Here is a 135,800-nt window from a genome sequence, read left to right as displayed (position 1 = left end):
GCTGCCAGCTCCCAACAGGGCCCAGGGCAGGGGGCTGGGACCTCCCCAAACCAGAGCAGCTCCTCCATGTGCCCCATGCTCCCCAGGAAACCAGTCTCTCCCTCCCACTTCTCCCGACCATCTGGGTGCACGGTGACCAGGGCAGCCCTAAGCCAGAATGCCGCCCCAAAATAAGGGGCCACACGAGGTAGCGGGCATGGCATCGTCAGCCAGCCTGGTGTGCAACCTTCTTACTCACTAGGCCACCGTTGCATGGTGAACGGTTTCCCCCTTGCCCCAACATTCACGTCCACTTGGAAGCCCAGAGCATGGCCTTATTGGGAAATAGGGTGTTAGCAGACGTAACCAAGTATGGATGAGGTCATCCTGGATTAGGGAGGCCCTAAGTCCAGTGACGGGTGTCCTTATAAAAGACAGAAAAGTAGAGGACACAGACACAGAGAAATTCAGGAGACCCTGGAGGCTGAGAGGGAGGGTATGGCCGCAAGCAAGGAAAGTGGGGCCACCAGGAGCTAGCTGAGGCGGGAAGGACGCCCCTCCCCCAACATCCCCGGAGGGAGTGCAGCCCTGCCTGCCCTGGGTTCGGCCCTCTGGCCTCCAGAACTGGGAGAGAACAAATTTCCATCGCTTGAGCCCCCAGAGCACGGTGCTCTGTCTAGTAGCCTCCGCACATGACCGCAGGGACACTCCATCCATCAGGGCCTGCTCCGTGTCCAGCGTGCAGAGGGCACCAGGGGAGTTGTGGAGGGACGAGCTCTGCCCGGGTCAGACAGAAGGACACTGGGACCTCTCCCATCCTCTGGTTCCCCATTGGGTGTCCTCCACGTGTGCCATATAGAGGTCCCAGGGGACAGCATCCATGCCCCTGAAAGCCCAACCCCCACAGCTCTAAGTGACAATGGTGTCCCCTCCTGATGACCACCGGGCACTCTGGGTCCCGTCTTATTCCCACTTCCCAGATGAGGAAGCTGAGGCTGGAGAGCACACCCAGGTAGGGCCTGGAAGTCTCAGCTGCCCCTGACCCTGCCCAGCCCCTCACCCACCTGCCAGGCAGCTGGGCCCTGGTGTCCCCGAGCCTGGGAAGGGCCTTCCGGAGGCAGCTGAGCGCCTGCTCCCTGCTGCTGTCCCCAGAAGCCACATCTGCTGGAGCTGGGGCCCTGCCCACCAGGCCAGGGCTGGGGGTGGCCCCAGGAGTCTGAAAGAATCTCTCACGGGCCTGCTGCATCTTGGAAGCTGATGGGGTGCCATCTGGGGTGTCTGCTGGGACTGGAGACGCTGGGCCCACACTGATCTTGGTCTGGGGGGCTGCCACATGGGGGGTCCCCGGGCCCTGCGGGGTGGCCAGGTGAGAGTCCGCAGCACTCGTCATCAGGGCAGGACGGGGGCTGACAGCTGCTGTGTCCTGGACCAGCAGTGACGAACCCGCTGGGGAGCTGTTGGCCACACGCATGCTGGCTTTGCCACCCTGGAGGCCCGCCGAGAAACTGGGCCGGGCTGAGCTACCCGCGTGGATGTGGGAGGAGGTGGCGGCCGGAGGCTCAGCTGGAGTGGGGACACCCTTGGCCGCTGAGTTGCCCACCACCGGCTCCGGGGCCGCTGGCCTGGCTTTTGGCCTTGTGTCTCGGAGCCCATTTGCCTCCTGGGCCTTCCACGGGGCACTGCGTGGCTGGGAGTCCGAGGGCACAGCCCTTGGCTGTCGGGGGCCCGGGGCCCGCAACGTGGGGCTTGCGGACGTGGCTTCGGGGTGGTGGCTGGAACACACGAAGACGCCGGGCTCGCCGGTGGGCCTGTAGGCCCCAGAGTGCAGCATGTTGGAACACTGCTTACACCTGAGGCGGGGCAGAGGCAGGCCTGTGAGGACACCCCAGGCGGGCATGCGTGCCCCACTCACGCACACGCCTGGGCACAGGCTCGTGCAGCCCCACGTCCATGTGTGTGGCGGGGACTCACTCAACATCCAGCCCTCCTCGCGGTCATTAGTGTCTGTGCCTATCAGCGCGGCACACGCACACACACGAGCACACACACGTGCCGAGGCCCCCGCGCCGACCCCACCTGAAGCAACTCCGGTGGTAGAGTTTCCCGTCGGCCAGGTGTCGCTGTACAAGGTGCACGTGTTTGCCACAGACCCCACAGGTGCTGCTGACTGAGCTGCTTGGCGAGGCCTGGCCCATGGGAAGGGTGCCAGCTGTCATTTCTGAGGGCCCCCCACCCCAGGCCTCCCTCCTGACCGCTGCCCCATCAGTGGGGGAGAAGATCCCACTTTACAGACCAGAGAACTGAGGCCCCAAGGGGAGCAGCAGCCTGCCAGACGCTGCCAGGAGGGCCCATGCCCCAGCCGGCCAGACTTCAACTTCAGGGTCTGCAGCCCAACCCCAGCATAGGGGGTCTGGGGGCACAGAGGACAGGTTCACGAGCTCCTGCAGCCACGGGAGGGGCAGCAGTCCTAACAGCAGGCTCGAACAGCAGGGGGCGCCCAACCACCGCATATCCCCTGCCTCGTCCCCGCCTCTGAAAGTGGGGATACCCTAATACCCTGGGCAGGCTGGGAGGACACACCCAGGATTCTTTCCTGGCCCACCCACAAGGGAGGGGCAGAAGGTCACAAAGGTCGGGACTCAGGGTCCCAGCTGTGCTCAGCCTGCACCACCTCCCTGGGCCTCAGTGACCTAAGGGTACAATGGGGATCCTATCCCGACTGCGGGATAGGACCCCACTCCCAGGTGGTGTCAGGTCACACTCAGTGCCAGGAGCCAGAGGGAAGGCGGGGCTGGGGTGCTTACGGTCTTTGGCAGGAGGCCCCCTGAGCTGCCGTCCTTCCACTGGATGGTGGGGTTTCTATTGGCTGGAGACAGTGGCTGCTCCCGGGCTGCAGTGGGTGAGGGCCTGGCCGGCTGGGATGTGGCCTTCTTCCCAGACGGCTCCTCGCTGGACTCCGATGAGGGTCTCTTGATACCAGCCATGCCCCCAACTGCCATGACACAAGCAGGCTCAGGCTCTGAAAGCATCTGGGGCCACCCCTGGTCCAGGTCCCCTGTGGGAGCCCGGGGCTGCTGGGAAGGGCAGCTCCCGCGCTGTCCAGGGGGCGCGGGAGGGGTGGCCGAGGTCAACTGGGCGCACATTCCCAGCGGGGGCCTGGCCTCCCCCATGGCCCTCCCCTCTGGCTCTGAAAGCCCCGATCTGGGGTCTGGGAAGTGGAACTTTTCTGTTTCTACACAAAGTGGAAAGATCAAGGCGGGGCTGGTCCTGTGCCCAGAGTGATTCCGGGGATTTCTGAGGCCTGGATGAGGAATGTGGGGGGAGGGGAAGTGGCTGAGCTTTGGGGTGCACAAAGCAGCCAGAATAAAGTTCCTCGGGCCTGTCCCTCACCCATGCGCCCTGCCTGGAGGCCCTGGCTTGCCAGGGCCAGCCTGGTGTCTATAAGGCCAAATGTCAGAACCAAATGGGCTGGTAGGGGGTGCGACCTCTGGAGCCAGGCCTGGGAGCCCACACAGGGTCTGCCAAGCTGCCTGAGGCAAGAGTTGTGGGCACAGTTTCCAGGCATGTAGATGGGCAAGCTGAGAACAAGAGGGTGAGGATCTGGGCGCATCCATTTGGTGGACAGATGTGGGGGGGCCTACAGGGTTTGAACCCGTGCTCATTACTTCCAGAGCATGGGGGGGCCTTGCTCCCCCGGGGAGGAGACCACAGCTCAGGGAGCCCCATACATGTGGCACCAGAAGGGCCTCCCTGCCCGCTTTCTGCCCCACCGGGAAGCGCTGGGGGCCGAGAGGGCGGGTGGGCCTGGCCGTTCGGGCTGTGCAGAGGCGAGGTGGGAGAGGGCCTCCTGACTCACTGGGGGAGCGTCCGTGGAAGTAGTTGTAGTACTGGGACACGTAGGTCAGGATGCTCAGCCGGTCAGGCACCTTCAGGGCCACCATGTCCTCAGCATCCAGCAGGGCTGGGATGCCCAGCTCCTCCTCGGCCACACGGAAGGCCTGGTAGGGGGTGGTCAGCATGGGTGGGCTGGGGGACAACACTTCCTCCTTCCCTGCCAGCCCACCAGCTCCTCCAGGAAGGAGGCCAGAAACCCGCTCAAGCCCAGATAGCTCTGGGTTCAAGGTTCACGCTCTGCTCAGGCTGCATGACCTCCCTGAGCCTCAGTTTACCAGTCCGTACAACAGGAACCATATCCTGGCCACTCATGAGCCAGTCCCTGCCATGGCCAGCCTGCCGTCTCCTGCCTGCAAACGCCCATCCCTCACCTGATGGTCCTCGAGTCCCACATGCACCCTTCCCCTAACAGCTGACACAGCCGCACCACACCTGAGGACAACACCTCAGTCTCCAGGTATCCGAAATACGGCTCCAGGGGTGACCTTCCTGCCATGCTCAGGCCAAAAGCCTCAAATCTCCTTTGACTCCCTTTCAAAACACATTCAGAATCTGACTCCTCCTGCGGCCATCATCATCCCCTTGCCACCCACCCCGCTGTCAACACAGTTCCTGTGGACCCCGAGCACTCCCACAAAGCACTCCCACTCTCCCCCGGGAAAGGAGGCCAAGCACTTCCCATGCTCCGTCAGCCCCACTCTCTCCAAGTCCGTTCCCACCGCGCCCCCACTCGCTGTCTCTCCTACTACCCAGGTCCCTGCCTGCCCAGCGCCCTTGCCTGGGGAGCACCCCCCACCGGGTACGCCCCTCCCAGAAGTGCCCAGGGGGCTCCATCTTTCCGGGGCGGGACCTGCCCTGTCCCCTCATGAGGCCGCACACAGCTCTGCCGCACTGTCTCTGCACGTTCATCCTGCTGGCGCGCGCTACAGTGTCGCTACAGGACTTCCTGCCACGACGGACGAGCTCCCGTCCAAGCTGTCCATCCTGAGGACGACACGTGGAGAGCGCGGCTGAGGAACTGCATCTGCCCTTTATTTAATCTAAATTAAGTCAAATTGAAAGGCAAACCATCCGCGAGCTGGGCAGGGCCGGCCGCGGACACCTGGGTTTGCCCCCCCCCCAGAGCCCAGTCTGACACCCCGCTGGAGAGCCAGCTCTGGGAGGAAGGGTGTGAGTCTGGCTCTCTAGGCAACGGCCTCCAACGACAATGGGGCGTGTTCTGCAGTGAGGAAACTGAGGCAGGGAAGGGTCGGGCGTCAGTGCAGCAGGCAGTGTGCTCAGGACCTGGCAGCCAGGTGGCTGGCGGGCACGCACAGCAGGTCTCCACAGGGCCAGGACCCACCCCAGGGCTGGTCCTCCCAGAGCCACCTCTGGCCCCCGTCTGCCTTGGGTGGGAACTGAGTCCCAGCCACTCCCGACCCCTGCCTTCCCCCACAGGAAGAAGGAGACCAGGAGGTCCGGGGTACCAGACAAGAGGCTGTATTTCTGGGGTAGGGTGACCTGGCTCAGGACAGGCTGCGGAGCTCAGCGGTGCGTCTCCGGCCACCAGGTGCTCACCTGCTAGGCCGGCAGCTCCCACAGCTGCCCTGGGGGCGCCCGAGGGGATCTGGGACCTGGGAGACGGTGCAGGGAAGACTGGAGAAACAGGGGCACTCACCAGTTTGTTGTTCTCATAAATGTTTTCCTTCCTGAGAGCATTGAAGTCTCTGGAAGAGAGAAAGACAGGTGTCCGAAGTAGCTCAGGGAGGGAGACCGAGGCACGAGGTCACCACCCGGCACCCCAAGCAGGCAGAGCTGGCCCTGCTCCGGGCTCAGCAATGCTGGTCGGCACCTAGGCAACCAGACTGACCAGCATGCTCCAAGCAGCGGGTCCCCACAGGGTGGGGAAGGGCCACAGCCAAGGCAGGACCCACCGCAGGGCCCCGTCCTCTCAGAGCCACCCCTGGTCAAGACAAAGGCACCAGCCTGGGCAGCACAGCCAAGCACACGTCCGAGTGGGCTGCTTCCAAACTCCCAGAAGCCTGTGGGCCTCATGGGTCACCGGAGGCCCGTGTCCCAGGGGTGAGAGCAGGGGGTGGACATAAGAGGCAGTGGGGGACGGAGCTCCACGCTGCCCACTAGTCAGGGCACCACCAAAACCTGACCTCGGGGGTGCTGAATGTCTGAGGTGCCAGGCCCAGCCTGGACGGGACTCTGTGCCCCCACCCAACACGGGTACACCTCAGCTCACTGCCCCCCTGCAAGGGGGCTCCAAGCAGGAAATATGGCCAGCCTGGCAGCCACCCGTCCTGACACAGGCCACTCAGATACCCACCGGCAGGGCCTCTGCCACAGCGCAGCCCCTTCAGTATGTGCTGGACGGTTCTGGAAGCCCCGCAGCCTGGGGAAGGGCTCAGGCTGGGAGCTGCGTCCTGACCCAGGGGGAAGCCCTCTCCTCTCTCTCTAAGGCCTTAGTGTCCCCGTCTGGGAGGAGGATGGCAGCTTCTGACCAGAACTGGGGGGTCTGGCTGCAGCGGGTGCAGCAGGGAGGGGACGGGGCTGCCGTGTGCCCAGCTTCCTCCAAGGAGGCCCCCGCCAGCCTCCAGCCCTGCGTCCATCACCCTGCCCGGCTTCAGGGAGAACTCGCCATCCGCTCGGACCACCCCCAGGTAACGTGTTCCAGATGCTAAGACCACCCCACGAGCACAGACGGTGCTTTTGTGCATGGGACAAGATGGAGGCAGCTCTGTCTCCAGGAGGACAAAGGGCCAGAGGGGCGGGCGCGGCGCCCTCCTGTTCTTCAGTGCGGCCACAGGCAGCTCACCCGGGCTCTGTCCCAGCAGTGTCCACAGCACACGGAGGGGCCCGTCTCTATCCGTCGCCCAGGGGGCTCTCGGTAGCCGGGGCCTCCGTCCACCGCCCCCCTCCCTCTGCCACCCCATCCCTTTGAAAGTTCGATCTCTTTTCCAGACCTGCCCCGGGTCACTGACCCACACGGCCATGTCCTCAGCAAGATGCCCCGGTAGTGGGAGGGCAGGATAACAAGGTCTGTTTTGTCTGCAAACACGCGGGGGGAGGGAGGCCCCGGCCCCTCCATCTGCTGTGGGGAGGGGGCGCAGCGGCTCGCCTGGCGGAATGCAGGGAGGGGGCCCCGCTTCACCCAGACCCCAAGGGAGCACCTCACCGCGGTGGTGCCGACCCCACTGAGCAGGCGCCAAGGTGGGCAGGTCGGAGCCTGCCCCGTGGCCCTTTCACTCAAGGTCAAGGACCACCCTGCCCCCAGGACCCTGGGCCCTCAAGGCCTCCACAGTGGGCCCAGACTCCCTGGGCCAGTCTCACGGCCACCGCACCCTTCCTGAAGCAAGCTCTCTGCCCAGGGTCTGGCCCTCCCAGCCTCTTGAGCTCGGCCCACGCTGCCCCCTCCGTGGGGCACACACTGGCCCTGCCTGACGCACCCGCCACGGCCCCTCCCCAGAGGCACCCCGCAGGGCCCCAGCGGACGCTTCTCTGCCTCTGGCTGGTGGCCGTGTGAGCTCACACCCCCACAGCAGGGGCCTCGGTCGGTGTCGCCTTTGTCCCTGAGGGCCACGTGGCCCAGCGCTCTGGCAGAAATCTCTGGACTGAGTTGCCCAGCAAACCCTTCAGAGACTGCCAAGGAGAGACCACGCCGGTCCCTGCCAGGAAGTCCAACAGGGCCCGCTCTCCACCATCAGGGAGAGGTGGGTCCCCTCTTGCGGGGACTGGCGGAACTGGGCCCCCCACAATGATCTGTTGGAGAGTAACCCCTGCCCCGGGACCTCAAAACGTGACCTTTGGAAACAGGATCTTCGTTACTGACAGAATCCCGTTCAAATGAGGTCATGACAGTGGGCCCTAAACCAGAACGACCGGCGTCCTTATAAAAAGGGAAATCAGGACCCGGACGCACACAGAGGGGAGCCGGCCCTCCACCAGCCCAGGGGGGAGGCCCAGAGCCTCCGGAGGGGCCCACCTGCTGGCTCCTGACTCAGAGGACACACGTCTCTTCCAGCCGCCCTATGGGTGGTGCCTCGTGGAGCAGGCCTGACAGACAGACAGCCCGGCTTCAGCCAACCCTCCGAGAGGTGGGAAGGTGGCATATGAGGCCTTGCTGCACCCTCATGGGCTGTGCTGGCTGACCCTCGGCGAGGCGGCTGCGGCTCAGAGCACCCCCACCCCTTCTACCCCGGTTAGATCATGTTTTAGTCGAATTCCTGTCATTTAAATTCAGTTCCGTTCTGGTACTACTCCCAGGTGCCTGGGGCTCTGCACACACTGGCTGATGAATTAGTTCCCAGGCTCCCCGAGCGAGGGGACTTCTGGGGCGTCCATCTATCCTTTTGACATCGGCCAGCAAACGGACTCGTTGGGTCTCTTCGTGTGTCCTGTAGCCGCTGACTGGTCTGCCGTCAGCCGGGTGCCGGCGTGGGCCCAGCTCTGACCTGGCCACGAGAGCCAGGGCACGGCCCCCCACCGCTGGCCACAGCTGACCACGACTGTTGACCTCACAATGTTGCACCAGCCCGCCTCCTGCCCCCACGCTTTCGGGGCTCTTAGGACCGCGTACCCCCTTCCGAATTCCTGGAGAGCTGACCTCACGCTGTTTATTTCCTGGAACAAAACACAGCCACGCAGGGGGTGGGCGCTGGGCTGGGAGGGGCTGACCGAAGGGAAGGCGCCTTTTCCAGGCACCCCCAGTACATCTGGAGTTAATCCCACAGGGAAGGGGAGCGGAGAGGAAGGGGAGACACAGAGACAGACACACAGAGATGGAGAGGGACAGAGACAAGACCGAGGCCGCACGGCAGAAGGGGAGGGAGGCACCGGGCAGACTCTAGCACAGACCTCGGCAGGGTGGACGGCACAGGGAAAAATGGGACATGACAGGCGCCGGAGGCTCCAGGCAGGGAGAAGGGTCTCGGTTGGTGCAGGGCCCAGGGCCCCACCTCCTTGCACCCGGTGGACAAGTGAGACCCCTCAGCCTCACTGCCCAGCCGCAGGCCTCCCCCAGGTGGGAGCAGACCCTGACCCCGACCCTGGCCCGGGGCAGGGCCCAGCCAAGAGTCAGCCCTGGGGCTTCCGTGGTGGCCTGAGGCGGGTATCACAGGTCACTGGCCCCAGGTGGCCCTAAGGAGGTGGGCTGGCAGCGCCTCCTGGGTACATCCTGGAGAGTCTGGCCGGAAGGAGGCTGCGGGGGCCTGGGCAGCAGGCCCTCGGGCCGGGGAACAGAAGGCCTCTGTCCCCAGGCAGCTTCCCGCTGGCCAAGAGGCTGGTGTGGGAGGGGACGCCAGCCCGGCTGCCTGGGCCCAGGAAGGGAAACAGTGCTCTCTGCTCTGGCCCAGGAAGGGAAACAGTCTGTCTCCAAGCATCTGGGTGGGGGGCTCTCTGGACTCCGGACTACATGCGAGTCTCAATGTACGTCTCAGGGAGCTCCGCCGTGGCCGGGGAGTCACTGTCCCCCCCCACCTGCTCTGCCCCAGCCCTGACGTCGGCCTCCCGAGCCAGAGGGACCTGGAGAAAGATCAGGTCCCCCCACCTCAGGACTGAGGGGCTGGGAAGGCCTCCTGCCCCCTCTTCCTGGTGGCAGCTGCCACCCCTACCTCCTGCATCTCCCCTGAAAACCTCAGCCACCCCTGGTCAGCCCAGAAGGGGAAGGAGCCTAGCTGCCCGCTCCAGCCCTGACAGGTCTACCGCCTGAGGCAGGAAGGGGCTGTTTGTTCTGGGTGGCTCCGGCATTTACTGGGCTACTTGGCTGAGGTGAGGTTCCTGGGGACATGGACCGCAGGCGGGCACCCTGGAGGCCCACCCGAGAAAGCCTTGCACTCTGGGGCAAGCTGACCAGAGAGGGGTCCTGGCTGCTGCTGCCCGGACAGCTCCGGTGGGGTATCTCGGGTATGCCTGCCTCCAGGGGTCCCCACGGGCCACCAGCATGTCCCAGAGCCAAGCCGCAGGAGCAGAGCTGTAGCGTCAGGCAGCTGACCACCACCTGTCCAGCTCAGCGCCCAGGCTCCTTCACAGATGTTCCCCAGGAAACCGCAGGAGGAAACGGCTCTGGTGTAGCAGGAAGGCTGGAGATGGGGCACAGGGAAGGACTTCCTGGTGGCCAAGTCAGAGGACACAGAGCCGGATGTCCACTCTCCTGTGACCAGAAGGCTTCTGAAGGACGGGGAGCCTGGCGGGGGGGAGGGTCTCGTCCAGTCTGGCCTTGGAGGCGTCCTCCTGGAGACGGCATCCTGGACTACTCCTTACTTGGTACTTCCTCCCCTCCCCGCACCCCTCGGCGGGGGGCGGGGGGAGGGGTGCGTAAGGCACAACAAAGGACACATGTGTACCCACAGTCAGCATGTACACAGCACCAAGTACATGTACAGCGTTCCACCAGCCCTCCAGCGCCCGCCATGTATCAAAAACCACTAACATTCTACCAGTGACCACAAATAGAAACCCACTCCCTCCCAGTTCCGGAGGCCAGAAGTCCAGCATCAAGGCACCGGCAGGGCCGTGCTCCTTCCGGAGGCTCTCGGAGAACATCTGTTCCTTGTACCTCCCCATGGGCTCCAGGCGTTCCTTGGCTTGCGGTCCCATCACTGGGTCTCGGCCTCCATGGTCACGTGGCCTCTTTCCCCTCCCCCCTGCACACAGGCACCTGCAGAGCCCCAACCTTGCAACGACACTTCCCAAACCCCTACTGTCCCTGTGGAGCCCCAAGTGCACGCCCTTATCTATAGCCCTCCAGCTATATGCTCCTATCCACCGGGCACCTGGCAGGTGCCAGACACAGTTCCAGGCACTGAGGGCAGGCAGTGACCAAAAAAGACATCCCACCCTTTTGGAGCTAAAGGGCAGTGGGGGCAGATGGACAAAAACCAAGTCAGCAGTAAATGAGATAACTGATGCCCTCGATGTCACTCCCGGAGGCAGGGGCCAAGTCCACCTTCTTCAGTTTGCAGTGCTGAGTACACAGCAGGCACTCATTAACAGTTAAAGGACCAGTTGCTTGACGCCTGCTTGTGCCAGCACGGTACACACCCACTTGGGCAGTGCCCGCTGGGACAGGCTCAGGCGCCACATACATACCCACACACCCACAAGGGGGCCCCTACTCCAGCAGAGCAAGGAGCAGACAGAAGGCCCAGGGCTTGGAAAAGCCCTAAGTCTCCAGTGACACCCACAGTGTTGTCCTGAGGCTGCCAGAGACGGCCATACCCCATTTGCCTGTAACCGTGGATTTCTCCTGGGGCTCGGTCCCAGCTGCCTGGGCTCAGGCCCCAGCCAGCCTCACCTTGTACCCTCCATGCTCCCCAGGGGGCTCTGCCTGTCTGGGTCCCACCCTTAGCCCTCCTCCCCATCAAAGCTCAGCTTAGGGTTTTCATTGTGGAAGCCCACTCTGCCCAACACCTCTGCCTGCAGGCGTGACTGAGGTGCACCCCTGGGCAAGGGGCAGAAGCTGCTGCCTAAATGCCACATGGGGCGTCCCCAGGAGGCTCCAGTAATGCATTTCACAACCTGGGGCAGGAGCAGGAAGTAAGTGCAGGCCTTTGTCAAGACGAGCTTCCCTGTAGAGTGCCTGGGAGTACAGAGTACCTCTGAGTGCAAGGGAGGGGCCCCGAGGGCCAGCCCCGGCTCTGCGGACGTGCTCTGTGCCCTCAGCAGGCTGTGTGGCCTCTAGGCCTCAGTTCCCCAGTCTGGGCAGACAGGGGCCTTGCGGACGTACTGTCTCTGGCCTCTCCCAGCCCCAAGACCACCCTGGCAAACACACACCCCAGCCTACCCCTGGATCCAGCCACAGCTTCTCAGAGTGCTTTTTGAACATCATGCCTCTTCCGGAAGGCAGGTGGCCTTCTGAGGACCCCCTTCCTAAGCCCTGGTGCCCCTAGTCCAGGCACCCTCCCCTGGAGCTTTACCCATCTCTAGTTCACATGAGTCGGGGGCCAGGCCATCAACACACAGACCTCTGCCCCAGCAAGCCGGGTCCCAGTCACTCAGCCGAACAGCATTTGCTGTTCGTGACGGACGTGGGGACAAGATCCAGCCTGCGAGGCACCAACTCCAAGAGCCTCCTGGGGCAGTCGCCCTAGTCCCTTCCCCTGCCCACGTTCCTTGTCTCCCAGGGATAGGGGCTCAGCCTCCACCTCATACCTGTCACTCTAGGGTGCCCAGGCAGGCCTGTGGGACAAGAGCTAGGAAGTCTGGGGCTTTCAGCTCTGTGCCCGGCCCTCTCCCACACTGTCCCTGGGCTGCATTCTTAAAGGTGCCTGGACCCCCTGGGGCAGAGACACAGCTCCTTCCATCTGGGGGGAAGTCCCTGGGAGCAAGGCGCTGGGGTTGGGGGTCAGGCAGAAAGAAGGGCAGCCCTGCCAGCGCTCTCCCAGGGAAGCCGCGGGGTGGGCCGAGTGGCTGTGTCCGGAGCCCAGCCTGACTCACGGACTGACTAAGCCAGTGGGGGCGGCCGGCCGGCAGGCCTGGCTCCAGCCCAGCTCCACTCGGTGGACGGGCAAACTGAGGCCACCGGGCGGGTCGTGACCGCAGGGACCCCGCTCCGCGCCGCCCATCGCGCGGTTCCGCACACACGCCCCGCCCGGCGGCGCCACAGGCCCCAGCCTCAGTTTCCCCGCCTGCGGTGCACTCACAGGAGGTCGGGCCGGTGGCGGTGCAGGATGGCGCAGAAGGCCAGGCCGTCGCGGAACGACGTGGTCATGTTGGTGATGTTCACGTCCCGGTAGCCCTCGCACTGCTGCCGGCACCACTGCTGCAGCGCCTTGGTGGCGGCCATGCGGGCAGCGGTGAGCGCCCCGGCGGCGGCGGGGCTCCGACTGCGCCTCCCGGAGCTGCGGGCCGCTGCCCACGCCGACCGCCGACTCCCCGCGCCGGCCCCAGGCGCCGACTGCCGCCCGAGCCCAGCCGGAGCCCTGCCGGAACCCTGCCGGAGCCCTGCCGGAACCCTGCCAGAGCCCTGCGGGAGCCCCGCAACGACAGCGAGCCTCAGCCGCGCCGCCGGCGGGAGTGCGGCCCGAGCCCGCCCCTGAGAGACCCCGCCCCCAGAGGGGCCCGCCCCCATGTAGGGCCCGCCCCCATGTAGGGCCCGCCCCCGAGTGGCCCCGCCTCCAGGGCAGGGCCACGGCCCCTAGGCTCCGCTCCCTCCGGCTCCGCTTAGACCGGCCACGCCCCCCCGGGCCCGCCCCCGCCCGGAGCCACGCCCACCCCACCTGCCCTCGGAGCCCCTCGCACCTCCACTGCTCTTGGGCTGCTTCGGGACTTTCTTTTCTTTCTTTCTTTTTTTTTTTTTAAGATTTTTTTTTTTTTTTTTAATTTGACAGAGATTACAAGTAGGCAGAGAGGCAGGCAGAGAGAGAAGGAGGGGAAGCAGGCTCCCTGCTGAGCAGAGAGCCCGATATGGGGCTTGATTCCAGGATCCTGGGATCATGACCTGAGCCGAAGGCAGAGGCTTTAACCCATTGAGCCACCCAGGCGCCCCCGGGACTTTCTTTTAAACGCCCTCCCATCAACTGTCGTGGAGAAGTCAGGGACAAAGCCGCTCTACAGACGGGGAAACAGGCTAGGAAGTGTTGGAGCGCCCCGGCCTGCCTTTGACCTTGGGCACTCTTGACCCCAGGGAGACCTCCCCTGAGCCCCCCAGCGCGGGAACGCCCCTCACGTTCCTGGGCTTTCAGGGGCTTTTCCTCCCGGGTGCTCACGCTGGCGGGGGGGGGGGGCCAGGCTAGGCGGTGATCTCGCCTCGCCTCTCGGGTTACAGCCCAGGGCGCTGAGGCTGGGAAGGGGGCGCGGTCCTCGCGTGGCCCCGCCAGTGTGGGGGAGAGGTCAAGCCCTCCAGGAGTCTTCCCCCGTGGGCCTGTCCACGGGGCTGTTCCAGGGGCTCTGCGACCCTGGCAGGTCGTGCTGATACGTTGTGTCCTGCTTTTCCACCCAGAGTATCTGTGACAGAAGTCATGGGGGAGACGCACCTCCTGTGGGACTCCCAGTTACCCAGGCGGCTTCCTCATTCTCATTCCTCATTCTCATGGAGCCCTGGCTGAGGCCAGGCCGCTGGACAGCCAGAAACACTGATACCAGAAATGGAAGACGACCTCACCTTCCCGGCCCCCCAGCTCCAAGGCTTGTCCAGACAAGGCCCACAGGAAGGAAGGTGTTTCCCCATGATTGGTCCCTGGCAGGGCTAAGGGGTAGCTTCTCTGTGCCCACCTGAAGGAGCAAAAACCATGGTCTTTCAGGCCAGAGCCAGGACATGGCATTCCAGCTCTTTACTGCAGCTGGGCCCTGACGGGTGGACATCCAGCTGCCCAGCAGTTCGAGTGAGGCCTGTGTGTGGGTGGTGAGCTCCCCATCACAGGGGACATGCAAGCGGGTGCTAGACAGGGAGCCCCCAGACATGGGATCAAGGCTGACAATGACCACTGCCCTGACCTGCTGGGGGTTTCCCAGTAGGAGGACAAAGGACAGTGTCATGCCAGTTTAGCCAGGCTGGTAGCTGGTCCTGGAACGAGGAAACAACTGGGTTTTCCTGCCCCCCAGGGCAGCAGTTAGGAGAACTGGAAAAGCCAGGGAGGAAGGGAGAGGCCTGGGGGGAGAGCAGGGGGCGAACACAGGAACTCACAAGAGACACACAGGGCTGGAGGCCCACCTCCCTCAGAAGGAAGAGTAGGGAATGGCTGGAGCTCTGGTCCCAGGGGTTTAAGCTACATTCTTGCCCCTGCTGGTCACACGCAGCTTCCTCTAGGGACAGTGACTTAGCAGCATTTGTGGTGGGGTCCCCATAAGCATGTCATGTCCTTCCATTGGCCCTGCTCCCTTCCAGGACCTCCAAGCCAGGGCACCCCAAGTCCACCCAATTCTCCCTACTGCCCCCTCCAGCCACCATAGCCCACTCCTCCCCCAGCAGCCAAGGGAGATTTCTAGAAAGCCAACTGGACAAGCAGTTTCCTGCTTGGCCTCTGCAGCCCTCCGAATAAAGTTCAGGCCCCGTCATATCTCCTGGTCCTTATCACGCCTGCCCTCCCTGGCGTCACCCTCCCCTTCTGGCCTCAGAGGCTCTTCCCTGCTGATCCCCTGAACTCAGTCCCTCCTCCAGGACCCCAACCAGGCCCTACCCACAGCTGGCCACACAGTGGTTAATGGCTCCTTCTTGTCTGCTCCATGCCCAAATGCAGTCCAGCAGAAAACCAACCATGGCCACCCCCTCCACCGCCACCACCTGGTATGAGCCTGGATTCCCACTGGAAACTTCTGACCCTGCCTCTGCATCAGCTTTGCTACCTACAGTGTCTTCTCGATCCAAACTCCAGAACAGTGGGAGTGAGAGCATGCTCAAAGTCTCCTCAGCTCTCCTGGAAGGACATGTCCCTCTAGCCATCAGAGCGGCCATCCTCCCCTCTTTCCTGACAGGGCTTCTCTGCCTCTCTTCCCATGGCTGCGCTCCGCCCCCGCCCCAAGCTCACTGTCCTGCCTCTGGACCTCCACATTCACGCTTTCCTCTGCTGAGCTCAATCTTCTAGCATCTCCTGCAGGACAGTGGGGCCGCGGGGCTGAGTTCTGGCTAACAGAGGGGACAGGCACACCTGCAGACTCGACTCCCCATCTTGCCTGGTTTGCCGGCCAGGTGCACAGGACACACAGGTGAAGGCTGAGGCCTCACTGACCAGAGACGGCTATGTGGGCCTCTGGGCAAGTGAGACATGGACAACGCACTGGGCTCAGTTGGGGGCATTTTGCTGGCACAGCCAGCTGGCTTTCCCCTCCCATGACACATTCACAAGCAAAGGTAAAAGTGCCCCTAGCGGGGCACCTGGGTGGCTCAGTGGGTTAGAGCCTCTGCCTTCGGCTCAGGTCATGATCCCAGGGTCCTGGGATCGAGCCCCATGTCTCTGCTAAGCAGGGAGCCTCCTTCCCTTCCTCTCTCGCTGCCTGCCTCTCTGCCTACTTGTGATCTCTCTCTGTCAAATAAATAAAATCGTAAAAAAAAAAAAAAAGTGCCCCTGGTATGGCACCCCAAGGGCACACAGGGTGCCACTCACTCAATGGTAGAAGAAGGACCCTTGGTTCAGAAGGTGGCAAGGGGGTATCCCTGATGAGGGAGCACAGGAACTGAGACCTGAAGGATCCACAGATAGAGGGCAGGAAACACTTTCCCAGGCAGAAGGAAGGGTGTGTGCAAAGGCCCTGAGGCAGGAATGATGGGTCCAAGGAATACAGAAAGTGAGGGCAGCTCCCACAAAGGAACTGGGGAGAAGGGGGCAGGGCCACCAGGCCCCCTACTCCAGTCTGTCAGTTTCACACCCATTTCCCCTTTTAACACAGCCATCCTTTAAAAGTGGGTTGATCAGGGCACCTGGGTGGCTCAGGCGGTTAAAGGCCTTTTTTTTTTCCCTTTTTTAAGATTTTTATCTTTAAGTGCTCCTCAACTCAGGGTTGAGTTCAAGCCCTGCTTTTAAGCAAAAAAAAAAGAAGAAGAAGAAGAAGAATAAGTGGGTTGATCATCCCTTTCCTGTAGCCCAAGAAACTGAGGTCCCAAGAAGAGAAGGGACTACCTGACTAGCAGGGAGGACCCAGCCCGGAGAAGCCCCAGTCCCAGTGTGGGGGGAGGACCCGAGGAGCCTGGATCAGCACAGGCCGGTGTCCTGGCGTCCTGCCTGCGTGGTCACCCTGGTGTTGGGGGCAGGACTTCCAGGCCAGACAGCATCAGTTCCCCTACCTCTTGCTTCCAGAACATTCTGCCCCTCTTAGTGATGATGGGGCCTATTCTGGGAGGAAGAGGAGGGACAGGGACAGAGGCATTCTTAATCTCCATCCAAAAGCTAACCGCAGCTGGTGTGTCAGTTTGGTTTCTGGAGGAGGCATTGGCCACTGGGCCCAAGGAAGAGTCCCAGTGGTGGGGTGGGACCCACAGACTTGTCAACTGGATTCCACCCCAAGTAACTAATTTGACCCAGGACTGATGGGCCAAGTGGGAACAGCAGCACTTTAAGCCTCTGAGGCAGAGAGGAGAAACCAGGAGAGAAGCAAAGGCTGGGGGTACCAAGGGGGGTTTGAGATCAAAGGGAGGTGTCCTGGCCCTGCAGCTTTCTCTGCAGGGCTTCTCAGAGCCTTTATGTCCCACGGTACACCAGGTTGTCCATGGAAGCAGCCACACTGCACAGGGGTGCCCACAGAGCTCCACAGAACAGAAGTGGGGGCCCTGGGCTCCCTCCGAAGATATGGCTTGGTATCAGATGTGTGGGCCAAGTTGGCGCTCTTGCTCAGACACCAGTTTGCCCTGGGACCTTGTGAAAGGCTCCCCACTCTGGGGCTTCCACATCTTCCTGGTAAGACACAGCCTCTCATCCTTGGGCGTTTAGGGACGATGGCACCACGGGTGACGGCTGGAGATATGCTTTCCTGCCCGGGGCCACGGGCCACAACAGTCATGGTTGTAGGAGATGGACACTTGGCGGGGCGAGCTGGGCAGAGTGTCCCCGGAGTGGACCACAGCCCGCTTGTGCGTGGCCTGCACAGGAAGGACATTTGGGGGGTCATACTGGCCTCACTGCAGAACCCCAGGGATGTCCTTCGTCCCCCAATTCCCAAGGCCACAGTCAGGTCGACCGCAGCTTCACCCAGATTGCAGGGGATGCCAATGCCGTGCCTGCGGCCCAGGCAGGGGAGGGAGCTGGAAGCTGTGACACCCCATTTTCAGGGGCCACCCATTAATTAATTAGGCCCAATGAATAATGCATGCCGCCTGGGGTATATTAATAGCATATTTATATGGCGTGCTATGGGTGGTACACACTTGCGTCGGAACACCTCACAAATAATTCATGACCCCGCTCCTTTCCTGGGCTCCGGGAGAGCCTGGCCAGTGCTTCGGCGAGGGCTCGTGGGTTGCTTCCGACAGCCAAATTTTACATTTCATTATAAATGGCTTTGCTGGGCATGTCGGTAACTTCTCCATTTCCATCCACTTTATTATTAATGGCTTTCCTGAACTGTAGCAGCCCAACGTCGCACACAATGCGTTATAAATATTTGATCCAGCATCCATAGTCTGCCATTTATCATTTATAACGGGTTACAAAAACATTATAAAACATTTACCGCACATTTATAGATCATTTTCGGCTACCGCGACGATGTGTTATAAATACATTATTAATCCTCCTCACACCGTTTTTAGGAGCCCCTTGTAATGAGGCCTGGCCTGCCCAGCCCCTGGTAAACAGAGCGTGCAAGGGCTGGTGGGGGTGGCCAGGCGGCAGGCCCAGGGCCCACGGAAGCCCGGCCCTGCTTCTCATGGCTGTGTGTCCTTGGGCGGCTCACTGCATGTCTCTGTTCACAGAGCAGATCATTTACTGAGCACTTCCTGTCAGACGCCGCTCACGGCCACCCTGAGCCTTGGCTTCAGGTCCATTTCACACATGTGCATGCAGGCTCTAGGAGGAGAAGAGGTGCCTGAGGCACAGCTGGGCTGGTGTGAGAGCCGGGGGCAGCCCCAGGGCTGGGGATGAGAGGTCAGGCGAGGTGGCCCTGGCCTTATGAGAGCAGGACTGAAGAACTCGGAAATTTAGGGTTGGGGGACACCCCTCCCACTGGCCTCTGACCAGGCAGCCCCTTGGCTCTTGCAGTCACATGCTTTGCCATCCCAAAGGCTCTCGGGGCTGCAAGTCTGGCCCATGGGCTCCTGGGATGCGGGTTGTAATGCTGACCAAGGAGGAGAGGGTCTGAGGAGACTTTGGGACCCAGCTGCCCCTCCACGGTACCCCAGCTCCAAGTCCGCATCCTCGGGAGGCCTCCAGGGAGGCTGAGGTCAGGGACAGCAGGCTGGGTGTGGAGCTAGATGGAGGTCAGCCCTCATACGGTCACAGGGACCCTGGGCCCTGCAGCTTAAGTCCCATGCTCACCCAGATCCTCTCTGCCTGTGGCTGTGTGACCTCCCCACGAAGCCTCCTCTCCCCATTGGGAACAGCAGGACCAGACCACTTGCCAGACAAGTGACCACCCAGGCCCACTACATGTAGGCCCAGCTTCTTGTTCCCCACTCAGCCCCACCATCCCCCACAGGCCTGGAGGGCACAGGCAGAGAACCAGCACCGTGCGCTCACCACTCACACCCAAAGAGAGACCAGAGCCCAGCGGCTCCAACTGTAGGCTGATAGGCGGAGTCCTCGCCTGAAAACTCCTATTCATCCTTCAAGACCCACTTGGCAGTCTACTTTTCGTGAAGAACTCTTCCTGACTCCCCAGGAGTAGGCTTTATTGGTTCCCTGGGGGCCAAGCTGGGCCGGGCACTGGCACTGGGGTCTGGACAGGTGAGTGGGCTCTGGGGTAAGGGAACTGGACAGTCCTTCCAGAGTCCTTCCAGTCCTGGGGAGGCCTCGAGCCACACTCTCCCTTTCGACACCTGAAATAACCCCACCTCAGCCTGGCTGGGCCTAAATGGGTCAGTCCTCGGTAGCTCTAAGGAGACAAAGAGGAAGGTCCTGACCCAGGACCTAAGCAGATCTGCTCTGTGAGCCCTCGCTGCCCTCATCTGTGAAACCGGGGTGTCAGCCAGCCCTCCCAGGGTGAATGTGGGGGCACGAGGCCTGGGGAGCCTGGTGGGGAGAGCGCCAGGCCGGTCAGGGTCCACCCCGTCCCAGGACTAAAAATGAAACCAGGTGTTTATTCTGAAGCTGTTGGGAAGTGGTGCCCAGTCACTATGGCAACGCCTCACCCGGCCCCACCCCTTCCCACCTGCTGAAGGAAGCCCAGTGACTAGCTGCCCTTGCGGTGGGGCTGGCCTTGGCGCAGTGTCCTCCCCGGGGCCTCCCCTCTCTCCTACATTTAAAGGGGCCACGAGTCTGGCGCTGGACTGCTTCGGAGCCCCAGAGCGGAGTGGTCCTGACCACACTGGCCCCTGCCACAGGGAGTTCCCTACCCGGCTTACCACTGGGCTTTGCTGTTGGAGAACAGACGAGTGGGGGCCCATCCTCGGGGGTCCTGTTAATGTTCCCTCCCCACAGCTGGGCCTTGGGGACCCTGGGCTCTGAAAGGGGTGGCCACCATTGAGGGGCGTTGGGGATCAGAGAGACAGAGGCCAAGGTCACGGGTGGGCTCTGACAGCCTGTCCCACCAGTGGGAGCCCCCGGGGAGAGGCCGTGTGTAAGAGCTGAGCAGGAGCATACACACCACGGCTCCCCCAGCCCCCACTGCCAACCCAGAGTCTGGAGCCAAGCCTCCCAGACCGGACCTCCTCCTCTCTCTTGGCTGCTCGGCACGGCAGCCCCACCAGGAACAAGCAGCCCCACAGCCAGGACCCCACCTCCAGCCTGCCGTGGAGCGACGGGCATCATGACAGCACTGAGCCCAGGGTGCTGACCTGGTGAGAAGATGATCAGGACCCGGAAGGTCCTGACTGGGCTGAGCTCCAGGTACCTGCTAAGCCTGTGGGGGCAAAGACCCCATGCTCAGGCCAGGGGCCGAGTGGGCAGGGCAGTTCATGACCCTCTGGGAGGTGAGATGACCCCAAGTGGGGGACTCAGCTGGCCTCCAACACCCTCACTCCTGTGCGCTCCCTCACCCACAAAGCTGGAACCTGGGGGCGTGCACACCCCTGCCGGGCCCCTTCTCCCACACTTGGCCCGGCCTGTGCACCCGGTGGCTGGGATCTCTGTCCATCTCCCCACATGAGGAGTGGCGCTGGTGGTGGTCACGGGCACAGACTTTGGCCCCACAGCCCCCAGCACTCGCATCTCAGCCATCCAAGTCCTGGCCAGAGACCCAGAGCCTGCACCTCTCGCCTGGACTGCAGCGCCGGGACTGCCGGTGACCAGGAGCGGACGTCCGGCCGGACCGCCTGCAGTGAGGTAACAGCCAGCGTCTCAGGAGCGCCCTGCCCGCAACAGCCAGAGCCTGCACACCTGCGTTGAGCTCCGCCATCCCTCTGCGTGTCTCACCCTTGTGCCCAGCTCCTTGCGGGCCCACGGGCGACCGCCACTCCTGCCACCACGGCCAACGCCGCAGCGAGCGGCCTGCCCACCTACCCCCATGCCAGGACGCCTTGGTCTTCCCCGTGCTGACGGGGGCAGGCGGCATCTTGGGGCCACTGGGGCTCCCGCATTCCCCACGGCAGAACTGAGCCCCTGCCTGTCGCCCTTCTCTGCCGGGCAGCCGTCATGCAGTGAGGGGAGTAGCAGGGCTGGCCAGGCCAAGGTGGACAGGGGCCTAGGCTGCGTCTGGCCCTGAGCTCCCCTGGACCTTGGCCTTAGGCCCAGAGGTGGGTGAGCTGCCTCCCTGCCCGCTGGGACCCTTCCCACACGCCAGTGCTAGAGGCTCTGTGCATCAGCTGGCGGGCCGCCCGCCACCCACCTACTGGAAATCCTGGGGCCCCCTCGGTGAGGCGCCGCCACTCTGAGGCACTGCGTCTGTGATGCGATCCCAGCAGCCCGGCTTGGCAGCCCCTCAGAGCCCACCCTTCTCAGGGTCTCTGGGCTGTAGTTGGGGGGTGGGTCAGGCCAGGGTCACGTGCCCCGGACGAGGCACTGTGAGCCACGAGGGATGGGGACAGCATGTGAGAAGCGACAGGATCTGGACCCAGGGGGCCGTCGTGGGGTCAGGGGCGTGGGGGCTGACCTGCGGAGAGCTCGGGACCAGCAAGCAAGGGTACCTGGGAAGGGGCTCGGGAGAAGGAACGCGGCACCAGCCAGCTGCACACAGGGAGGGACACGGCAGCCGTCCCTGTGCTGAGGCCAGGCCAGGGTGCAGGGGCCCGTGGAGCAAGGGGCAAGGAGCACGGAGCAGCTGGGCACACGCCAGCTCTCACCACGCTTGAGGGCCAGTCCTCCCCTGAGGCTGAGGTTCGGCCCCGACCGTCCTGCCTCCCCACCAAGGCCCAGCAGCTCTGGGCCACTTCAGCCCCAGCACCCCCTGGTGGTCCCGCTGAGCAGGAGCAGGAGACCTGTGGGGGTGGGGGGGGTGCAGCCACTAGCCGGTAGGAGGGCAACGCGGGGGTGACATGGATGCTGCTGGGAACCTGCCGGGGTGCGGGGGCTCCCCTGTCCCACGCCAAACTGGTGAGATGCTAATGTAGCCAGGGACTGGGGCTTCATGTGAGGGGCTGACTTCATGGGGCACCGGCCCACCCCCGATGCCTCCAGGTCAAGTTCTGGGGCAGGGCCCCCACGCCAGCACCTGCAGCTTGACTGGGGGATACTCGCACCCCCATGATCCTTCAGGGCTGCCCCCCCAACTCCTCTCGTGAATGGGATCATCCGGGGACCCCAGCCAGTGCTTGGGGGTGGTTTAACTGGCTTCTGTACAGGTGCCCACGGCCAAGGGTCCTGGCCTGTGACCCCTTCCGGGGCGGGACGGGAGTCAGGTCCACAGGTGCCACCAGCAAGCCCCGCCCAACCCAGGCGCCCAGGAGCTGACACCTCCTTCTCCTGACTGCCCGAAAGCAGGTGCAGAGAAGGGACTGGTGTGACAGTAGGGACCAGAGGGAGTGAGCTCCCCATCTGGGGCCCCGCTCAACCCCCAGACGACTCGAGGGAGGTGAACACAGGCAACTAGCACTTGGAGAATTCACAATGTTTCATTTCAGACCAACCCCTTGCTGTGGTTCGCCAGGACATCAGCATCTGTTCCTGTCACCGCAGGCATGGAGCCACAGGCCATGGACGCTATTGCAGTGGCTCGATGTTCTCCCCGCCCTAGAGGAGACCAGCAGGCGGCTGGCGGAGGGATGCAGGGGCGGCGTGCGGTCAGACTGCCACGCCGGCTCACATCACCGCCTCCATGTGCAGGATCCTCAGGGCCTCGGAGATCTGGACGCTGGTGTCCATCTGCCCATACATGCCCACCAGGAAGGCCCGGTGCAACAATACGGCCGCGTGCTCTGTGCGGGAGACAGGACAGGACACGTCTGGCCCCGATGAGCTTGTGGCTCTTGGAAGCAGGGCGTCTCGGCCCCCCTGAGAGCCAGGCGTCGGGGAGCAAAGGCCTTGGGGGCACTAGGCGCCCTGGGTGGGCCAGGCCGGGCTCACCTTGGCAGAGGAGGGTGTACTCGGGCAGGTTCCTGAGGGCCGTCTGCACCACCTCGAAGTCCCGGCTGCCCAGGCAGCACATGAACGTGGGCAAGAAGTCCGCTGCAAAGCTGAGAAGGTGCGCACTCAGGTGGGCACCTCTCCCACGCCCGAGGTCGCCCTGGAGAGCCTCGGCCAGGACCTGAGCTGAGGGGGCCCAGACAGGGCTGGGGCCCGGGGTGCTGGGGATGCTGGGCTCACCTGGGGTTGTTCTGGATGGAGCGCAGGGCCAGGCCGAAGGCCAGGTTGCGGCAGGGCTCCTCCGCAGAGCTCATCAGCCGCTGCAGGTTGGTCTGCGGGGGGCGGGGGTGTTACTGGGGATCCCCTCCTGGCAGGAGCTCAGCCCCTCAGCCCCCAGGCCGCTGACAGTAACCACAGACCCTGCTCCCCACACCCCCACCCCCACCGCTATGGCCTCAGGACCCAGGGTGGGAAGCACTGTAGTCTGCAGGCTCCAGCCCAGGTCAGGGGTGGGCTCCCGCCTCAACTGTGAGCAATTAGGGCAGGGCCAGGTTCAGACGTGTGGTACCCCATCCCCCAGCCTGGCACGCTTCCTACCAGAAGACTGATGGTCTCCCCTGGCCCCCAGCTCACTCACCGAGAAAAAACCCAGGATCTCCGGTCTCCGCCGAGACATCTCGTCTATGTCGCTCAGAACTTCCAGCACGTCTGAGACAGCCAGAGAGGCACGTGAGGGCCACGTCGTGGCTGCTGGACTCAAGGCCGGACCTGTGTCCCCACGCAGCCCAGAGGCAGGAGGGGGCAAGCCCCGGGACCAGAGCCTACGGTGTGGCAGGACCCCAGGCCATGCTGGCCCTCACCCCGCATGTCAGGCAGGGGCAGAGTGGAGGCTCCATAGGGACCCTGGCCCGTCCCTGGTCCAGCCTCAGCACAGGTTCCAGCAGAGGGACCCTGTGTTCCGGCTGCAGTACGGCCCCTCAGAACGCTGGTGCCAGGACCTCCAGAACCTTCCATGCCACCTGAGTGCTGGATAAGCCCAGGAGTCCCCAGTGCCTCCAGATAAAAAGCACCAGGACTTAGGCTAGCTTCCCAGTCCCACCAGGCCAGCGACCCCAAAGTGTAGGTGCTGGTTGACTGGGAGGGTTTTGGAGGTGCAGGCTCCCCAAACCCTTGTCTGGCAGGTCTGAGGCACCCAGTGGTCTGCGCTGGAACCCCCTGCCCAGTTGCCTGACCCTGGCTGCCCAGAGCCACTCCCACTGAGAGGTAGCACCCAGCTCCCAGAGTTCCTTTCTGCACAGGGATACCGACCCCCAGATGCACGGCCATTTCTGGGGGTCACCAGCACCACGGTGCACCCAACAGCCCAAATTTGTGCAGCTGCCCTGCCCTCTGTTCCCCTCCCCTGCACGCTGTTGACCCTCGCCCTACCAGCCATAGTCAGGCCTCCCTTCTGCAGGTGCCCCTCTGCCCCGGGAGTCCCTGATCTCCTGCCGTCTGCAGACTGCTGCCCCGTAAGACCACCAGCCAAGCTGCCTGTCCCTGCCTCGAGGCCCTGCGTCTTCCCTATAGGCCCTCTCTGGCCCCTGACCATGAGGAGACAGCCCTGCTCCTCCTGAAGCCTGGCAGGGACCCTGCGGTCTTCTCCGATGGGAGCCCACCACCCACCAGGGGCCGACCTGGCCTGCAGGAGCCCAGCTCCCAAACTCACCCTCAACAGTCTGGCCCCGGGAAAGCCTCTTCATGTAGGGGGCCATCTCTGCCGCTGTCAGGGGGGTGAACAGGGAGACGCTGACCAGGGGCAGGGAGCCGGCCGAGCTCTCATCTGGAAGCCAGGAAGTCAATGCCGTCAGGCCGGAGGTAGAGACAGCCCACCCCGGGAGCACAGTCCGGCCAGGGCCTGCAGGGAGGTCTGTCCGGGGGAACGGCCTGCCAGCACTCAACACCCAAACTCCAGAACCCGCCTATAAGCAAGGGCTGTCCCTGCCAAACAGCCCCTGGGGTCCCACACAAGTCCAGAAGATGTGGCCACTGCCCCAAGACTGAGCACAACGCCCAGGACACAGTGGGCGCCCAATAAGGGTGTGGGAACCATGAGCCCACTGGGACCTGCCCCTCAAGCCTCTTAGCCACCGCATGGAGCGCGACCTCACGGCAGGTGCAGCGATGGCCCAGCTGAGGCCCGGGCACGCCCACAGACACCGGATGGTCCCGAGGGCTGCCAGGCCCGCAGAACCCCCATGGGCCCTACTCACCCTCGCCCTCCTCGTCCAGGCCCCGGTCGGCTCTGCCATCTCTGCTGGGAAGGCTCAGCCCCGCAAGGAGGGACTTGAGCATCACCAGGTCGCTGCTGTCGAAGGACAGGTCGCTGGGGAGAGCACAGGTGCTCTGTGAGGAAGACGCCGCAGACGGCAGACAGGGCGGGGAGGAGGGCGGGCATGGGAGGCCAGAGCTTTGGGAAGCGGGTTCAGAGCTGCGCGGCCCCAGCCCCCACCACCCTGGGCTCTGGCACTGCAGGCCCCCCCGAGCCCGTGGCTCGGGAGGCCCTCACCCCTGCAGCCCGGCAGTGGGACCCTTGCCAGACGGAGCCTGAGTGCCCGAGCAGGCCAGGCCGGACGCGCACACACACTCACTGCAGTGCGTCCGCATGTTTCTGCAGGAAGGCCACGGCCGCTGGGGCGTTGCAGGTCACGTACTTGTGGGTGAAGTGCACAAACTTGTGGATGAAGGGCGCCAGGTGGCGGGAAGACTTCCTGTAGCTCTGCAAAGCAGCAGCCTTGTGTTCACAGCCGGAGCACCCCCGCCCTGCCCCGCGCTTGCCCAGAAGGTCTCAGGACGGACCATGGATGCCAGCAATGCCTGTGCTAAAGATGGCCTTGCCGTTTGCGAGCCACCGATGCAGCCAGACAGGTGTCTAACGGGCACCGACAGCAGCCGGCCACAGAGAAGGCAGCACTGAGCGTGACCACGGCTGCTGGTCGGCCCTCTGCAGAACACGGGCCTCCCCCGGGCATGCCACCAGTGAGGCGCTGGTCCCCAGGGCGGGCAGCAGAAGCTGCTAGAGAGGCCTGCCCTCGATCAGAGCCCATGTCCTGTGTCCGCCCTCACCCGACAGCCTCGGGCAGAAACGTCAGGCCAGGCCGGGCAGCGGAGGGGGCCGCAGGAGGGGACAGCGGGCAGAGGAGGGATGGGACACGTGGGCGGGGCGGGGCGAAGCAGACGCAGGACGCACCAGAAGCAGGCGGACGAAGGAGCGCATACAGTCCCACAGCGCCCCCTGGTGCTCGTTCTGGAACACCTGTGGCTGCAGAAGCTCCAGGACCCCCAGCACGTGCAGGAAGAAGGTCAGGTGGTTCTGCTGGCGGAACTCCTGGAAGTTGAGGTGGGTGCGGCCGTGAAGGAGCGCAGCAATCATGGGCAAGTGTCTGGGGACGACCAAGAGCGCTCACTGGTCCGTGCCCCCAGGAATCCAGCACCCCTGCCTGGCCCCGCGGGAAACCCCCACGAGGGGACACGACAGGCAGGCACACCCCAGCTTCCCCATGGGGTCTGGGGCTTGCAGACATGTCCCCTTGCAACCTGGCCACCCTGCCTGTCCCACCTGATTCTGTCTATAAGGCGCGGTCTCTCCCAACCCCCGCCCCAGGGCTCTCCCGGCCAGGCTCTGCTTAGTCAGAAAGCAGCCGTCACTGCCCTGCACTGTGCACGGCAGCTTGCAGACGCAGACCCCACTCCTGCACAAGACCCCGAGTGCAGGAAGAGCCCCCAGAGGGCCTGCCGGGCCTGGAGTGGGAGGGGCCCGCTGGGGCGCCCGTACCTGAGCAGCAGGATGGGGTGTGCCACAGCCAGCTTCCGGCAGGCCATGTTAGCGTCGGCCACTCTGTTCTCTGAAGACCGGGAGTCGCTGGTGTCCGCGAGGAGAGTGATGAAGCGGTGGATGAGGCCATCCAGCTGAGGGGATGGGGGAGGTGAGCCCCAGGGGCCGCCCGCAACTCTGGTGTCTCACATGCCCGCCCCCCCACGGGGCCTGAGTCCACCATGGAAGGGCCCAAGACGGGGCTCACTGGGGGCAGGGCGCCCCGGGTCCCCCAAAGGCCTGGCATGGCCGCGCAGTGACCAGAGAAGCTACTCACCCCTGGGACCCCTGCTTTCTGGGTGCATGAGGGGCATGTGCCCAAACTCCAGGGGGGGTTGCCTGGGAGGGGCTGGGGCGGGGCGCAGGGATGCCCGGGTGGGGGATATCCGAGGGACGGGCCCCTCCGGCGCACACAGCCGCCACTGGGCCGCAGGCTGTGTGTCTCCGGCGCCTTGGGAAGGAGACACAGGGGTGCTGGCGGACGGCCCCTCTGCTCGCCCCACAGCCTGAGGGGCTGCTTGAAGGAGAAGAGACGGCTTCTGGCCCTCTGAGAGACGCACCAGGCCAGGGGCGCGAGGTGGGCTCTGCCCTCAGGCGCCGACGGGGGCAAGGACAGCTGCCCGGACGCGCCAGCACCGCCTGCATGTCGTTGTCTTCCTCGAACCCGAGGAAGCACACTTCTCTGCGACCCGCCTCGGGTCTCTACACCAGCAGTAAAGTATGCAGGTGGTCCCGAGCACCCCCTCATCAGGGCCACCCCGCGCCCCCCCCTGCTCACCTTGCAGGTGCTGCCACTGGTGGCCCCTCCGCTGTGCGGCAGGACCTCGGGCACGGGCACCCGCAGCTCTGGCCACTGCAGGTAGAGCTGCACCAGCAGGTCCCGGCAGCGCCTGCCCAGCACACTGCAAGACATGGGATGGGGCTGCTGGGCGGGCGGGGCTGGCGGGGCTGGCGGGGCACCAGCCCAGGGCGCCTGTGGGCAAGGGGGCCCGAGCCCTCACCTGTCGCCCCACTGCTGGATGCAGCCCGTCAGGTGCGCCGTCACCTTCCGGACGCTCTCGTCGTGCCCCCAGCAGCAGCTGAGCAGCAAGGGCAGCCGGGCCTGGAGGAGGCTGCAGGCAGCGGCGTCCCCATCCTGGCTCCTGGCCTCCGCCTCCGCCAGGATCAGCTCCACCAGGCCGATGAGCTCGGCCGCCTGCACCCGCAGCACCAGCTCCTCCCGCCGCTTCTGCAAGCAGCACCGCGGTCAGCGCCGGGGTGGACAGGCTGGGCCCGCGCTCGCCTCTCCCCACCCTGCAGGGCAACGCGCCCCAACACCTGCCTGGGGCGTGCGCTGGTCCCTCCCCTGCCAGATTCGTGGAACGTGGATGCAGGCCCAGAGGAAGTCCAGAGAGGCTGAAGGGTCAAACCTGCAAGCACGTGGGAGCTTTGCCTCAGTGTCCCCGCGGGAGAGGAGAACAAGCGGTAGGATGAGGCACGGAAGTTCACAGGAAGTTCAGGCCACACCACCACCTCCTAATCAGCAAACTAGACGGGCCCAGGTCAGCTGTTCGAGGACGTGCACCCCCCAACCCCCAACCAGCAAAACCAACACCGGACCTGCCCATCATCAGGGCTGCTGGCCACGCAGAGGGGACATCTGAGTCCCCTGCATACGGCGTGGACAACAGCCACGAACACCATCTGGGGAGCAGACCGTCTGCCCTGGTGGTTGCCCGGAGCAGGCACACCTGGACCAGGTGGGCTCTGTATCCCCAGGGTTGTGACAGCCACTGCAGGAACCCCTTCCGGGGTGCCAGTGGGGAAACGCCAGGCCAGATGCCCAGAGGGCCCCTGGGTGCTGCCGTCATACCACCTGGCCCGCCGGGCAGGGGTGTGGGGAGGGGGTACTCACCTCTGCTCCCGGTTCTTGCCCAGCAGGATGTGGACACACTGGTGCAGTGTGGACCAGCTGGACTGGTGAGTGAGCAGGGCCAGCAGGTAGGGTCGGAAGGACGGCACCTGGGGGCCGGGATGACCTTTGCCCTGGGGAAGAAAGATACCGGCGACGGTCCCTGTGGGGCTGACTGGCCACCTGGCCCTGAGGCACTGGAAAGCAGAGGGAGAAGGCTGTTTCCAGAAAGACCCAGAGTTCCTGCCTGGAAGGCAGCCTCGGCAGTCTGTGCAGCATGTGGGGCCCGGCTGGGGCGTGCCGGGAAGGCCACGTGTGCTGACCTGAACCAGCTCCTCAGACATAGCGAGTGCCCGTGAACAAAGACAACCAATCAACCCAAATCCCCAACTCCTGCCTCCAGAACCCCCCCGAGTCTTGTCCGAGGCCCCCCGCTGCAGGAGCACCTTGAGAGATTCACGGACACAGGAGGGTGATGGGGGGGGTCTCTGAGACCGCCAGCAGCCCCCACAGGGTCCTCAGGGGACCCATCCCGGTGGTGCGCTGGGCTCCACGCTCCACTCCGCTCAGTGCGGTGTCTCCCATTCCGGCAGGAGGCCCTGGGCCACAAAGCTCTGGTCCTCCTCCCCCCACCCCCCCGGAGCAGCCAGATCCGGCCGCTGCAGCGACTGGTCACCGGGCACAGGACACCCGTCCAGACCAGTGAGAGTCAGCCCGGGCTTCTGCTGGAACCGACACAAAGAGACTGTCCGGGCAGGGGCTGCCGCGGGAGCCCAGCCCCACCACACCCAGGGTCGCGCCGGTCCTCGGTCCTGGGCGCGGGGCGCGGCCCACCTTGCCCCGGGAGAACAGCAGCCTCTGCTGCAGCTCGGGGCAGCTGCTGATCACCTCGGGGTCCAGCATCTCCAGCCAGTCGACGAGGAGCCCGGAGCAGGGACCCAGCTGCACGGCCTCCAGGCTGAGGGAAAGCAGGGAAGGCTCAGCAACGGCCAGCCAGGGGCGCCCAGACCGGCCGCAGCCCCACCGGCTCACCTGCAGCCGTCGGCTTCCGGATCCCCCGGGGCCGGGGGCTCCTTCTCCTGCAGCAGCAGGGAGCTCACCACGGCGACGGGCCGCAGGGTCGGGGATGCAGGGGCGGTGGCGAAGAGCGCGGCCAGCAGCTCCTCCAGGTGAGGCGACCCCCCCTCAATCAGGCCCCGGAGGACTGTGGGGACAAGGGTGCTCCAGGTCGCTCCAGCTTGGTGGACAGACAGGCTCCAGGCCACCCGACTCCAGGACGGACAACCCCTGGCCCCCCTAAGGCCACCGAGGCCCCTGCGTGCCCAGGCCAGGGTGGCTGGTGGTGAGCACTGGTTCTGGGGGTGGGCTCCCCTCGTGCACACGATGCCAACGGCAGAGCCGGGCATGGCTACTGTGCTGGGGGTGTGCCCTTCCTGCCAGACCGCCACTCCTCTCTACGGCTCCCATTTCTGGGAAACCCGGGAGAAGAACCTCTGCGCTGGCTGCCAAGCCGGGGGTCCTCCCAGTTCCCGGGCCCGAGGTACCTTTGCCGACAAGCTCGGGCTCCACACTACACTTCTCCCCTGACTTGAGGGTGGTGACCACAGCCCGGACGGTGGAGCTGACCACCTCCGAGTCCTCTCGAAACGCCAGGGCCTCGGCTAGGCGCAGGAATCCACTCCGCACTGCCGGAAAGCGTGGGTGTGAGCCAGGGGATAAGCCCTTGAACCGCCGCTCTGGCCCACCCTGTCCCGGGAGCCCCCGGGGCCTCATGTGCGTTTCCAGCCAAGGATCCTACCTCACTCCCCAAAGCCCTTGCTTTCCAACCATCAACCCTGTCCGCACGGACGCCCCTCTGGGGCCCACGGAGCCCGAGGGCTGACACCCCCGTATCAACGAAGCTATTACCCCCTCCCTGCTGCCCCTGGGGGAGGGGCAACAAGCCCAGGGCCCCCACCCCAGGACGCGGCCGGCCCCCTCACCGTCGCTGATCCTGTGGCGTGCGGAGTACTGGACGGCAAAGAGCTTGAGCTGTGCCCGCAGGGGCCCCCCCTCCCCCGTGGGGCCGTCCAGCCACTGCAGCATCTGCATGAGTACTTTGAGGAAGAGTGACGAGAAGCCGGTGTCCTGGGGCACACAGCGCTGTGGGGACAAGCGGCAGCTCAGCGTGGGCGCGTGGCCAGAATGGTCCCCGGCTGTCACTCTGCCCCTCCGTTTCACACACAGCCTCTCCGAGCCCCCCGCAGACTGGGCACCCCACTGTTTGTGAGTCACTTCTGTGCAGCTTGGAGAAGAGACGCCCCTGCACCCGCAAAGGCACGTCGACACACTCACACGCTTGCGCAGACAGAGCAGTAGCTACGGTAGAATTACCACACCCGGGCGCACGTGGGCTAGAACGACCCCCGCGCCTCCTATTTCCCGGAAAGCTTCCGTCAGCAGAAGCGGGGGCTCCACGCCTGGCTCTGCAGGAGCCTGTCTCCTCCGTCCACTGAGAGCCAACCCCCAGGCCGTGGAGGCACAGAGCTAGGGTGCTTCACGGGCAGATCTGGGCAGCCGTGGGCAGATGCGCAGCTCCGGGGGATACACCATGGACAGTTGCAGGCCCCCGTGGACCCAGGCTCTGCGGCGCCCGCACCCACCTGGTACTGGCAGAGCTGGCGCATCAGGGGGCAGGCGAGGAAGTGGCTCCGGTGCATGGACATCACCAGGGCCCCGCTGTGCGGCGAGTTGAGCAGGGTGGCGATGGCCTGCAGCAGGCGCACGGCGACACCCGTCACCTCGGGGCTCCCCTGACGGACGCGGGCTAGCTCCTGGCCCAGGGCCTGCTGCAGCGCAAGGGCAGCGGGGCGGGCGCTGGAGCTCTGCCACCGGGGGCCTGGGCTCAGCGGGAAGATCTGTGCCAGAGCAAAGGGCAGCATGAGGAGGACACGCTCGGCCCCGGTGGGCCCGCTGTGCCCTGCATTCATGATGGGACCGCTCACGCCCAGTGGGCCAGACCCTGCCTGGGCACTGCTGGCAGCTCCCCGTCCCTGCCAGATGCCCCTAAGAGGCGCAGGGAGGAGACGCAGGACTCCTCATGGGCCTGCATGGGGAGCCCCACTAGGGCTGAGACCACAGGCAATCCCACCACCTGGCAAACACTGCCTCTTCCATTCACAGAACCGGGCACCGACCCCAGAGGGTACGCGGACTGCAGCCGGCGGGTAAGGGGCCCCCCAGGCACAGCCCGAACTCCAGAGAAACCACTGGAGATAAAGAGCGCATGCGGGCACGTGAGCAGAAGACGCACGCTCGGCAGCGACCGTCAGCATGTGAGCCGGCGAGCTCCCACTTGGAGGACCCCGGGTGGCAGGCGGCGCATGTGCAGCATGTGGGGCAGAGGCACAGCCACAGAGCAGGGTGACGGCCGGGGCGGGAGCGCTCACACGGCTGTTCTACACGCATAGCTCCCAGCAGGCTGAGGGCTGGGCACCGGCCGCTGCAGCGGGAGCAGCGCAGGAACAACGCCCACGTGGGCACAGCACGTCTGTCCCCAGGACGCCGCTCGGGCCGAGCACTTGTGCCAGCCGCCTCTCCAGTCCCCGCCCCCCGAGCGGACACAGCCCAGCGAGGGGACCTTCCCGGCCGCAGCTCTGGATGAGCACGCTAAGGCCTGCGGCAGGTGAGCAGCCAGGCTGTGGTCCCCCCGGCTCCCGCCCAGCGACAGGCTCCCCATGGATGTGGAGTTCTGGGGTGAAGCCCCTACCCCTCTCTGGGCCCAGGGCAACCCCTTCTGCAGAGCTTGTCCCAGGTAGCGGCAGCGGTACCTGCAGGAGCATGCTGGCCAGGTCGTCCTCGGGGCCAAGCACCCGCACCTGGGTCACAGCCCGGGTCCGCCCCGGCCCCGAGGGCTGCTCGGGGCTGCTTTTGGGTTTGGGTGCCTCTGCACCGTCTGCAGAGAAATGGGGAGACGCTTCAGCCAATGACACTTCCCGGCCGGCCTCCAGCAGGGGACGTTCCCCCAAGCACCCCAGCCTCCCTCGGGCCTGCTGAGGCCTAAAAAGAGTGCTGAGCTGTGAGGAAGGGGGACGGGACGGTACCTCGCCGCGGAGGCAGGGAGGCCGTGAGCAGAGAGTGGAAGGTCTGGCCTCCGGACGCTCCTCTCTCGTGCTGAACTTCAACCAGGTGAGCCATGTAATCTGCGAGCCAGCAGCCAACAGTTAAACACCCGAGCCCCGAAGCAGCGATGGCCTCCCTCTACCCCAGAAATCTGTGCTGGAAACACCACCCTGCCACCCAAACACCCCAGCACACAGTGTCACAAGCTGCGCTATGGGATCTTTTAGCCAAGGACCTGGTCGCACAGAGCCCGCCCCTGTGGCTCCTATCTCCTCAAAGCCCAGAGCACACACGGACGCCGGGGGCGCAGGGCAGCCCAGCCTCTCTTAGCGTGTCCGCCCCCGGTGCCTCCCACCCCAGACCGCCCATCCCTCATGCTGGGCCCGAGCCGCTCAGCTGGGGTCTGCAGCACGCGCGAGGCCCCCGGCTCTCACTCTTGTCCATGATGTTCTGCTCCAGGGTCTGGGGGTCGTGGGCCACCGCCTGGTCCAGGTGCCGCAGCAGTTTGCTCATGCTGGACACGGGGATGCCGAAGGACTGCACAAACAGCAGGAGCTGCTGCGGCTCCAGGTCCTGCAGGGCTGAGAGAGGCACTGGCTCGTGGAGCCCCCACCCGGCACCCGGCCCCTCCCCGCCCGGCTCACGGTGGGCTCGCCTACCCTGCTCCCTGCTGCTCCTTCCCTCTGGCCCCTGAGCTCCCCTGGAGTCGTCGCTGGCTCCCCCTACAGCGTGCCCTCCCCACACTTCCCACACTCAGCCCACCGTGCACCAAACTGCCTCCCAGGCTGCCCCCCACCTGCCCAGGAGCCACCCGACCAGACACCCACTGGCCGCTGTAGGACCAGTGCTGCTCCTCAGGCGGGACACCCCACAGCCACTCATCCTCCAGCAGCGGCGCGGAGGACCCTTCCCTCTCCCCTCGAACCCTGTCCTGTGGCACCATGTGCCCCTGCCTGCCTGCCTATGAGGGGCCGGCGGGCAGGGGCTGGGCAATGTGGCGCTTGCCCCGAAGCCCAGGGTGGCCCCGGGCACAGCGGGAACCCCAGGCGCGCCTGCGGGATGACAGACGCCTGATGCCAATGAGGCTGCGGAGCTGTCCTCTTGCACATGCGGTGGTGGTAGCGCCCAGCCTGGCAGGTGGCGAGAGGCCGGGCAGCCCCGTACCGGCGTCCACCAGGCGGGGGACCTCTGAGCGGATCATGCGCAGCTTTAGCCAGTCGGGCAGCAGCAGCGCCTCCTCTGATGTGTCCACCAGGAAGGCCGTAGGCAGAGGCTGCTTCTCTGGGAACCAGATGTCCAGCAGGGCCTGGAACTCGCCGTCACCGGCTTTGAGAGAGATGATGGGGTGAGCGGCAGGACAGCTCAGCCTCCGCAGCAAAGGCACGCCGGGCCCCGAGGGACTCGAGGCGAGGCTGGGAGAGCCTCCTCTCCCTGCCATGTCTGGGGGAACAGAGGCTTCACGGCATGGAGAGCTGAAGTGAGCCGCACCTGCTCCTGGTCTAACCCACGAGTCCCGCTGAGGGCACGCAGGGACTCAGAAGCTGGCCAGTCCACCTTGGGGGGCTGTGACATGGACAGGCACCGTCCCGGGCTCCCGGGTCTGGCTGAACCAGCTCCCTTCCCACTCCCAAGCTCCAAAGACTCCCCAGGGCTGACAGGAGGCCAGTCCCCCTAGTCGCCCAGGGCCCGTGAACTCCTGTCCTTCTGAGGGGACACATCCTCTTCACCGGCCCCCAACAGGGACCACCTTCCCAGCAGAGCCAATACCCCTGCCCTCCCCTCCAGGACATGAGCATGCGGCAGACTGGTCCACGGCAGCCGGCAAGGAAGGGACAGAGGGAAGACTGCCAGGCCAGCAAGGGTGCAGTCACCTGGAGGGACACAGGCCACGGCCACCGAGGGGCAGGCCTGTGCAGAGGAGCTGGACCCCCCAGCTCTGCACTCAGCAGACACAGCAAGGCATCGCCTCCCACGGCCACTCCGCTATAGGCCAGGGTGGCGAGGCCGGAGATCACAGGCTTGTTAACCTGCGGACCCTGCTGCCACCCAACGGGGACCTGCCCGAATCCGTGGTGGGTGAAGGCACTCTGCCCGCGCCGCAGGGTGGGGCTGGCGCTCATGTGCCTCATGGAGGAGAAAGCCCGTTGGCCCGGACCTCGGGACTGGCCCTCACGCACCCGCTGGCCACTCACCGCGGGGTGGCCCCAACGTCAGGAGAATGACCATGGCGTGGACCACCAGAATGTGCATGGTGGCCGTCTCCCCGCTGGTCCAGCGAAGGAAGACCTGGTCCTGGGACTCAGACTGCAGGAGAAGCGGGAGGGTGGCTGGGCTGCGCCACGGTGCCCCCGGACAGGGGAGGGGCCCGACCCGGGGAGCAGCCGCTGGCCTTACCCAGCTGTACACCTCCTCCCCCTCCTTGCTCTTGCGCATGCGCCGCACGTAGCGGGAGAAGATGGAGAGCAGGGCGACGAGCACGGCGTCCGACTCCGCGCTGCAGGAGCGCTTAGAGAACAGGTGGGACATGATGGTGGAACGCTCCACGACCAGCCGGGCCACGTCCTGGGGGCAGCAGCACGGCCGTCAGAGGGCCTCCCCCGCCGGCCCTCATCTCCACACCAGGCCCACAGGCAGCGGCGGCCTGCCATGGCCAGGGCCACCAAGACCCAGCTGCATGCAGTGGGTGGGCCGTCGGCGGAGGGAAGGGCCCTTCTGGACACACTCCGAGTCAGACCACCAGGCAGCTGGGCGTGGCAGAGCGAGAAGTGACACACATGCCCTGAAGGCAGGGGATGTCCACCTGGCCCCCAAGAGGGACACTGGCATCTGTCCCCGCCCGAAAGCAACAGTGGCACACCTTTCTCAAGACCCAAAATGAAAAGCCAACAGCCACAAGAGTGTTAATGTGAAACCCATAGCAACAGTGCCGGCACACGGGCCACCAGAGCAGACTCGGGCCAAGGTGTCAGGGCCTGGGCTGCTGTTCCCACCCAGCCCTCAGCAAGGAACCCACACTTGGAAAGAAGCCCCCCTCCAAGGACCTCTAGCTGACAGCATGCCTTCATCCCACAAAGCCCGGGGTCCACAGGAGCCGCGTGAGGGCCAGAGCAGGCGGATGGGACAGCAAGGTCCCAAGAAAGCTGACCAGGGCAGCGGGCAAGGAGGAAACGGCCAAGCCCTGGGCCCCAATGCCCACCCTGGAGGGAACTGTCCCACGGAGAGCTGCCAGAACACCCCGGGTTTGGCCCAGCTCCCTGTCCTGCCTGCCCCAAGCCAGTGTGCCTGGGTGAGGGGTGCACAACCCACCTCAGAGCCCAGGCACCATCGCCCCGGAGGCAAAGATAGTGTCAAAGCCAGCCGGTGACCCCGACGGCTATGCTGGCACCAAGCATGCCAGGAGCCTCACACCCCTGATGCCGAGTCTGGGCAGAAAATCAAGGGGAAGTGAGTGGGGCACATGCAGGCCCGGCCCCCCCCCCAGGGGCTGCTCTACCACTCTCCTCCACAAGGGCCCGGGGCTGCCCCCACCCCCTCACCAGTGCCAGGTCACTGTGCTGGCCCTGCTCCTCCACAGGCGTGTGCTGGGACAGGTAGACCAGGTAGGCGCTGATAGTCTGCGGGTCGGTCTCCATGTGGATGGCCTGGGGACGGAGGGCCATGTGAGCTTCGGCTGCAGGCCGTGCCCCCCCGCCCATCCTGGCACCGCCCCCACCTGCTGCAGCGCCAGGGCGGTGGTGGGCCTGACGCTGTCAAACAGAGGCAGCCGGGGCAGGTCCCGCAGAAGCCACTGGTAGCCGCGCAGCGCCTCCGGATCCCCGGGGTCGTCCTCCATTGGAGGCTCCTTCTCCTCGCCATCCCGCACACTGCCCTCCGACAGCACCAAGGACAGGCCCTGCAGGCAGACGTTCCCATGCCACGCCTCGGCCCCAACCCGCATGTGGGTCTCTGGGGACGGACACGTTCTCTCAAAGCCCCGGGAAGACGGGGGCCACCCAACGAACGAGGACACCGCGTCTGGTCACAAACACTTGAGCCGACGTGACAAGAGCAGTGCAAGCCGGTTTCCTTGGACAGTCGCCCAGCCCCTCAGAAGACAGGGCAAGGATGGTTATGAGGTTGCCCAGTCTCTCTCGGGGTCCAACTCCCCCTGACGGCACCCCATCCCCCCTCCAGTGTGCAGAACCCGCTGGACAGAGCCCAGGAGCATACAGGCTTGCCCATGCCATGGAGCAAGGGGGCAGGGGGCCAAACCTCACCTTCATGGCCAGCACCCTGGAGGCCACCTGGGAGGAGCCGAGGCGCCGCAGGAAATAGTCCAGCACCTCACATGTGGTCTGCTCGTCGGCCTTGGGGCCCAGCAGCAGGTCCTGCAGGCGCCCCAGCAGCTGCCGCTGCTTCTGCTGCCTCTGCAGAGGCAAAGGAGACCCCCGGTGGGCCTGTGGGGCCAGAGGCAAGAGCTGGCGCCCTGGGGGGCCTGGAGGCTAGGGGAGGGCACCGACCTGCCGCTTCTTGGCCTTTTGCTCTCTGCTCTCGCCCTCCTCCTCCTCCTCCCCAGAGGTGGCGTCGTCGGCCGCATCGTGCAGCAGGAACTCACACAGGCACTGCACAGGCAGTACGTCCAGGGAGCCCTCGCTTGACTGTACCAGGTCAGCCAGCCATGGCATGGACTGCGAGGAGGCCTGGGCGGGCGACATACACATTTAGCCTGCCCAGCACAAATGAGCCTGGTGCTTCCCCCACTGTGGCCCGTCTGCCTGCCTCCCTGCGTGGCCCGGCCACAGGGCACGGACTCTGCTTGTATGCGGGCAGCTGTGTATACAGCCACGGAGCCCATCCTCCTCGGCCTGGAGTCCTGGGCTGCCCTCTTCTGGCTACAGTCTCACTTAATGCCAAAGCCTGGGGCGCCTCTGCCAGGCCCCAGCCCCGCACCCCAGAGCCGCCTGGAACTCGCCTGCCTCTGGATGATGTTGAGGAGGAAATCCGGGTTTCGGCTCCGACACAGCAGGTGCCCGAGACGCAGGGACTGGTTGAGGCCTTTCACTTGGTCCAGGATGTGGGGCGGAGGCCTCCGAGGGGGTCCTCTGAAGGTCCCAGAGGACACGAGTGTTAGGGAGCCACGTGTGCACAGAGTCCCCAGAGCAATGGCCACATGTAAGGGCAGGGGGACGGCCTATGTCCCACCTAAGGCCGCCCCCCAGAGGCTCGGCAGTCCCTCCGTCCGCTCCTCCAACCATGCCCTCCCCCACAGCCCCGCCACCGCCCGATCCAGCTTGGCCCCAGGGCGTGGGCTCCACATACTGAGGGTCCAGGCTGGTGAGCTGCGACAGCAGAAGGCTGCTGCTCTCAGTGATGGTCTGCTTGGTGGAAGCCGCCGCCAGATGGCCCTCGAACGCCAGGATCTCCTGCTTTTCACGCTGGGAGGTCTGCAGCTCCCGATTAATCATCTCCGTCCGGGTCTCCTCGTCCGTCAGGGTGCACGGGGGGTATGAGTAGTTGCTAGGGACCGAACAGAAGGAACACGCTTCTGTGCCCGTCTGAGGCGTGTGGCCACCAGACAGCAGCCCACGGGGTCAAGGATGGCACAACCGATATCGGCTGCCAAGTGCTCCAGAGAGGCTGGCTGGGCCATCAGCAGTGCTGCTGGGTCGGGGCCGTGGGAGGGAGCCCCGTGCCCGGCCAGCTGCTCGCCCTCCGCAAGGCAGCCCGTGAGGCACCCCCAGAATCAAGCCCGGTAGGCGTCAGGATCCTGGATGCCCGCTCAGTCCTCCCCAGGCCAGAACCCCCTTCCACACGGCATCTGCAGGCCGACCAACTGCTCCCAGAGGCAAACACAGCTCCGCCAAGCAACCCAGCTGTCACGGGTTCTGAGATGGAACCCACCGCCTGTGACAGCATGCACCCGGCCACCGGCTCGGCTCGGCAGGAACACAGCAGACAGCAGGGTGCAGTCGCCCAGCCCAGGTGTCGAGCACCCATGCCCACGGTGTAGCTTGGCGGCTGTGGACCCCAGGCACCCAGTCCTCCTAGGTGGACTCACTTGGTCATCACCATCTCCATAAGCATCTTCAGCGTGGGGTACTCCTCCCAGGCAGCCAGGCCTAGGGAGCAAAGAGACAGCGGCTGGCGGCCAGCACACAGCACTCCTGCCCATCTGGGGTCCCGGCCCACCGCCCAATCCCCGGGCAGGCTCTACCCCGGATTCCAACAAGCAGGAAGTCCCGACAGGATGTTAAGAGCAGCACCCGGGGTGGGGGGGGGTGGGGGAGTGACCATGAGCTGGCCAGAGGGAGGCTCACCGATGTTCTCAGGGTTGAACGCCGCGACCACCAGCAGGAGGGGCCACGCCTTCCAGTAGAGGGTGGAGATGGCCAGGTTCGGTGGCTGGTACCTGAAATGCAAGGACACCCTGGCATGGCTTGGCCTAGGCAGTGCGAGGCAGTGATGGGACTCGGTCCTGACCAGGGTGGAATGGCCCAGAGACGATGTGGTGACGGACCAGCGAGGGGACTACTTCAGAGATCAAAATGTCGACACCTGTGACTCCACAACCCCTGGAACTGGTCGTTCAGAAACACCGGCGTCCCAGGAAGGGCACAGTGGCCACCATGACGCTACCCAGAACCCAGCTCCGGGACTCACCGCCCAGGTCCCCGCGTCGGCTGAGCCCTGGCATGCTGGCTGCTAAGTGTGAGCAAGGGCGGTCACAACCGAGATCTTAGTGTTCCCTATGGGTCTTATTCTCTCCGTTGGAGAGCCAGAAGCAGCCCTCTATCCACCCACACAAACTTTAACACTGCCTCCGTGACTTAAAAATCATGTTTACAACACACTTCTGATTAACGTGCAGCTCTTTCGGGTGATAGAACATTCTAGAGAGTGAAGCAGAATGTCACTGCTGCTGAGTACAAAGAAGATCCAAAAAGCCAACTTGGAGAGATAAGTGAACGGGCTGCCACGTGAGAGCGAGCAGGTCGGGAAGCAGAGCACGCACCAGCAGCCTGAAAAGGCAACAAAGAAATGAATGCCGGGCATGACAAACAGCATCGGGAAGAAAAAAAATCCTCAGGTACAAACAACGGAAGACGCGTGAGACTAACCCATTAGAAGCGGCAGGCCGATGCTGACAGGAGGAAGAGATCCAAACGAACGGAGACCAGAGCTTCGACACCGTGAACCTGGCCACACCCCCCAAACCCATCTGTACCCACAGTGATACCGTCAAAACCCCGCTGCGCTTTTTTCTAGAAATTAACAAGCTGACCCAAAAATTCATGGGGAAACACAAGGACCCAAAGAGCCAAAACAGCCTTGCAAAACAAAACTGGAGGACTCCCACCTCCCAATTTCGGAACTCAGCCTCGCCCACAGGTGTGAAGAGAGTGGCGCGGACACGGCACAGACACACGCACCAAAAGAACAGAACCATGAGCCCAGAAGAAAACACATGTCATCGTCACCTGATCGCCGACCAGGGTGACAAAACCTTCAGTGGGACGGGGAAAGGAGAACAGCCTTCAGTGCACGGTGCCGGCACCACAGGCTGTCCACGGAGGGAGAATGAAGTCAGACCTGATGAGCTAAAACTCTCTAGGTCTTGGGAGGACATGCTCTCAGAGCTCCGTGAGCCTGGGTAGGCCACGACAGCCAAGCAGCAGTACAGCAGCACATGGGGCCATGTCGTCAGTGGGTTCCTGCGCACAGCAGAGTGGGGGCGCCTGGACAAGCCACGCGAGCGCGGCCAGCAAACAGTGCTGGGGCAATGCCTCGTCCGCCGTGGCAGAGCGAACCTGGACCTGGCCTTTCGGTCCACATAACTAACTCGGGGGATCAGAGGCCTAAATTCCAGAGCTGAAGCCATAAAACACAGATGCAAATTTTCACGATCCCACACAAGGCAACAGTTCCTTAGAAATGACACAGGAGAACAAGAAATGGGAGAGAACCAGCAGGATGGGACTTTCCCACAACTAAAGCATTTGTCTCTCAGAGGCTCAAAGGGCACGATCAGGAGCTCGGACGACAACCCACAGGACGGGAAGACGTGTGCAGATTACAGACCTGTTTGCGGTCTACATGCAAAATAGAGAGCTTCCAGCAACAAAAATCCAAACCCCTCAACTTAAAAATGGACAAAGGACCCAGACAGACATCTCTCCAGACAAGATGGACACATAGCCAAACAGCACATGAAGGAAGTTCAGCGCCGTCACCGCTCGGAGACGCACCCGTGGGAGCCACAGCAGGACACCTCCGCACACCCGCTGGGACAGTGAGCGCAGGAGACACAGGCGCTGGCGGGGCGAGGACACAGCGGGACTGGAGCCCCGGGCGCTGCTGCGGAGAAGTCGGCAGCCCCTCAGCTAACCACGTGACCCCTGCCCCCCCAGGAGGAGCCCTGGAAACACAGGTCTGCACGGCATGGCAGAACGTCCTCGGCAGTGTTCTCGGGGCACCGGGAGCTTAAACAGAGCGTGGTATCCGCACGGAGCAATGCTACGCGGCCAGAAGGGAGTGCGGCCGTCTTACACCCCGGCTGAACCCCAGCGAGCCCAGTGAGGGGGGCCAGACGCAGGCCATGGGTCGCCGGCTTCTGTCACTGTGAGGTGTCCAACGACGTCCCAGCCACAGGGACAGAGCGCAGGTCAGAGGCTGCCCAGGGCTGTGTGCAGCAGGGCAGGGACGGCTCCCAGTGCGGGCATCTTGAGGAGGACAGACACGCTCTAAACCAGGACTGCGGCGGCGGCACCACAGCCCCTTGCATTTGCTGGAACCAGAGCACCAGCGACTCTGAGTGAGTGAGGCCTATGCGGACCTCAGCTCGATAAAGCGGATGGGGGACTCCACATGAACCCCTGCTGTGCGCCTGGGAACGTACGTGTGTGTGTGTGTGTGTGTGTGTGTGTGTGTGCGCGCGCGCGCGCCCGTAAACAGGAGAGAGAGACAGCTGGGCCGCGAGTCCCTGAGATGCGGGTGCGGGCAGGACAGCAGGCCTGGGGCCCCCGCAAGCTGTCCAGCCCCACGTCCAGCCTTGAGGGCCTTGCAGAGCATCTGTGCCTGGCACGCCCAACATGGGAGGAGGGGTGGAGGAAGGGAAAGACTGCCTTACCCGGGGGGGGAGCTGGATGTTCTCGGGGTGGTGGTAAGTGCACAGGTTCAGGACCGCGTCGATCAGCTGGATCCTCTCCACCTTCAGCACTTCCACGTCTGAAACCGAGAGCCACATGCAGCTGCCGGAAGCCCGCTCACACGCACCGGGGGGGCCCGGGGCACAGGTTCGGGCAGTGGGAGGACAGCAGGCAGATGGGGCCTCGCTCTCCAGCAGCTGAGGCATGGGCAGGGACAGGGATGGACACGGGCGGCCCAAGCAGGTGGGCCAAGGGCATAGACGCGGGCCCCGCGGCAGCCGGAGGAGGCAAGTGGCTCTCGTGGCATGGGTGCCATCCTCAGGACTGCTGGTGCGGCCCTTTCTGGGGGCAGACGCTGCACCTGCCGCCATGCATCCCATAGACAGCAAGCACAGACCCAGACACAGCGCCCTGAGTCATTGCCAGATGAATGCCCGCTGCCCTATCCCCGATTCCAGGGACCAGTCCAGCGGGCACGGGGCTGTGGGACGGAGCAGACGCCCAGCTAGACGCCAGGACGCGGGCCCACCCCAGCAGCCCGGGAGTATGCACATAGTTGCCCAAGGGGCATCTGCAGGGATGCGAGCAGCAGAGGCCCACTGGGGGAGGCCGTCACTGGGAGGGTGCCGGACCATGAGAAGGGACCCTCACCATCGGCCTGCACGGCCGCGGCTCGCTTCACCAGGTGGTCGGCAAGCTCCATGGCGTCTGCGGGGCCCAGTGGGAGCTCCCGGGACAGCCCGATGACCAGGATGCGCATCAGTGTGTCCTCCAGGATGGGCACCTCCGAGCAGAGGCGGAGGAAGAAGCTGTTGGCAGAGCAGGTAGGGCTGGCTCGGGAGGTGGCTGCACACGCCCCCCGCCCCATGCAGGAGAGGCCCCGGCTCCGAGTCTCGACCGGTCAGGGAGGGGGACACCATCCCGCTCCTGTGCTCACTCGCTCCCGAGGCCTCCGTGGACAAGGCCTGGCCACGCCGAGAAAGCGAGAAGGTGCCCGACCCCCAGGGGCACAGATAAACCAGCCACCACCCACAGCCGCCCACAGCACAACACAAGGAGGGGCAAGGAGCACGGGGGTGGGAGGCACGCAAGCTGGACGGGGCAGCAGGGACCCAAAAGTAAAGATGGCCGGGAGCCATTCAAGAATGCTCGAGAGATGGGGCCACGACACCGACCCGGGGAGGAAGGGCACGTGTACGTGGTGGCTGCTTGGAGGCGCAGAGGGAGCAGTGAGTTTGAGGGTCCCGCGGACATGGGCCAGCTGGAGCCCTGGGAATGGACGGCACTGCAGAGGCATGGCAGGTGTAGCACACGGGGACGGGGGAGGGGACAGGGATGGCGATCCGGGAGAACAGACAGAGGGAGCCCTGGCGTCCAGTGCTCATGGGAGCAGAGCCCCCCCCACACTGCCCCTGTGCACGCGGGGGGGCACGCTTACTTGCGGTCGCTCTCCGGGGGCCAGTTGTCCCACTTGTAGTAGGTCTCCGGCTGCTCCGTGAAGAGCACCTTGTGCAGGCTGTGGGGACAGAGGGGCTGTCGGTGCAGGTGCCCGGGGCTCTCCCCAGCCCACTGGGCTCTGCAGGGTGGAAACTGCAAGCTCTAGGCAGGGACTCCGGGGCATCTCTCAGAGCCTAGGCAGACCAGACCCTGCAGCTGAGCCCATGTCCCCTGCTCAGGGCACATCTCTGGCTGAGAGGCCAGCGCCAGCGCATGGCCACATCCAGCGTGGCAGGCTCCTGTGGGCTGGGCCCAGGGAAGGGGCCACCGTGGAAGCAGAGCGAGCCGGCCCATACCAGTGCACGTAGTCCTTGGGGGCGAGCTTGCTGATGGAGGGGACGACGGTGTGCAGCCACCACACGGCATCCCGCTGGATCGCGGCGATCTGGTTCTGGAAGGAGCGCAGTACCTCGAGGTCTGAAAAGGACATGCAGGGTCACGGTGTGCCTGCACCGCAGCCTCCCAGGGTCGGGGGTGAGAAGGGGCAGGGATGGGGTCTCCGAGCATCCATCCTCGCGCCTCCTACGGGCGACAGGAGGGATACACTGATGGACACCAACGCAGCTGGAGGAACACTCAGGGAACACCGCGTAAGCCTCCTGTGGGCCGGGGAAATTCCAGATAAAGAAAATCCCCAAATTCCCAAGGGTTTCATTCCCCACATTTTTCATGACTTCAAGACACTTGGGCAGCCTCTGCCGCCAGGCTCCCAGCAGGCTTCGTGATGAGACCAAGCAGCAGGACCACCCACCCCGGCCTCCTGCTCTCGGAAGTGGGACTGCAAGCCCGAAATGGCCCCCAGTGAGCAGATGACCTGAGCAGACAGCAGGCCCTGGGCCCAGAGAACAGGCAACAGCAACTTCCAGAAGCTCCCTGCGTGTCCGGGATGGTGGGTGGGTCCCCCGGGGGACAGCCTGCAGCCTTGGGAATGGCCCCCAGCCCTGCTCTCAAGCTGGGTGGCACCCGGTCTGTCCTGGGTCCTTACTTTTCTTCTCTCCTTTGTCCCAGGCGGTGCCAGCCTCCTTCACCTGCGCTGTGATGCCCAGCATCATGGCCACAGCCAGGACGTCTGTGACGTGTACCACAAATCGCTCCTGTAAGCACAGCCCCGCACAGCCAGGTTCGCGTGGGGCAGAAGCCCGCAGCCCAGAGGCCCTGCAGCCCACAGTCAGCCAGCGCAGGATGACGCCCAGGGAGCACTATGCCTGGAGACAACATGCGTGAGGAGGTACAGGGACCAGGAGCAGGTCAGCGAAAGGCTCAGACCATGGAAGAAAGTTCAGCTGACAAAGCCAGGCAAGGCCCACCATCTGGGGCGTGGGGCCATCTGCCAACTCACCCCTGTGGCTCTCAAAACCCTCCACAACCCTGCTCCTGTCCTCCTCCTCTCCCTCCGCACCTCAAAGTCCAACACCTCCCTAGGGCACACCTGTGGCTCCAGCAGCTCCAACTCTGTCCCCAAGTCCATCCCCACCTCCATGCCTCGCCAGAAGGTCACCCACATGCGCCCAGTCCTTCCTCAGATCCCACAGAGAATAGAACCCAGGCCACCCTCTGAGACCAGCCGCTGGCCACAAGGGGCGCCACCCATGGATGGCAGAAGAGGCCACGGAGCACGGGGCGGCGGGGGGGAGTGCACCTTGAACTCCATGTCCAGGTACTGGGGCTCCTTGCGCTCCTGCATGAGCCCAAGGCAGAAGGCCTGGAAGTTGACCTCGTGCTTGGTTTGCTTGATGATCTCCCGCAGCAGCGCCCGCGAGGCCCGCAGGTAGTCGTCCTTGTTGGTCAGCAGGTCCTGGAACACCATGGCCAGGAACTGGGAGGAGAGAGAACACCCAGGCAGGTCACTCCCCACCGCCACCAGCTCCCCTACCATCACAGGCCTTCCGTCGGGGCCTCCCTTGGCCCTGCGCGAGGCTTCCCACAGCCCTGCCGGGAAGACGGCCCTGTCTGTCTCCCTGGAGCACACTGGGCCTGAGCAAGCAGGAACGCTTCCACACTGGCCGCTCCCAGACAGCATGGCACAGTGGAGGACACGGCTTTCACTCTCAGGGCAGCTGGTTCGTGGGGGACCAGGCCTCGTTAAACCACTGCCTGGGGGTGAGGCGTGTCAGGCTCCCGGGCTGCGGGGATGAGCGAAGAGGGGATGGCAGAGTGGCGGCGAGAAGCGGCACCCCGCGCAGACGCCGTTTACAGCCCTAGCTCGCTCCAGCAACGATCCTAGAGCTGCTCTCGGCTCTCCCTTCACAAGCACCTGCAGTGCAGAGGACTCTCATACTGGGGACCCGAAGGCCAATGCCACAGATGCCGGTCCCGTTTGGGAAAGACCAGCCCTCAGAAGGGTGGGATGGGCCTTGGCTTGGAAACAGGGGCCTTTTTGGGGGGGCTCAGTGCTGCCTCCTCCCGAACAAGCTGAGCCCGGGCTTCTGAGGAAGATGCCCCATGGCAGGGCTGTACCCGCTCCGGACCCAACCTGAAGTCAGGCCACCGGGTGCTGCTACCTGGGCCCTCTATGCCCTCCTGGGCTTTCTCCCACGCAGCTCGGCCCATACCACCCACTGCATCCCAGCGCCCGGGGCTGCAGCTGCCACCGAGCACTCCTCTCCTCTCCCCATGTCCACAGGGGCTCCCGGGCTTGTGGCTGGCCCCCCGTGCTGCAGAGCACCCCACCTTTGGCGCCAGCTCCGAGCTGTGCTGCAGCACAGTGTAGAGGATCTGCATGTTGTTGGGGTTCCGGGCATTGGAGAGCTCGTTGAAGACCACAAACTTGATGGTGGTGCCCAGGTTGTCCTTGTGCGCGCTCAGCAGCTCCCTGGACACAGGGCAAATCAAGGGGCGCTGGTGCAGACTGAGGCCGCCCACCCTGCCACCCTCCTGCCCGCTGGCTCCCGCCTGGCTCCCCTCCCACTCCCCTGCCCGCCCTCCGGCTCCCCACCTCTGTCCCTGCCGCCCTCCCACCAGCTCCCGTCCGGGCCGCACCTGACACACAGCATGTAATGGTTCAGGAGGACCTTGGGCTTGAGGCGGATCTTGATCAGGTGCGAGATGACGTCCATGTCCTCCACACCGTGCGTGTTGCAGTTCATGCACACGGACATCAGCAGGTCCTGGGCAGGCCTGGTCAGCTACAGGGGGTGGGGCAGCGCCCCATCAGCCTCGCGCACAGCCCAGCCCCCACAGCGCCCCGGAGGAGGAGGCCCAGCCCCCGCCCTCACCTTGGGGTTCTGCAGCCACATCTCCAGCCTCTGCACGGCCATCAGCCGCACCTCCTTGTAGCCGCAGGTGGAGGTGAGCAGCCGCAAGAGGTTCCGCGACACGTTGTCAATGGGCTGCCGCCGGTTCAGCTGGTCACGGAGCATGTCCAGGACGTACTCCTCCACGCTCTCTGCCAGGTCGTCGTACCTAGGCCAGAGGGGCGGGGGGACAAAGGAAGGAGAGCTGGCTCCCCTCACGGGCCCACCCCGCCGGCCTCCCAGCCACACGCAGGGCCCCACGGGCGGGGGGCCGCTCGGCACGCCTACCTGGGCATGAGCTGGCCCTCCTGCTCGGGGCTGAGCTTTTCCTCAGCGATCAGGAGCTCCGTCTGGCTGTCCTCCTCCTCCGTGAGGGAAGGGTGAGGGCTGCTCCCTGTGGACCCAGGCACTTGTGGGCACATCTGCCAGCCACCCTGCGAGCACCCATCCCCGCCAAAAGCGGACCCCGTGGAGGGCGGTGACCTAACCCCCACCCCGGATGCTCCCTAGCCCGGCCACCCAGCGTGTCTTACCAGCACTGAGATCCCCGCCACTGCGTGCCACCTCCCCCTGCAGAAGCATGCTCTTGGGGGGCATCTTGGTGTTAAACGCCGTCTGGATGTTGTCCACAAAAGTCTTGCAGTGCGGGCTGTCCACCCAGATCCGCTCACCCAGGGAGTCTTCGATGTATACCTGCATGGGACAGATATCCACACTCCTGGCCCCTGCTGGGCAGTTCTCTTCTGCCCGCGCTCTGTGGGTCCCAAGACAGGTGCTTCCCCAAGCACCTCCAGTTGCCTGGGGTGGGAGGGGGCTCCCAGAACTACCTCCCCAGCGACCAGCACAGGAGACAGATGCCCCGGGCTGCCAGATAAGCAGCCTCCTGAGAGGACACACTCAGGTTGGCCTCTTTTTCCTACCGGGGTCCTGTGCTCTGGCCCCATCACCCCAAGCAGGGTGGAGGTCCCAGGGAGCTGCCCAGGAGAGGCGAACCCACCTTGACGAAGATCTCAGGCCAGTTCTCATCCTCTTCGTATGCAGCCATGAGCAGGTTACAGGCCAACACGGACACTAGACTGTTCCCCTTGGCCTTGAAGTTGATGGAGGCGTCCCGCCGCAGAAGGCTGCACAGAGCCTATGAAAGACAGCATGTCATCAGGGAAGCAGTGCCCTGCACACAGGGCAGAGCTGGCAAGCTTCTGGAGAAGCGGATTGGGGTGGGAGGGGACGGGACATGAGGCCAGAGTGAGGGCCTGTCTCACTCAGCCTGGCCCTCACCTCAATGACCCCCTCTGTGGCAAAGATGTTGGGCTTGATCTTGGCTAGATACATGAGGCTCAGGTACAGTGCGCCATCAGGCTTGGCCCGCGTGGCCTTCAGCTGCTTCACAGCCCCACAGAGCACGCCCTCGATCCGGCCGTCATTGCCCTCCAGCTCGGCAGCCTCGATCTCGTCCAGCAGCACGGACGGCGGCACTGGCAGGTACAAGAAGGGCATCATTAGAGTGGGCAGCCAGGAGCAGAACCCGCCTTCAGGGTCCCTCCCAAAGCCAGGGGACAAGAGGGTAAACCCACAGAAGCCCAGTGAGTGAGGGTCTCAGGGCTGTGCCACGGGTCCCCCACCTCCAAGGACAACAGCTGGGAAGGGAGCAGGGTGCCTGCTGCCCGCCTCACGGGGCCCGACCCAGCCAACGACAGGCCACCACAGGAACAGCGCCCTCCAGACTCCGAGCACCGGCCCAGCCACCTCCAGACCTCTCCCTACGTCCCTCATGGCTACTCTGGGTTTAACTGTTCCTGCACTACGTTTTTCTACAAATAGGTCAACTTTTTCTAAGTTTTCAAATTAACCAGCCCAATGCCATTCATTGCCTTTCCTCTTAACAGCGGCCGCTTCTCTGCTGGTCTCCCCGCCTGGCGCTGCTGGCCCTCTCAACTCAGATCCGCCCCGCAGGGTTTTGCTTCAATGGTCTCTGCTCCTTGGGTTTTGACCTTCTCTCCCGTGTTCACTTCCACCATTTCTTCATGCTTCCTTGCCCCCTCCTTTGCCGTTGTGCATCCGTGGCACGCGGAGCTCACCGACCTCCCTGTGCGGTCAGCCCCTGGAGCACGCCACAGGTCCACCGCGCCCCTTCCTGGAGTGACAACCCGTGTCGCTCCGACGCAGAGAGTGCAATCCCCACCGTAGCATCTTCTCTGACCCAAGAGAGTGTTCTGGTGGTTTTTAAAGATGCAAACACGCAGAGGGAGGTGTTGCCGTTGGTATGAGTTAACCGTTTGAGGGCAGAGGACTCAGTGATACCCACTGGACGCTTTCCAGGTGCCTGGGACACGAGGCAAGCAGGCCGCGCAGACGCACTGGATGCCATGAAGACGTCGACCTTCCACATGCCCGGGGCTATGCACGGCTGTGCTGTGTTCTGCCTTCTGTTTGCTTAACACGTTTGTAAAGTGCTTCATCACTCAGCGCACATTTTCCGTAACTGCATTTCATTTCATCTCCAGAAGCACCTCGTACAGGAGATGCCAGCTGGGGCCTCAGCCCTCGGTGCCAGGAGTGGGTGCCATGGGGCTGGCGGGGCGGTGGCCCGGGGAGGGTTGGGCTGGATGAGAGGTCTGATTCACCCCTGAAGCCCAGCAAGCCCCAGCCGCGTCTCCTGCTCCTCCTGCCCCGGGGCTCCCCGCTGCTGACTTCCTCTTCCCTGCCTGCCAACTTCGGTTCTTGCCCCCGAGAGCTGCCCAGACCTCACTTCTTCCCCAGGCACGGTTCCATTCTCCAGGACACATGCCTCGCTCAGCGGCTTATTTTCTAATGTCCTCAACCACCTGTCAAAACCCTGTCCAGACTTCAAGGCTCAACGTCACTGATCCCTCATGGGTCTTCCCTGTGCCAAAGCTGTCATGTGAATCCCTGTGCTCAAAACCTGGGGCTAGCTTGATATTTCACGGATCTGATCTATAAGGGTATCGTGGAGCAGCCAGAAATAACCAATGGGAAGATGACACAGAAAAGCAGGGCCAACCTGATGTGCACATAGATTAAAAGCTCTTCTATAAATAACAGAATTATAAGTGATTTTTAAAAAACTCTCCCTGGACGTCACTGGTGTTGTAGCACCACGTCCTGAAGTGAAGAAACGGAGACAGACGAGCCCTTCACTGTCCGTGGAGATCACTGAAGTCCAAATGCCCACGCAGCAGGCAGAGAGGAAAACGCATAAGAACACAGAGCCCACAAAACAAGGCTCTGGTCTCCGTTTCTGCTGATGTCCAATGCGCAGACCAGACACAGAGGATGCGCGCAGCGAGCACATAAGAGGAATCACCAGGCAAAGAAAGGATTCTGCTCCCCGAAGAACAGCTGCTGTCAGCGCAGCAGGGGCACCCCCTCATGACGTGGGAGCAGCTGAAGAGTCACCAACCATCTGTCTCCCAGCTGACAGAACACCAGCACAGGCTGCTGAGCTCACTCGCCAGCACGAGCTCCCGCAGCTCGTCGGGGCCTGAGACCCGCCTGTGCCACGCTGCCCTGGGTCCCATTAACACTTCCCATCTCCATCCCAGTTTGGAAGCACATGGCAGTAAAGGCACCTGCGTGAGGAGTGCTTTGCAGAACAGACTCCCTGATGACTCCTCTCCCTCATTCTCCAGAGAACCTGTGTTCCACTCTGGTGCTAAGCCTGGAAGCTGCCTTCAGCGCATCATCTGGGAGGCGGCCGCAGGGTGGGATGTGCTTTCTGGGAAGGGAAGCCCAGAAACCAACTTTACCTTCAATTGGGACCACAGATGGCTCTTTAATGGATGGAGAGATGGCGCGCTTTTCCGCCACTGCAGCCTCAGCCAGGCGCCCCAGGGCACTCAGGGGGGGTGTGGACGAGAGTTTGGGGCGCTTGGTGAGGCCGGTCAGGGCTGAGGCGCCCGCCAAAGCGGCTGCAGCATCCCGCTTGCGCTCAGAAGGCAGGCCAGAAGGGGCAGGCTTCAGCAGGGTGGACGCTGTTTTGGATTCATTGGCCTGACCCTTTGAGCCCAGAGCAATGAAGTCTCCTGGTGGAGGGTGCCCTGCAGAGAAGAGGGGTGAGCAAACACGCACTTTAGGTGGTGGCGGTGGAAAGGGTGTTGGAGATGGACCAAAACCTCCCACGGTCTCCAAGGGGATTAAACAAGGGTCAGGGCAGGCAAGGGACAAGTGGCCAGCAAGCCCAGGGCGCAGCTGTGTCTGGAGCACTCAGGGACAACAGGGGCTGACAGTCACGCCGTGCTCACCACAGAGCAGGCCTGGGCAGGACCGTGAGCCAGGCCGCGACCTCCACGTTGCAGAGGAAAACAAGGGACAGACTGAGCTCTCGGTGGCAGAGGCCGATCTGATGCCAAGCAAGCCCCCCCCGCCCTGGGCTCCCAGCGCCGGCCCGCCCTCGGCTCCCCCGCCCGGGATGTGGTGCGCACAGGGAGCCCGCCACCCGGAGCCCCGCCGCTGCCGCAGCCCAAGCCCACACCTGACGGCTTGGCCGCCGCGCTGGGCCTGCGCACCGTCGCGGGCTTGGCGCGGTTCATCCCGTCCCCCGCCCCGCGCTGGCCGCCGAGGTGTCAGCCGCGGAGAAAGCCGGCGCCGGGTCCGCCGTCCCCGCTCATTCATTCATTCGCCCCGGGGCCGTCGGGCCTGCGGCCTGCGGGCGCACGGGCAGAGACCGCCGCGCGGGGCGACTCCGGGAGGCCGCGGATGCCCGCCTCCGATCGGCCGGGCGGGGAGCGGAGTCGCCGGCAGCCGCGGCCCACGAACCACCGTCCGCCAGAACCGGCCCGGCGCAGCCTTCAGGACCGCCCCGGAACCGGAAGTCGCCGCCGCCGCCCTCAGCGGCCCACTTCCGGAGCTACCGGAAGCAAAACTCCGCCGCAGGGGCGCGCGGGCGGCGACGGGCCGGGGACCGCTGCGTGCTGCCTGCGGCGCTCTCTGGCGGCGGGAGGCCGGCCGGGCGCCGAGCCGTCTAGCACCTGCTGATGCAGGTGAGGGTGACGTCACTGAGCCATGCTCCCGTGGACGCGCAATGTGGGATGGGGTACGGGATTCTGACCCCGCCGCGCTGCACCTCCAGGGTCCTGCTGTCCTGTTTAATTGTCCAAGGGCAGGGTCTGGGGTGCCCAGCGTGGAGTGAGGAGGGGACTAGGTAGGGCTGGGAGTGGGCACAACTCACATTAAAACCGGGATTGTGGGTGGGGCGCCTGGGTGGTTCAGTGGGTTAAGCCTCTGCCTTGGGCTCAGGTCATGATCCCAGGGTGCTGGGATCGAGCCCCAAATCGGGCTTTCTGCAGGGAGCCTGCTTCCCGTCTCTCTCTGCCTGCTTCTCTGCCTACTTGTGATCTCTCTCTGTCAAATAAATAAATAAAATCTTTAAAAAATAAAAAATAAAAAATAAAACCGGGGTTGGGGGGAGGAGAGGCATCTGTCCCAGCCTCAGTTTCCCTGCTTGCACAGTGGGTCTCTGCAACCTCTCCCAGTCCCTTTGTTGGCAGAGGAGGAGTCCAGCCTCCTAGAGTGAGGGCTCCATGGCAGCAGAGAACCCCTGGCCCTACTCCTCCCAGAGGTCTGGGTGTGTCCAAGGGGTGTCTGGCTGCAACCCCACCTGGCAGCAGGAACCAGGCCCGGAGCAACTACCAGGCCCACAGCCCCGCACTCACAAGCTAAGTGCCTTTCTTTATGGAGTGGACAGCCTGGCCTGAAGGGACAAGCCATGTGCACAGACACTGAGCTCCATGCTCCTACCAGAGCACGTGCTTCAGCAAGGCAGAGGCTAAGAGACCTTAGTCCATCGGGGCTGCGGGCAGGAAGGGCTAGCTTCAGGGGAGAAGGAGGGTGTGGAGCCCAGGTGAAGACTGGCAAAGGGCACGCACCGTGGAGGCACCGCTAACTGGGTCCACGGGTGGGCAGTGGCCAGAGAGGGGAGATGGGGCCCAGCCTCCTGATGGTCCCATCCACAGAGATGGCAGTGGGTCCCTGTGTGTATCCCAGAGGGATTCAGGAAAGCTCACCATTACAAGCCTGTGTTGGCCCTGCCTGGAGTCCCTCCATCTGTGGGCACTGGTAGAACCGGTGGCCTCGGCAGGCAGGAGGGAGGCTCCTTTGTCCCAGGGAGAGGGTATCACTCAGAGCCCAGAACCGCACTCTGGTGTGCCTGGTGGGGCCCTTCTGTCCTCCACAGAGGAAGGGAGGTGGTATTGGGGCCATGTTGCTGGGGGCAGTGTAGGGTGTAAATTGGAAAGCCTGTGGGAGATACCCGGTGGCCAGTAGTACTCCCACAAACAGCGCCCACTCTCCCTGCTGTGGTTGTTGTCATAACTCAGACCCTCGGGCTCCAGGAAGCAGGCCAGGAGGTGAGCAGGGGAAGAACTAAGGCCCAGGGTCTGTGCTACCCCAGGGCTAGAGGGTGGGACCCCTGTGATGGGATTAGTGTCCTTTTGAGAAGAGACGGGTGAGTCCTCTCCCACTGCTTGCCCCAATAGTACCCCCCCCCCCACACACACAGAAGCACCTGTGGCTAGGTGCTGTCTGCAGGCTGGAAAGCCTGCTCTCACCAGACGCCAAGGCTGTGGGCAGCTGGATCTCTGACTCCCAGCCTCCAGAACCTGGAGAAGGAAGTGTCTGTGCTTTGGGCCCCTTGTGGTACCATGCTGTAGCAGCTGGAACCAAAGCCTTCCTCCTGCTTTTGTGGCCTTGGGAGAGGGAGACGAGGGCGCTAGTTCCAGCAGGCGTGTGTGGCACTCACAGGGCAGAGGCAACCAGAGGCCTCCTGAGGTTCCAGCCACACCTGCCGGCAGCGCCCCCCCCCCACCGACTGCCTTCCTTGTCTCCCCCACCCACAGCCCCCGCCCCTGCGGGAACGCGAGGACCCACGTGCATGAGCTCGGAGGACAGGATGGGCACTGCATAGGAGCTCAGGGTGGGAGGATGACCGCTGCACCCCATCACCCCGGCGAGGACAGATGCTAACAAGTGCGGGTAAGGACGCGGTGCTGGTGGAACATGGGCTGTTGGTCATGTGTGAACGGAGCTGCCACAGAACCCCACAGGTACACTCCTGAGCGCAGACCCCAGAGAACCGAGAGATGGCGCTCAGATGCACACCCGCTCACGGTGTTCATGGCAGCACCACGCACAGATGCCAAGAGGTGGGGCCAACGTCCGTCAACGGGTGAAGGGACACAGAAATGTGGTCTGTCTGCACCGTGGAGTATTATTCAGCCGTGAGAAAGAAGGAAGCACAGATCTACGCCACGACACGATGAACCCCAAAAATATGCTGGGAGAAGCCAGACGCGAAAGACCCTGTGTTGTCCACCTCCAGGGATACGAGATGTCTGGAACAAGCCCACAGAGGCGGAAAGCAGCCTTGGGTGGTGTGTGTGTGTGTGTGTGTGTGTGTGCGCGCGCGCGCGCGCTGTGAGTGGGGGAGGGGCACTGCTCCACAGGCCCCGGGTTTCTTTGGGGGCGATAAACTCATCTGGGATTTGATGCTGGCGCTGGAGGCAGGACGCGTGAATGCACTACCAGCTGCTGAATCATGTGCTTCGGGATGGAAAACATTACAGTCTGTGTCCCCGAAGTTACTGAGAAAGGAGCAGGTGCGATGATAAGTAGTGGGGATTTTTTCCTGTAGCGAGAAAAAAAAATGGGTTTTTCCGAACTTCATGGATGTATAATTGACAACAATTATAAGCGTATAAGGTAGAGAACGTGACGTTTGACATATGTGCTGTTTGTGAGATGATTCCTGCGATCCTGTGGATTCCTGGTTCCTTGGTGTCACCTGGTCACTGCTTGGATAGCATATAGTGGTTTTGACACAAAGCTGTGTGAGCCCCCTGATGGCCAGAGGTGGGGTCCCCCTGCATCCCTCTGGAGCTGGCACCCCTGAGTGCTTGGCACCCAGAACTCAGCAGCTGGGACACCGTGCCCGCCGCCGTGCTCTGTTCCTGGGATGGCGGCTCCTGGAACCCAGCCACATCTCAGAGTCTGTGACATGTGACACTAGGGAGCGGGTGGCAGAGGTCCAGAGCACAGACCCATGAGCAAGGTGGTGACCATTGTTACTTTAACTCACTAAGGTGTTTTTTTTTAAAGATGTATTTATTTATATGAGGGAGGCATCGGTGGGAGGGGCAGAAGGAGGCAGACTTCATGCCCAGCAGAATGGGACTCAATCCCAGGACCCTGAGATCTCGATCTGGGCTGAAACTAAGAGTCAGATGCTGAATGGACTGAGCCCTCCAGATGCCCCTTAAATCACTAAGGTTTTAAAAAAACGGTGAACGTGATTTCAGACACAAAGAGTCTGTAAGAACGGAGCCCAGCATTACTGAATAGTCTTATCCCAAATCCCTCCATGTTAACCGTGTGCTGTCTTCATTTTATTCTCTTCTATTTCCCCATAATTTTTCCTGAACCATTTAAGAATAAAGAGAAGATGGGGCGCCTGGGTGGCTCAATGGGTTAAAGCCTCTGCCTTCAGGTCAAGTCATGATCTCAGGGTCCTGGGATCAAGCCCCGCATCGGGCTCTCTGCTCAGTGGGGAGCCTGCTTCTTCCTCTCTCTCTGCCTGCTTCTCTGCCTACTTGTGACTTCTCTCTGTCAAATTAAAAAAAAGAATAAGGAGAAGATTCCCTTAACCCCCAGACATTGAGCATGTCTTTCCTGAAAACAAGGAACTCTTATGTGAGGACATCGCTGTTACCAGCATCAAAGAAACAACATCAGAGTGACACTCTTGTCCACCTAAGGCCTTGGGAGACACTGTCCATTGTCCTAGCAATATCTTTGTGGCAGAGATGATCCGAGATCCTGCACTGCATTCCCTGGCCCCATCCCCTGCAGCCCCCCAGCCTTTCTTCTAGAACAGTCTCCCAGCCGTCCTTGGTCATTCAGGACACTGACGTTTTTGAAGTGTCTGGCTTGCTCTTTTGTCGAATTCCCGTCCAAGTTCGCACACGGGCTCACGATTAGGCTCCGGTTCTGCGCTTCTGGCGGCAATAGTGCACAGATGCTAACTTCTTGCCCATCTAATCAACAGGCACACGACTTTAACTTAACTGTAGTTTATCTCATTCCTGGCAAAGTTAACTTGATTACTTGGTTCGGGGCAGGGAAGGGGTGTCTGCTGGATTTCTCCTTTCTTTCACTGCCCCCCCCCAACTTTAAGCCACTCAGATTTAGCTTCCTCTGGGACCCTCGCATGACTCCGTCCTGGGGAACACTGATCACCATTGGCAAGTGATGCTTTTTGGGTTCCCTTTCCATCCTGGGTTTGTGGGCCAGCATTCCCATGTCTGGAGGAGCTTTTCTCCTCCCCACGGCCCATTACCTTCCCATCAGGATGGATTCGGGGATTCCTTACCCAGCAGATTAGCGTAACCCTTCACCATCATTATTTATTTGAGGCACAAATGCCCCAGATTTTGGACAGTGGGGCCCTGCCTAGCTCACTTGTGGCTTGTAGCCTTCCAACACAACTCATCGTTATGAAACTCATCTTCCCTATTTTCCCCTCTCCTCACTCTGTGAAGCCACTATGTGTGGAGGTTGTTTGGTACAGACGGCTGGGCTGGAGGACGAAGAGTGAGGGGCAGATGGATCAGAGGAGGGAGGGAGTGGGGCATCCTTGGTTGCCTGAGTGATGGTGCGGGAGCACAGGCCAGGTGGCAGCTGAGGCAAGTGTGCTGGACCCAGGAGGGGCTGCTGTCAGCCTCCCCACCTGTCCCTTCCAGGTTCCCCATCTTCAAGCCTCCCTGTGGTTGGGTGGATCTGGGCTGCTGGCAGCTGCAAGGTCGGGGGACGGCGAGAAGGGCCAAACCAGGGCCAGACCCCAACCGAGGTTCCGCCTGCTGACAACCGTGTGTGGGCAAGATGGGACGTCTGGCAAGAGCCATCAGAGAGCGAGTTGTGTCTGACCTCTGATCCCAGGTTTGAGCCCAAATGTGCAGAAATGCAGGCTCCAGCTTGACCACCATGGGCCCCGGTGTCGAGCCATGCCGACCACTCAGTACAGCTGCGGGGTGTCCAGACGCCCTGCACCTCCAAAGCTTCTGTGAGAGGCCCACGCCCACCCACCCTCCAGTGCCAAAACGACCAGACAGCGGGGAAAGGGAGCTGCTTATGACGCTGTCTGTGTGCTGCAACCACCTCTGTTGCAAGTGGGAAAGAACAAGTCGTGGAGCTCACAGGGACGTGTGGCTCCATTTTTGCAATCAGGTGGATTTCCCAGAGAAAAGGAAGTTTCTGACAGGAAGCAAAGAGGTGTATGCAGGCTGGTGGGCTGTTTCAGACCCCGGCCCGCGGAGACCAGGGGGCCACCTGGTCTGCCTGGGTCCCAGGACCAGACATGAAGGCAGCCCCACCCCAGAGGTGAGGGCTGTCAGCCTCCCAGGTGTCTGCATTCCACGGGCTCCCCACGGACACCAACACAGGTGCCCCTAGGCTCCTGGAGATGTGCTGAGTGCCCTCCAGGGGCTGCTGGGGAGAGCTGAACAATGGAAGTTCATTCTCCCCCAGTGCTGGAGGCCCAACCCCGAGATCAAGGTGGCAACAGGCTGCGCTCCCTCCAGGCCTCCAGGGAGGGTCCTTCCTGGTCCCTCCCAGCTCCTGGGGGTTGGGTGGCACTGCTTGCCCCCCCACCCCGGGGCCTGCTCCTCGCCCAGCCCCTGCTGCCTCTTCCCACCTCTTCCGCGGAGATGGCTTCTGTGTCCCTGCCGCCTGCTCCTCCTAGTGAATGGAGGGCCCACTCCGGGCCAGGGTGATCTCAGACCCTTACCTGACTTACATGTGCAAGGACTCTGCTTCCCAGTAAGGCCCGTTCTGGGTTTGGGGGCCACTGCTCCATACTGGGACCTGGGGGTGCTGGGGGCTCTGCTTTCTGTTTCCATGTCAGGAGCCCCCGGCATGCCCATGGACACCCTTCCCCTTCACTGGTCTTTGCTCAGTGTGGCCTTCCCTCGCACCCACAACCACGCCCCCACCCCCGGACCTGGCTGGCACCTTGACCCCCTCTGGTCACTGCTGAGAGGCTGCTTCTCACCCACCAGGTGGCCTGACTCGAGTCCCCAGTGGCCCTGGCCGCCACCTCCTGTTGCATCGAGGCCACACACCACACGTGAGACACATGGGCAGGACTAAGAAACAGCCCCACACAGAGCAAGCTTCCAAGCAGGAAAGCCATCACTGTTCAGAGCTGGGCTCAGCTGCAGGGGTGCGTCAGGTGGGCAAACACAGATCTCTGAGGCCCATATGCCCAGTCCCCTTTGCTGGGGCCTTGGGTCACCATGAGAATCTTATCCGCCACTGGCCCTGACCTAGCGGCTGTGTGGCGTGCTCACGTGGCCCCGAGAGGGAAGGAGGGAGGTTCTTGCAGCGGGGACCAGACGGGGCAGCCCCTCCCGGAACCTGAAATGCCGGGGCCTAGTGGCCAGCAGGCTAGGGGGCAGAGGTGAACAGGGGCTAGCCTAGGCGCTCCTCCGGGGAGTGGGAGGAGTTGGGGAGGCACAGGTCTGCAGTTGCCTGCGGTCTAACGACCTCTAGGCCAGGAAGCAGCTGCTCCCCCTGCCTGGCCTGGGCCCCAGGGCTGGGCTTGGACTTGGTCTGTGTCTCCCTGGGGTCCAGGTCTCCCCGCCTGGGTCAGGTGTCCCCAGACCCGGACCAGGCGGGGCCCTTCCCAGCGCTTACATTGGGGGGACAGTGAGATGAGGCGCAGGGTGCCCTGGGGGGGCTGGTCGGTTCCCAACTACCTTGTCTGCTATATTTAGAAAGCGTTTCACCCATGCTGGAAGCCCCAGTGACTACGTTTTAAAGCCCTGCAGCGGCAGTTATTAGGGCTCAGACGCCCATGTCCTGGGGGGGTCGGGACGACTCGGAGACTCATCTACACTCAGGCGGACGTTTGGGTCACTTCTCCACCAGCGAACATTGTGACACGGAGCGCTCAAGACCGGAATCCACCAGTGAGACGCCCCTGTGGTGGAGCCCGCTGGCGGCGCCCGAGGAGGCCGTCAGGACAGCTCTCTCCTGGTGCCCGGGGAAGGCTGGGCGGCGAGATATCCGAGACTGTGCTGGGCAGACACTGGCCAGCGAGCGGAAACTCTGGGGAGGCAGCCTCTGGCTGGAGGCGGGGAAGTGCTTTCCAACAATTGTCTGAAAATAGAACGGGCTGGCTCACGAGGAAATGAGTCTCCCGTCACGGGAAGGGAGCAAGCAGCAGCAGGAAGACTGCTTAGCAGGCAGGGGATCCAAGGTGTCTGAACCCGCCAGGCCCTGAGTCTTGTTTCTCACCTGCTGCTCCCTCCCCCCAAATGCTTGGGGGCTGGAGATGAGAAAGCAGGAGGGGTGCAGGCACCTTTCTCCCAGTCATGCTGCGGGGGACGGGGAGCTGGCAGAGAGCACTTTCTCTGGGATCGCAGGTGTGCAGAGCAAAGAACCAATGGTGAGGGGGATCCGTGTGGTCCCATCTGAGGGCCCTGCATCCCTCTCCCCGAGCCTTACCTTTCCTTTCCCTTCAGTTAGCATCAGGCTGAAGCTCTCGGTGCCGCACACCGACATCCAGGGGCTCAGCAGCCTGCAAACGCCAGGAGGAGGCCCACGCTTTTGTTGGGAGCCAGCTGTGAGCTCCCCACCTTTGAAAGACCATGAGGGGACCTCAGGGCCCCTCAGCATGGCTTGCCCCCATGGGACCCTGGGGTTCCGGGGAACACAGTTTAAGAACCAATGACCGCGTGTCTGCAGACTGAGTAGGGGATCCCACAGCCCGGCTACACGCTCCCAGCCGGCATCACGCCCACCTTCCAAAATTTCCCCTGGAATGGCTGAGGCTTTCTTTGGTGGCTGGTGGGAACCCGCGCCCCTGAGGACACCCTGTGACCAGTCAGCTGTGGTGGGAGGCAGAGGGCAGAGGTCATGGGCATGGGGCTGGCTAGGCTGGAGGTTGCAGCCCATGTCAGGCAGGACTGAGAGGTGGCCTGGGTGGGGAGAGTCTTGTCCCCTGGGGGATGGCAGATGGAGAACCTGGGTCCCTTCCCCTGGGCCTGTGCCCCCGTTCTCTCTCCATCCTGCAGCTGGGTGGGGGGTGGGAGGGGAGGCACCGGGGCGATGATGGCCTCCTCCTGCCCTGTGCAGCACAGACCTGACTCCATGCCTTCATCTCACTGTCCCTGTGCACCATCCAAGTGTCCCCATGCTGTCGGGGGGGGGGGGCCACACATGGTTTGGTTTCCTTGTCCGTCCTCGTGCAGATTTTCTGCCAAGAGCATGTGGTATACTCGAAATGAGAAAAAGGCCCTCCTCGACTTTTCTTACAAGGAGATACATCCATGCAATGCATGTCCCAGAAATTTCATGTCTTAATCGCAGTTGCCAGGGGTTATCTTATTTATGGAGAAGCACCACTGCATGCCCACACCACGTCCCGCGTCCTGACTTGTGGGGCAGCGATTACCGTCAGTCCACGTGACGTTCTCAGGCTCCGCGGAGGACAAGGCGTGTCCGATTTTCAGGGGTCTTGACGTCTCCTGCAGGTCGGCATTGCTTGTGCTGTTGGTTGTTTACAACCCACGTTTGCACAGGGGGCCTCTGCGGTGACTGGTCACGGCCGGGGTCCACTGGGCCCGGCTGGGCTTGTGCCTGAGGCTGGTCATGTTCCTCCCAATGTAGTGCGGAGCTCCCCGAGCAGGAGGCCAAGCAGAAGCTGCGTGGCCGTGAAACATGTGGAAACAAGGAGGATATGTTTGGTCCAGGGTCCTGGCACCAAGCTCCTACAGCCCTTGAAATTTCCTGAATGGTGGGAGCCTCTTTTGTTATTCCTGAAGAGCCCCCTTGATCTTACCTGAGTTTGTGCTAAGGAGGTGACTGCAGGTGGGGCCCCCGGACAGCCTCAGGATGGGGATGGTGGATGGTCTAGGTGGCGTTGATTAGAGGCCTGGACCTCCAGGGAGGGGAGGGGCGGAGGCGGCCAGCCAGCTATTCTGTTTCTGCTCCCCTAACTGATCTTCGAAGCAAACTCAAAGGGTCGCAGCCTGGGGAGGGTGGGAAGCGGAGTATCCCTCTCCCCCTTTCTTTCCCCCGCATCTCCTTCTCCGGCTGTTGCCGCACAGGTTCCTTTATGGTAACACCATACCTCTAGGTTTGTTTACGACTTGAGACTGAGCCTGATTTTGTTGTAGGCAGACAGAAGGGGGGTGACCTGGGGGCCCAGGGCCTGTGACGGGTGCCTGAGGTCATGGGGGTGGCTGGTGGGACCCCTGCTCTATGCAACCCTGGGTGGTCATGGAGGACTGCAGTGAACTGTGGGACACCCAGCAGGTGCTGGAGAGCTGGAGAACTGGTTGGTGTTTGGGCAGACAGAACTCTGGACCTCACGCTTACTGCCTGTCATAGGTCAAGACTACTGGGAGGCCACGGCCAGCTTCCGGAAGAAGATGCGTGGTCCGCACCCGGCAGGAAGACGCTGCCACAGCTGCCCTGGGAGTTGGGGTGCGCTACAGTCATGGAACGTGGCTCCTGGCCTGCCACGACCACAGGCATCCGGTCAGGGGTCACGCTGGCTGGCCGAGGGACACGTGGGTGATCCTACTTGGCAAGATGATGAGTCAGGCCAAGAGAAACGCTCACCCAGGAGCCTCCCATTCAATCCAGATTCCACCTGCATGGCTGCATCTGGGCCCAGGGTCTGGCTCTCTGATGCTCCCCAACCTGGAGATGACCAAGCCTCCTGGCCAGGCTCATCAGCAGAGTCAAACAAAAGCATGCCAGGTACCTAAGCCCGCGTCTGGCCCAAAAGAGGGACTAAGACTCGCAGCTGTCCACTGTGGCCCTTGGGGGTGAGGGGAAGATGGCTGTCGGACGGTGGCTTTCCAGTCCAATATCCGTATTTGGTGCCGGATCAGTCTCTGCGTGAGGGGTCGTCCTGTGCGTGGTGGCATTCTCGGCCTCTACCCGCTAGATGCCAATAGTAACGCCCGGCCCCCCGCTGCCACTACCGAGGATGGAAGAATGTCTCCAGACCTGGCCAAAGGTCCCGTGGGGGCCGAGTCCCCCTGTGGGTGAGAACCACTGCCCAAAGCATCTCCACGTTCCACAGGCGGGAACAGGGTGTGTGTTTGCAGGGTAAACGGCGTGGGTCCCGGGGTGGAGGGAGCGAATGTGGCACCAGTCCCTCTGCCCCAGAGGTGCCAGGCAAGGTGCCCCCTGCCCCCATGGAGCAGGCCAAGCTCTCCTGTGGCTCTTGAGTACTGAACAGGGCAGGGCCCCGAGTTACGGCGGTGGCCACGGACATGAATTGCCCAAGGAGGGCGGCCAGATGCGCCCTGTCCACTGGGCATGCTGGTGGGCTGGAGATCATGACCAGAGGCAGCAGGAGCCTCACTGGTTTGCAAACAGGAGGTGGCTGCTGCCCCCCCGAGGGTATGGGAGGGGTGGGGGACAAGTATCTTCTTCAGGAATCTTGACCCAATTGCTCTCAAAGGATGAATGGAAATCAACTATATTGCTTCATAACAACTTAATATCATCACAACGACAGAAGTCTTTTCATTTGAGAACTCTGCATTTTACAAAGACCTTCCCACGTCTGATCCTCAGTCAGTCCTACTCCCTGAGTCAGGATGTACAGACAGGCTCAGCGACCGGGCGACTGGCCCAAGGCCACACAGCTGGCCAATGCCAGGGGAGCACCTAGAAGCCCACTTCTGCTTCTGCTCCCCCCAGGATCTGAAAGACGGAGAGATCCCTTTCCCCTCTGCTAGTGGAAAAAAGGTGGTTTCAAGACCGGCCCCTCCCCAAGCCGAGCCGACCACCTCCTTTGCCTCCAGAAGGGAGGGGGGACAAGCAGACAAAGGCTCTTAGCCACCCCCCAAGCTCCCACCATAGCCATCGGCCACTTTGTGGCAGAGAACTCAGCCTGCTGGAGCCCGGCTGCAGGGAACTGGGCTGGACAGGCACCCCTCTGGGGAAGGGGCGCTGAGGCTCCGAGGAACTCCCCAGCTAGGCTGAGGCGGGGCCTATGCATCAGAGGCAGAGGTGAAGGCAAGTGCATGCCACCTGGGGCGTGGGGAGGGGGGCTTCTCCCTCGTCCTCGAGGGCAGTCCTGGACAGCAAGGGGTGAGGGAAGGGCATCGCTGAGCACTGCTGGCCCTGCACAGAAGCATGAGTCATCTGTTCCAGGTCAGCAAACATCCGTCTACAAAGGCTGCCCTCTTACAGGGTGTGGGGTGCAAACACCCCGCCCCACTGACTTCCTAGAGGGCTGTACCAGCCCGCCCCGATGTGGGGGGGGGTGTCGTGCAGCAGGTTGTCCCCAAGGCCAGCCTATCCAAGTTTTAACCCCTCACCTTCCTGGGGTCAGGGCTGGGACCACGGGGGGCCCCTTCAGGGGGAGCAGTCACCCCCACAGGCTAGAGCTAGCATAGGCGCTTCCTCTCCTTTTTCCTCCAGAGTGATCGGCATCCCTCCCTCGCCCTGGACCTTGCCCAGGGCCACCTGAGTCTGCCCTGTGGCACTCCCTACATCAGCTCTCTGGAAGGAGGGCAGGGCAGCATGCCCAGCTGGCCAAGGGGCAGTCCTGCTGCTCCCCAGGGCCCAGCACCCTCGAGTCTCCCCCACCCACACCCAGGGTGAAGAGGGACACTTTATCTGGTATAAGCAGACGCTCGCTATGAGCTTGTCCTTCCTGCAGTCTCCCTTTGGCAGGGACAGATGTACAGACACCCGTTTTATCTCCCTCCTTCCTCATGCTGAAGGCGGGACAGTGTACACACTGTTGGGCACCTTGCCAGTCATTCACAACATGCCCCACGTCCCGCACACCTGTGCCCTACGCCCCTGCGCATGGATCTTCGTGGAACTTTCTTTCCTGCCTGGTGCCCAGGTGCCCTGGGCCCAGTGCTCACTTAGCTGGCCCTTGAGCAGTGATGACTTGATGGTCCCGCCTTTAGCTATGACGCCCAGTGCCACCACCGTGAGCCGCGGACACCCCAGGTTCACTCACGAACAGGTGCACCTGTGGCACGGGGCCCTCAAAGCGGGGAGGCTGGGTCTGAGGTCAAGTAAAGGACAGAAGGTGCCTCCGGATTGCCCTCCTGCACCCCCACCAGCAGCCTTGCCGTGGGAGCACACTCCCCTATTCTTGGGCTCTGATGGACAAGAAGCGGGATTTCACTTCTGCTTTAATATGCATTTCTGATCATGCACACCTTTCTCTATGTTCGTCTTTTAGGGCTTTTTTTTTTTTTTTTTCTATGAGTGATCTGTGCCCAACCTGTGCTCCTTTCCATTTGGTCTTCCTTCCTTCCCAGGGGCCTTTTGTAGATTGGGGAGATAGACCTGTGCGACATGGGTTGCAAATATTTTTTCCTAGTGTGTACTTTGTCCTATGACTTTGCTTAGACTAATTTTTGCCTTAAGTCTTTCTCATGTGTCTGGGTTTTGAACCAGGATTTAAAAACATTTTTCCCGCCTTGGAGTTTTAAAGGGAGACACTCATGTTCTCTGCAATTATTTTTAATGGCTTTCTAAAATTCATTTTTTTTTATTGTGGTAAAATATACATAACCTAAAATTTACTGTCTTAACCACTCATGAGTGCATGGTTGAGGGGCACTCGTACGCCCCTATGGCTGTGCAAGCATCCACCACCCGTTTCCAGAACATTCTCATCATGTCTGGTTTCTTGTTAAAAACATACGTCTTCGATCCAGCTGTGGTGTATAGGGCTGGGGTGCTGTGTGAAGGGTCATCACATTGTTCCAGCGTCACTTACTGATGAATCCATCCTCGTTGTGTTTCACCGAGCCCATTTTAGAGCTGGGGAAAGTGAGATTAGGAGCACGTGCCCTTGGGCTGTGTCAAAAGTTCCTACATAACAGAAGGAAAAACAACCAATCACCCAAGGAGGACTTACTAAGTTTATTGTGCACACACCAAAAGGACACTCGGCAAGCCGGGAGCACTCCCGCCAGAGCACGGGGCGGGGCTCTGGGGTCACTCAGCTCCTTGCATGGTGAGAGCCCAGTGAGTGTTTTGTTCGCAGTGATTGGTTATCATATCAGAAGTTTCCCAAATGACAGGGACCTGGGGCGCCATCCTCTCCCGACAACTTCAGGAGGCAGTTTCGGTTTTGCTTATGATTTCAGAGGCATGAGCAGGGGATGACCTGGGTCAGCTGAGCCTTGCAAAATAAGCTCCATGGAACCTTCTATGACTAAACTGGGACTTTTCAAGGTTGGTCTCTTGTTTTGGGTTTTAGCAATTCTCCCCTGTTGGTGATCGTGTCAGTGGGGTTCTCTTGCCTTGGCTGCTTGAGTCTTCAGGCCGGAGGGTCGTGTCATCCCCATCTTCATTGCTTCTGTGGTTCTTGCTGACTTCATCCAGGTGTCTGGTCCTCGCGGACACTGTTTGGCACATGGGTGGCTGCCCACCAGCATTGAAACCCTGGAGAGTGTGTGACCTATTGGAGAGGTCAGTCTGACCACAGTAAGGAGGACAATAGCCAGGATCGAAGATTCCCCGGGAACAGAGGTTCCCGGGAGCCAACAGCTCACCAATCAAATACATTAAATGGGTTACAATTGTCTGAGGTTATTTACAAAGGCGCACGTGAGCCTTAGCAATCCCGCAGCCTCACTGTCACGCAGGTTGGGGAGAACTTGAGGACACCGTCCGTCAGGAGCCCCTGATGTAGGTGGGCTTCCACCAAATCAGGTCCCCAAACGATGTAAGCAATCAGGTAATTTAATGATGGACGCGCCCACAGAAACACAGGAAAAACAAAGGTTAGTACTTCAGGCAAATTACAAATTAGTTTCTGAGTTTGGAGAGCAGCTGGCTGAGTTTCTAGATATTGGGTTTGGAGCGTCTTCAGGTGGGGCGACTGCAGGCCATGGTGATCTAACCCACCTTCCTGGTTTGCAGTGCAAACGTCTCCAGTAATTTTTCTAAGCAGCCACATGGCAGCAGACACAGAGACTGTCCACACACCAGCTGTTGTGGTGATTTCTCCGAGGTTGACATCAAGGAGTCAAGCTTTTGGTCGCACAGCTCTGGGACAGTTTTAGTTTCATAGTGATTCTGAGTCAAGAGAGTGGAAGAACTGGAGATGATAACTTGGAGCATTCTAGCCAAATTCTGGAGGAAACTGGAATTCAGGATCTAGTCCCATCTATAGCTGTAAAACAAAACCTCCAAGACAAGAAACAGCACTAGAATCTGATATCCCCAAGGACTGTTATTATTGAAACACAATTTTTCTCTCTGTAATCATCTCCCATTTCTATCAAAGATAACCATAGTAAGGCTAATTTGTTCACAAATTAAGACCAGCTTCAATAGGCTCAGTCCAATTATTTATACAAGTGCACAAGAAGAGTGATCGATCATATAGGTGCTTTTAACTCTGCTTTGCTGGAACTTTTCACAAGGAAACTCAGATTGGACTTTCAAGAACCTCTCCAGGCCAGAAAGCTAAGCCAGTTATGTCCTGTTATCGGGAGATCAGATTGTTATCCAGCCAATGCTAACCCGCATATTGTCATGAAAAATAAGAATATTTAATAAGAGTTTCTGAATTCTGGGGGTGCCTGGGTGGCTCAGTGGGTTAAAGCCTCTGCCTTTGGCTCAGGTCATGATCCCAGGGTTCTGGGATCGGCCCCGCATTGGGCTCTCTACTCAGCGGGGAGCCTGCTTTCCCACCCCCCTACCTGCCTCTCTCCCTACTTGTGATCTCTCTCTCTGTCAAATAAAGAAATAAAATCTTTTTAAAAAGTAAGAGTTTCTGAATTCTGGAGGATCAGATAGGTGGAAAAAAGAAACAGGTTTCAATTTCTGCTGTAAAGAACAACTTTACCAAATTGCTGTACATCACAGATAGCTTAAGACAGCTTAAGACAGGAGAAAAGGGGTCCTTTACACCCAGAAAACAAGACACCAAAGAACCAGCAGTGCTGTAATCCAGGTCATCCAAATTACAGTCCTCTCCATCCCTTCATCCCATGTTCTGTAATCAATTTTTGCTTTGCTTCATCTCAGGGTAGTGGCTTTATGAATCAATCCGTTTTCCATTAAAGTTTTAGAAATTCTCGCTCAGTTCAGTGCTATGGTCTTGAGGTTATCAGAAGAGCTGCATTCTAGAATGCTTGTCAGAATCTTTCCTGGGAATGTCTTTGAAAAAGAAGCATTTTTTGCGGGAACATTTTTGCAAAAGCATCAGAGCAAAATGATGAGTGTCTATAAATGGCAAAAAGACTTAAAATGGCCATGGTTAAAGATCTGTGAGAATTTGTTATAATGCCATTGACAAGAAAGGTTGGTTATTTCTGTGATACATTTTAAAACAGTAACTAGAATCATGATGGATAAATTATAGCAGGACATGTCAGGTTTTTAAGAATCTCAGAATTTCTGGAATGCATATATTCTTAACATGTATTTGTACAAATGTAAGCTAAAGAAAGTTTATCTTCACATCTTATTTGACAACGTTTCTCATGTAATATAACATATCAAATAAGCCTAATTAGTTCAGCATTTTTCTGTTATAAGGAGAGAGAACAAAGATAGTCCAGGGGCCCTTTTTAAAATCCCAAAGTTAGTTTGAGGTCAAAAGAACTTTATTTAGAATTTGGTTTTTGTGGGATGCCTGGTGGCTCAGTCCATTAAGCATCTGGAATCGGGTCATGATCCCGAGATCCTGAGATCGAGTCCCACATCCGGCTCCCTGTTCAGTGGGAGTCAGCTTTTCCCTCTGCCACTCCCCCTGCTTGTGCTCTCTCTCTCTGTCAAGTAAATAAATAAAATCTTTCGAAAAAGAGAACGTGGATTAAAATAAACAAACAAAAAAAGAATCTGGTTTTTGAGAAGTTTGTAAAAAATAGCCCAAGGGTTAAAACACTTGCTCAGATAGGATCACAGTTCGCCATGAAAACAGTGCCTAGTCATCCATTGGTACCAAAGTGACAACTAAAAATTTCAAAAGCAAATACAGAAAGTTACTGAGTTGCAAAAATGACCTTAGTTCTTTTAATAGAGAAGACTCAGCTGTTTTTTTTCTAGGTAATCAAAGACTTGGTAAAGACAATGTTAAGTACAGGAAAATTATATTCCTAAAATACAGAATCTTTGTTTCATTCCTAAAATACAGAATCTTTGTTTACATTAAAAGTAAAGGAATCCTTTGTTTAAAATTTCTGATTAGAGGTAGACAGATAACCTAAAAGAAAATTTTGTGATTTTAACCAAGGAAAAACCAAATTCTAACTTTGTACTAGTGTACTTTTGATATTAAAAATCTGTTTTGTTTTGTTTTTTTTAATTTAAGTGCCCAACATGGGGCTTGAACTTATGACCCCAAGATTAAGAGTCACTCACTCTACTGACTGAGCCAGCCAGGCACCCCCTAAAATTCTTTTTTTTTTTATTTTTTTGAGGTTAAATAAATCAATTCCAATCTTAGCCCACTTGACCACACATTAAATTGCTTTTTCAAGATCTTTTTCCACAAACCTCTTGCAACTTTCTATATCCATTTAGGTTTTTCCTATCTTTTTCCTTTCTTATTCCAGAATAATCATTTTGCTCTAAGATGAAATTACTTTCTTGTTCCTTTACCAACCCCCACTGCCACCCCCAAAACCAGAACCAAAACCAAAACAAAACAATAACAACAAAAACCCATGTCTTTTTTACTTTTTTCTGTCCAAAAACTCATTCGGAGACAATGGGATACATTCTTTAATGGGCATGCTTAAGCTGCTAGAAGAAGAAAGGACTCCAAAACACAGCTCCAGAGGGGTCCTCGCAGGATGCAAAATAGAGAATGTTTCACAAAACCCCTTGGCCATCTGGGCAAGTATGCACACTGAGGTTGGAGAGCTTGGAACACCAGAGAGCAGAGCTCAGATCTGAGAGACTCACCTGCAAACCTCAGGGTTGGCGAGAAAGCACTGAGCTCTGTGGGCTCTGTGGGAGCCAGGACCTGTCTGCACAGCAGCCTTGGAGTCATTGTGTGTGTGGGGAGGGGGGGGATTTTTTTTAATCCCACTTCTGACACCATGAAATGTCAAAAGTTGCCACGTAACAGAAGGAAAACCAACAAATCACCCAAGTAGGACTTACTAAGTATATGGTACACACACCAAAAAGACACTTGGCTAGCTGGGAGCACTCCCATGGAAAGAAGGGGCAGGACTTAGGGGAGCCAGGAGCAGTCCCACCAGAACACGGGGCACAGCCAGGGGAACCAAGAGCGCTCCCACCAGGCATGGAGTGGGACTCTGGGCTCACACAGCACCTTCCGTGGTGAGAGCATAGTGAGTGCTCTGTTCATGGGGTTAGTGGTTATCATACCAGAAGTTTCCTCCATGACAGGGGCCTGGGTCGTGATTCTCTCCCGACAACCTCGAGAAGCAGTTTTGGTTTTGCTTATGATTTGCAGAAGCAGGGGTATGACCTGGGTCATCTTAGACTTGCAGAATAAGCTCAATGACGCTTTCAATGACTAAACTGATTTTGTCTGTTCAGGGACTTTTCCAGGGCAGTCTCCGCTTGTTTTGGATTTTAACAGAAGGGACTTCTCCCCAGCTTTGTCCTCTACCTGGGACAGAACCGGGCTACTCCCTTCTGGAGCCAGGGGCACTGTTCTGGGCTTGCCTTTGCAACCGTGAGCTGGGGCTCTAGCCAGGCACTCTTCTGCAGGCCCCTGGGGCCTTGGAGTCCTTCCTGTTGAGGCCCTGGGCCAAAACTGTTTATCACCGTACCTATAGAAGAGAAATAATTCTTTATCCTCTTCTTTTTTTTCAAGATTTTATTTACTTATTAGAGAGAGCGCACAAGCAGAGGGGAAGGGATAGAAGGAGAGGGAGAAGCAGACTCCCCACTGAGCAGGGAGCTAGATACTGGACTGGGTCCCAGGATCCTGGTATCACGACCTGAGTGGAAGGCAGACGCTTGACTGACTGAGCCACCCAGATACCCCTCTTTACCCATTTCTTGATCAACAGAGGGAAATCAAAGGACAGATAGGGATGTTCCTGGGGGGCGCAATGCCAGCTGCCCTTTCCTCACTTGTGGGCCTGTGGCCCTGGAACAGGGGGGTGTGCACTGAAATGCGTCCACTCCTCTCAGGTCAGCGCACTGTCCCCTGGGGCGTGAACTCCAGCTGGACTCCTCTGGAGAGCTGCAGGTTCGCGCTGGGACCACCCCTGGGGACAGCAGGGAGACATGTGAAAGAGAGAATGCGCTGTCGGGGAAGTGGGGCTCCAGAGGAGAGCAATGCGGCTAGGGCGCGCTGTGATGGGAAGTGCGGGTGCTCCCTGGTGGGCTCACTTAGTGGGGACGACTGTCATCACGAGGGGGGGGGCGGCGATCAGGACACCTGCGGGCACAGGTTGCAGCCGCCCGCCTAGCACTGGCGGGGCAGCGGCGCTGGAGCTCTGCAGACGAGGGGCGGGACCCAGTGGTGGGCGGGGCCGAGAGCAGGGCTGGGCGGTGGCGGGCGGTGGCGCGCGGTGGCGCGCGGTGGGCGGGGCGGCGGGCCGGCCCGGCGGCGGCGCGCGGTAGGCGGGGCGGCGTGACGCGCGCCGACGCCGATCCCGGAAGCGGTGTCAGATGCTGGGGAGCCGGGCGGGCGGGCTGGCGGCGGGCGGCGGGGGGGACTTGTTGTTCTTCGCGAAGTCGGAGCCCCAGAGCGCGGCGGAAGCGGCGGCCGAAAAGGAGCGCGAGAGTGAGCGCGAGCGCGAGGAGAGCGCGTGCCCGCGAGGAGCCGCCGCGCGCCCGCGCCCCCCGCGCGACTCCAGGTGAGGAGCGGCCGCGCGGGGCTGGGCCGGGCCGGGTTGGGGGCCGGGTTGGGGGCCGGGTTGGGGGCCGGGGGCGGGGCGGGGCGGGGGAGGTTCGGGGCCGGGGCCCGCGCGCGGCTGAGTCACGGCCGCCTTGGACCCGCGGCGAAGTTGGGCGGGACCCCGAGACCCTGGCCCGCGCACCTGCCGTCAGGTGCCCTGCCGCGAGCGCGTCGCGCGGGCCGGGGCTCCTCTTTCTCAGGCCCGGGAGCGCGCCCCGACCCCCGGGCCACCCCGAGCTAGAGCGGGAGGCGGTGTGTCCTCCCGGGGGCCGCGCTGGGGGAGCCCGGGGCGTGCCGGCGGGCCCGGCGCCCCCTGTCGAGCACCCCACCGCCTGCTTTGGCTTTAGCCCTGGGAGATGCGCTCCGAGGCGGGAAGGCGGGGGTTGAAAATAAACGGCCACGTGCAGGGGAGCGCGTGGTCGCGCAGGGCCGACCCGGCCGGTGCTGCCCTGCCAGGCGGTGGCTTCCCACCCGCGCTCGGCGGGGATGGGAGAGAGGGCGGGAGCGCCAGGACTAGGGGACTCAGGACCGATGTCGCGTTCAGAGCAGCTGACCTGCCATGGGTTCCCCGGAGGGAGGCCTTGGTGTGGAAGCTTTGGGGTGGGGAGGGGGGGCAGGGCAAACGTGTCACTTTCCCTAAACCCCACGGCCTGCGGTCTCATCTTCCCCACCTGCGAGTGGGGGTCTCCATCTCTCTCAAGTACAGCTGCGGGTTCTTCTGTGACCCTGCTGAGTTGGGGAGACGCGGTGTGCCCGCCCGCTGGCTTCCGCAGGCGTCCCCGGGAGGCTGGGAGGGGTCCTGGGCATGCTTCACTCTCCACCTAGCTCTAAGGTGCTGCAGACCGCTTTGCCTTGTGTCTGTCATGGTGTTCTCACTGGCCACGTGTTGTGAAGTCTTTTCACAAAGCGGTACGCAGTCGTGGGGCAGTTGGTGTCTGGGGTTGCTGGAAGCTCCCTGCTCTCCCTGTCCTGCAGTAATGATTGTGTTCTTGTTTACCTTTCACGCTGCTCTCCGGGGCCAGGCAGGAATGCTCCATGCTGAATGAATTGTTAGTGCGGGAAGGTCCCCACACTCAGCCGCCTTCTCGCCAGGTGCCTGGCCTCAGGAAGCTCCCACGGCTGGTGCACCCACGCCCCACACGGCAGATAGAATCAGTGGCTTCCTGAGCCGGTGTGGCTTGGCTGCCCGGCCTGGCCCCCCTCCCCTGTCCCCGCTATTGGCATTGGCGCGGTTTTGTTGCTCCAGCCCTCACGGCTGAGCACAGCTGTGTGCCCTGGGAGCTGGGCCATCTCCGAGCACCCTGCCTTCTGGGGTGGGGCTTTTGAAAGTGTCCCTCTAAGCAGGTGGGAGGGGTCTGGGAAGTTTAAGGTGGGCTGTGCAGGTGGGTGAGGCACACCTCCAGCCTTGGTTGCTTTGTGGGTAGCTGACACCTTTTGGAGAACATCCCTCCCTGGGCAGCCCAGTAGGCATGTTTGCTCGAGGGGGAGGTCTGCTTTCAGAGCCTAGCGCTGGTCCTCTCGTGATCCCAAAATACAGTTCCCTGACTCAAAAACACATGCAGGGCTTTTCTTCGGAACATGTTTACTTTCTGTGCTTGAATGTAGCTGGACTTTGAGGGACGCGATCCAAGTTCAGCCCCACTCACTCAAGGTGGTTGCTAAAAATGGGAGTTGAATTGGAGCTACTCAGGGAAGCCGTTTCCGGGGCTTGCTGCGTCCCAGCCCTGTCTCCGGGGCCCAGCTGCCCGAGTGAGCTTGCTTTCCTGACCCACCGTTTTCCCTCCGCATGTCCGTGGCCCCACACGTGCCCGTTCTGGGGGCTCCGGGAGCTGGAGAGTCTATGAACCGGCTCCTGGCAGCGGAGGAGTCCAGCCTGAGTCCTGGCTGTTCCCGAGTCTGAAGGTTTCTGGAGGGGACTTGCTGGCTTTAGGGTCCAGTCCACACGGGAAATGGAACCCGGCAGCTGTGAGCTTCTCTGTGTGGCTGCTCCAAGCAGTAAACAGTGACTCACCCTCCCCTCTGCTCCCCGCCTCCCTGCTCCCGGCTGCTGGAAGATGCATGGCTCCCGTGTTTACTTTTGCTTTTTGTAAGTCACAGACTTGTCATGTTTCCTCTTTCTTCCAGTTTCAGGAAATTGAAAGTGTTCTCTTCCAGTCATAGATCCTTAGAACAGGTGGAAATAAATGTAGGGATCACACAGTACCCCCACTTTAGAAGAGGACACCGAGCCCGGAGCCCGGAGCCTCCCCACCTGGTCTGTGGCGGCAGACTCTGATATCCGGAGGGTGGGGAAGCTCCCTGCCTGCTTTCCTGCGCCATGTGTGGGCTGCCCTGGATGAAGGGAGCCAGGAGGTCCTGAGCTGGGGTGCTCCCAATCCCCTCCCTTCGGTGCAGTGCTGGCATATGTGCTCAGGTGGCATGCCTCTCCCTTGAGGAGAGTTAAGGGGAGCAGGTGTAGTTAAGAATGTCCCCTGCCCTCCATCCAGCAAGGGAGGCAAACCTGGGACAGAAAGACCAGGACTAAGTTCTGGGCTCGGCCCTGATGTGTCCTTGTGAGAGGGTACCTGCCTACCACAGGGAGGGCAGGAGGGGGCCTTCTGGTGAAGCAAGGGTTGGGGGAAGAGGGTGGGAGCCCAGCACTGATCGCGGAGGCTCTGGAAGCCAGAGGTGGGGGCCTGGAGGCAACAGGTGGCCAGGGGCGTGAGGGGCTCAAGAGGGCCTTTGGGCAGGGGTTTCTTCTACCTGCCCTGGGGCCCTCATTTGAGGGACTAAGGCCCAGACAGAAGCAGCCAAGGCCTGAGCCAGGTAGCGCTGGAGGGCCAGAGCCTCTGCAGGGAGATGGGTTGAGGCTAGCCGGCCAGGCTCAGCAGGTTGACATGGAAGGAGAGGTGAGGCGTAAGGGATGATCTCTGCATGAGTGGCATGATGGGTCGTCATGCACTGGAGACACAGGAGGCGGGCAGGTATGGGGACAGGGCTCATCTCTGGGGCCTGTCAGACATGTGGGCTGTGTAACCTTGGCTGGATGTGGAGGTTGGGGCCGGTCGAACCCCTGGGCAGCCATGGCATGGACAGAGCCCCAGAGTGGAGCCTGGAGATGGGAGGACCACCCTGAAGGTTCCTGGGGGAGTGAGGGGCTGGGGTGTGGCCAGGGAGGTCCAGCAGTCAGCCTGCTGTCAGCCTAGCAGCCGCCTGAGTCACCTCCGGACAGAGCCAGGATGACACAGCTTCCTCGAACTGCAAACGCAAGGTGACCAGACGTCCTCCAAGCCAGGCAGACAGTCATGTCTTGGCGGAGGGCGGCCAGCCAGGGCCAGCCTGCGGACTGGGTGTGGGCCGGGCTGGTGGGGTACACCCCCACATGGAGAGGAGTGGGGTGGGAGGTACGAGCCCTCCTGGTCCTGAGACCTATCTTCAGTTGGGTGAGGCGTCAGCTTGGGGGGCAAGCTGGCTCTGTCACCCTGTGCTTGTGGGACACGGGCCCACTGTGCAGCCAGCTGGGAGGGGCGCCCAGCTTTGGGTTTCCCCCTGAGAAGGTCCACAGCCCCCCAGAACAGAGGTGGTCACATCATGGTGGCGTCTGGCTTTGGGGTTTGCACCCATCAGGGTGAGTCAAGGTGCTTGTTTTCTGCGAGGAGCAGAGATCTGCTCCAGGACAGAACCCTTTTCGTCCCTTCCCGTTTTCCTCCTGCCCTTCTCCCTCTCCCCGAGGAGACCCCCTTGGAGAGCTGGGAGAGCAGGCGTAGAACAGTTGGCTGGGAGGGCTGGAGGGGGCAGGTACGGGGAGCGGCAGTCACCTTCATTCCACATAGAACAAGAATGAGAGTTTTTTTGAGAGCCCACCTTGCGGGGTGTGGGCTTGTCCAACCGAGGTAAGGGTCAGAGCCCTGTCAGACTCCAAAAGCCTCTTTTCTGTGACATCCTCTAGACCTTGGGCTGTCTAGGTGGGGCCGTTGTGCCCATCAGCTGCCTGGCTTTGCGGGTGGACCAGATGTCCCCTCAGGGTCCCGAACCTGAGTCCAGCCCAGTGAGGGCCAGAGCGCACTGCAGATGGCCTGGGCCCTGAGTCGCCCCAGATGAGCTGAGTCAGACAGTGGGCCAGCAGTCGGTGTTTGCTAGGGGATGCAGGATCGGGGATGCAGGATCGGGGATCCTGGCCTCTAGCTCACCTGGCCCTGGGAAAGCCCTTCTGGACTATTGAACCTGGGTGACCTGGCCCGTTCTTTGCGCGGCCCGAAGGGAGGGCTCCCTGACTTGTTCCCAGCTGTGCCGTCCCCAGAGTTGACTCCCCATCTAGACTGCTGGTCCCTTTTTTTATTCTTTTTCAGCGCCGTCTTTCCCTTGACTTTGTTTAGCTGCACACCAGGCCTTGGGTTGAAACCAGCCTCCCTCAGTCAGGAGAGCAGTGCCCCAGAAGGTGTTTCGAGCTCTCGGGGCTGACCACGCAGCCCTTCTGACCAGCAGCGTCCCCACAGCTGTGGGAGCGGAGTGTGGAGGTTCACGCTTGCCTGCGGGGGTGTCCCTGCCTGAGTCTGGCCGTGGAGCTGCTCGGGAGGCGACTTTACTGGAGTTCAGGAAAGCCCATGGGGAGCACGTGCATGCGTGGCCGAGGTTCTGTCAGCCAGTGGTGGCAGGACTCGGTGCCCGCAGTGTCCTCTCATGCAGCTGCTGGAGAGGTGGGCGCCGGCTGCTGGCTGCGGCAAAAGGGGCAGTGGTGTGGCTGGCGCTCTCGCCCAGCCTGTCGGGACCTCGGTCTTTCAGCCCAGCTGGGGTCTGGCTGAGGCCGGAAGGTAGTTCCTCTTGCATGTGCTCTGGCAGCCACGAGGTTGCATGAGGTTCAGGGCTTTACATGCGCCGTTCCAGGGCGGTTGTTCTAAAATCAGTGGTTGTACAAACTCGCACACGTTTGAAACATGTTTCTGAACCTGTTTTCAAAAGCAAACAGTCGGGTTTTTTGCCTTGCGTGTTAGCAGGGACCTCAGGTCACCACTGTCTGTATTTGCCAGGCTCGGCAGAGGGGCGTGATGGTGCCGTGTCTGCCCATGTACTGAGCTCAGGAGAGACTGGGCAGTGCCCGGCCTACTCCTCACTCCCTGAGCCGCCGCGGAGTCTGCGAAGTGCCCCTCGGGGCAGCCCACCATCCAGCAGCTGGTGGGCAGGGGGCCGTGGGACAGTGTCTGCCCCTGCCCGGGACTTGCCCACCCATGTCAGGGTTTCTGGTTTCACCGGGGGTTCCTGGTGCAGGCCCCAGGCCCCTGGGGGTTGGGTGGAGCCTCCAGTCAGGGTCTATCCTGGCATCACCTGCTTTGCCCAACCAAGGTTGCAAGCTGGAGAGAACCCCGGGACCCCTAGTTCCCATCCCCTCATTTTCAGAGGAGGAGAATAAGGCCTGTGGAGAGAAGAGCTTTATGGCTTATCCCCCAACTTTGTCTCAAGGCTATGATCACCTCCATGTGTACTCCCATTTGCTCTTAGGCCTCACGTCGCTCTTGTTGAATAGGAGCTCTGAGGACGGCTGGGGGTCCCCAGAGGTCAGACCCCAGTGTGGCACCCTCCCACAGAGAGAGGTGTCCCTCCTCGCTTGGATCCCAGGTGGGCCCCAGGGCCGCTCTTCTCCCATCTATGCCGGGGCTGTCATCTGTGTCCTGTGCCCAGAAGGCAGATGGGGTGCAGAGTTGGTGGACATGGGGCTTTGCCCGGGTGACTTCAACCTTGCAGACATAGCCAGTGGACCCTCCTGGGGCCTCTGCAGAGGGGAGGGGGCCGAGCCTGTGGAGTGCCGTGGCCCTGTCCCCTGACCGTCCTGGTTGCCTGGACATTACCCCAGGCACTGTCATGGAGGGCAGGTTCTCTGAGGAGGTGTACCCGCCCCGGATGCAGCCCCATGGCCCTGGGTGCCCACTGAGCGGGCGCGCCGGTGTGGGGAGGCAGGGATGCCCCTGCTGCGCGGGGTCTGAGCGCAGGTCCCTCCTGTGCTGGGGCCTCCCTGTTCTCGTCAGGCGGGCTGGGCGGTGCGTGCGGGGTGGGAGGGCCTTCGGTCTGTGGGAATGTGAGCTCCTCGCTCTGTAAACAGCCGTGACTCACCGCACAGCTATGTGCTGGCGGCTCCAGGCCCTGTGCGCTGACGTGTGCTGGGATGACACCCAGCCCGTGGAAAAGTTTCTCAGGGCTCTCCCAGCTGCCTGGCTCCTGCCGGCCCTCCAGGTGGTCTCTCTGGCACAGTAGGACCCCTGCTCCTGGAGGGAGGAGTGCTGGTTGTGGCCCCCCCACCAAAGAGGCTGGGGGTCAGGCTGCTGTCAGGAGGCAGCTCCTGGTCCCTGCTGCGGTTCCCCCATGCTGCTGCATGTCTGTGTGTCTGTCTCATGCACATGTTGGGGGGGCACAGGTAAGCTCGGAGCCCCCCAAGGGTGGGCCCTGCCCCAACCCTGCTGCGCTGCTCTCCGTCATCCAGTGGCAGCTCCAGGGAAAGTGGCCGTGTTGCCTGGGCGATGGGGGGTCCAGTGGCCTGGGCACCGACACCCTCCGGTAATGGCAGGCAGGCAAGGTGCTGGAGGCAGGAGCAGTGGGAGTTGTGTCTAGGCCGTGCCACACGCGGGGTCCCAGGGCTGTGGGCGAAAGAAGGAGAGGTGGAGACGCCCACCCGAGTCCTGCTCACGCTGGAGATGGAGGCTTTGGTGAGGCTCACCCCCCTCCCCCGCCGTGCGTTTCTCTGATGTTCTTTCCGCTCAGTTCATCCTGCCTGGTCCCTAACCCAGTGACAGAGTGTGCCAGCAAGTCTAGGGCCCGGTCCCCTCTGCCCACCCTCCCCCCCAGCCTCGGGGGCGCACGGGTTTGTTTACTGTCCCACAACCTGTGATGTCTGTGCTGGCTGCCCAAAGCCATTGTTGCTGTGGGCTTCTCCGTTTCCATGACGACCATCAGGGGTTGGCTACATCCCAAGGTCGCCATGGCAACTATCAGAGGGGAATCATGCTTGGGATGCTTTGGCTGGCTTTTTCATGAATGATTAGAATGTGTGACACAATGCAGACGCGAAAACTAGAAGGGCGGGCTCTGGCGGGGGCTGGCGGGCGCCGGGGACAACTCCCGCCAGACGGTTCGTGAGCTCGCACAGTGGCGGCTCCCCACCTCCCGGATCCTGGCTTGGCCGCTGGAGGGGGACCCCGCCCACCTGGTGGGCCTCAGGTCAGGGCTGTGGGGCAGCCCAGGGCGGGTGGTGATGTCACAGCTGCGGTGCCCTGTGCGGAGGTAGGTTTGCTGGGAAGGGTGGGGCTGGGCCAGGGTGGGGGTGCGCTCCCCCCAGGGCCCCTTCCTCTCTAGCCAGGCTAGGTCAGGGGGATTGGGGGCTTCTGCCTGGGCAGGGTGCTGTCCTGGGGGCCAGCGACGCCCTTTAGGTGCTGGGTGCAGCCCATCTCGGGAGGGGGCTCTGCTGCTGCACACTTTGGCCCTTAAACGTGGCATCCTGTGCCTCGTGGTGCCAGCGTCTCAGCTCCGAGGGAGAGAACAGGAAGTCATAGCTGCTCTCACCCAGTGGCCCCCAGGCGCTGGTGGCAGAGACCTGGAAGGCGGGGCGGCATGGGACTGCGGTGTGGCTGCTGGGCTCCTGGCCAAAGTGGGTCCGGCCAGGAGGGGTCTGGGTTGCTCCACGGTCTGATGCTGGAGTAGGGGGTGTGGCCAGCTTGCCCACCCTGCAAGGGAGTCCCTCAGCACTGGCTGGCTCCTATCTTGCTTTCGGGGTGACATGGAACGAGGAGATGAGCCACCTCGGAGCCACTCTGCGGTGGGGACATCCCCGCTTTAGGTCACTTGTGATGGCAGTAGGCCCTGTCCCCAGCCTGGCCAGCACCTAACCTCACTTGTTTCTGTGTTCTTGTGTGATTTTCTAGTTCCAATTTCCAAGCCCTTCTGTTCGGGTGACTGTGCCCAGGTTATGACGACTAATCCCAAACCAAACAAGGCGTTAAAGGTAAGCGGGGGTGCGGGTAAGCAGGCCCTGTTTCTGTCCCGGGCTCAGGCCTAGGAAAGGTCCCTTCCGGCTCCAGCAGTGCCTCTTTCCCAGGATGGCCCTGAGTGAGAGGAAGGAAGCCCTGTTCCCTGAAAGGGGGCTGTCAGCTAGAAGACGTGTTACAGAGAAGTGGTGACAGAATTGGGGGTCGTGGCCTTGGGAGTGGGCAGCTCTGACATCTGAGGGGATCAGTCCTTGGGAGCGAGTGGTAGGGGTGGGTCCCCGTTGGCTAGGAGGTGTTCATCACGCCAGCCCCCAGGCGTGGGCAGTGTGGCCTCCGTCCCGTGGAACCAGGGCCCAGATAGCACACGCCCCGGCTCCCGGGGCCCAGCTCTGGCCAGCCACAGTGTGTGCCGGCGCCTCGGGTCTTCCCGGCCTCTGGGGCTGGCAGCGTGAGTTTGAGTCGGCTGTCTCATCCTGGGAGCAGAGCTGGGTCTGGCGGGAGAGGGGGCTCTCCAACCACACCCAAGCCCTTTCTGAGGTCCCGCTGGGTCTGAGGGGTGTGGAAGGATGGGCTGCTGTGCCTTCCCGTGCCCCACCTGCCTGTGTGCGTCCTGCCCCGGTCCCGGGAAATGTACAGAGCGGGGCACACGTGCAGGCCGCAGCCATGCAGAGTCCGGGTGGCCGGTGGGAACCAGGCAATGGCCGGGTGTGGCCAGCGGCCCCCATCCAAGAACCAGCGCCCCGTGCCCTGCCGGCAGACTGCAGGCCCACTTGCGCCATGGGGGGCCTGCTGCCAGCTCTCCCCGGCCCAGACCCGGGCTCCCGTGCCCGCACGGTTTGAGCCATCCTCCGGGCTCCCGCTGCGCCCCCATGCTGACCGCTGTGCCGTGGCCCCTGCAGGTCAAGAAGGAGGCGGGCGAGAACGCCCCGGTGCTCAGCGATGACGAGCTGGTGTCCATGTCGGTGCGGGAGCTGAACCAGCACCTGCGGGGCCTCACCAAGGAGGAGGTGGTGCGCCTGAAGCAGCGGCGGCGCACACTCAAGAACAGGGGCTACGCCGCCAGCTGCCGCATCAAGCGCGTGACGCAGAAGGAGGAGCTGGAGCGGCAGCGCGTGGAGCTGCAGCAGGAGGTGGAGAAGCTGGCCCGCGAGAACAGCAGCATGAAGCTGGAGCTCGACGCGCTACGCTCCAAGTACGAGGCCCTGCAGACCTTCGCCCGCACCGTGGCCCGTGGGCCCGTCACCCCCACCAAGGTGGCCACCACCAGCGTCATCACCATCGTCAAGTCTGCCGACATCTCCTCCACCTCCGTGCCCTTCTCGGCTGCATCCTAGTGCCCGACCGGGGGTGGGGGTCTGGGGGGTGCGGCCGGGGCACTGGGCGGGTGTGGGGGCACCTCCCTGGTGCCCATCGGAGGGTCCCATGGGGAGCAGACCCCTTAACACCCAAGTCCAGTATAGACTCATGGCGGGGACAAGGTTGCTGGCTGAAGATGGGGTCTTGTGAGACCGTGTGCTGCACGCCTTCCCACACGCACGCACACGCACACACGCACACGTATGCACTCGGCCTTCCTCTGGGCCCCGCCAGCTCTCTTCAGACTGTCCTTTTCCCGGGGTTGGGGGGGAGTTGTCTCACGCCAGGGGGCGTCGGGAGGTATGGAAGGAAGGTCTGCTGGAGGTTCCTGGCCGAGACGGTGGGGCTCTGTCCTCCACGTGTCCCAGGAGTGGCTGCCGCCGTCCTCCAGCTGCCACAGGAACCCCCTCCCTGCCCTGAGCTCTGGTGCCGCAGGAGGAACCAATTGGCCATGGGGACGGAAAGCACCACGAGCCTGCTTTAGCCTTAGCGGAAAGTGCGCCGCGCAAGGCAGAGGGAGGGAGGGGGGCTGCCTAAGGGGCTGTGTGCACGTGCACGTGTGCTTGGGGATGTGCCTGCCATTGCACCGGCACCAGCAGCACCAGGCCCTTGGGGGAGCAGCTCAGGGGGCCGGTCACTGGGGGGCCTCCGGGGTCCATGCACCAGGAGCTGCAGGGGCATTGGGAACCGTCCCTCTGTCTGAGTGACCCCAGGGAGTACCCTGTCGGGCCAGGGAGGTGGAGCCCTGTGCAGGGAGGGGTGGCAGGGCCTGGAGTGGATGTGCGGAGGTTCTGTGTGGCATGGGGTGAGGTGGGCAGGGGCCTCAGGACTGGGTTGTGGCTCTGCTGGAGGGGACGGGCAAGGTCTGAAGAGTGAGGAGGGCGCGGTGACAGGGGAGGTGACATGGCACGGGGCCTGGACCTGCCTCCTTGGGGCACCTGGGTGGTCTCTTGGTGCAGAGGACAAGGGGACACAGCCACCATGGTGCTTAACCCTCGCCCGGAACCTTTACTTGCTCTTTCTGGCACCTGGACCCCCATGACCTTGTTGATCCTTGCTGGGGCTTCCCACCCCTGCAAGCCTCGATTGACTGGGGCTTCCGGCTCCCACGAGCTGAGCTTGGACTGCCTCTCCCTGGCCTTGCTGGAGAGAGGCTGGGGCTGCGGGGCCTGGGGGTGGGCGGTGAGCGCAAGCTCCCGGCCTCCTCTTGGCCCTGCCATCCGGCACCGAGGGAGACCCCCAGCAAGCCGCAGGCCCCCCGCCCGGGAAGAGGAGGCTCGGGCAGGGCTGATGGCCCCAAGGGCTGCATCCTCCTCTTGCGTCTGCTGTCGCGAGTGACCAGTGAAGGTCTGGGGCCTCCGTCGCATTGTATGCGGCCTTCACCTTGTCCTGGGGAGAGGTGAAGGGTCTGGGGCGCGCTGGATCCTTACGGAGCAAAAGGCCCAGTGTGTTAAAAAAAAAAAAAAAAGCTGTTGATACCATAGCCATGGTAGGTAATCCACATTGGATATCGATAAGGACCATGGGGAAATATTTAAAAGAGAGAAAGTATATATATATATAAAATTATATACACATTTTATCGTACAGATTTTTCGTAATTTTCCTGTTTTTACTGTAAATCCCTAATAGGGCGGAGCTACAGTGGGGGTGGGGATGGGGGTGGGAGCCGGTTGCCCCCGGCTCTGGGGAGGGAGGCCCGGGCTGCCCGCCCTCTGCCTGTTCCCGCCGCCGGCTCGGCCTGCGGGAACCCGGGAGGAGGAGGGAAGACCAGAGCCTTCTTGTGCTCTGCCTTCCGGCTCGCTGAGACTCCACTGTCACAGGTTTAACGTATGGATGCTCTTTATGTAAGAGAAAAGGCAAGGACCTCTGTCCCTGGGGTCTCTCCCCCCTGCCTTCTGGGCTTCAGACGTGTGGGTCCTTCCCGGGGGCGGGGCCTCCCGCTTCCTCGCCTCTGCCGCTCAGCTGCTCCGTTTCAATATTTATTTTTGTGCTACTTTTATCATGGTATAAGTTATTGAGAAGAGACCCCACGTTGTGGTCCTTGTCCGTACGACACCTGCCCCGCGCCTGCCCCGTCCCCTCACGGCCACCACCTAATTTATTGCTGTACATCTCTGCCGTGACGCTTTTGTACCTTTGCAATAAAGAGTTTTCTGGTTTCAGACCTGCCTCGTTGTGTGGTTGGTGCGGGGGCAGGGGGCTCCAAGTCCCTGAGTGCAGGGCACTGCTGTTCGTGAGGGGCTGCCACTGCCTCCATGTCCCGCCCCCCGACTCGGTGGTCCTCACCTGCTGCGAGGTCCATCAGGACAGCCCTGAGGTGGGGAGGGGGTCAGGCCGGTGGAGGCGGCCGGGCTGGCTTTCCGATGGTGGGCCCAATTCCCAAGTGCCCTGTCTGCCCCAACCGGGAGCCTCCAGCCTTTGGACATAGCCTTCTTCTCCAGCTCCGATGGCTCCCCTCCCCGCCCCCACCAGGTGGTATGTGCCCCAATCTTGGGCCAGGTCCTGCAGCAGGCAGGGAGACAGACACTTCGACTGGGGTAGACAGCAGGGTGCCTAAAGTAAGCTGGCTCTCCTGCAAGCCGGCGCCTGGGGCCTGTGCGTTCCCCGTGGGCCTTCCCCACCCCCCGTCCCTCTGAGGGGCAGACGTGTCAGCACTTGGCCTCAGCCTCTGCAGGAGGGCAGACTTGCAGGCCAGGTCTTGGGGTTTCCAAGACCCGCCGGCCCTCCCACCTCACCTCTGCCTGAGCTGATGGGACCACTCCCGCCCCACGGTCATTGCCAGCAGCTTGGGTTGGGAGGGGTAGCCTCTGGGGGGCCTGTTCCCTCCCTTTCCAGTCTGCTGGCTCCCTTCTGTGAAATGGGCAGGGAGTGGAGTGTGCCAGCCCTCTGGGGTCGCCGTGGCCCCCCACATGGCCAGGCCTGCTCCCCCTGCGAGAGCTCTGCATGGTGGCCCGGTGACTGGAGCTAGGGCAGGCCTGGACCCCAGCCCTGTCAGGGCCCCTGGGAAGTTGGGGAAGGCTGCTGCTCCTCCCGGCCCAGCCGTCCGTCTCTCAGGGCAGCCTCCTTTGGGGTGGATTGCTGGGGCCATTTCCCAGGTGAGAGCACCGAGGCCAGGAAAGGCCCTGTGGGGTGGGGCCCAGAACTGGGAGCCCACTTTGTCATCATGGATGGCAAGACGTGCCTCTCTCCCTCCTCCTCCAGAGCGCCCATACTCCCCCCTGGAGCGGGCGAAGCCAGCGAGGTAGGGACGACTGTGATCTACCTGTGGGTGGTGGGGCACGGCCTGACTTTGTGTCTGAAGGAGAAGCCAGGCCTCGTCCCACAGAGAAGTCTGTGGGGGCTGGACGAGTGTGAGAGCTGCCTCTGTGGGGCTAGCCCGTCTCTTGCCGGCTCTGTGACCTCGGGCCCCTTTCCCGGGGCTTGTGAGAATTCAGGGTAGGCTGGGGTCCGGGCCCCGCCCTCAGCACACTGTGGACACAGCACACGGGGCTGCTGGGGCCTGTGCTGAAGGAGCCTTCCAACCGGGAGCCCGCACTGAGTGTGGTCACTGGAAGGGGGTCCCAGCCCACATACCCCATGCACACGGTTTAGGCAACTGGGGCCCTAATGGGGTGACCCTACCCAGGCGGGGGCCTGCAGGGCCTCATCCCCATTTGCCCACGGGGGTCTGGCACTGGCCCCCCTCTGAGTCCTCCAGACAACCTCCTGCCCTCGTTGCTCCCGGAGCTGCTGACTGAGCCGGTTGTGCCGGAGTGCGGCCCACTGTGGTCCCGCAGCCGGGATGGCATGATAAGGCAGTGTGGGGGGCTGCTTTCCAGCTGGGTGGCAGGGTGGCGGCCTGGCTTATCTCACCAGGCAGCCCGGTGGGGCCCTCAGAGAAGCTGCGGCCTTAGTGCTAGGTCTGCAGGCCTAGGGAGCAGGGAGGCTGCAGGGCGGCCCCCCTTCTGGCCAGGGCCGGGCTGCATTTCTTCTGACCCTCAGGGGTCTCCCCAGGCACCGGCCTGGCATACAAGAGAGAGAAGGACGGGGGAAGGCGGGCTCAAGCTGCGAGCTCCATCCTGCGCCCCTTTTGATCTCTGGGCCTGAGTCCATCTGTGGCCTTCATGGACCCACTGCAGGCAGGGCTGGCTGGAGATCCATCTTAAGGAGGAAGCTGAGCTCCCAAGGGAAGGGCAACGTTCTGGGCCTCCCAAGGGCGCGGGGCACGGCCTTCGGTCTGCTTGTGAGCTCTGTGCCCCGCTGGGCTCTGAGCAGCGCCCCAGATCCTTCCCCCAACAGCAGACCTAGCACCGTGGGGCTTGTCTGAACACCCCAGTACAGTTGGCTCCTCCAGGGCTGACCCCGCAGGAACAGAGGCCGCTGGAGTCTCTAGAAAAGCCAGGTGTTTATGTACAAATAAGTGTGATTTCATCTGTGAGCCGCTTGTGCCCTGCGGGCTGGCCAGGACGAAATCCCTGTGCAGGTGGCCCCGGACACCTCCCAGACCCACATCCGCATGTCAGGTGGGGACTTTCAGGAGTCTCCTTGGCTGGAGGGGCTGCGTGGCGGCCTGGCAAGGCCCAGCTGAGGCTCCTACTGGCCCACCTGTCCACACCCACAGCTCCCATGATCGAGGGGTGGCTGCTCCCTCTCCAGAGGCCGCCCTTCCCTGCAGGGGCCCAGCCTGGAGTCCGTCCATCCTGCTGGCGCCCGCTTCACAGCAGCCCCTGAGCAGACAGCCAGGGGGCCCCAGCGAGTCCCAAGCTCATCAGATAAGCTCCGATGTCCCATCTGGAGCCACGGGCCTGCAGGTGGGAGGCAGGCTGGACAGTGGCCCCACATTCCCGGCAGGAGGGCTCCCAGAAGGGGCTTCTCCTCTGGCAACAGGGCTGGTGGGTGAGGGGCTCTGTGCTTGGCCAGAGGCCCCGGGCAGACAGGTGGCAGCCAGGTGTCCGGTGGCCCTCCTACAGCTCCTCCGCGGGGATCAGCATCCGCTTCTCCACGTTCCGACTCTTCCGGATCCCCCTGGGGCCACTGGCTGCACTGGGGTGGGCGCTGGGGCTCGGGGCCTCGTGTGTGGCCTGCTGGGTGTAGTGCTGGTAGGTCGGCGAGAAGTTGTGGACGGCGTCCTGCACAATGTCCTGTGGGCTCATGGTCTCTTTGAGGCCGCTGGAGATGCTGTGCATGGGTGCCTCGGGGGCTGGGGGCAAACGGCACACGTATGGGGTCGGGGGGGGTGCCCAGACCGTCATGTTGCACTCAGACCCCAGCCCTGGGGACATGGCCCTGCTCCCCACCAACCTCTGGGCTGCCCAGGCCCTGGGCTTGGCCAGCAGGGGGTGACTTCGGGACCTCTGAACCCCAGCCTGGCTCCTCCCCTCAACCCCCTGCCGGCTTGTCCCAGCCCAGACTCCCCAGGGGACACATCGAGAGACCACCTTGGCTGGCTCCTGCCTTCTCCCCAGCCCGGAGTGAGCCCTTTATGCTTGTGGTAACGCCAGGCAGCTGGAGCAGGTGCAGGCCATCCCTGCCTGAATGCGTCATTCCCCAGGGATGTCTGGGTCTCTGGGTGTGGTGGGCAGGGCCCCCCAGGCTTGGGAGGCATCAAGCCCCCCACTGCCAGACATCCAGTCCAGCCCATCTCACTCAGAGCTTGGGGCCTGGGCCAGATGCAGATATGGGCCCCGTCTAGGGCTGGGGTTCTCCCCAGGGGTTGTCTGTCTGTGCTCCTCCCCAGGCCCACTGTCCATGTGCCCACCCACTCTTGTAGAGGACCTGGCCAGTTCACCTGGTGAGTTCTCTTTCTTCTCTGCGTACACCTGGCAGCTGAAAGCATAGCGCAGGGCAATGGAGGCAAACAGCATCTCAATGCAGATGATGAAATTCTGGTAGCCAGCGGCCAGCGTGCCAGCCCCAACCTTGCTCCCGTCGATGACCTGGACCTCAGGGATGACTCCACACTTCTCCAGGATGGCCAGCAACATCCCTAGGGGATGGTGACAGCCGCTCAGGCACCCACCCTGCACAGGCCTTGGGAGCTGCGTGGGGTCTGTGGGAGAGGATGAGGTTCCGGCCCTGCAAAGGCTCCCCCGGGTGGCCCTGGGATGTCCCATCCCCGTGGTCCTGTTCCATGGAGGGAGAGGCTGATGTTCAGGGGTGTGGGTACCTCCCACACCAGGGTCATGGCCCAGTGGGCATCTGGCTACTCCCCACATGTCTGCTCTGGCCTCCCGATCCCAGAGCTGGGGTTCACCCCTGCCCCCCCCCACACTGTCTGCGGGGTGAGGTCCGGGAGCACCCCCATCCTGGCCCCAGACCTGCTGGGCGGGGGACTCGAGATTTTCCCTGCACCGTGGCTTCCAGCTGAGGGGGTGGTGGTTCTGACCTGTGCTCCAGCCAGGGAAACTGAGGCCAGGCCTGAGGGCACATGGAGAACTGGGGACTGAGGTGGGATGGGGACAGGCTCTAGGCCCCACTGGGGCCCCCACAGCCCACCAACCCTGCCAGAAAGAGAGGAAGATGACCGCCTTGATGGTGAAGAACTTGAGGACAGGCTCGAAGGGCTGCAGGAGCTCCCTGGTGGCGAAGTAGAAAAGGAACAGGGCGTAGAGGGCCAGGCTGACGGAGACATTGTAGATGAGGGTGACGTAGAGGTAGCCGCTGCGGATGCTGGGGCCAGAGCAGATGCTGGGGTCAGGGCGGGCCCCGAGCCCTGTTCCTTCCCTGCCATCCCAGCCTGGGCCCTCACAGTGACCCAGGCCTGGACCCTCCCTGCAGGCCAGGCAGGCGGGTGGGCGGCACCCGAGCACAATGGCCAGGGAGCTGGGGGGGTCCTCACGCAGCTGTGAGGATGTAGCCCTTTTCCCTACAAAGGCCACCCTCTGTCCCTCTTCCCCGGTCCGGCTGTGCGCAGACTGAAGGACTGGGCCTCTACACTGTGCACACAGGGGCAGGCGTGTGCTGGTGTAGGAGTGCATACGTGATATGTGTGCACGTGTGGGTGTGTTCACACGCGCATGTCAGCACTGAGAATGTGAGCATGTGTGTTCACGTGAAACCACGTGTGTGCCTGCTCGTGTGCACGTGTGAGCATGTGTGTGAGCGTGTGCACCTGCTCGTATGCGTGTGTGTGTGCGTGGGGGGGCTTGTGTGAGCGTGCGTGTAAGCGTGTGTGAGGGGTCATGCGCGTATGTGCATGCATGTGTGCCATGTTGTGTGCGTGTGTGAGCATGTGTGTGCAGGCTTGTGTGCATGTGTGAACGTGTGTGCATGGGCTCGTGAGCGTGTGTGTGAGCACACTTGTGCGTGTGTGCGTGTTTGTGTGTGAGCATGCATGTGTGCACCTGCTCGTGTGCGTGTGCACGTGTGAGCGTGTGTGTATGTGTGCACCTGCTGTGTGTGTGTGTGTGCATGTGCACCTGCTGTGTGCACGTGTGGACCTGGCGTGGGGCTCCTTCTGGGCTGTCCGGGAGGCACCGCCAGTGGCTCCCTGGGCCTGAGGCCTGAACTCCCTCTTGGCTCTCCTTTGGGTGGGCGGGCTGCAGGCCAGGATTGGGGGTTAACCCACTGCAGCGAGGATCCTAGCCCTGGTAGTCAGGGGTCCACTCCTCTGGGTCCGTTTGCTGTGGCCTCACCCTGACAGTCTCCCGGGAGCACACGTGAGGACTCGGACTCGTGCTGAACCCCCTCCCTGACCCGGGCCCGGCACCCTTCTCCCATCAGGCTAGCCCACCCCTCCCAGCCCCCACAGCAGCCTGGCCTTACTTGAAGTCCCCATCACGGTATTTGCCGAACGCCTGCAGGACGATGGTGACCAAGGCCATGACAGGCTTCACGATACAAAACTGCAGTGTGGCCTGGGGAGGAGGGAGCAAGGGGTGATGGGGGGTGTAGCTGGGAGGGGCAGGGCAGGGCAGGCCAGCCCCCCACGCCCCCACTCACCTGCTTGCAGAATCGCAGGAAGCCAATGGAGTAGGACATGCCATGCAGGCAGCAGGTGCCATAGACGCAGCTGGACCTGAGTGTGCAAGTCCGTGAAGCAGGGCCCACAAGGACCCGTCCCCAGTGCGGCCCTGCTGCTGGGGTGCGGGGGGCCCCCATGGGCTCTGGGGCGAGATGCTTACCGGATGGGCTTTCCCCGGATCTCTGCCATGATGGCGCTCTCGCCCCCCAGGTACTGGAAGCACAGGCTTAGGAAGCTATAGATGACAAAGGCTGCAGGGCAGGGGGCCGGGGTGGGCAGCAGTGAGCTTGGGCTCCCGGAGGCCCCCGCTCCCCGCCATCCCTGCTGACCCCTGGCCGTCAGCAGCCCCTGTGGCAGCGAGGCCCCACCCTGTCAAGGGCCCCCGTTCCCCCTCAATCCAGGCCCTGGGCCAGCCCCACTGCAGGGCCCCCACCCTTGGCACCCCCGATCCTGACCATGAGGGGAGCTGACTCGGCCCTGGAGGCTGGGGTTCCCGAGCTGGCTGAGGCCTCTCTGCGCCCTCCCTGGATCTCGAGGAGCCCGGAGCCAGACGGCGCTCACCTTCATAGCAGTCACGCACTGAGTCCAAGTAGATGTAGTGCTGGTGGCCCCCCAGGAGGAGGAGGCTGAGCCAGGAGTCGAAGGCGTAGACGGGCACAATGAGGAGCAGGCGAATGATGTAGCGCTGCTCATTGGGAACCGTGTAGGAGCGCAGGTGCAGGTAGATCTAGGCAGGCAGAGCAAGGGCAGGCTTGGGGCACGATGGGCATGTGCCCCCCCACCCCCCCACCCCCGTGTGGAGCAGCGCGGGAAGCAGCGCGAGCTCCCCCGGGCGCAGCCGGCCCCTTCTGCCCGCACACTCTGCCGCGGGAACGCCTGCTTGCTCACGCTCTTGCTCCCGTGTTCGTTCATTCCGGGCCAGGGAGCGTCTGTGGCCCCGGAGTTTGGCATCTCAGCATGGGGGGGTCTGCAAAGGGCTGACCCCCTGGTGCCCTTTCCGGGATTGGCCCCATGGGGCAGGTACATCGGGAAAGCAAGGGTCTGTGTATGAGACCGACCCTCGCAGCGACACGGGGGAAGACGCGGTGGGGCCGGCAGGGTCTTGGACGGCCAGTGAAAGGGGCATCCCAAGTTGTCCACGGGGGACCTGCTGTGCGATAATAGGGCATGGAAGCATCAGAGGACAAAGCAGGTGTGACCCCACGCATGTAGGAAACATGGGGTGAACACGAAAGGAAAGATGGCGCTGTCCTGTCCCTGGGCGGTGGGAAATATGGCTGATTATAGTCTGTCTGGAGACCTTTCTTGACTGTCCATGTCTTCCACAGGGAGGTGAAAAGCAGCGAGAGGGTCTTGAAGAGGAAGAGGTGCCGGGAAGCCGGGCACATGGCACCTCTGGAAGGCTTCCTGGAGGAGGTGCCACTGAGCGTAGGTGGAGAGAGGGCCGTGGCAGGGCAGGCTGTGTGTGGAGCCCTGCGTGCGCCGGTCTTCAGAGGGCACAATGCAGCGAGTGGCAGTGGGAGCGCCTGGCACGGGTAGCCCCTGGGAGACGTGGTTTCTGTCCTGGGGCTGGCACTACCTGGCGGGCCGGCCTTGGCAGGCCCTCTCCATCCTTTCCCCCCCTTACCTTCCCATCCTAAAGCCAGAGGATGAGTCCCTCTCTGCCTTTGGGGGCTCTGGAAGGGCGGAGACGGCTGCCCTCCTGTCTCGGAGGGGCTGGGGCTGGGGGCAGGGGCGGGGCTGCAGCCCACGGGGTCTCTGTCTGCCCATCTGGGGAGGCCCAGGAGTCAGAGACAGACACGCAGAAGTGCTGGGGTTAGGCTCACACAGAGGGGGCATCCAAGACCCCCACTCAGGACTCTGGGGCCTCCCCCAGCTACTCCTGGTTCCCTAAGTCACAGCCTATCCCGGACTTTACTCGCTGTCCAAGTGTACACGCACCACCCACCAGTTCAATCTTCCCAGCCAGAGCTCCAGGAGCAGCTCAGTAAGACTCTGTGCCAATCCTGCCTCCTCCGGGCAGCCGTCCCGGTTGGCCCCCACTGCTCTTGCCTGTACTGTGCCCCCCGGTCCCCCTCATACCCTTGTGTCTACTTCTGATGTGGTTGTTTGAGACCACACAGAAGGCGGCTGTCACTGAGAAAGGAGTCCACTCACCCCTCCCTGCCCGCCGGCTCGCTGACCGCCCCTGCCCCAAGCTCACACCCCCACTCATTCCCTCCCCATCCCGAAGGCCAGTCCTCCCTGGCTCCCACACCCCGCGTTCGGGGGAAAGCTCCCCCCGCCGCCCCTGCACCCTGGCTTGTTGCCACCCCTGAGGGCCCTCCCTGCAGCCAGGCCTCTGGTGGCTGCCCCAGATCCCAGCACGGTCAGCCAGGGCCATGTCCCATGCCCAGCAGGGTCCCAAGAGAGGTGCGGAAGGGAGGGCCTACCTGGTGGCAGGTGAGCACCAGGGCAGTCCACACGAAGACCCCTGAGACGCCACGGGCCAACGCAGTGGTGAGGAAGAGGCGGGAGGCGCCCTGGGAGCTGTTCCCCATGGGGTCCATCTGTGGCCGGCCGGGCACGGAGGACGCGGAGGGCACGGTGGGCATGGCAGGAGGGGGGCTGGGCTGTGGCTGGGTTGCTGACACCAGGGGGCCGTGGGCTGTTCACAGGAGGCCTGAGGCATTAGTCATCTGCAGAGGTGAGGGAGGACACAGGGAGGAGTGAGGACAAAGGTGCACCCAGGCAGCTGGCAGCCCCAGTGCCGGCCCAGGGAGGAGGGGGTGGGGGCAGGGCGGGAGGAGCTCCTCCTGGCGGCCACGCACAGGCCACTGACAGGCCGGGGCTGCCCTGGGCGTCCCTCCCCATCCCTTCTGTGTGGTTCGAGCCTGACCGTCGTGCCTACTCCCCTGACTTGGGCTCTCCTTCCCAGGTGGGAGTCAGCCGCCTGGGCGCAGAATCAGGGAGCAGACCGTGGCATCGGTTGGTCCCTGTCTCTGCTGCTCAGACTTGTGGGAGCCCACGTTTGGGGACCCGAGATGTCTGGGAACGTGAGAGAGCCCCGCTGCCCTGCCTGCCCAGAGGGGAGGGCAGTCGGAGAGAAGGCCGGACTGGTGCTGCCCGCCACTGCCGACAGGGGTGCAGCCTAGCAGCCACCAGCTCCCCGGGCCCTGCCCGGCTGTCCGGGCGCCCGGCTGTGCTGCGGGGCCCTTCAGCTCCCCAGGCCTGCTCGCTCGCTCCGGATGCCGGCTCTCTGGTCACTGGTCAGCCAGCCGGGGCTCCGGGCACCTTGCTCCTCCCATGCCAGAGGCTGACCCGGCCTCTCCCCCGGCCTCCAGCCCACGGCAGGTAGGGGCCCAGTGCCTACCTCTCAGGCAGGAAGCTCTGGACGGCCCTGGGAGGCCCGGCCTCCAGGGAAGCCTGGCTGGTCATTTGCATGGCCACGTGGCCCAGGGCAGCCCCACTGGGGGTGGGGCAGGGCTGCTCTCTGGAGTCTGTACCAGGCTTGGGGAGGGGGACCGCCAGGGCTGCCGCCTGCAGGGAGGGACCCGGTTGGAGGGGGAGGAGCAGAGGCTTGTCCCCTCCCGCTGCTGCTGACATTCTATCTTTGCTCAGCAGCAGCTGGCTCCCAGGAAGCTGCGGGCCGCCAGGTGCCCTCACCTGCCAGTGGCAGACGGGCAGCCACGTGGCCTCTGCCTGGGCCCCAAGCAGGCAGGAGGGGTCTCTGGGGGCCGGGCTGGTGTTTGCCTAAACACAGGTGACTTTCTGTTGTGAGAATCTCGCCCAGTCTGCACGAGGTGCACAGGAAACTGCTGGGATTGTGGGGTCGGGAGAGGGGGACAGGCAGGTCCCTGGGTTCAGCCGGATGCCGGTGGCTTCTTTGCAAAGAGGCTCCCCCAACTCTGTCTCTGGAGGCTCCAGCGGGTAGGGGCCGTGCTCTGCGCATTCACGCCGCCGCCCCCGCTGCCGATGCCGGGGGCCACCAGGACGGAGGGTCTGCTCTGTGCCCTTGACGGCGCCACACGCTCACGTCCTTTGTGGCCACCTGACTCTCCCTGCAGCCCTGGGCCATGGGTCAAGGGCTGAACTGTTGTATTGACTGATCCCTTTTCGCTCAGAGAGGCTCATCCACACCGGTGTGACAGGTGTGTGGGAGGCTGCAGGCCCAACCCCTGGACACATGAGGCCGCTCCTTGCCCCTCCACCCCCACCAGCGGGCCTCCTCTGAGCACTGCCTGGAAACTTCCTTACTGACTTCTCTTCCAGCTGTCTCCTTGTCCTACTGGTTCAGGTGTCACCGTTCAATACTGTCCCCCGGCTTGTTGGCTTTGCGCTCGCTGCCAGCACTCCCTCCATGGGAGCTTCCGGAACCCTGTGCCAGGCCCAGTGTGCAGCCGGCCCTCTGGCTGTGGCTCCCACCAGCTCTGGCTGGGGCGACGGGTGTGGTCTACACCGCATCCAGCCAGAGTAAGTTTCCCGTGCGCCCGAATCCCACCACCTGCCCTGGGTGCCGGGAGCGTGGGTCAGCGCGTGAGGAGGCAGCACCCTTCACGGCCCCTGGTGACAATGGCTTGGGGACCGTGAAGGGTGTACACTTAGTTATGGAGACATGGACGGGGCTGGCAGGGGCCCAGGGACACCCCACCCCCCGTGCCACAGGTGGGGAAGCGAGGCCTAGGGCCTTCTCAGGTTGCTACTGGGGGACCGAGCCTGCAGCAGGACGCACTCAGGTCAGAAGGGCTTCCTTGCTGGACCCAGTGGGGCCAGGCCTTTGGGAGAGCGCTGAGGGGCCCTGGCCCTGGGGAGGCTTGAAGCCTGGACCCTGGACAAGATGGAGGTGCTTCCGGAGCTCGGCCCTTTCTTCAGAGCCAGAAAACACTGTGGTGAAGGGCAGTGGATTCTGACCTGCAGGTTGTACACGGGGGTCAGGCCCGCCTGCCAGCAGCAAGGGGGGCCAGGGGTCCCTGATCCTGGGAAGCCCCTGCCACCCGGGGCCATCCTTGCTCTCATGGTGGAGGCCAGGCCCAGTGTCACTTCTGGGTTGTTCCCACAGCTGCCTTACTCTGAAGCCTTGTTCAGCTGTTGCCTCCAGGAAGGCCTCCAGGGATCCCTGACTCCGAAGCCTCCCCACTCCAGGACACTGCACACTCCCGGGCATGGCTTTGCTCAGGGGCCCTCCCGTCGGCACCAGGCCATATAGGTATTGTAGAATCCCGGGCCTCTGCTAAATGGGGGCATTCTGCCCCCCAACCCCTTTCTCTGGGTCCTGACCTGTTGCTCCAGGGGCAGCCTTAGCCCTCCGTGCCATGCTTTGCCCACGTTCTCGGCAGTCACCTCGGCAGAGCCCTTCACCTCTCTGGGCCTCTTCTTTCCCGTCTGTACAGATGAGTCTGGGACTCTCCCACTGCACCGTGGGGTACAGCAGGCGGGTCCCTGCCATCACTGTGGGCCTGGGACACCCCTTTGCCTTGCTCTGAGCTCTGGGAAAGACCTGAGCCACCTGGCCCTCCCAGGGCTGCCCGGGTGTGACACGGAGAGCAGCGAAAGCCCAGGTCAGAGAGGCGCGGGAGATGGGGAGGGGAAGGAGCCAGACTCTGCCCCATAGACTGCTGGGCTCCAGCACCGGGGTCACCGGGCGGTAGGCGCAGGAGAGCTGACCTGCCCGAATTTGGCCCTGCCTCCAGCAGCCAGTGTCATGGCCCATGTGCACTCAGCAGAGGTGGCCGGGCCGGCCCGGCCTGATTTCCCTGCCTGGGGCTGGACGCTGACCAAGCCCAGCACAGGACAGACCTGCCTGCCCGGGTCCGGGGAGCTGGGGCCTCTGACCCCTGTTTGTGGTGACCAGGTGACGAGGCTCTGGGCAGGTTGTAGCTGGGGCGTGGGTGGCTGAGACGCTGTGGCTGCTGTCAGACCTGTCTCCTCATCCCCACGCCTGCCTTTCACTACTGGTGACCCAATGCCCATGGCTCCTTGGCCTTTCTGCTGGCCCTGGAGCTCCTTCCAGACACACCCTGCCACAGGGCCCCCCTTCTCAGCCAGCCTTCCATCTGGGGACATCTCTGGGAGCCTGTGGCTCTTTTCCTGCCGCTGGCCCAGTCCAGTGCGCCACCCCCCCACCCTGGGCAGGCAGAGACAAGTTAGGGGAGGACGGTGGGGGCATCAGGACACTACGCTTCCCAAGGCCAGACCCCCAGGGTCCTTTGGCTCTCCAGGGGTGCCCTCCTGCTGTCATCTGGGGAGCTTTGGTCCCGGCACCTGCAACGGCCCTTGACTTAACCAATAGCCACTGTGGCCAAGGGCCTGGGGGTGACTGGCCCAGGGCCACTGTCAACCAAGGGTCCTGGGTGCTCAGTTCTTTAAGCCACTCAGGTGGGAGCTGGGAGAAGTGGGGAGCAGCGGTGGGGCCCCAGGGCCTCTGCAGGCCATGGAAGGAACCTACATCCTGGGGAACCCAAGCCCCTTCTCCCCTCCTCTGGGCCCGCAGCGGGGACCATGGATCCCTCCAGCTCCAGTTCTGGGATTCCTTGTGTGGTAGGCAAGCCGGGTCCTGGGCCCCAGAGCTGCAGGAGCAGGGCCCTGGTTCGGACACACTGGGCTGGGAATCTGACGTGGCCCTCACGGTGTCTGTGACCTTCCTCAGTGTCCCCTGCACCTGGAACCCCACTTGCAGCGGGTCAGCATCCGTCCCTTGCTTAAAGGTAGGTCCGGGTCAGTGTGGCCCAGCACTGCTCTGCAGTCAAGGTCACTGAGGCCCAGGACCACTCTGCGGCACTAGCCGTCTCAGTCAACCTGCTGTCCTGCTGGCCAGATCACTGTCCCAGGGCTTCTCTCGGCCTCTAGGCCGGTTAGCCCGGCGGGACCCCACTGTGGGATCTTGGAGACCTTACTCCCTCCTGGGGCTTTCTGTCCCTTCTGCACTGCCCATTCCTAGCCTGTGTCCCTCCCCTGGGCCACCTCCTTCCCCCAGGCCTCCGTCCCCAGAGAGGAGCTGTGTCCCTGGAGCCTGCCTGTACCTGCCTGCTGTCCCAGAACCAGTTGCCAGCCCTGGGTGTGTCTGCGGGGGCAGCCCTCCATGTGGGGCTGGGGCAGGGGTGCAGCCCTGAGACCCTTTTTGGTTACCAGGTGGTATCCCAGGGCCTGGCAGGGCCCTGTCATCTTGGGTGGAAAGGGGGTGGGGCAGAGAGGCCTGGACTCACAGAATTTCACAGTGCAAGATTTTTCCTCCAGGAATCCCTGCCCCACTAGAGTGAATGGGACCCCGGCCTGGACCCCACCCCTCCTGTGGGTGTGTACACTTGCACACACATGCGCGCCTGTGCTCACCTCTCTGGTGGCTCAGTCAGCTGTCTGGTCAGGCCCCTCAGGCTGCTCTGCTCAGGGCTCCAGGCCCCGGGGGGTGGGGGTGGGGGTCCAGCCCCGATGTGCAGCCTCTAGACCTCCGCTGCTCCTCCTCACAGCAGCCTGGGCTGGTCCAAGGCACTGCTGCTCCTGGGGGGCGGAGGTGCCGGCCTTTCCCTGGTCCCAGAAAACACCTCCTTGCCACCGCCCACCTCACCAGGCCGGCCCTGCCAGGCGGGGTGCAGCCCCGACCACACCTTCTGCTGTGCCCTGCCCACACCCTGGGCCTCCCTCCTATCCCTCCAGTCGTGCACTGTCTGGTACGGGGTACAAGCCAGCCTTGGAGTCTCTGACGTCCGGGTGTAGCCTTGAGTGGCCGCATCTCTCCATCCGTGTGGGTGGTGGTCTGATCCACCCCTGCCCCGGTGCAGTGAGGGGTAGACAGGGGGTTGCCTGCCTTCACAGAGGGACGGCTCCTGGCTCTGAGCACCCCACACAGGGGCTCCGAGTGGCCTCCCCAAGAGACGTGGAGCCACTGAGAGGATGGCCCGCCGCCAGCTGCTCCCGCAGGAGAGGGGTTTCCACCATCTCGTCACGATCTCTCGGAATCAGTGGAGCCTCACTACCCACTGAGCCCACCTCCTCCCTCCCCGCCGCCCTGCAGACCCATCTGTCTGCTTCGGGTTCAGACCATGAAGCTGCAGGGGCTGAGCGCCTCCCTGCAGTCCATCTCTGGTCACTCAGGGCCCTCTGACTGCACACATGCCCTGGGCATCCTAGTCGTTCACTGCGTGGCCCCTCCTGACTGCCAGTATCACTCCGAGGCACTGAGACGCTCAGCAGCTCAGCGGTCCTGCATGTGGCTGTCTTAGTCCACTGGCTCCTTGTCCTAACTGGTTTGGGAGGCTCGGGGGCTGCAAAGCCCTGGAGAAACCGCTTGGAGAGGTTGCCTACAGTGGCCACCCTCCCTGGGTTCTCTCGCTCGCCCTCGGCTCTGAGCCACATCCCTACATCCACTAAGAAGAAGGAAGGGCGTGCAAGGGACGGGGTCTGGGGGGCCACCGTGCGCAGCTCGGCGGAGAACTGCACGGGGCAGGTGGCACTGGAGGTCCAAGGGCGTGACCTTGACAGAGGAGCCCCTGGTAGTCTGGGCTGGGGGGCCTGCAGATGAGACCCCGTCTTTTACTTCCGTGGGCCTACGGATCGCTGGAAGGTGTGATGACAGTCTGATCGCTGGTTAAGCGCCATGTACAAGAATAAATCTGCATGGCACCAGCCACTGCCTGTGGGAGCTGCGGCTTCACCGATGGCTCCTCCTGAATAGTGGCAGCCGAAGCCGAGGGCCCTGCACCTTCCCACCCCATCCCATGCCTGCATTTATAAGGCCAAGGAGCATGCAGCTTCAGGGACAGGAGCGTGTAGTGCCGGGCTGTGATTTCCACCAGCCACCAGACAGCTTCCGGCAGCTGTAAGGGTGCGGCGTGGAGAAAGTCCTGGGGGCCCCACTCTCAGTTCCATGCCGGCTCCACCACCCCCTGCCAGGTGGTGTCCATGCCTCTGCCCAACTGCCTCTCCTTCAGGGTGGCAGCCAGGGATGGGAGTGTCACTCCTTCACACGGTCAGGCTGCCAGCTGGCAGCAGTGAGAGGTCCTGTGCCCCGGGGTCAAGTCCGGGCTCCGCCGGGGCAGCTCGGTGATGCTGCCTCAATTTCCGTCTCTGGAACACATGGATGACGAGAAGAGTGAGGTTCCCGGGTCCGAGCGAGGACAGTTAGGGTACATGCAACAAAGGCTGTACCCTGAGCCTGGTCACTGTGACAGGCAGGTGTGCTAGTCCCATAGAGACAAATTTAGGGACCAAACCAGAACACCGAAAGCTGCAACTCTGAACCCAGACTCAGACTGGGACCCTCTCCGTGCCTCGGGCTCCCTGCTTGTGTGATGGGAGGAGTCGTGATCCCACAGCACAAACACCTAATTTTTAGATGAGCACTGCATAACTATTGCTTTGAAGTATTAATCTGAGGACACCAGGCCTCTGCTTCTGCTGGAGGGCGGGGGGAGGTCCTCCTCACCCACCGGGACACCCCAGGCCTTGGGGGTCCACATGTGTGTGGACGTCTCCTCCTCTCTTCAGTCGGCTCCTGTGTCCTTAGACCTGGCCCTGGTCCCAGTCCTGCCGAGGGACCCACCAAGTGGCGTTGGGGGCCAGAATCTAACCGGGGGAGTGGCAGTGTGGACACAGGTGGGGTAGGAGCGGCCAGGCTGGATGCAGTCTGCCTGAGAGGTCGGGAGGTGGGGCAGAGCTGGCCACAAAGGAGCCCTGTGTCTCTCAGGGACGGGCTTGCCTGTTTCCCCTGGTCACCCAGGCTCCCTGCAGCAGCAGCATGAGGGGCCTTCCCTGCTCAAGCATCGGCACCCACTCTGGGAAGTTGGCAGGATTCCCATGGGTGACCCCTGCGGTCACCGTCAGCCAGTCTGTGATCCCAGTGGGACAGGGCTGATGGTGACATTGCATGGGCACTGTGTGCTGACAGAATGAGCCCTTGAAAACTCTCCCTCTGTCTCATCTTCAGCAAACTCATGCTTGCCTCTAGACCAGACTGGCAAGTTGAACTAGTCCTATCAATCGCCTCTTGGAGAGGAGTTTCTAAAGTCAAGAACTTCAGGGTCTCAGAAGCTGTTGATTCTGAGGGAAACCAAATAAAAACATCCCCTTCTGATCTTATGAGGACATGGATGCCACCCAAAGTGTTTTCTGTACAGAGATCTCTTTTAAGATTTTATTTTTAGGTCCTCTCTATGTCCACCGTGGGGCCAGAACGCACAGCCCCGAGATCGAGTTGCACACTCCACTGACCAAGCTAGCTGGGCTCCGCTCTTTACACTGGGACCCCAGCTTCCAGACCCTGAGCCCGCATCCTCTCTGGTCTCCAATCCTGTGCGGTGGACTCACAGTCACACGGAACATGGACAGCAACACGCCACTGTGGCTAGTGGGGGATGAGGACCAGCCCAGAGGGACCGAGCTGCTGTCTGCAGGGGCAAACGCCATCCCGAAGCCAGCACCTCACTGGACCTGTCACGCAGCAGGACAGTAAGAGATGTTTGCGGAATGGAAGTTCATAGCTGTCCAGAGAAGTCAGAGAAGGAGGAGCAAAAGAAGTGTGTAGAGCATGTGAACCTTGCCAAACAAGGTCTCCTCCCACCTCCGCGTAGTGTGCTGAACCGAGCCTGCACCGTGGGACGCTAGTTCTCAGTATCGCCAGGAAGGCTGGTGAGTTATTTGGGGATAGGCATTTATTGTGAATAAAAAAAATTTCCTTCAACGACAGATACTGCACACGGAGGGCCAGGACTCCAACCTAATGACTCATCTCTCAGTCTTGAATACAAGCAGCTGTTTGGACCCTAGTAAAAACCGTTCACAAACCCCCAAGACACAATCCTCAGCTTTCCTCCATCCGCGGGTATGTTAGCGCCCAAAGTACGGGTCTGCCTGGGACGTGCATATTTCCTCTGGCTTCTAGAGCTAAGCCAGAGCTGCTCCTCCTGCCTAACCGAGGGAGTGTTTCCATATCGAGAGGGTATCCGCGTGTCCCCTTGGCTCGCTGAGTAGCAGGCGCGGCTGCTGGCTCCAGGGTCACCACACCTGGCAGGACTGGATCACCTCCTTCAAGGCCTTCAGCCCCTCCACACTCCTGTCCTTCACGGCCAGGGCCAGGAGGACTGCTCTGTTTCCAGCCTCCTGAGACACAAACGTCACCAGGTTCTTTGCAAAGACGTGGATGAGAGGCTGGTAAAGGGAAGGAGAAAAACCATTTTAATTGTGACAAATCTGTTTTCCCTTAGTGCCTTCACAGAGTGTCCCTCAGGAACCCTCCTGACTTCCTGCACCCCCAATAATCAACCCCCTCCATGTAAGTTCAATGCAACACTGGTTTAGTGTTCAACCGACTCCAGAACACTCCAGTCCTAAACAAAACGCTAGAGAGGCACCATTACACTCATTTCCTTGGTGCCTTCTGATTCCTTGGTCTCTTCCAACAGGCTGTCATCCAGAAGGAATCATGGAAGGTATTCTACAGGGCTGGGGTGGGGTCTGTCAAATCTCAGCGGCTCCAAGGTCGCACGAGAGGGTCAAATCTTACAAAATCAGTACCGCCTCTCTGCTAGGTAAAACACTGATACGCTGGGGAAAGCATGCACCAGGGGCAGGCAGGTGCCCTCACAGCTGCACAGGCCTCAGAAAACAGTGTGGAGCCTGTGGGCTCCAGCCCCTACTCACAAACCGCAGCCACACAAGCAGTTTTCCCTCCAGCGTGGGGACCCCTTCCCACCACTTTACCTCGTCCTGCCCAAGAAGGACTTTGGTGGTGAGCACGGGCTTGCTGATGTCACCAGCCACGGTGCTGGGCTCCAGGGAGACCAGGGTACCCATCTTCCCGAACTGGGTCACCACCACCAGAATATGACTGCTGAAGGATGTGCAGACCACCTGCGTGGGGACCCCACACACCACTTCCGTCTTCTGTTTGGAAGTCAGCAAGGGTTTGCCTTCCATGGATGGGTCTTTTCAGTGGCACTTAAATGTTTACCAAGCAAAGAGAGGAAAAAAAGGTCACTCAAACCGTGTCGGAGGTGCTCGTGCTCCAGCATTAGCACCGCCTGGTATTCGCACAGAGGCACGAGCACGCCCAGCCGCTCAAACCCACCCGAGCAGGCGCCCGCGCGTGCCCGCCGCCTTCACCGGGAGCCCTCAGAAGCCGCTCCAGGGCGCGCGTGTGCAGACGTGCGGGCTGCGCCGAGAAGGCGGGCCGTCGGGGCACTCGCCCGTCTCTGTGCCGGGACCAGGCTCCACGCCCACCCGCCGCAGGTGCACAAGCCCAGGCTCCCGCAGGTGCACAAGCCCAGGCTCCAGCAGGTGGCCGCGCCCCCGCCGCCCTCTGAGCTTCTCCTTCCGCTTGGGAAGACGACCGCCCCCGCAGGACAAGGAGGCACCCCCCGCGCGGGCTAAGGGCAGAGGGCGGCGGGAGGCCGGGGGCCCCGCGGGGCGCCCTCGCTACCCATCCCACCCGCCATGCTGCCCGCGCTCACCGCGCCGCGCCCGGAAGTGACGCCCGGTGGGCGACGCGGGCCCGCCCCCGCAGGGGCCCCGCCCACCGGCCCTGCGGCCCCCTCCACCGGAAGTGTGCTTGGGGGTTTCCGGTCCCGGCGGGGCCTCTGGCTCCTGAGCGGCGCCCTTCCCCGCTGCGGAGAGGGGCAGGCTGTTCTGGGCGAGGGGCTGCATCCCCCACCTGCGAGTCTCGGCCACCCGGCCTCTGGCTGCTCCCGCGGGGTGTCCTCGGTGGTCGGGGGGGCTGCCTGGCTGTGGATTCGTTACCCCACATGGCGACCCTGGGGCTGTGGGAGCGGAGCAGTGCGGAGGTCGCCCCACGGAGAGCGGGCACAGGGACCTGGGTGTGTCCGGCGGGAGTCCCATCCCGGAGCCAGGGCACGGGGCGTCCTGCTGACCCGGGCGGGGATGCGGGGACGGCGCGGTGGCCCCACGGCTAGGCCGGGGCCGAGGGCTCCGGGGCGGGGGCGGCCTGTGGGGGGGCGAGCCCTCCGTCCCACTCTCCCGGGGACCCCAGCCCTCCCGGGGCGAGCTGCGGGGCGGAGGCGAGCCCTCCCCACTCTCACGGGGTAGTCTGCAGGGGTGGGGGCGGTCTGCAGGGGGAGGGAGGCCCGTGGTGGGGGGCGAGCCCTCCATCCCATTCTCCCGGGGCCCCCAGCCCTCCTGGGGCGAGCTGCAGGGCGGAGGCGAACCCTCCCCACTCTCCCGGGATAGTCTGCAGGGCAGTCCTTCCGCCCCGCTGCCCGGGGGCACCCAGCTCTGCGTGTGTGTGTGTGTGTGTGTGTGTGTGTGTGTGCGCGCGCGCGCGCGCCCACGCGCGAGCCCTCCATCCCACTCTCCCGTGGGCCCCAACCCTGGGGGTCCATCTGAGCCACCCTTCCAGCTCCCATCCATCAGATTCCTCAGGCTGAGGTGGGTGACAGGCATTGTGCAAAGTGTCCTGTAGACAGGCTGTTCAGGTTGGGAAAGCTTGCCTCGGGTCCTAAAGCTGGTAAGGGCTGGATACGGGCTTCAGTTGCTTGCCCTGGGTTTCTGGTCTGAGGGCTCTGCGCCCAGGTGCCCAGATAGGGGGAGAAGGGACCAGGGTGGCTCTTGTGGCAGGAGGATGTCTGGTCCACCCCCACCTCTGACAGCCCGTGAGGGCTCATCCTTTCTCCACGATGGCAGTGTGTTGTCAGGGTGAGGGTCTTGCACTGATACTGGGGTAGCTTGAGCCTGCAGGCCCTGTGAGTGACAGCCCTTCAGCACCCCACACTCAGAGGCCTTGCCCTCCAGTTTCCTGACAGCCCCTGCGGGGGTGTGGTTCCCCTCCACCTGGTCTGCCCACCCCACTGAGCCCTTTAGGAAGCCTTGGCATCCCTAATCTTTGCTCCCTTTTCTAGTGATTTAATGACTCCTTAGACAACCCGTGTCAAGTCCAATGAAGCATGTGCCTTCCAAAACGATTTCTGGTGGCTTAAAATAAAAGGCATGTATACAAAACATTATCAAAATAGAAATAAAAATCAAAAGGAACCCGCTTTTGAGCTTTCTTGCAGCAGGCTCACAGAGGGAAAGATTATGACTTTCCAGGTGCCAATACTCAAAAAGGAGGAAGGGTATCAATTTCTCTGGAGAGTGTTTTTGTTGGGGCTAAATTTAAACCCACATCCACCCACACACACCTCAAAGCAAATGGCCAATTCCTTGCTCTGCGGTTGGAAACATTCCAAAGGCGAGTTTACTGCTGTTCACATATTCATGCATTCTCTATGCAAATAGACACAAGTTTGACACCCCCCCGCCCCCCCCCAAACCCAACTCTGACATAAAGTTCTCACCATAAAAGATGGGCAAGAGCAGAGTGGCGGGTGTCTTGATGACACTTAAGCAGTTATGTCAGTGTCTGTCGCTTGTTTGTTGGTCTAGATCTGGGGGAGAGGCTGCATATGAAGGAAAGAAGCTGGGAAGTCTCGGAGGGGCTTCCTGGCAGCCCGAGTGGATGTGTGGGCAGGACGTGGGCACTTAGAGTAACGGGGCCCAGCTCATTGCCTACAGTTGGCCGTTCTCCAGGGGGAGGCGAATTCCCTTAAGTGAGTTCACTTAAAATGAGAGCTAAGTAGCGATAGTGTCACCGGTGGGGCAGAAGAGTTCGAGAATTTATCTTAAAAAGTGGCAACCAAAGAAAATATCTTGAAATTGTCTTGTATTCAAGGAATTCTAGGTTATGAATGCCATCCTCTGTTAATTTGCGCCACCAAAGAACCAAGCGTTGGTTTGGCAGGTTCTTAATTTTTCCAACAAATCCTTCGACAGCAGCATTCCCAGCTGTGTAGGGAAGAGGGTGGTCCAAGGGCACCATCCATTTACCCCAGAGCCTCTCCTAATCTTGTGATACGCACGTCTGCCCTTGGAATGCTGTCCTCTCACCAGCCGGCCCCGCCGCCTGCCTGTCTGGCACTACCAGGCCCTCCCACACTTGCCGCCACGTTCCCCAGTATCGACCTTCACCAGCTTTCTGAAATCTCGCGTCTTTCCTGATGCGCCGCTCGCCTACAGCCTCACAGTGTGCTTTCCAGAACTTGCAGCTCTGTGCCTGTGCGTGGGGTGGGGGAGACGGAGGGACATTTCAAGGGAGCCCGGTCTTGTAAACGGTCAGTGCATTTGGGAAATGCTTTGTGTTGTGATGACTCTGTTTCCCTCCGTGGGCTCATGTGCCTAAGACGTCAGCCTTGGAAGTTTCCGGAATCTACCCCCTTGGCCCTTACTAACGGTGCCTTGGGGCAACTTTCCCCGTGGGCCTCAGCTTCTTGGCTCAGAAATGGAGTGTGCCGGCCTGGCAGGAGTGAGTGAGGTGGCGCGTGTGCCGTGATTTCCCGGAGCTTTATGGAATTAGCTCTGACTTTACGTATTTTCATACTTACTTACATATCTGTGCATTATTTATTACCTTTATTATTAATCATCTGTCCTTTCATCATCAGGTGAGTAACAACTTGCTGCCACATGCCGGGTGAGGAATGTGGCAGCAAGTTGTTACTGGCATGAAAGCAAATCAGCCTCGGAGACTCTGAGACCCTTGACCCGCAGGCTTGCACGCTCCAGGCCTGCAGGAGGCTCTCTGAGCTGCTGTCCCCGAGTCTGCCAGAGGGAGGGTCTCTGCTGTCCACGCCCTCCCCAACCCCATCTGTGAGGGACTCTGCTGTGGCTTGGGGGTCTGCCCAAGGGAGGGGCTCGTAGACACAGCAGTGTCTACACTGGCAGTGAGCCGGCGTGACAGGTGGAGGTGTTACTTGTGGAAATGATTGCCCCTCTCACGTGTCCCGGCCAGTCTCCTAAGAGGACCCGGGGATTCGGAGAGCTGGAGATCATGCCTGTGATGCAGGCCCGAGACACGGCATTAGATAAACGCATTTTACCCCCATGAGGCGGTGGAGACTTAGGACTGCATGAGGGGAGGTGTTTCCATTAGGGTTCTTCCAGGCAGAGGGGACAGACACCTTTGCTCCAAAGGAGGACAGACAGGCTCACTGGACAGCCGGGAAGTCCCAGACACTCCGACAATTCTCTCCATCTCTCAACTCTGAAACTGCTATCGCTTTCTTCCTCACAATCCCCCGGGAACATCCAGGCCAGTCTCCCTAGACCAGCCTGAGCCACGTGCCTGTCCCTGAACCAACCACCCTGTGGAAACTTGGGGAAATGAGTTCATGTACGAGCATCTCCTCCCACACCTGAGAGTCAGCAAGTCCTTGTCGGCAATCACGTCAAAGGAGATCATAACGGACCCAACAAACTATCTGAGCGCCCCACCCTCCCAACCCCCTGAAAACCATGCACCCGCTTTGTGTTTCCACAGATTTGCCCATGTGGACAACACCAGCAAGCCCCCACCCCAAGCCACGTGGCCTTTGTGGCTGGCTCCATCCACTCAGCACAGTGTGGACCGGGGTCATGCATGCCCCTCTGGCACTGGGGGCTTCTCTCTTTTGGACAGACCAGCTCTTGGTTGCTTGGTAACTGGGAGGATTAAACGAGGTCACATGCAAGGGCCTGGTGGACACCCGGGCTGCCTTCCCTTCACGGGACCTTGTGCGACTGGTGGCCTCTGCACTGGGGGCGTTTGTGGGGAGCTGACGTCATCACATGGCCATGTTCACCCATCTACCTGGTCCCCTAATGCCCCCAAGACGGCTCGGGAGACATCTAATTGCAGGCCCTGATGCGGCCAAGGCTGTGAGGTCCTCATGCCCTGATCCTGTCCCTGGGGAAAGGTGGTGGTGTTTTGGAGGATGCCCGGGCAGGGTTAGGACAGAGTGGGCATGAGAAGCCCCAGGGGAGGCAAGGGCAGGCACATGGGCATGTCCACCTCACGGCTGTCTGCGAATCTGAGTGGTGTCCCTGCTGCCGCCAGGGCTGGGGATGCCCTGCCCTGGGGGTCCCGCATTTACCCCAGCCCATGCCTGCCCTTTCTGTGCCCCAGCAGGGAGTGACGCCATGCACGACGGTCACGGACACCCTCGAACACACAGTGGCACGGAATCAGAAGCGGTTCTAATTAGGGTTCTCCATAAGACAGAAATTACCTTCAGCAGCACCCGGTTTTCTGGAAAAACAATGAACAATTAATTCTTTTTTTCCAAACTAGGCTTATCCAAGCAGAGGGAAATACAGGCCACCAAGGTTTTCAGAGAAAAAAAGAAAAAGATTAAAGACAACCAATCGACAATTGCGTATATTTTATTACAAAAACAAAACTCCGGGTGTCTGTGAAATTCAAATTTTTCCCAAGGGAAATTAACGAATATCATTAAAACTGAGTCCAGTTTATAAGGATCTGGGGAGCGGTTCATCCGGAAAGGGGATAAATCCTCTTCCCAGGGAGCATTTAAAGATCTTTTCTGGAATGTCTGCAGCACAGGGTAAGAAGGAGCAACATCATTTTCCCGCGGAGGCCGGTGGTGTTTCCTGTTGGGTGTAGCCTCCGCTCAGCCATGGGAGGCAAGGGCTGTGTGGCCTACCCGGTCCCGAGCTTCGGAGTTTTATGTCGGTGGGACTGTTTTCACTTAACACCGCACAGTAAACATAACAAAACCCCTTGTTTTTGGATCCGGTTCCCTGCCCACCCGGATCTGGGAGCTCTGGACGGCGCATTGATCCCCTCGAACTCAGTAAAGCTTGGCCGGTATAACGTTCTATTCCCAGAGCGAGACTTTCTGGCCTCCTTAGAAATGCTGACAATGGCCTTGCACCCACGTATTTGTTTAGCTCCTTAATAAATGAAACCTTAATCCATGCCCAATTTCGGGAAGCCTTTCTTTCAATATTTTAAGTGGTTATTTCCCCTGGCATGGAACCTGTCGCAAAGCTCGCCTGTCCGCATGGAGGCCCAGCTCCCACTCTGTTTCCAACCAGAAGAGGGAAGCCAGTGCTGAGTGCCACGGGGCCTCAAAACACGCTTGTTGGACTGGGCTGCATTTGGGAGGTCTGTCACACCTCGGCTCGAGGGGCTGGGGCTCAGGAGCCAGGAGGACGAGGTCGAGGGAACCCAGGCCTCCAGGGTGGGCTCACCTGTGGCCTTGGACCATTCCCTTCCTCTCCCCCGGGCCTCCAGCTGCAAACCCTCAACTGTAAAATGGGCACATGGGCCACGTGGCCCCCAGGTGCCTCCCACCTTCTGAAGCCTGTTCCACGTCTGTGGACTGCTCCATTGCTCCAGGTGGAGGCTCGAGGAGGGCAGACTTCGGCTTGAGGACATGCCGACCAGAAACTCCAGGGCCGTGCCCGGGAGGTAGTGAGTATGTTCCCTTTCAGGGGAATGGAGACCAGGTGGTCGGTCGGCTGGGGTAGGGACTCGTGGGATGGTGGGGGGGATATCTGCATTTGGGGGGCTGGACGCAAAGTGTTTGGGGGGATTTTGAGTCCAAATTGCCTGTAGTTCTGTGCATGCAGAACTGATAACACAGGGAGACACTTAGTCCTGCTGGAAGGTTCCAGATGGAACAAGACACGGACCTGAGCCAAGTAAGAACCGGCTGCATGCAGGGCCGGCGGGAACGGGGGATGGCACGGGCACTCTGGAGAGCGGGTTAGCGGTTTCCTGGAGCGGTGGTGGGCCATTCCTCGGTCTACAGCCGGCAGAAGACCCCCATGCACCCCACGCGCTCTCGGCAGGGGCGTGCCGACACAGAGGGGTACATCCATGTAATGGGAGGCTGCTGTGTATTCGCAAGAAGTGAAGGACTTAGTGGGGACTGCAACAGCACGGGGGGACCCCCAAAGCCTGTGCTGAGAGCAAGGAGCGGAGCACAGAGTCTGTGAGGCCCGACCGCCTCTGGGGCTCCGCGAGGGCCCACTTATTAGAACCGAAAGCAGGTTCCCGGGGCCGGTTGGGATTCAGGGACGGCTTTGACAACAGACCCCAGAGGGGACCATCTGCACCTTGGCCGTGGCTGTGCTGACGTGACTCTTAGGGTTCGTCTGCACCCGTGAAACCATACCTTGCAAACCAGCCTCAGGGTCTGCGCAGAAAGAAAGAGTGAACACCATGTGGGAGCAAACAGACATGGCTCCTGGCGGGCAGAACCGACGGGAGGTCTCACCCTGCCTCGGGTCCCACATGGAGAACATGGCCTGCCACCGGCGCCAGCAGGGCCCTGCCCGGACTGTGTCACCCACAGCCCCTTGGGGCACGCGGGTCTGATTCCTGCCGCCGCTGGGGCCCGCCCTGCCTGATGCCCTGAAGGGGCTGCAGTCGTCCGTCTGTCCAGGAGAGAGAGGTTTCTTAGGCTCCCACTGGCTGAGCATTTGCAGCTGGAGCTGGTGTGAGGGCTCTGGGCTGCCCAGAGAAGGCAGGTGGCGAGCGGGTGGCTGCAGGTCCCGGCAGAGAGGTCGGCACTGAAACGGCACTGGCAGATCAGGGCTGAAAGGAGGAGGAAGGCGCCCGAGGGAGGCCACAGTGGGGTGGCCCTGGGCACACAGGGTCTGCGGCCTGGTGGGAAAGGCCGGTTGTGACACTGTCAGGAGCTGTCAGGGGCAGCGGGTGCAGATGTGCTGGCATTTCCCATCTCCATCGGCACACGTGGACCCTGTTGTATTTTGTTCTCATAGCCAGGAAAGGACATGGGGCCGGAAGCATGCTCATGACCTCCGTGGCCCGGGAGCCTTGTGCCCTGAGGACGTGCCCACAGTCCCATGGAGAACCCAGGCGGTTTGGGCTGGGTCTTGGCCCAGAAGGAGGTGCAGGAGGGCTGCAGCCTGCACTCCAGGAAAGGCTGGGCGGAGAGAGCCTGTGTTACCAGCGAACACCTCTGGGCGGCAGCAGAGGCCACAGAACGCTTGTGGCCTGCAGAGCCCTGTGTGGGTGGAGGGACCCTGGTGTCTGTCCTGTGGTCCTCACTCCCCCTGGGGAAGAGGGGCTTCTGCTTCCCCCGGCGCTTCCCACCACCCCCCCCCCCCCCGTTCCTCCAGCCTGCCTCTTCTCTCGGGGGGCAGATCCCCGAGGAGCCCATCTGCTTTCTCACTTCTTCTGTCCTTCTCGCTCCCCTCTCAACTTCTTGCTCCCCCTTCTGTCCCCATCTCTGTCCGCCTCTGTCGTATCTGGGTGTCTCCTTCCCCCCAGCGGCACGGTCACCTAACCACAAAGACCTTGAAGGTGTTGTCACGGGCACCCGCTGAGCCCGTCCCCAGGGCCAGACCCGGTGCTGCCACCCTGTGAGAGGGGCGAGAAGTTCCCTGGGGGGACTGTCAGGTGTGTGCAGCAGGAGGGACGTAAGTCCTCAGATGGGACATCTGAAATCAGGAGCAGGAATCGTAAGCTAGACTAGACAGTCAAGGCCACGATACAAACACAGAGGGGTGCATGCTGGCCTCTGCTCCCCCCAGAGTTGCTATTATGGGGCCTCAGGTTTAGCTCTGACCTTCCTGGGAGCCACAGAGAAAAGGGAGACAGGATCAGGTCCCCAGTGTGTGGGTGGTGGCGCAGGGGACCCAGGGCTTTGTGGGGTCAGGATTCAGTCCAGCCTCCTGTTCCCTACCCCGTGCGCCCTTGGTAGCTGCTGGCCCCCTCCCCAGAGCCCCTTCCCTACCCTCCTTCCCCTGTGGATAACCGCTTGGGGACTCCCACACACCCTGCCTCATTCTTCCTGACCTATCTCTTGGCTCACGGGCCACATGCTTTTTTTGGATAATTTTAATTGTGATAAAATAAATATAAGACTTAACCCTTTAACTATTTCTCAGCGTTCAGTTCAGGGGCACCGTCCTCATGTCCAGCTCCAGAATGTTCCATCCCCCCATGGAGATCCTGTCCCCGTGATGCACGGACCCCTGCCTGCTCCCCCAGTCCCACTGTCTGCTCTCTGTGTCTGTGAGTCTGATGACTCCAGGTCCTCGTGTGTGTGGGGTCCCCGTGCGTGGTGCTGCGGGCAGGGGCTGCTCTGGGGAGGGAGAACCCCCCCCACTCTAGGCCTTGGATCTGGGAGGGGGGCCTGGGGCCAAAGGAAGGTGGGCTTTGCTCACGGTGGTGCTGCAGGGGGTTTGGGCCACAAGGACAGCCCTGTGTCTGCTGCCAGTACCTGCTGGTCTCCTGGGAAATCAGGCTGGGCTCTGTCATCGTCCCCAGGAACCAGTCCTGCAACAGCCTCTTTTGCACGAGAGGGTGTCCCGCTTTCTCTCCCCACTGCTGTGTGTCTGGTTTCCCTCTGCAGCACCCCCAGGGGCCATGGGCCCCCAAAGGCTGCACTCAGGGAGCAGAGCACCCTGAAACCAGAAAAAAGAACATCGGGGATTTGGCTTAAACTCGTTAAAGCCAATGAACCCTCCCGCCGAATGATCCCAGTCTGCGCCAGGCCTTTTAATCTCGTTCGGGCCTCGGGATAATTTGTTTAGCCGTGCTGATCAGTTGAAGGTTAATTCAATTGGACTTGGGTTATTTATTTGTGCCTGGATTTGCTAAGTGTCACTGGAGGTACATGAGGTCTTCATTATGGTGGTACGATGGCTTCATTAGGGGGTCAGCCACGCCTGCCAGGCCCCCTTTGCCCTTCTCTGAGCATCTGGGCCCCTTCCTGCCTGGGGAGGGGGTGGTGGCCATGGGGGCTGGGGACACCGGGGGAGGGGCGCCACACACAGTGTCTGGAGGAGACCTGATATAGCCTCTGTTCTGGTGGCAGCCCTCCTGTGGACACTGAGCTGTCCTCTGTGGCTTTGGGTGACCTGCTTTCCTGGCCTCATCCTTCGGGCAGACCCTAGAAGCAGCCAGGGCCTGAGCTACAAGCTGGGGACCACCGCCGTCTGCCGTCTCGCTGCTGCTCCCGGGGTGGGCTTGGCAGGCTGAGCTGGCTCCGTGAGTGTACCTTCTGCACCCACAACTTGTGCACATGGACACCGGGGTCATGGAAAGGGCAGGCCGGGTCCCTGCCCAGAGCTGGGATCGCTTTCTGGGCGGCTGTGAGTGATGGATGGGGCTGTGGTACCCGCCCGGGGGGGAGCGGGGCCTGGCGGTTTGCTGTTTCCTGTGCTGGGATCAGACGCCCTGGCCAGTTGCTCTTCCCAGTACCATGACCTTCTAGCTGGTCAGTTCTGTGGCGCTGACGGTGCAGGCACCAAGGCCCATCCCGGGGACACGTCCCATCCTCGGGCTCTCTGGCAGTGTGCACGCATGTCATGGAAAGATGAGGGGTTCTGGGTGCAGCTGGAGGGCTCAGGCCACAGGGCGTAGCAACTGAAGTCGAAGGAGTTGAGCCTGAGTGAGGGATGGCAGGGGTCCCCAAGGAGGGCCCCGCACCCCCCCCAGGGGTCACCAGCTGGGCTGAGCGCGGCCAGCCAGGACATACACCGTCTTGGATTAGGTGGGGCAGGGCAGAGCAGGGCAAGGTGGGGAAAGCACTAGAACAAAGATCCCCACCCATGTGCCTCTGTCCCAGGGCTCCCCCCACAGACCTGAGGGCTTGTCCTTCCGTCCTTTCCAGAGACAAACCAGATTTAGGGTGGAGGCGGTCCTCGGGGACTTCTTCCTGAGCAAACACCCTGTGTCCTAAGAGCTCAGGGAGGCGGGGTGTCTCAGGATAGAGGCCAGTCCTTTAGCTGAATAGTGGAGGAAGCTGGGGCCCAGGGAGGGAACATGACATGTGCTCCAGGGGGTGAGTGGGACCCATGACGACAGCCAGACAGGAAGATGCTGGCGGTGACCCAGGAGCCCAGCCCTCCACGTGCAGATGTTAGCTTGTCCCCACCTCATGACAGCCCTGTGAGGGGTAGTGATTATCCCCACTATGGTCAGAGGAGGACAGAGAGGTTCAGAGAGATTGGGGCTCTGGTTGAGGTCACACAGCTGCCCTGCTTGAGAGTTGGCTGGGGCCCTGTCTGCTTTTCCCGGAGTCCTCCCCCTGCCTGTGCTGGACAGGTGTCAGGCTATCCTTGAGAAGACCTGGGGGTCCCCAAACATAGACCCTGAAGGCAGGGATCCCCCAGTGTGGGTGTAGCAAGGCAGGGGTGACAGGTGAGGGCCATTGAGGGTCTCTTCTTGGGGTTCCTTCCACCTGGGGTGGGATCCCTCTCTGGACTCCGGTGCTGCCTGGCGTTTCCTTCACGGCTGCCCCAGTGACACTGCCTGGTGACCTGCACGTGTCCCTGCAGGGCAGGGGATGTTGCTGATGCTCCCAAATGCCCCCACTTCCCCGCATGCTGTAGGGACAGGGAGAGGGACTTCGTCACACACTCTATCTACTCTGTGTTCCGGGCACCCCTGCTGCATAACACACCCCTGCCCGCCCCCCCCCCCCCCCCCCCCCCCCCCCCCAGCCATTCTGTTAAAGCTCATGGTTTTGTGGGTCTGGGATTTGGGCTGGGCTTGGCTGGGTGGTTCTTCTGCCCCATGTGTCATTGACCAGAGGCCACCAGGTGGTACTGAGGTCAAGTGTGGGCAGGTCTGGAGGGCCCCTCCCATGCCTGGCACCTTGGTGGGGCCTGCTGGGGGCTGGGCTCAGCTGGGACTGTCCCCTGTGGTTCCTGCCTGGGGCCTCTCAGGCTTGGCCAGACTTCCGACATGGAAGTCATGGCCGCTCAGGGTTCCCGGAGCCCGTGTTGCGAGAGGCGGGAACTGGAAGCTGCTGGTCCCCTGAGGCCAGGGCCATAGCGCCCATTCCCTACCCTCTGGCTATTCTCATTGTAAACACAGAGCTCCCTGCCCATGGGAGGCTGACAAGAGTTTGCAGCTGCTTTCCATTGCCAACGTCATGCTGTGTAGAGAGAGAGAGAGAGAGAGAGAGGAGGTTGCCGCAGAGACAGTCGCATGATGGGGGGCAGGGGAGATGGGGCCCCCAAGGTCTAGGGAGGCAGGAGAGACCAGGCTGGGTCTGCGAGCCTAGGCCAGAGGCCAGGCACTAGGCAGGGATGCCCCAGGAGGGAAAGCAGGCCCAGAGCCTTCTAGATTGGGCTGGGGCCTGCCTTCTGGAAGGAGTAGGGCTGTGGCTTCCAGGGAAACTCTATAGGGGGTGAATTTGAGTCTCTCGGTCGAGGGGGCAGTGATGAGAGGGCTGGCCCGGCCTTGCTTTCTTGTGCCCGTGCAAGCAAAGTTGGGGGACATTGGGAGGGTGTTTCCAGATGTGCTGGGGGAACTGGGGTTCTACAGGTGGTTATGTGGCCAGCCCTCGTGCTGAGCGGCAGTGTCTGGGGGCGGCCCGTGTGGGCTGGGGTTGGTGCTGGGCCTGCGCTCCTCTGTGGGGCCTCTGCCTGCGGGAAACCAGACCAGCTCCCTCGTGGGGCTGTCTTGGGTGGCCTTCCAGGGGCGCAGACTGAAACCATGGGCCTTCTTGAGGTTAAGCCGTAGACACGGGGAGCCTCGAGGGAGACCTCAAGGGAGGGGAGAAAGACACTACCCTCTTGGTGGGGAGTGACTCCTGTACCCATTTCTGAGGGCAGTCTGCCCCCGGGGTCACAGCTGGCCAGTGTGCAGTGGCAGGGTCATGGGACCATGTTGCCGTGGAGGTGGGACACGGGCAGGAGTGCCCACTCAGAGGAGGGTGGGCAGGGGCAGAAATGCAGACAAGAGCCATGGCCCAGGATCCACACGGGCCAATGGGAGCACTCAGGGGACACTCGGCCTATACTGGCCACCCAGGAACCAGGGATGGGGGACCGGCCAGGCTGGACCCCAGGCAGGTGTGGCTCGGAGCTCCTGCTGGCTGTTGCTCCAGGGCCAGCAGCCACCAGCCAGTGTCCTTCCCTGCCCCGTGGTGTCCACGGCGCAGGTCGTCCCCTCCATATGGCCCACCCCCTCTCCCCTCCTGGGCTGGGTCTTCCTGGCCGGTCAGCCAAGCCTGGTTCCCCTGACGGCCTTATCCACAGGGCAAGATGCACCTGGGCTTCTCCCAAGTCTGCTCGCTTCTCCCCCACGCTTCAGTTCTGGGTGAGGAAGGCTAGAGAGGGGCGGTGGGCCGGGCTGGGCCGGGCCGGGCCAGGGTAGCCTGGGAACACTTTCCCCGACCCCGTGTGGGGTGGAGGATTGCGGGTTCCCAAGGGAAACTGCAGGGCTGTTTGCTGGTGATGGTGGGACTGAGCTGTCCGTCCCTCTGTCTGCACTGTCCAGGCACTGGGCTCGATCAGGCCAAAGCAGCCCTTCCTCTGGGAAGAAGAGAGCCCATTGGTAGGCTGGGCGCTCTCCACGAGCATCAGTGGCCTTATTGCATGGAATCCTGAGGGTTCACCCTCGCCCCTGGGGACCCCATTTTGTCCCCAGGTAACCATGGCTCAGGAGGACCTGTGATAGCCCAGGTCACCCGGACAGGGATGAGCCCAGGCGGGGCCAGAGGCTAGGTCTCTGGAATTTCAGTTTTGTCTGGAGGAGAAGACATACCAGCAGGGAGCTGGCAGACACCGGGGATGGTGGCATTGGGACGGCCTCCCTGGGGGGGTGCAGGGGCCTGCCTGGGGCACCAGATCGACTGCAGAGAGGGGGTTGGGCCGCAGAGGGGGCTGCTGTGCCGAGCCAGCTGCTGCAAGGCTGAGGCAGGAATCCTCAGGAGGTTAGATTGAAGCTGGAGCCCAGCCCAGACCGGGCATCTTGGACCTCAAGAAGCTGTCCCCTGGGCAGGGCTGGCAGGAAACCCCATAGGAGAAAAATCCTAACTGATGCAGACCCCAGGCCCAGAAGCACTTGTGCTCATAGCCCCCTAGCTCCCCGCCTTTCTGAGATGGCCCCAAGGCCCAGCCAACAAGAGGGTCAGAGCCCAAGACCAGGGCACTGCCCCTCCCTTCTGCCGGACAGCTTCCTTCCATCCTCCTCTATCAGGACCAGGAGGGGCTAGGCGCTGGAGACACAGTGGCGGGGAGAGACCACAGAGGTCGTGCCTTGGGAGAGCCTCTGGGTGGTGGGAGAGAGAGCAGGTGCACGACGGTTGCTGAGCCCAATGGGGGAGTAATAGGGCTGCTTCCTTGGGGGCCCGGGAGGTGGTGGGACGCAGGCCGTGTGGGGAGGTGGGGCTGGAGTGGGGGTGACCACATAGGACGGAGACCGGGCCCCTCCCGGAGCTGCTAGTGAAGGAGCGCGCAGGTATTTGGGGGTCCTGGCCTGGTAGATGGTTCAGGGAGGGAAGAGCCAATCCTGGGGAGGGCAGGGGGTGTGACGATGAAGACAAGCCCTGCCCCCCGCCCCTTCACCTCCTCCCTGGGCAGGAAGCATCTCTCTGGTTTCTTAGGCTGACCCTGGGGGGTCAGGCTCTCCCAGTGTGTCTTCAGCCCATTATGCAGATTATTTTGCTCGGGAAGTCACAGTGGGAATGGAGGGCTTTCATCGCTAGAAGGCCTCGCAAACATCCATCAAGGAAAGTTAATTAAAGCATTTTCATCTCCAGATGCCTCCAGGCTGCACTGTTCCCTTCCCGCGTCCGTCCACCCACCAGGAGAACAACAGCCATGTTTGCTGGCGGGGGGGTGGTGTTGCGCCCAGCCTGCCGTCATAGTTTGTGCTCTGTGTGGGGACCGTTCACGGCATGGCATGGCAGGTGGCAGGAGTTTGGGGAGAAGTGGTGGAGCCCGTGTGCTCCAGGCTCGCGCTTTGTACCCGGGGCTCAGGTGGCCAAGAGAGGGGGCGTGTCCGGCCGCAAGACCTGGGGGTCACGGGCATCACTGGGCTTCCTGGGGATTCAGGACCCAGCCGTCACTCTGCCCCATCTCCAAGGCAGGGGGTCGAGGAGGAAGGCGGCGACGCTCCAGGCAGAGCAGATGGCTCCCACATGCAGACGCCATTCCTCCTGAGAAGCCTGAAACCTGCTCCCCGTGAGTGAGGGCCTTCCGTGGGGCCCCCTGACCCACACTGGTCCCTGAGTGCACATGCTGTGGGGCACATGTGGGTGGGGTGGTAAGCAAACCTGTTGGACACGGGGATCCCCCCACAAAGGGGCCACCCAGGAGGCAGGTGAGGGGGTCAGGTGTGGTGGGAGAGATGGGTGGCATTTCATCTGAGACCTAGAGGCTGAGCAGAAGTCAGCTGGGTGCAGGTCAGAAAAACCTTCTGGGCAGAGGGAACAGCATGTGCAAAGGCCCTGAGGCCTCTGTGTCTTCATTCCCTGGGACTGCTGGAATAAATGAGCACAAACCAGGTGGCTAACGCAACAGGAATTCACTCCCTCCCAGTCCTGGAGACCCAGAGTCTGACCAGTATGTGGGCCCAGTGGTTCCCCTTGGGGGCTCTGGGGGACAGTTGACTCTGGGTCCCTCTCCCAGCTTCTGGTGCTAGTGACCATCCTGGGCTGTCCGAGTGTGCACTGCCCCGACCCCACATCTGCGGTCACCTTGTGTGCTTGTGTCTCAGGCCTCCCTCTGCCCCTCCCTTGTTGTGTCCTCCCAAAACCCAGGGTGGCCTCACCTTGAGACCTTTCACTCGATGATGTTTGCAAAGACCCTTTTTCCAAATAAGGTCCTTTCTGGGCTCTGCACTTGTAGGGTTGGACATACGTCTTCGGGGACACCATTGGACTCCCTGCCGCCAGTGTGCAGTCGGCGTGTTGTAGGGATAACAAGAGGGTCATCTTGACAGGATTCATGAGTGCGGGGGCAAGCCCAGATGACATCTGGCTGTGGCCCAGGAAGGGCTTCCCATAGTTCCCAAGCGGCTGGTGGTCGTTGCAGGGTTTGCAAGGGTTGGACCCTGTCTGATCTCCTGACACAGAACGGCCTGGCTGGAGGGGGCAGAGCAGCTGTAGGGACGGGACGGCAACAGCAGGGTGACTGGGGCTGCGGCTTGGGACCGGAGCAGGGGCTGGATTCCAGACTCGGTTTGGAGGGAGAGCTTGGGGGATTTGCTGGAGGAGTGGGTGTGGTGAGCTGGGGCCTCTCCCTGTGGCTTATGGGAAAACAGAAGGCCCGTGGGACATGCGGACACGCAGACACCCGGCCCCTGGTTTGAGGGGGTGAGACCCAGAGGAGGCTGGCCCGAGGCCTGGGGCTGGATGGGATGTTGCATGACTTTAATATATTTGCTAAAGAACAAAACCACTCCCAACCCTGAGGGGCCATATCACTCTGCTTCTGCTCTATTCTGGGGGATACTCGAGGAGCAGAGGCTGGTGGGGGGCAGATGTGCTCTGTGACCACAGTCTGCTGGGGTCTGCTCCCTCCCCCACCCTCAGACCCCATCCCCGCTACATGCGAGGGAAGCTTCCAGCACACCACTGCCTGGCTGGGTTTGCGCTCTTGTGTGAAGTCCATGTCCACAGAAAGGTTGAACTAGTCATGAAGTTTCTCTGGATTCCATCTGCTCTCCAGGTTTCTCTCTTTGGTGAGACCATGAGTGTCAAATGCAGCCTATGGAAAGCGGGGGGCTGGCCAGGGTAGGCTCAGTGGGTGTCAGAAGAAATGAGAAGATGTGTGCAGGGGACCACACACGTGGTGTGCGGGTGTGTGTGTGCACGGGTGTGCATGGGCTCCTTGACCCAAGACTCAGCCCATGTTGCTGAGGCCTCCAGGGCCTGGTGGGTGCATGGGGACTGTCTTCCACTGACCACACGCCCACATGCAGAGTCTAAGCAGATGGACTCCTTGTTAATGTACACGGAGAGGGAGCAGTACCCGGGACTATCAGAAGGACACGCACAGGGCACCGTTCCTGCATGCACCAGGTTGGAGAGAACCTTCCCGGCAAAGTACAGCAGGTGGGGCTGCGGGATGGGTCATGGAACATTCGGCAGGTTTCGGGCTGCTCTGACCTCTGGGCGGCTGGCAAGACTGGATTGCGCTTCTGGTGACCGGAAGGAAGTCCAAGGCCAAGGGTCTACCCTGGGAAGCCGGTGTGAGGCCAGGGTGACTCAGAACCCCTCTGATGATGGCGCCACCACCCTGGCAGTGACCAGTGGTGTCTGTGTGCAAGTCTGGAGTGTGGGGGGTTCTGGGGATCAACGACCAGGAAGGGAGGCCCCAGAGTGATGTAGAAATAGCTGCAGGAAACTAGACCCCAGTGTGGGGAGCCAGGAACCAGAGCCACAGTGATGAGCTGCCGTGCCAAGTGTGGGGCGGGGGAAGCGTGGCCTTTGGACCTGGTGTGTCCTCTGGTTCTGGCATGGCCTCTAGGAGCTGTGCCACCTGGGGTAAGTCACTCACTGTCCCTGCACAGCAGTTTCCTTGTTGGCACAGGCCGTAAGCTCTAAGAGTTAGAAATCCTGTAGGTGCGCAGGTCCTGTCATCGGTGCGTGTTTGTTTGCGCATGGACCATGGGTGGGCCCTCTCTGGAGCTGGGGAACACAAGCATGGGCAAGGTCACCTTCACAGAGCTTACCTCCTAGTTGGAGGGACAGACACTCCAGCAAGCAGCTTGAATCTAGTGTCCTCAGTGCAGTGATGGGGAATGGGGCTCGGCCTCACTGAGGGCAGGGGTGGGGGTTCTCGGAGGAAAGTTCTGTGAGGAGCTCTGCTAGCGTAGACCTGACAATTGAGTAGATCTTCAGGCGAAGGTATTCTAAGAGTTCTGGAAATGGAGACAGCATAGGCCTCGGCCTGGAGGTAGGAGAGGGTCTGTTTAGAGCATGAGTTGATGATGGCGGTGGTGACGATGATGGTGATCATGATGATGATGGTGGTGATGGTGGTGATGACGGTGGTGGTGATGATGTTGATGGTGATCATGATGGTAGTGATGGTGATGATGGTTATGGTGATGGTGGTGATGATGGTGATGGTGATGATGGGGATGATGGTGAACATGATGGTAGTGATGGTGATGATAGTTATGGTGATGGTGATGATGGTTATGGAGATGATGGTGGTGATGACGGTGGTGGTGATGACGGTGATGGTGATCATGATGGTAGTGATGGTGATGATAGTTATGGTGATGGTGATGATGGTTATGGAGATGATGGTGGTGATGACGGTGGTGGTGATGACGGTGATGGTGATCATGATGGTAGTGATGGTGATGGTTATGGTGATGGTGATGACGGTGGTGGTGATGATGGTGATCACGATGGTGGTGATGGTGATGATAGTTATGTTGATGGTGATGATGGTTATGGTGATGATGGTGATGATGATGGGGATGATGGTGACGATGACAATGATGGTGGTGATGGTGGTGATGGTGATCATGACGGTGGTGATGATAATCATAATGGTGGTCATGATGGTGATCATGATGGTGGTGATGAAGAGGAGGTATGGGAATTTGGAAATACAATCATTCTGGGGGTGCTACAAGCCCTCAGGTTACCGCCTGTGGCCATGGCACAGTTTCCACAGGGAAGGAGACTTTGAGCTTCTGCCTCTCATGGGCCGTGTGTACCTATGTGGGCCTTGCTGGGGAGGCTGTGGTCCTTCCCCCTGTGATGCGAGCTGGTTGAGAACACAGGGCACAGTCCCCTGCCCAGGATGAGTGCCTTGGTCATTCCGTCCACTGTTACTCATTTTCTTGGGACCCCCTTGGGGTGTCCAGACCCCATCCTGCGCCCACCCATCACATGCTCTGTCAGGGACCCAGCGGGCACCAGACAGCGTCTCTTTTATAGGATGCCTCTGGGGCCAGGCGCATACGCTTGCCTTCTTATGGATGAGAAAACTGAGGCCACGGGGGCAGACCTGTCACACTTCAACCCCAGATACTGAGCCGCGACGTCACTCATGTTCCAGCTCACCTTGCTCCCACTGCTAGTGATGGAAGAAATGCTGGCACTGCTGAGACGGTCATGTTCTCATGTCCCCTCGATGTCTCCATCTCTGGTGCTGAGCCCCAAGCCTCCAAGCCCCCGGGCTGGGGAAGGAGGGCGGAGCTCATCGCCTAGACTCCTGTTGACAGTGCAGGGTGAGCTAGCTCCTAAGTGGATGTGGCTGCACAGAGGAGCTCGGGTCCTAGTGGTGGGGGAGGCGGGGACATGAGGAGGAAGGAGGAGCAGAGAAGTCAGGATCTTGCCCCGCTTTCAAAGCTGGGATCCAAGGGCTATTAGAAGCCTCCAATGGGTGTGGGGACCATGGAAACATGGAGAAGGTGGGGTCTGTCCCCAGCTGTAGCTCTGGGACACCCGAGGCCCCTTCCAACACGACAGGGCAAGGAGGGTCTGTGGGAAGAAGCCGGGACAATGGGACCGGTGGGGTCCTGGTTCTGTGTGCCCTGTGTGGGCGTTAAGTGCATCCTGAGTCCCCGAGAGGCCGGCAGGTCAGCAGAAGCGGGGTTGTCAGGGTGCAGAGTCCGTGGCCCGGGAGGACATCGTGACCAGAGCAATTGGCCTTGAGAGAGGGCGAGGCGGGCCATCCTCGTGAACGTGGCTGCGGGGCAGACGGCAGTGCCCCCACCCCTGGATGTCCCTGCAGAACTTGCTGTGCTCATGAGCTTGGCAAGCGTCTCCCAGCTTTTAATTTGTGGGAGAAGCAACCTTTTATATTTCAGATCACATGAAGTTAATTTGCACTCCAGTTCAAGAGAGCTCCTGAGAAGGTACGAATGTGATTTCTTAAACAGCTGTTACTGTAGGACTCAACATGACAGAAATGATGAGAGGCAAGAATTCATTTTTAGACAGGAAGACGCATACGCTTTCTCCCTGGAGCCCGCCCAGGATGGAGCAATCAGACGGGAAGGACCTGAGGGAGCGTGAGGGCCAGCCACTCACCTTGTGCGATGTCCCTGACCCACAGCTGTCCCACCTCTGCTTGCATACCCCCACCGATGGAGAGCTCACTACCTCAGGAGCAGCCACATCTAATGCTGGTCAGCTTTGCCTGTGAGAAAGTCTTTTCAATGTTAGGTACAATCTGCTTTTGTTGATTCTGTTCTGTTACCTGAAGATGCACGACATCACCCCCTTCCTCCTCCTTACAGCAGCCTTTCCAGCGTCTGCGTGGGCTCCACAGCCAACTGGTCTTCCTCTCCTGCCGACTACCTCCGATTCCTTACCCATGTGTCCCCAAGCTGATGTCCAGGCCTACCATCCTGTCCTTGGGGATGTCTTGGTCTGCCAGTGTCCCTAAAGTGAGGCGCTCAGGACCAGACATCCTGTTTCTTTTTTCCGAATGACTGGCCAAGATTCCTATCACGTTCCTACTTCCGGACACCATACCTCCAGCCAGAGGTCACCTCCATTGCAAGACTGCTTGGCCATATGGTTGGTATCCTTAGAGAAACCGCTGCGTGTCTAGTCCTGTGCCCGTCACCACTGGGGGCCAGAGCAAGAGAGGCGGCCTGCAAGAGGCTGAGTCTAGTCCGGTGTCAGCTGTCGGTGTCTGGATGAGCCCGCCAGCCCGTGCTGGCCCAGCTCGCACACATTCCTGGGCAACCACCCTGGGCCCTGCTGCTTGGAGCAGAGCTGGTCACCTGACTCCAGCTAGACCATTCCCCTCAGGAGTTGGGGACAATGGGTCTGTGTCTGCAGGTGGCCGTGGGGCAGCTTTATTCCCCGAGATCTGAAGTCTGTTTGCAAAGGAAGAAGAGAGTTGGGGGGGCGGGTACATAGGGGGCAGAGAAGGCTAAAGCAGGTGCACAAATGCACAGAGAGGGGTGGTGGGCGCATGCCCAGAGCCTGCCTGTGTCACCTACTCTCCCAGGTGCCTAGAACCAGGACAACCCACAGTGGGGATGAGGGTGCTGAGGAGCTGGCCCTGAGGTCCGGCTCCAGCCCCTGTCCCAGTCCTCCCTGGTGCCAGGATTCCCCAGCGTCCTTGAGAGCCGGCTCAGCCCTGTGGGAAGATCTGAGCCATGGCAACGGCCCCCAGCCTCTCAGGGTCCAGCCCTCCAAGCTGCCCAGGGTGATACAAGTCAGTGCCCACGAGGGACCAGCAGCCTGTCACCTAGGGCTCCTGGCTGTGTTGTCTGTGCCTTTTGTAGTTTGTGTCCAGTCACTCCCTGAGGCCATTAATTGGCTGCTGGCCATGGATCTGCCCAGGTGTGGGGCCAGCCAGGTGGGGTGGCAAGGCCAAAGCAGTGGGATTCCCAGCGTGGCCAAGACTGCTCAGTCCCGTCTGTGCCCTCTCCGAGCCTCCTCTGTAGAATGGGGACCGCAGTGCCCTCGCCCCACAGACTTCCTGGGACAGTTTGGGAATCAGCACGGGTAGAGTGCCCAGCACTGGCAACTGTAGGAGTGTACCTTCCAAGATGGCGATTCATGGGGCTGGTAAGTTGGCCTTGGCTGTTGGCAGGGAGCTTGGCGGGATGGGGTGGAGGGTTAGAGGCCTCTGGCTCCTCTCCAGGTGGCCTCCCTGTGTGGCCTGCGCTCCCAAGGCCAGTGGACCAGGTTCTGTGACCCTGGTGTCCTGGGTCAGATGGCATCTGTCACAGGCTGAATGGGGTCCCCTCCTGAGGTGGCTGATCTTTGATGAGATAGTTCAGTGGCCCTAACGTGATGGGACTGGTGACCTCTGGAGAAGAGGAGAGCAGGACACAAAGGTGCACAGAAGGACAACCACATGGGGACGTGCAGAGGAGAGAGGCCTTGCCGGCACCTTGATCTCCTGGCTTCTGGAACTCTTGGTCCACGTCTGTGGTCTGAGCTGCCCAAGCTGACTCGCGGAATGTCTCTCCACAGCTGCTCTGTCCATTCGAGAGGATGACAAAGGCCTGTCCAGGTTGATGGGGGTTGCGCAGCGGACCCTGTCTTCTGCCGGGGAAGGCCCTAGAGGAGCCTGTGACAGGGGGCATAGTGTTTGTGGGGACATGGTTGGTCCCGCAGCAGCTCCCCAGCGAGCCTGAGAGAGGGGTGCGCTCCCGGGGTTGGGGGTTCAGGCAGATGGTGTCAGGAGAAGGCCAGTGGCCCAGACGCAGCGGGAAGGGACGCGTGAGACCAGAGGGGAGCCCAGAGCCCGCTGGGCCAGGGCAAGGTGTCCATGGAACATGGCCTGCTGTGGTGACTGTCACCCCGTGTGATGTGGGCCTTGGGGCTGTGGCTGGGGACACTTGAGAGCACAGTTCTAATCTCTGTAAATGAGAAACGTGCATCTCGGGAGAGCGGAGAGGCTCTCCACCCTCTTGGAGACAGATAATGGCCCCCGGGTCACAGTGCCCTGGGGTCCCCAGGGACCACTCCTCGGAGGTGGACACTGCTCTCCTGGCTTGGACATGTCCCCCGGCACTGGGGTCTCCTGTGAAGGCCCTCTGGGCGCCGGGCCATAACCACGGTCCGCAGCATAGACAGTGCCGTGCGGGAGGCCTTACTGGAGACACAGGCAGGGGTCCGGGCTCCAGTCCCCAGGGCAGAGCTCGGCCCCGATGTGGGAGACAAGCTGGGTGTCCAGGGGCCAGTGGGAGCCAAGGGTCCTGGACCTCTGAGCGGGGGAGGCAGACCTCAGTAATGCAGCCAAAATAGACCAGCACCCACCTTCACGGCGTTCTTGAGTGTGCTCGCTCTTGTAAAATATATAAAACGGTGCCTGGCACATGCTTAGTGCTCCATAAATGGTAGCTATTAAAAAATGACAAATGTCTTACGAGCCCCTGAAGCTCTGCCTCCTCCAAGAAGCCCGCCAGGCCTGCACAGGCAGGGGCCTCCTCCCTGCCTCCCGTCTGGGGCCACTCCCCCCTCTCATTTCTTGTGGCATCTCTGTCCGTGGGCTCCGCAGTCATCCCAGAGGGGCCTCCCCCCACCCCCCACCCTCACCCCTGCTGCCCGTGCCCTTCCAGTCCAGGGGAGGCCAGCAGCCAGGCACAGGCCGGGGGTTGCCTCCTTGAAGCGTGTGGATTTCTGACCCAGAGGACAGGCTGGCAAATCCACGGGTGAACACTTGCAGATATCATTAAACTGGCAGAATGGCTAATAATTCAGATATTAAAACCAACCAGCTTTGTCTGTGTAAATTACAAGAATAAAATGAGATTTATTAAGGGGAGAGCCAGAGCAGTCCAACAAAAAGAGAAAGAATCAGAAATAGAAAAAAGAAGAAATTGGAAATGGTGGAAACACAGGGAAGAACTGGGAGGTTGTCTCTAATGAGAAATGGCATGTTAAGCATCGTAAGGCGCCCTCCAGGTCCGCCGGGATGTGCAGAGGCCTGGGCGAGCCGGCCAGGGCCTCGAAGCCCCCCAAGGGACCAGAGGCCCAGACAGAGAAGCAGGCCCCATGTGGCGTGTGCCCCAGCACAGTCTTCACAGGTACAAGGACCTACTGTGCGCAGGCAGGGGCTGGAGCGCTTTGTCCTATGTTGTCCAGCACGCATTATGGGCGGGGCTCCTTGGAGGCAGCATGTTGGACGCCTCGAATGGTTCTCTATGCCAGGGGTGTCCACTCCTAAGTTACGGAAGGACGGCCAGGCTCAGAGAAGTTTGCCCACTTGCCCGAGGTCACACAGCCAGGAAGTGGTAGAACCAAGGTGTGGGCCCAGAGTGGCTGGATTCTGGAGTCCGTAATTCTTCTGACTGTTTGACAGCTGGGTCGAGTTCATGTTATGCACAGGGATGGGGGGTGGGGCAGGCGCCGGGCTGAGTGGGGCTCCTGCCCCAGGGGGTGTGGTGGAAAGGGAGACGGAGAAACCAGCAGAGGGTCATGCTATGGTGTGATGAGTCCTCTGCTGGCTAAACCCGGCGGCTATGGGGGAGCACGGGAAGCCCTCGTAACTCACCCTGACCTGTGAGTCAGGGGAGGCTGCTGAGCAGAATGGCCAGGAGTTAGCCAGGTCTTGGGCATGTGTCATGGCGGAACCCCTCTGAGCAGATGAAATGGTCTGTTTGAAGGCCAGGTGTCCTGGGAGGGACATCAGGAGCACGTCATTGCTCCTGAAGCGGGCCTCTGGCATGAAGGCGACAGTGGGGACAGATACGGCTTGGAAACCATGCCAGGGCGGGAGTGTGGATCACGTCTTGGACCCTGGGGAAACTTGGGGGTGCTGTTTAACAAGCAGGGCAAGAGGCTCACATGTGCACTTTAGAAAGATTCCAAAGAGCAGACTGAGGGCTTCATTCGGAGGTGGAGAGATGGCCTGGGGGTGGCCACAGAAGCTATCCCTGAGGACTTGTAAACCGGGGGAGCTCACCTCCAATGAGAGTGTGTGGAAAGGGGGACCTAGTGGGTCACCTAAGTGGGGACAATGACCACCAGAAGTCCCCACCTCCCATCTTCCTGGGAATCATTGTCTCTGGAAAAGAAATCTTGGAAAAGATGGAGGCATGTGACATCCCTGAGCCGGTTGCTACGCCCATAGAGTGGATTCTTCAAGGGTCAGGTTGGTCACCAGCAAGGCGGGGTTGAGCCCGTGGCTGACAGCCCCACCTAGACCCCTTGGCCCCAGGAGCCCTGAGGGCACACCAATGCCCAACTCGCCAAGGTCAGGGTGGCAGGTGGGGGAGGGCTGGGCCGGCCCCAGGGAGCAGGGCAAGGAATGGCTTCCAGGGACACTTAGAAGGTCTGTTTGGTGGATTCAGAAGGATTGGCAGATGTGGGAAGAGGATGGGAGCTGGAAATGATTTCTAGGGCGCTGGTTTGATCAGCTAATTAGGTGGTGGGGCTGTCTACTGATGGGGCGATGGCACGCATGTTGAATTTGAGGGGCCTGCAGACGTCTGGGGGGTTGCTGTCCAAAGAGAGGTCCAGGGCAGAGAGTCACGTGGGGGACCATCATTGGGGTGGAGGTGGGTCATAGTGTGTGTGGAGGAGGTCCTCAGGGGCCAGGGAGGGAGGGAAGGAAGGCAGGAAGGGACAGGAGAAGTGCGGGCGGAGCCGAGGGAGGAGATCCAGGGGGAGAAGGTGGTCAACCAGCTGTCTCATTGCCCAGCAGCGTCCACACCGGGCTGGGGACCCTGTGCCTGCTCACTCCTCCGTCTTGGGACATTTTGGGGGGACTTGCAGCAGCAGCAAAAGTTCGTGGGCTTGAGGGCCCCAGGCTGGAGTCTAGCAGATGGTGCTGGTTGCCTTCTGGGGGGGGGGGTAGCAGCATGGCCTACAGGTCTGTTCTGGAGGGCCTGATCCCAACAGGCAGCCCTGGGGTTCCTCATGGGACCCTTGTGCCGGGCTGCCGCCGGCCTTGGGAGAGCTGAGCGCGTTACCAGCTTCTGAGTCGTCAGGAACCCAATTAGGGGAGTCTGAGAACGGGTCAGGCTGCTCTGCCGGTTGTCCAAGCCACGGGGGCTGGGCTGGGGCCCCTGCTGCAACCCAACCAGCTGTAATGGGGCTTTGCCGGGCAGGAGGCTGCATTCCGTCAGCAACCCGGGGGCACAGCCAGCATGGGTGGGGGCCCTGGTGGATGACCGGCCAGTCAGCGTGGGTCTCGGCACGAGTGTCTTTTCTGCCCAGCAAGGGGGGGGCGGGATGATGGGTGGGGTGATGAGCTGGGCTGCTTGGAGGTCCACCAGGAACCAGTCCCAAAGGTTACAGTTCCATTGGACGTGGCCCCAAAGGGCCGTCAGGTTGACCCTGCGGTTTACAGTGGGAGAGACAGAGGTCCTCAAGATGGGGGAGGCGGAAAGGTGGGCCTGGTCCCTCTCTGTGATCCCAGCCAAGTGACCGTGCAGCTCAGACCCATTAGGACGGAGCCCACCTACTACCCAGTTCATTCTGCCATGTCCATGCTTACCCGCAAACAAGAAGACACCCAGCTTGAATTTGCTGAGACAAGGAAGGGATTTACTGGAAGGTGGGATTCTGGGGTTTTAAACACAAAGGAAGGTTCTGTCAACACGTAGTCTCCTGTAGAGAAGCATCTTCGCCTGTCCTGGTGCGCAGGAGGCGACATGGCCCCGGCCCCACGGTGCACAGAACCTCACACTCCACGCAGTCTGCCCCAGGCAGGCTCTGTCCCGATATGGTCAGCTTGCACTCCTCTAGCTGGTTTCCCCGGGAAGAACCGCCGTCAGTCTGGCTCAGTCAGGTGCTCTGCTTGAGGCTGCCACTGGGCTGTTGTTAGGGCCTGAATCGTGTCCCCTCCCAAGTCGGTGTCAAAGTCCTACATGTGACTGTATTTGGAAATAGGGCCCTTACGTTGAAATGAGGCTGTCAGGTTGGCCTTGTCTGTTGCATTCTAGGCAGAAGAAACAGCCCGTGCAAAGGCTCTGGGGTGGAAACAGATTTGGAGTGGGTGCCAGAGGTGGCCTGTGTGGTCCCTGGAGTGTGGCAAACACAGGGCAGGCAGATGGAAACAGGAAGCCGGACAGAGTCATTAGCGCCTTGTCCATAGGCCAGGGTGGGCAGTGACGTGAGAAGCCGCCGGAGGTTTGAGCGGGGCAGGGACGCGATCTGTGTTAGGAAAGACTGAGCTGACATCTCACTGGGGAATGGAAGGTATGGAGAGGGAGGGCAGGAGAGAGATCAGGAGCAGCCACCAGAGTGATCTGGGGGGATCCAGGGCCCTGGCCCCTGGCTGGAGGGCTGGGGATTGGGGGCTGCTGTCAAGCTGGAGACTTTTGGGGTTTGCTTCTGGGTTGGAGGGGAGGTCAGACAGGGGCAGCTGAGCTGCGGGGGATGCTGGTGCCCTGGCCCAGATGGAAAGAACGTCCAGCGGCTTCGGGCACCTTCCGTCTGAGCAGACCTAAGGTGTGGACCGTTGACTCTGGGGCTCTGGCTTGCAGGAGGGAGTGGGGCTGAGTGGAGCAGAGGGGCAGCCGTCCTTGGAAGAACTCAGAGCACCCTCAGTCCGGCTGGGAAGCTCAAGGAGGTGGCAGATCCCTGTGGTCCCACTGCCCAGAGGGAATGGGGAGTAACACAAATAGTGCTCCCCAAATCCCATCCCCCACGGCTCCCATGCATGGACAGCATGGACTTATATCCCCGCAGCCCATGGAGCTTCACAGAACTGGGTCTCACGGTCCTGCTCCTGGGCACAGTCTTTCCGCTTCGTGTCCACGGATGCTGCGTGCTCGTGCCTGGTTGCAGGGTCCATGCACGAGGCATGAAGGACACGGCTGCAGTGGACCACTTGGCGTTCTTCCTGGACATGTGTGCGGGGGTCTGGAGGGCAGAGTGGGGCCGCTGGGTCCTGGGGGATGTGTGTGTGCAACAGTACGGAGCAGCCTCCCCAAATGAGGGCGCCCGGCCAGCCCCTGGCCACCTCTCACGGTTTCACACCTAATGATCGTGAAGAGATGTCTCACTGAGGCTCTGGTCCGCATCCCCTGTCCGAGCCCAGTGCCCGCAGGGCCGCTCTGGACCGCCCACCCTGCCCGGCTCCCTCCCTGCCAGACTGTGTAAGGGTGATGAGGAGGGGTCCCATGCACGCTGGGCGTGAACCCTTTGTGGCTGATGGGAGTTCCAAAGCCTGCTCTGGGTCCAGGGCTGTCTTACTGCCTCATGTGGGCCAGGCTTTGTCATACAGACTTTTCTAATTTCACTCTCATTGGATTTAACGATCTTTCCCTGCGTGGCATGTGTGTTCTGTGTTTAAGAGACCTTGTCCCACTGGAGGTCGTAAATAGGTTTGCCTGCCCACTGAGTTCTCTGGCCCACCTGTAACGGTGTGAAGTAGGGATCTCATTTACCATCTCCCAGAGGCTTAGCCAATTTCCCCAGATCCAGTTATAGCATAATCCAGCTTCCCCTTCCTGATGTTGTGGCCATCCCCGTGAGACCCTGCGCACGCCTCTTCGTGTGGCCCTCCTTCTGGGTCTGCCTCTGCTGGGTGCCTCCCCGTGATGAATGGGGTGATTTGCATTTCTGGCACCCCAGGAGAGGAGCCTGGGAAGCTGGAAGTGGAGGGAGGTGAGGAGGCCACGTGGGCTGTTGGTGGCGCTGTGTCGGGGAAGAGAAGTTCAGCAGGGATGGGTATGGGCATCGATAAACAGCATGAAATGGAAACAGACTATTAGCAGGGATAGGCAACACTGGGGTTCATTGTCCATGTTCTTGGATACAAGTTCCTTGCCCCCCCCCCCCCCCCCCCCCCCCCCCAAGAAAGCTCTGATGAGTCTACTTTGCACACAATGGTGTGAGGCCCAGGCTCACTCAAGTTAGCAGGGTGAGGACCAGCCCCAGGAGCCTGGGCCCCTGGTGGGGCTCCCCAGCACACCCGTGCAGGACAGCTGCCCCAACCGGTGGGGAGGGGACACTGGGAGACCCGCCCGTGGGGCCCCCTCCTCCCTGAGCACTGTGGCCTCACACTGCAGGGGTCCAGAGTGCTGGCCTGTCCCCTGAGCCATCAGGGGGTCGCCCCAGCAGGTTACTAGGACAAGAGCCCTAGAGCCCTGGGATGGGGGTGTCAGCCCTGGGTCTGCAGGGACAGAGCGAGCACTGCAAAAGGGGTGGCTGAAACCACAGAAATGTGTTTGCTCACGTCCTGGAGGCTGGAAGCCAGAGGTCCAGGTGTGGGCTGGGCTGGTTTCTCCTGTGGCCTCTCTCTTCAGCGTGTAGATGCTATCGTCTCCCCGTGTCCTCGTGTGGTCGTCCACTTGTGCAGTCTGTGTCCTCGTGTCCTCCTCTTATAGGACCCCAGTCCCACTGGATGGGGGCCCACACTTGGGACATGTTTTACCTGATTCGCCTCTACATTGTGCTGGGGGCTAGGACGGTGACATGTGAACTTGGGGAAGATACCGTTCAGCCTCGAAGGTGGGGTGTGCAGGGAGGGAGGGGTGTGAGGATGGTGGGACCTGGCCCTTGTTACCTGCTCTGAACCCTGGTTGAGGTTCTGGGGCTGGGGGTGCACGTGCAAGGTGTGGCAGACTGTGTGGGTGATGGGGGTATGGGGTGTGATGGGGGTGGCAGGTAACGCCCGGAGGAGATGGCCTGCTGTCCCCAGGCTGCAAAGCAGGGCAGAAGGAGCAGAGAGAGCCCTGGAGGCCACGTGGCCATGGGGATGAGGATGCCTTGGGGGCCTTTGAGGAGCGGGGCCGTGCAGTGCCCCAGCAGCAGGTGGCGCGGAGAGCCAGCCTCTCTCACACACACATTTAGGAATTCAGACCCAAGTTTGTCAAGAGAAGGGAGGGGGCCCAGATGAACTGAGGCCACGGGCCCTCCTCCCCTCCCCCCAACCTCCGGGGAGGAGAGGAGCCTCAAGGCCGCCCTATGGCGGAATCACAGAGAATCCTAATTGTTCCCAGTTCGGGGCCGGAGGCAACCCTGCTCGCGGTCTGTCTTATTGCTTCTCCTGGGTCTTTGTGTTTGGCCCAGAGCTTGGACTTCAGCCACCGAGAAAGGCCAGTCAGACAAGCCAGGAGAGAAGGGTCCAGCATGTGGTGCCTGGGAAGGGAGGGGTCCCGGGGGCCCGTCTCCCCGCCTGCTCCATCCTGGGCCTGTAAGTGGATCTGGGTCCTGGGAGCTTTAGCCTGGGGGTGGGGGTAGAGGTGGGGTGGGCTGGGTTCCCAGGGTGGCTGGGTGGGTTTAGACCGTGGCGAGGAGAGGTGGACAGCAGCCCCTTCCCCGGAGCCCAGGAGGGCACAGAGTGCAGAAGGGCCCTTCACGGGCCTGCTTGGGGCTCCTCCAGCTTGGCATGGGCCTGACAGGGCCCTCCCAGCCTCTGCATAGATTAACCGAGAGGACCCCCTGCTGAGCCCCTGGGAATTAGGCGTATCTTTCTGACCTTGACAGGATTTGATGTGGGCTCCTAGGCTGGAGGCTGGAGAGTTCACCAGAGATCCCCAACGGTGGCTCAGACACTCCCCTTTTTTGCAAAGCATAATATTAAAAAAAAGAAAGAAAGAAAAATTGGAATGACCTGCCAAGATTAGAAATGGAGAGATTTTACATTAAAATCTTACTTCTAGCTTCTTGGAGGAAACAGAAACCCAAGGCCTGGGAACCCTGGGGTCATGTTTGGATTCTGTTCAGACCCTCCAGCTACTCACCTGGGAAGAGCCCTTTGAAGGCCCCACCCCACCCCGTCCCCATCTGGCCCCAGTTCTCCGTCTCCTGCCCCTCCCTCCCGCTCACAGCTCGGACCTGTCCCTTGCTTCCTGGGCCAGGGCCCTGCAGCTGCCTGTCCCTAGCCTCACGCCTGGTTCTATTCAGTTTATCACTTCCCATCCTGCTCCCCCAGAGGCTGCCCCTGAGCAGCCTGGACCTCACTTTCCACATCTCTCTTCCCTGCTCCTGCTCCCTTCCTATGCTTGTCTGCCCTGCATTGGGCTGGCTGGAGGAGACACAAGTCCTCACCCAGATGGGACAAGAGGCAACAGGACACGCTTTTTGGAGGGAGAAGCCCTGGTCCTAAAGACCATGTGGGACCAGCAATATTACTGGGGCCACTTCCGGAAAATCGTCTTGGAATCAGCAGTGCTCAATGAGCTGCTGGCACGCGGACAGCCGGCCACCTCCCGGCTGTGACCTTCCCTCCTGTGACCTGCCGAGCGTCTGAGCTCTTGTACCCACTGTTTGAGAACTTTTGTCCCTTTCTTGCTCCTTGGCAGGGGGCTCTCTCTATGCCAGGTCCTGGGATTCAGACCTTACCTTATGACTTGAACCTCAAAGGCTTTTTGAAAGACTATGGAATTCACCCTTCGGCGTCCAGTCCTGTAAATTTGACAAATTTACATTTGCGTAGGCCATTTCCAATGCACCCAAGAGTTGCGTCCTGCAGTCTCCTTCCTCCTGAGCTCCAGCCCCTATAATCACCCATCTGTGCCTGTATTCATGGTTTTAGTTTTTCTAGGACATCCTGTAAATGGAATCATATATGATGTGGCCTTTGGAGCCTTTGTAGGATTTTGGGCAAATTTATGTTGCATTTTAATGGAGTCGTACGCTGTGTGGCCTTCTGTGTGTGGCTTCTTACACTCAGCATGTGCTGTTAAGGGCTGTCTGTGTTGGAGCAGGTGGCCACACATCATCCCTTTGCTCGGCTGAATAGTATTCCTTTCTGGACACATCACAGCTGATGGAAAGTTGGGTTGTCTCCACCCGTTGACTGGGGAATATGCCAGCACGGACGTTTACACACAGGTCTCTGTTCTAAGAATGATTTCAGTTCCTTCATTTCCCCAGGAATGGACTTGCTGGGCTGTGTGGTGAGTCTACATGGAACATTCTGGAACTGCCACGGTGTTTTCCGCATTGGCTGTGCCATCTTGCCTCCACGCTAGCTTATAAAAAGGTTCCGGTTCTCAACATCCTTGCCTACACTCGGCATTTTCTTTCTTCTTCTTTCATTAAGGCCAAACTAGTGGGCGTGACATGGTAACTCATTGCAGTTTTGATTGCATTTTCCTAATGACAAATGACGAGCATCTTGTGTCATCTCGGCCGTCTGTACGTCCTCTAGTGAAAGAACATTTACTCAGATCATTTGTTTGTTTAAAAAATTGAGTTGTTTGTCATTTTGTTCTTGAGCTGTGAGAGTTCTTTATGTGTTTTGGGTCCTAGACCCTTACCAGACCCATGTTTTGCAAATGTTTTCTCCCATTCTGTGCATTGTCCTTTCACTTTCTTGGTGGTGTCCTTTGATGCACAAAAGCTTTACAATGTGATGAAGTCCAATGTATCTCTTTTCCCCTTTGTTGCTTGCATTTTTGGTGTCGTATTGAAGAAACCATTGCTAAATCCAAGGTCATAAAAATTCACCTCTGTGTTTTCTTCTAAGAGTTTTATAGCTGTTATATTTAGGTTTTTACATTTTATTTTGAGGGACACCTGGGTAGCTCCGTTAGTTAAGCATCCACCTTCGGCTCAGGTCATGATTCCAGGGTTCTGGGATCCAGTCCCACATCATGCTCCCTGTTCAGTGGGGAGCCTGCTTCTCCCTCTGCCTGCTTTTCCCCCCTGTTTATGGTCTCTCTCTCTCCCTTGGACAAATAAATAAATAAAATCACAAAATTTATTTTGAGTTAATTTTGTTTCTATGGTGTGAGGTAGGGGTCCAACTTCATTTTTGTGCATGTGGACGACCTATTGTCCCAGCACTCTTTGTTGAAGAGAATATTTATCCCCCACTAGGTAGCCCCAGCTTGCTTCTTGGAAATCAGTTGGCTGTGGACATACAGTTTTTCCCTGGACTCTCATTGATCGTCTCTGTATTGGTGCCATGCTGTTTGATGACTGTGGCTTTGTCGTAAGTTTTGAAATTGAAAACTGTGAGTTGACTCCTCGCCCTTTGCTCTTTTTAAAGATTATTTTGGCCATTTAGGGTCCCTTTACAATTCCGTACGGATCTGAGGATTCACTGGTCCGTTTCTGCAAAAAAGGTGGTTGAAATTTTGGAAGGAATTATGTTGAATCTATACCTCAATTTGGAGATGATTATCATCTCAATATTAGTAAGTGCTCCAATCCATTAACATGGGATGTATTTCTATCTGCTTAGGTCTTCTTTCATTCCTTTTAGTAATGTTGCTGATATCACTATACCTGTTTGTACCATGCTGGTTAAATATATTCTTATGTATTTTATTCTTGATTCCTTATTCAGAATTGTTTTCTTAATTTCCTTTTTGGATGGCTCACGGTCAGCAGATGTTTGTGTGCTGCTCCTGTATCCTGCAACTTGGCTGAACTTGTTTATTGGCTCTTACATGTTTTTTTCGGTTCTTTAGGATTTTCTCTACATAAGATCATGTCTTTCATGACTAGAGATAATTTTACTTAGCATCTTGGAACCTTGAAATGCACTTGTGGTGTTGCATATATCAATAGTTTGTTCCTTTTTACTCCTGAGCAGTATTCCATTGAATGGATATGTCACTGTTATTTATCCATTCACCTGTTAGTGGACATTGGATACTTTTCATTTAGGCCATTGCAAATAAAGCTGCTGTGGTCATTACACAAGTCTCTGAATGGACATATGCTTGTATTCCTCTTGGGTAAATACCTAGGCGTGGAATGACTGGGTCCTGTGGCTGTATGTATTTAACTTCTGGCTTTTATTTTCTGAAGTGGTTAAACAATTTTGTATTCCTGGCAGCAGCACGTGAAAGCTTCTGGTTGTTCCAAATCCTCACCAATACTTGAGATGGTTGGTCTTTCAAATTTTAGCCATTTGAATAAGTGCTGAGGAGTATCTTGTTGTGGTTTTAATTTGTATTTCCCTAATGACTGTTGACCTTGAGCATCCTTTTAGGTCCTTATTTCCCATTCCTGTATCTTCTGTTCCAAAGTTTCTGTTCATATCTTTTGTCCATTTCTAAGTTGAGTTGCTTGTTTTCTCATTGTCAAATATTGAGCGTTCCTTGTATGAATGTGTGTGAATCCTTTATCAGATACGTGGTTTGGAAATGTTTTCTCCCTGTCTGTGAGTTGTCCTTTTCTTCTCTCTCAGTAACTTTTAGAGAGCAGGAGGTTTTTTTCATTTTGGTGGTGTGCAGCTTATTAATTTTTATTTTATGGAGTACGCTTTTCATGTCATAGCTAAACAGTTCTTATCTAAGCAAAGAAAAAGATTTTCTCCTATGTTCTCGCATTTACTTGACAGAGATCACAAGTAGGCAGAGAGGCAGGCAGAGAGAGAGGAAGAAGCAGGCTCCCCACTGAGCAGGGAGCACGATGCAGGGCTCAATCCCAGGACCCCAGGATCATGACCTGAGTCGAAGGCAGAGGCTCAATCCACTGAGCCACCCAGATGCTTCTTTCTGCTACAACTTTTATAATTCTGGATTCTACACTTAGATTCATGAGCCATTTTGAATTTGTATATATGCGAGGTTTGAATTTCTACCTGTTCCTACCCCATTTGATAAAAAGACCATCTATTAAATTGCCTTTGCATCTTGTCAAAAATTAGTTGTCCACTCTTGGGGGCATTTATTTCTGTACCATATTCTGTCCCACTGATCTGTTTGTCTCTATGTACACCAATACCATATGTCTATATTCCTACAGTTTCATGATCTGTCTTGAAATCAAATCCTGTTCATGCTCCAGCTCTGTTATTTTTCAACCGTTTTGGCTCTTCTGGATCCTTGGCAGCCGATGTGAATTTTACAAATGGCTGTCAGTTTCCAAAGACACAACCAGACCAAAGCTGGGGCAGGCTTGCTATGATCGGCAATCATTTGCTGTTGATTCCTTTCTCTCCGGTGGGTTGATCTTTCCAGGAGTGTCTCCTGCTTCTCCCTGATGTGGTCCCCCGCTCTCTGACCCTATTCCCTCACTTGTGTCTCCCCCCATACAGAGACCCCAGGCACCTTGCATCACCCCCTGTATGTCCTGGAGCTGGGGACTCTCACTCTTTCTCTGCAGTCCAGCATGAGCCCAGGAGGCTCAGGTGCACAGAAGAGGTTTCCAGGCTTTGATTATATTTCCATACAAGTCCTTTCCTTTATATTTTGGACTAAAATCAGGTTACTAGTGGGGATGTCTAATGCTACGAGTTCCCACTCATCTGTCCATCCTCTACCCGCACCCTTCCAACTCCTGTCCATCTTCCCATCGCCCACCCATCCTGTCCTGATCACAAACCATGCTGGACACCAAGGCACAGAATGCCTCCCAGGACCTCAGTTGCCTGTCTTTAATGGAGATGTTTGAATGAACTGCTCTCCCAGGGTCCTTCACACTCTGGTTTTCTTTGACTGCTGTACAAAGACAACCCAAAGCTCAGGCTGAGGGGGTTACCATCTTCGCACAAGGACGAGGAGCTGGGCCAAGTCAGAGATAGAGTCTCATGCCCATTGATTCCTGGATGGACACAGATTGCTCCTTGCCCCTGTTTAAACCAAGATCCTGGGAACTGAGATCCCCATCACAGGGGACATTCCAGAGATGGCCTCTAGTGGCTATAGGCAGCACTGACCGGACACCCAAAGGGTGTCCTTCTCTGTCCATGTGTTGCTTGTGTGTTACATCTTGCTGACGTCTGCAGCAACAGGACCCTGAGGAAGCAGGGGGGTGAGCATGGAGGATGGAGACGCCAGCAGTGGGGGCCACTCAGGGCCTGGGGGCAGAGCAGGGGCCTCAGGAAGCCTTAGGCTAATCTTTCCCAGGGCAGGGCACAGGCCCACCATGTGGACAGCCTTTGAGCTGACACCATCATCAGACGTGACGCCCTGCTCTAGCCACTCCCACCACATCTCTGCCTGTACCTTCTGCCACACCTCTGTGTACCCAGCACTGTTTGCAGCCCCCCACCCACCACCACCGTGGCCCAGGCTGGGCTGTGCACAGCATGTGGATGGGCACAGCTGACATCCCAGGGGCTGGCCTCCAAGTTGAAGGGCATGGGGGGGCAGAGGGGGCATGGGGGGCAGCAGACCCCCTTCCCATCCGCCCCAGCTGCACCGCCACCAGGATTCCCAGGGTTTGCCTGGACCTCCCGAGCAGCCTGGGCCCCGTGGTGGCACCGTACAGTTTGGAGTTAATAACAGACGTTTTTCTCTGTTCACAGTTTTCCTGTTGCTCTGTGGCCTCTGCCCATTGAATCTGGGCCCCAGCTGCCTTGCGGGGGAGGCAGACACATCTAGAACAAAGAAATCAATTGACTTTCTGGATGAATTTTTTAAAAACTCACAGCAGAGGCCATATTCTGAAAGCAGAGAGGATTTCTTTTGTAAGAGCAGGGCTTTTTGAGAAAGAAAGGGTTTCTGAGTGAGAAAGCAGACATCGCTGGCATAAGCTACCGAGTGGGGGAAGCCAGCGAGGGCCTTTCTTCTGCCCGGACAGGGGCAGTACTTGGACTTGGGGGAGGCAGAGATGGGGCCTCTGAGACCTGCATCTGATCCCTGCCCGGGAGAAGCTGCATGGAGGCAGCTAATGGGAAATCCACGGAAGCTGGGGGCTGTCAGTGCGCGGGACCCATGCTGGCCCCATGTGTGCCTAGGAAAGCCTGCACCTGCCACCATCATGGTGGTCCCCATGGGAGGAGCCCCCAGCCACGCGCCTATGAGATTTTAGCATTGTGATTATCATGATGTTTGGTTCACGTGGTTTGTGCACCGGCTAGCTCCTGCCACGTAACAAATCAGCCCCCAGTTCAATAACGTACAACGGGTTACCTCTCACAATGTCTGGGGTGAGGGATTTGGGTATGGGTTAGCTGTGTGGCTGCCGCTGGGGTTCCCCTGGGGGGTCCAGCATCCGAAGGCTCGGCTGGAGCCAAGGAAGGACCGCCACCACACACTCACCTCCTCCAAGGCAGCACATGTGTCCATACCCTCTGCTGCCAGCTGGGGCCACAGCTGTGCCACGCTGACTCTCCCAAGACGAGGGGCCCACAGGGGCAACGAGGAAGGCCCCTGTTTTTTGCGGCCTAGGGGGGAAGGTCACACCAAGGCCAGCTCGCTCGGGGCTGGGGAAGGCTGTACGAGGCCATAAACTCCAGCAGGGAGGGTCATTGGAGGCTGCTGCAGGCGATGGCAGCCACAGTTAGTGGCGGGCTTTTGTGATCTCAAAGCACTTTGCAGTTTGCAAAGAACTACCGTCCGAAGCAGAGTTCACGCATTAGCTTGT

The 135,800-nt window shown here is 61.0% G+C and overlaps 5 protein-coding genes and 1 long non-coding RNA gene across 18 annotated transcripts in view; 2 read left to right on the top strand and 4 right to left on the bottom strand.

Moving 5' to 3' along the window:
• The window catches only part of MICALL2 (MICAL like 2), an 18,459-nt gene extending 5,739 nt beyond the window's left edge, over positions 1-12,720 (bottom strand). For both annotated transcript variants that reach the window (XR_004384404.1, XM_032872825.1), the window contains exons 1-6: positions 12,501-12,720; positions 5,531-5,579; positions 3,836-3,977; positions 2,784-2,971; positions 2,056-2,165; positions 1,044-1,829 (exon numbers count right to left, since the gene is read on the bottom strand). Coding sequence is in view for 1 of the 2 variants with exons in the window: in XM_032872825.1 (XP_032728716.1) it covers positions 1,044-1,829; positions 2,056-2,165; positions 2,784-2,971; positions 3,836-3,977; positions 5,531-5,579; positions 12,501-12,643 (1,418 nt within the window). In the remaining variant the exon portion in view is untranslated. The remainder of the gene's footprint in view (positions 1-1,043; positions 1,830-2,055; positions 2,166-2,783; positions 2,972-3,835; positions 3,978-5,530; positions 5,580-12,500) is intronic.
• Positions 12,721-22,412: 9,692 nt separating this feature from the next.
• INTS1 (integrator complex subunit 1) lies at positions 22,413-51,346 on the bottom strand. The gene is made up of 47 exons (XM_032872824.1): positions 51,073-51,346; positions 50,348-50,638; positions 47,859-48,055; positions 47,578-47,715; positions 47,114-47,273; positions 46,869-46,974; positions 46,563-46,749; positions 46,327-46,472; positions 46,018-46,159; positions 44,987-45,163; positions 44,333-44,441; positions 43,644-43,764; positions 43,289-43,366; positions 42,502-42,659; positions 41,824-41,929; positions 39,022-39,113; positions 38,763-38,823; positions 38,024-38,221; positions 37,677-37,806; positions 37,225-37,404; positions 36,982-37,131; positions 36,438-36,617; positions 36,262-36,366; positions 35,120-35,287; positions 34,918-35,029; positions 33,890-34,051; positions 33,160-33,306; positions 32,707-32,805; positions 32,434-32,558; positions 31,267-31,521; positions 30,607-30,766; positions 30,169-30,309; positions 29,657-29,828; positions 29,459-29,582; positions 28,628-28,758; positions 28,055-28,142; positions 27,735-27,961; positions 27,512-27,635; positions 26,695-26,828; positions 26,110-26,302; positions 25,511-25,638; positions 25,133-25,245; positions 24,589-24,702; positions 23,518-23,588; positions 23,121-23,212; positions 22,881-22,990; positions 22,413-22,732 (listed from the first exon to the last, which is right to left on the bottom strand). The coding sequence occupies exons 1-47, from the start codon at positions 51,128-51,130 to the stop codon at positions 22,617-22,619; spliced, it is 6,576 nt and encodes a 2,191-aa protein (XP_032728715.1). The 5' UTR covers positions 51,131-51,346; the 3' UTR covers positions 22,413-22,616.
• A 2,205-nt stretch (positions 51,347-53,551) lies between these two features.
• Positions 53,552-79,754, top strand: MAFK (MAF bZIP transcription factor K). 8 transcript variants are annotated; one of them, XM_032872817.1, is made up of 3 exons: positions 53,552-53,570; positions 78,318-78,397; positions 79,280-79,754. In XM_032872817.1, exons 1-3 carry the CDS (start codon positions 53,555-53,557, stop codon positions 79,712-79,714), a joined length of 531 nt encoding a protein of 176 aa, XP_032728708.1. In that variant the 5' UTR covers positions 53,552-53,554; the 3' UTR covers positions 79,715-79,754. The 8 variants fall into 8 exon arrangements, with proteins under 8 accessions (XP_032728708.1, XP_032728712.1, XP_032728713.1 ...); XM_032872821.1 differs by lacking the exon at positions 53,552-53,570 and adding an exon at positions 64,584-64,602; XM_032872822.1 differs by lacking the exon at positions 53,552-53,570 and adding an exon at positions 64,596-64,613.
• Positions 79,755-84,668: 4,914 nt separating this feature from the next.
• TMEM184A (transmembrane protein 184A) lies at positions 84,669-90,420 on the bottom strand. 2 transcript variants are annotated; one of them, XM_032872814.1, is made up of 8 exons: positions 90,114-90,420; positions 88,243-88,408; positions 87,842-87,932; positions 87,660-87,735; positions 87,483-87,574; positions 86,218-86,387; positions 85,507-85,704; positions 84,669-84,918 (listed from the first exon to the last, which is right to left on the bottom strand). In XM_032872814.1, the coding sequence occupies exons 1-8, from the start codon at positions 90,273-90,275 to the stop codon at positions 84,683-84,685; spliced, it is 1,191 nt and encodes a 396-aa protein (XP_032728705.1). In that variant the 5' UTR covers positions 90,276-90,420; the 3' UTR covers positions 84,669-84,682. The 2 variants fall into 2 exon arrangements, with proteins under 2 accessions (XP_032728705.1, XP_032728706.1); XM_032872815.1 differs by having other exon boundaries at positions 86,218-86,294.
• A 7,865-nt stretch (positions 90,421-98,285) lies between these two features.
• On the bottom strand, positions 98,286-100,121 carry PSMG3 (proteasome assembly chaperone 3). 4 transcript variants are annotated; one of them, XM_032872812.1, is made up of 3 exons: positions 100,101-100,121; positions 99,352-99,588; positions 98,286-98,799 (listed from the first exon to the last, which is right to left on the bottom strand). In XM_032872812.1, the coding sequence occupies exons 2-3, from the start codon at positions 99,565-99,567 to the stop codon at positions 98,647-98,649; spliced, it is 369 nt and encodes a 122-aa protein (XP_032728703.1). In that variant the 5' UTR covers positions 99,568-99,588; positions 100,101-100,121; the 3' UTR covers positions 98,286-98,646. The 4 variants fall into 4 exon arrangements, with proteins under 4 accessions (XP_032728703.1, XP_032728702.1, XP_032728701.1 ...); XM_032872811.1 differs by lacking the exon at positions 100,101-100,121 and adding an exon at positions 99,871-99,891; XM_032872810.1 differs by lacking the exon at positions 100,101-100,121 and adding an exon at positions 99,719-99,852.
• Positions 100,122-103,315: 3,194 nt separating this feature from the next.
• On the top strand, positions 103,316-104,934 carry LOC116876289. The gene is made up of 2 exons (XR_004384371.1): positions 103,316-103,378; positions 104,585-104,934. It is a non-coding gene; the product is annotated as an uncharacterized LOC116876289 (long non-coding RNA).
• Positions 104,935-135,800: the final 30,866 nt, after the last annotated feature.

This window comes from Lontra canadensis, unplaced genomic scaffold (assembly GCF_010015895.1).
Source record: "Lontra canadensis isolate GAN:19392208 unplaced genomic scaffold, GSC_riverotter_1.0 scaffold45, whole genome shotgun sequence".
In the NCBI taxonomy this organism is placed as follows: Eukaryota; Metazoa; Chordata; class Mammalia; order Carnivora; family Mustelidae; genus Lontra; species Lontra canadensis.
Note: the sequence above shows the minus strand (reverse complement) of the source record. Positions and strands in the feature narration are given on the sequence as shown.

Coding starts and splice junctions, on each gene's coding strand:
- TMEM184A (XM_032872814.1), bottom strand. CDS start 90,275: ATGCCCACCGTGCCCTCCGCGTCCTCCGTGCCCGGCCGGCCACAGATG. Junction 87,933..88,242: donor AGTGCGTGACTGCTATGAAG/GTGAGCGCCGTC, acceptor CCTGCCCTGCAG/CCTTTGTCATCTATAGCTTC. Junction 85,705..86,217: donor CTTCCTCTCTTTCTGGCAGG/GTTGGTGGGCTG, acceptor ACCATCCCCTAG/GGATGTTGCTGGCCATCCTG.
- INTS1 (XM_032872824.1), bottom strand. CDS start 51,130: ATGAACCGCGCCAAGCCCGCGACGGTGCGCAGGCCCAGCGCGGCGGCC. Junction 36,618..36,981: donor CCAGGGTGCTGGCCATGAAG/GTGAGGTTTGGC, acceptor GTCTGCCTGCAG/GGCCTGTCCTTGGTGCTGTC. Junction 25,639..26,109: donor CCTTCGTCCGCCTGCTTCTG/GTGCGTCCTGCG, acceptor GCTGCTTTGCAG/AGCTACAGGAAGTCTTCCCG.
- PSMG3 (XM_032872812.1), bottom strand. CDS start 99,567: ATGGAAGGCAAACCCTTGCTGACTTCCAAACAGAAGACGGAAGTGGTG. Junction 98,800..99,351: donor TCCTTCTTGGGCAGGACGAG/GTAAAGTGGTGG, acceptor TCCCTTTACCAG/CCTCTCATCCACGTCTTTGC.
- MAFK (XM_032872816.1), top strand. CDS start 72,490: ATGGCTCCCGTGTTTACTTTTGCTTTTT. Junction 72,518..78,317: donor CGTGTTTACTTTTGCTTTTT/GTAAGTCACAGA, acceptor GTGATTTTCTAG/TTCCAATTTCCAAGCCCTTC. Junction 78,398..79,279: donor AACCAAACAAGGCGTTAAAG/GTAAGCGGGGGT, acceptor TGGCCCCTGCAG/GTCAAGAAGGAGGCGGGCGA.